The sequence below is a fragment of the Carya illinoinensis genome, chromosome 5 (genome assembly GCF_018687715.1).
Source record: "Carya illinoinensis cultivar Pawnee chromosome 5, C.illinoinensisPawnee_v1, whole genome shotgun sequence".
NCBI classification, from domain to species: domain Eukaryota; kingdom Viridiplantae; phylum Streptophyta; class Magnoliopsida; order Fagales; family Juglandaceae; genus Carya; species Carya illinoinensis.
This window is the reverse complement of record NC_056756.1, coordinates 13,887,478-14,031,656: the sequence shown is the minus strand read 5'-3', so window position 1 is coordinate 14,031,656 and position 144,179 is coordinate 13,887,478. Positions and strand designations below refer to the sequence as shown.

Genomic DNA, 144,179 nt, shown 5'->3' with positions numbered 1-144,179 from the left:
GGGATCTTGTTGAATTGCCTAATAGGGTAAAAATCATTGGATGTAAATAGGTTTTTAAGACAAAAAAAGACTCATTGGGCAACATTGAGATATACAAGGCAAGACTAGTTGCTTAGGAATTCACTCGGAAAGAATGAATTGATTACATGATTACATGAAGAGTTTCTCTTCTGTATCTAAGAAATATTCCTTGCGCGTTATTTTAGCATTAGTAGTCCATTTTGACTTAGAGTTGCAACAAATGGATGTGAAAATAACATTTCTCAATGGAGATCTAAAGGAGGAGGTTTACATGAAATAACCTGAAAGATTCCCCTCTTGTGATGGTGAGTAATTGGTTTGCAAGTTCAAGAAGTCCATATACGGTTTAAAACAAGCATCTCGCCAATAATATTTGAAATTCCATAATGTAATTTCTTCATTTAGTTTTGTAAAAAGCATTATGGATCAATGTATATACTAGAAGGTCAATGGGAGTAAAATCTTTTTTTTTTTTTTTGTTTTTTTAATATATGTGAATGATATTTTACTAGCAACTAATAACAAAGGTATGATGCATGAGGTGAAACACTTTCTCCCTGAAAATTTCGATATGAAGGATATGGGTGAGGCATCTTATGTCATTGGCATTAAGATCTATAGAGACAGATTTCGAGATATCTTAGGTCTGTCTCAGGAAACCTTTATTAATAAAGTTTTAGAGAAATTTCGAATGAAAGATTGTTCATCAAGTGTAGCCCCTATTATGAAGGGCGATAGGTTCAATTTGAACCAATGTCCAAGGAGCGACCTTGAAAAAGAACAAATGAAGAACATTCCATAAGTTGCTGCTGTCGAAAGCCTAATGTATGTTCAGGTCTACACAAGACTTGACATTGCATTTGCTGTAGGAATGTTGGGATGATATCAGAGTAATCTGGGTTTAGACCACTAGAGAGCTGCAAAGAAAGTAATGAGGTGCCTTCAAGGAACCAAAAACTACCTATTTATGTATAGATGGACCGACGATCTGGAAGTAATTGGCTACTCAGATTCTAACTTTACTGGTTGTATTGATTCACGCAAATCAACATCAGGATACATTTTTTTGATGGCTGGTAGAGCTGTATCTTGGAGGAGTGCCAAGCAGACTTTGGTTGCCACTTCCACTATGGAAGTTGAGTTCGTCTCTTGTTTTGAGGCTACTTCACATGGTGTATGGCTTAAGAGTTTCATTTCTAGACTTAGAATTATGGACTCTATCACTAAGCCATTGAGAATATATTGCGACAATTCAGCTGAGAACGTGTTAAAAAAAAGAAAATGGCCATTGAGCACGTCAACATTGAATCAATGATAGCTGATCCTTTGACTAAGGGCACGCCACCGATGAAATTCAATAATCATGTAATAAATATGGGACTTGATTCCATCGTGTAATTTTTCATTGTATGAGCAATGTTATTTTAATGAAATTCTTCATTATTTTGATATTTTTCTCATATTGATGTACACCTTAATTTAATTTAAGAAAATTTTTTATGTGTTGGACCAAGAATAAACATAAGGTTTATTCATTAAGAAATTGTTGTCACATAAATTTTAAAAAATAAATACATGATAATACCTGGAAGATAATAGTCGTCATAAGAGAACTTATCACCATGATTCATGTACTTATTACTTAATACAGATTATCGATGAGTTTAAGATGTGAAGTGTGGACCAAGTGAGTGAATGTTGACCATTTTTTTAGGAAGTGGTTGAGAAAACGGGTTTCCAGCTCCCCTTCATCTCAAGAGCTTTGAAATGGTCCACTTCACGTTTGAAATCGTTTTGAACTGTCTCTATAATAATTTGAGAACGTGGGACATGTATTGCCAAAGCTTGATGGATGCTTTGGCTCTAAATACCACCTTTTGGTCCCCAAACTTTTTCAACTTAATCTTGCACATCTAAAGTGAGTTTAGTAGAGTCTGGAAGTGCCAAACGAGGAAGAAAATAGTGAGAAATAGAGAGTAACATCAATAGCAAGAGGTATGCTTTAATTGTATATTTCAATCTTTACGATTCATTTCACTTATTTATTACGCATTATAAATCGTCCTAGAGCTTTCATTTCAGTCCAAAACTCTTGGTACTAATGGAATATTTGAGCAGACATCCAACCTTTGGCTTTAGGAAGGGAAGATATGAGGTCCCTGCATTCTTGGCCACTACATCGTCTTGGATGTACTTTGGAAGATGAGGATTTGGTTGAAATACTGAGGCCATACAAGGCGAGTGATCTTGGTAATTAATAAGAGAGATCTGGCATAATATGAGAGGCCTGGGGTGGTGGTTGAGGCTGTAGGGGTGCTACCCGAACCCCTTGGATGGGAGTGCCCCTCTCCTCCACCTTCCCTTGGTGGGCGTGGCTCCCATCCGGTTGTAGGGGGAAGAATTGACCCCTGGTTCGTTCGCCCACCTCGAATAAAATACAGAGCTCACCCACGACCGCCAAAAAAAAAACAAAACTACCATAATGAAGAGTTAACTACCAACCAACCGCAGCTAGTTACCAACCATATATACATATATATATATAGGCATGAGGCGACGACGAGGCCATAAAACACTAAAACAGAGGCACTTAGCGAGAGAGAGAGAGAGAGAGAGGGTGAGGGAGATGACGAGATGGAGAGAGAGACCGCGACGGGGATGGCAAATGTCTGGAGGCGATATGGCCACCATAAAATACTAAAACAAAGGCGCAGAGAGAGAGAGAGAGAGTGGCTAGGCCACGAGGGATTTCACATTTTATAAGAAATATTAAATTAAAATGACATCGCTTTATCAAAAAATTAGTTATATATACACACATGGACGGACGAGATCCGCCCTAGGCCGGGTTCCGTTCCTGTCATTGCCTGAGTTTCCATGTGTTGGTGGGGGCCAGCACCTTGGCATCTGACCGCCCATGGGGCCATGAGGGGGCTGGTCAGTGTGGGCGTGGGGATATACAATCCGCAAGAGAGAGAGATAAGAGAGAGAGAAAACATGTCTCGTCACTGCAATTAGCGTTGCATATATATTTTGCCATGTGAATCAGCTGTATGGTAGATCATGAGTATTATTGTTTACAACAAAACATCACTATATCTATTAACGTTTGTTTATGAAATGCCAGGTTCACTTTCTTTTATTTTGTTTTATATGATGTGTTTTCTTGTAATGATCACCCAACAAGTTAAGAAATATAATTAGTCGGTCCATACTCATCAGAAAGGCAACGCCAACCCGGATTTGCTGCAATATTTCCTAATCTGGTGACACCATCCATCAGCTAGCTCTGCCTGCCCCGATTGCAGTACTACTCCTTTAACACCTGAAAGCAGAGCTAGGCACTTCAACCAGTCTCTCCGCTCTCACCACTACCATGAATCTGCGGACAACATTTATTATTATTATTTTTATATGTAGCTAGTGAAAAGAGACGTGTTTATAAAAATTTTTAAGTAAATGCTAATTATGTTTAAAGAGATTGTGATATTTGCAATCTCAAGGTTAAGCTCGCTTACATTTTTTTTTTTTTTTCCAAATGTGGATAAGTTTGGGATCTCCGTATATTATTAAACATAAGAGTAATGCTAAATAAAGTTTTAGACCTCTTTTAATTACACAATTAAGATAAAATGAGATGAGATATTTTGAATCGTAGTGGATTTTTTTAATTAAAATGAGATGAGATGGTTTATAAAAAAGTGTATGTTTAGATAATGAGATGAGATAAGAAAGTTTTTACTTTTTAAGATTTGATAAATGGGTGGTTCTCACTGTTTGGATATCAACCGTTCACTTACTGTTTTGTACTATTCACTTATTATTTTTACTGTTCACTTAATGTTTTGCACTATTTACTTACCGATTTGAACTCTTTATTTACTATTTTTGTCAGTTTGCACCGTTCATTTAAGATTTTTTGTTATTTTTATACTATTTACTTCACTTGTACTGTTTATATAAGTTCTTAGTTTCAAAAGAATCAAAACTAAGAGATAAAATATAAACAACTCATGCAATATGGAAAGACAAACTAGATTCCATGCAACTCATATGAGATTGTTTGTATCTCATCTGGTCATCCAAACCAGGCCACAGCAAACCTCACACACTACTTTTAAAATAAAAAAAAAATGTTAAATATAGTCATAGAATATACAAGTGTCACACATTTCTATTGAAAAAAGTCGAGAAAAATAGAAATAAGGAAAACAAGAGTGCAACCAATGTTTAAATTTACAATTACAAATATATAAGGAGAGAAATGATATTTATAATTTTATGGTGTGCAAGTCTCATGCACTTATTAAAAATAAAAAACTTTGTAAATTTGGGATCCATATGAAAAAATCATTTTGAATAATGTTAGATATAGTTCTAATGTGTGCAAATCTCAAGAACTCCATTTGAAAAAAAAATAGTCATCTATTAAAAAAAAATCTTTTTTTGTAGATTACATATTTATCTATTTTTTTCAAAATGAATAAGAGGCTTGCACAACTTAAGACTACAAATCTAATTTCTCAATCAATATTTTAATTATGGACCCCACTTTAAAAAAAAAAAAATGAGTTTGGGACTTACACACTCTAAGATTGTATCTACTAATACTTGTAAAAATATGTTAAACTAGTTAATATTCTAAAATGTGCATGTAAACACCATAGATCTAGAATACATATCCATTTCATTTACATTCTTTGTTCCTGCATACCATATACTCTGTTATATATATTCAGAATGGAATGGAGGTTGGACTGGGGAGGGAAGCTTTATTTACTCTTCTAGCTAATCCTGGTCTTGTACACTTCACTTGGATACAACTCTATCCAATGTTCCTACAGATAATGGGCTAGAAACAATTATAAATGAAGGCAAAGTTCGGCAAAAGCGACTTGTTTTTGGGGGTAAAAAATGTAGTTTTTGTTAAAGGACCAAGTTGCCCGTTAAGCGTACATGCAGCTGCTCAAACCATGAAAGGAAACTCGAACCATTTCTTGCAAAGACCCCAACCATATCCCTCAATCACAGTCTCAGTATTGATCTATCACAGTTACATATAGACGACACATGATGATCAAGTTGTAATGATCATATTAAAATATTATATTTTAATATTATTATTATTTTAAAATTTGAAAAAATTAAAAAAAATTTGAATTGTTTATTATATTTTATATATGGATTTGAGAAAGTTGTAATAATGAGATGAAAATTTTATATTTGAGATGAAAAATTCAAATGGCCAAATCAATAATACCTAGCTAGCTGTACATAATCTGTTGCATAGAATATTCTTGTCTACTATTGTGCATATATAGTTCCAGTTATGATCATATATACAACAGTACTGGTACGTATGATCATCGAGACATATATATACCATACACGCACTCGATCGTAGTACTCCAGAGCAGAGAAAACATGAAGAACTAGATCGGCAGGATAAGGGGATCTTCTTGTGGGATATATATCCGGCTGTGTTTTATCCATTCAGAATCTCAGATGATCATTTTGGGATCAACTTGGTATAAAATTTAAATGATATATTCGAATAGTTTCAAAATACTTTTATATTTTAAAGAATTATTAGTTTCGACTGTAGTACTATAGTCTACCTTTTAGGCGACAATTTTGCCCCAACCTTTTTCTTTTTGAGCGTCCTTGTGATAACTACATTTGTTTTCTTTGAGAAAGTAATTTGTGATACAACATTACTGACCGACAGATAACTACAAAACATCAAAGCTACCTGTCCCTCATGATCACCTAACAATCCACTAAAAAACAAGGGCTTTTGAGGAACTTATAATTGGTGACTACGTGATATAATTCAAGCATATCTGCATTAAAAAAAAATTTAATTATAAATATAATTATGTATTAATATCTATACTAATTTATTATAATTAATTAAAAAATAAATTTTATTAAAAATAATATTAATTTAAATTTTAAATATGAAAGAATCAGTATTAATATGCAGATTAATACATGACTTTATTTATACGTAACAAAACTCTCTGCATTACAAAATTAAGGTAAATAGCCAAACATAATTTTATCGTTGTCACATACATCAAGAAGTGCCAAAATAGCTATAGAGATCAATACAGCAAGTTGATCATGTACCTTTATTGGATGCCGATCGACCAAAATAAACACACAGTACATTGAGTAACAAAAACGGACGTTTATGGAAAACCATGCAACTTGAAGAGTACCTAAAATTTTAACTGGGTCTCACGAAACTTTTCTTCGGTAATACGGTCTAGTTTCTCTGCCATCTCAGCAGTCAAGTAATTCGTATAATCTCCAACTTTGCCTCGTCGAAAAAATGCCTCATTTGCCTCTCCAGATGACAATTTTCCACTTTTATTCACTTCCAAAGTGCTCAGATTATCAAAACTACACAGCCTTAAGATATTATTGACCATACCTTTCGCCTCTTCTTCAGGAGTAAAAGGGCACTCCAAAAACTCAGCCACCTTCCTCAACTCATAAGTGGGTTCCTCTTTCATTTTTTCGTACTTTAAGAAAAGAACTTTTTGAGGATTTTCGATGCTTTCCTTCCAAAAGCTTAAGACATGATCCCAATAGGGTCCATACAAACTCACTCCCCTACAAAATTTATCAAAAGCCTCTTCAAGCGAGTTGGTTCCCCTTAATTTCAACTTATTTGTGAAATGCCAAAGTGACACAAAGGTGTCTTTTGGGTTCCTGCATAAATACACTATTTTGCAATTCGAGACTTTTGCGGATGTCGGTAGCAAATTATAAGATAAATGAGTCGAAAAAAGCCTTGGAGAGGCAAAGGATGTGAGGTCTGGAACCTGGTTTTCAATGTACAGATCAATCTCCAAGAAGGGCACAAGGTCATGAGGGTTGCTTGTGAGTAGAGGATGTTTTTGGAGGTCCGGATAGCGCACCCGGTTTAAAAGCGAGAACAAAATCGCCTTCAACCAAGTGGTGCCGGCTTTGGGAGTGGTCGCGAGGATAATATCAGTGTCTCGAGCCTGGAAGTATTTCTGGAATGCGAGAACTCCAGGCATGTACCTAGGGATGATCCAACAACCTTGGTACTGGTGGATGTGATTTGAAACCCAGCCTTCTTCTGTAGGCAGAGTGGATATGATATCCCTGCATTCTTGGGTCAAATCATTTTCCCTCAAATACTTGGGAAGAGGAGAGGGAGGAGGAGATTGATGTGTATGCATGGTGGTGGAAACTGAGAAGGTTGGTAGTATTGGAGTCTCAAACTTGTTTTTCTGGCCGACGCAGCATGTATATCTTAAGGAAAAAGCTAGTATATATTAAGGCACCGGCTTGTCCTAGACCTGCGCAGGGAAAAGAAAAAAACAACAAGATACTCCTGACAAAAAATATTATTATTTTAACATATTATAATAGGTGAATGGTAATATAGTACTGTAACATCTTTAAGCGTACTGCTCAGCCAAATGTCAGTAAAAGTACAAACTTTAATTAGATAAGAGAAAAATTCGAACTAGTTAAAAGTCTAAATAAAAGTTATATTAAATTAAGAAGGCTTTTTATTATTAAAAGTTATTGTTGATCTTTTATTTAATTATTTTATTTTTTTCATTAATCTTTCATCTCCTTTTACCACATTAAAATAAATTATTATATTTTATTCTTTAATAAAATTATTAATTAATATATAAATTGTATTTTTAAAATATAAAAGAAAATTTTAATAAAATATTATTAAAATATATAATATTATATTATAATTTTACCGACTAATTCAATATAAACTCATCTAATTAAAAATTGATTATAACCAAAAAATAAGATTCTAGTTAAATTTTAAACTTGCCAATAGCTGGCTAGCCCATTGTAAATGTTCTATTATTGAATGAAAGCGCCATTACATTCGCCAGGTACCTTTCGCGCCAGGCAACCTTCGTCGTGACATCAATCTCAAGTCATCTACAACACCTCCACATGCATCTACAACACCTCCACATGCATGCAGATTTTTATTTTTATTTTTAATATTGACAGATTTTAAATAAAAGGAATCCAAGGGACATTTTTTACGAAGATTGAGTCTTATACCATCTAAATCACAGATATTTTACTACATATATGCAGAGTTGGAGACGCATTTATCCCTGTATATATCTATTATTTTACAAAAGAATTTATAAGATGGCTGGCTGCATGCATTCACGTTCGATCGATAATTAATTTGTATAATTCAGAACTTTTGTGAGAGGTTCATAATTAACCTTTTCCTAGACGGTCTGTAACAAACATCATGGCCGGCACAACTGATTCATAATTCAACGATTTGATGCACTATGACCAAACCCAAAAGACATATATGTCACCTGTTGATAAAACACTGACAGTACTGATCATGGCGCGCGCAGTAGGCACAGATATTAAACAGGGACATGTGCATGGCTTCGTTTAAATGAAATGAAATATTTTATTAAAAAATTAAATAAAATATTATTATATTATAATTTTTTAATATAAATTTTATTTTAATATTTAAAAATATTAAATTATTTATTATATTTTATATAAAATTTTAAAAAAATTATAATAATTATATAAAATCATCAATGAGATAAAGATTAAACAATCTTTAGTTGTTACAATATTGTACGGCCTTAATAAATGAACTGAGGCCATTTCAATGCATCATGTCTGACCCCATCCCCTGTCGAGAGCAAACGAGACCCTTTAGAGGTTGGGTCACTGACAATTTAAAAAAAAAAAATTAATTAAATTTTAAGATAAAATATTATTATTTAAAATTAAAAATATTTAATTATTTATTATATTTTATAAAAAGTTAAAAAAAATTATACAATTAAATAAAAATTTTAAATTTGAAATCAAACCTTTAACTATTTTTTTTATCTCAAATATAAAATTCTTATCTCATCATTACAACTTTTTTTAAATTTAATATAAAATATAATAAAAAATTTAATTTTTTTTAATTTTTTTAAATTTTAAAATAATAATAATATTAATATATTAATATTTAATTTTAAAATTTAATTTTCAGTGGCTAAAAAAAACCTAATGGCGTGGAACGCTCTCGATCGGCTCTCCACCTCTGTCATATCCAAGTTCACATGCTATCTACTTTTCTATTGCTACTAAAAATTGTACTGATCACGAAAGCTAGTTACATAAGTAAATAATTTTAGTTGGGACAGTATTCGATTTTTGTGCATGCCAGCATGTTGACACGATGGCAACAGGTGCTGAAATTTACATTAAAAAAAAAAAAAAAAAAAGAAAAAAAAGAAAAAAAATGAAAAAGGATCCTACCTAACTAGTAGCTAGATGTCGATCTCCTGCAATGGTCATGAAGGCCTCAACTCTTTGCTGAAATATTTTTTATTTAAAAATTTTAAATGTAGTCATTTTTATATATTCTTTTATGCACTCTAATGATATGATTGGTTGGATATTAAAAAAAAATTAATCCAATCAATTATATTAGTGGAGTGTGCAGAAAGTACGTAAAAGTGACTGTATATAACATTACTCTTCTTTATTTTGATTAATTGTACGTATTGGATTGCAATCTAATTATTTTAATTGAATTTTTGGAAATGTATTGATTCATATATGTGATGGATGTTTACGTGTAATTTATGAAATAGTAATATTAGATATAATTGTTAAGTGAGCAAGTATTGTGGAATTTTTTTAAAAGAGGATAGAGTTTATTATTAAAAAATTAATTAATTTTTTATATAAACATCTTATATATTGTATTTTAAAAATAAAAAAAAATTCATAATACTTACACATTTGATTGGACAATTACAAACGGAATTTCTATTTATCAAATTGAGATATCATTTGAGATAGGTGGTGAAGGCAAGCTCAAAGAAAAAATTTAATTATAAGTATAGTTGTGTATTAATATGTGCACTAATTTAATATGATTGGTTAAAAAGTAAATTTTATTAAAAACAGTACTAACTTAAATTTTGAATATAAAAGAATTTGTATTGGTATGCAGATTAGTGCATAATTTTATTTATACGTAACAAAACTCAAGTTCCAATTATTTTTATGCCGTACAATATGATGGAGAACAGGATGCGGACCCCGCCCATCACCCCTCGGGCAGATCAAGCGATGCGTAAGTTTAACCAATTAGGTGCGGTATAATGAGATGCAATACAAGGTTTTCATTAAAGTTAAAAATTAGAATAAAATATTATTAAAATATAATTTTTTAATATTATTATTATTTTAGAACTTTAAAAAAATTAATTATATATTATATTTTATGTAAAAATTTAAAAAAATTAATAATAATAAAATTAAACAAAATATTTTTATTATTCAAACAACATGTTTAATGTGACAAAAGCCTTTTCCATCCATCACTTTACTCTCATGATCAATAATGCATGTCCGCCCATGATTGACAAAGCCTTGTAAAATTACCATTGAGGTCCTAATTTTAGTTAACGAAATACATGTACAAATCATAAATAGATAAATTTGTGCAAACCTTTTTAAAAATGTGAATTCTACTTTAAAAAAATATATAAAAGAAATTGTTCTTTATTAGTGACACCCATTTTTATACAAAGAGCTTACACAAAATTTATCTATTTAAAACTTTACTTAAAATTACTCATATATATATATATATATATATACACTTCATACATTCCAACTACCATTATCATTGGAGGGACCCTCGTAGCCTTGAAAAGAATGGGCCCGATCAACAAGCCTATTGGATATGAGCTCAAAGCAAGAATAGATTAGTTGCTAGAAGACCAATACGAATCTATAAGGTAACTGTCGTGTAGGCCAGATAAGATCATTAAGCTAGTAGGTTGGGATAAGCCTGCCATTTTCAAATGATTATCATGTTAAGCCGGTAAAAGTAATGAGAGGATCAAGCTTGTAACTAGTACTTATCAACAATTCCTCAAGCCTATATATGTGATAAAAAGGTAACAACTCAGGTAACTTAACATTTTGTAATATCCCATTCTATATATTATTGACTTAGACATCAAATGTGCTTCACACACTCTGGGCCATCAACTTTCTTTGTTGCAGGTAGAGTGCATTGGTGAATAGTGTGTGGAACACATCTCGAACATCGGCGCCTTATGTGGGATCTTGAATTTAACAATTTAGTTTCCTATCGAACTCCACATGATTTCCACATGCCAGTCACCACATGCTCTCAAACAACTCGCAATGAAGACACAACACTTGCAGACATGGACACGTGACTTGTACAAACCGAGAAGAAATAAAAAAGGTTATGGAAACAATGGAGGACTTATGGAGAGAGAATGAAAACCTAACGCATCATAATGTCGAACTCACCGAAGCCACATTATTAAGCCATAATAAGCAACTAAAAGGAGAAGCACAACAAGTCGGAGACAAACGCCAAAGAATTAGATAAGAAAATATTACATGAAGAGTTGCATAATGTTGCCAATAAATATGAAGAGATGACCAAAAAGATGGAAGATCATCCATGATTGAGTAGCTGATAAATCTCACGGACCTACCCTATAATGTGGAGGTGATAGCTGGGCCGCTTTGGCCAAAATTTAAAGTCCTGCATAAAGAAATGTACGACGGGTCCCGAGACTTAGTCAACCATCGAGATAATTTCAAAGCGCACATGACTTTACACGGTTTTCTCGGTGAGATAGCTTGTCGAGACTTTTCGCTAACATTGAAGGGCGTGGTGAGAGGCTAGCTTGGAACACTGCGACCTAGGTCAATTGACAGTTTCGAAGAATTGACCAAGCAGTTCCTAACAGAGTTCATGACGAGCAGGAGGCGCCAACCACCGACTAAATCTCCTAACCACTAACAATGAGAGCAAGAAAGTTTAAAGGCATACTTAACTTGATTCAATAAGGAGAGACTAACAACCAATGACCAAGACGAAACAATAACCCTGGCGGCTTTTCTGGGAGGTGTATGCCCTAGGAACCTATTCATTATCGAGTTAGTGAGGAAAACTCCTTCAATCCTGAGGGTCTTTATGGACAGAGTTAACGACTTTGTCAATGTGGAAGACACCTTACAAATCCTTTTTGAGCCAATAAAAAGTTAGATGAAGTCAGAAGGCAAGAACGCCAGCAGAACAAGAGACAGGAAGATCGGCTCAGGCCAACAAGAAAGAAGGCAAGAGAGACAAGCGCCCCAGCTTGGACAAGAAACCCAACTGCTCCTCCTGTCCCAGATCCTTGTTGACCACTGGCAAGGTAGCTCTTGAAGGCGCTGAGACAGAGGGGCCTAAAGAGAAGGTGGTGCAGATATCTACGTCCCCTTGCCTTCGCCTTGTGCGAAGTTAGCTAGAGTGATTGCGGGGAGCTCAAAAGAAGGCGAGTGAGCTAAGCCAAACTCCCAAGAAATGAGGTCAAAATTGAAGGCAGTGGCCAAGTCAGTAAGTGCTAAGCCCATCAATTTGTCAAGGCTGTTAAGGCCAATGAAAGCCCCACGCATCAGTGACTGCGTAATTGCGGAAGCCTGGGTCGATGAAGGACAGTCCTCAACACGGACATAAGCCTTTACGTTCATCTTGGCCCCACTTTGGGCCATGGGCTACTCAAGCGTCCCAATGCTCCTGTGGTGAAGGGGATCTTCTTTCTCTTGACCGACGACACATACTGAGCGAGAGCGTTTACTTACTTTCTTAGATGGAGTAGGGGCGGGCTTTTTCTTGGGAGAAGTTATTGCCTTTGTAAAAAACCTACGACCACTCACACGGAAGTAATCGAGCATAACCAAAAAACCGTCAATATTGGCTAGGGTTAAGAGGGCCTTGGTCCAAATGGCATCCTCATTCTCTTGAACCTAGGTGAGGACCATTTCAACGTGAGCTTGTGTGACGCCCCCAAATTCCGTTTGGGATCGGACGGACATTTGAAGCGTCGGGACATGCAACACAAGGTTACCTGCCCCCGTTCATGACATATAAGATACAATGTTCCTAACATGCATCTAACATTATGCAATATTTGCAGCGGATAATTTTTTTCTTTAGCAATACTATGCACCAAATTGAAAATATCCCAAATGCTTAAAACATACTTCATACATAAAGACCCATTGAGTAGATCACAACACTAGTCCAAAATGGTTATGATCCAAAAAATACTAAAGATGCAACTCCATTGTACATGTAGTAATTTACGTTAACTACTATATTAACATTGACGTCGCACCGTCACTTAGTCAATTGTGTCTAGTTGATCAGCTCCTGATTCTCCTTCAGGTCCTGTAACAAGATCTACCATTCGGGGGGAATGGTAGTTGGGACTACCAAAGTGAGATTTGATTACAAATCTTAGTAAGTTAACAAAAAACTTCCACACAAGCTAATGATGTATGCATGACAGTAAAAGCATAAATGCATAATCAAATTCATAAGTAATTAAAGCATAACTTGGCGTACAACATAGCATAATTGACATAACTTAAATTGAAACATGAACTGAACTTGACTTGACATGAACTTGATCTGAAACTTGACTTAACATGAAAAATACATACTCCACAGTTGTTGTGGCCCCATGTATTCTACGTGTAAATACATACTCCACAGTTGTTGTGGCCCCATGTATTCTACGTGTAAATACATACTCCACAGTTGTTGTGGCCCCATGTATTCTACACAAACTTGACTTAACATGAAAAATACATACTCCACAGTTGTTGTGGCCCCATGTATTCTACGTGTCACAATTGCTGTGTCTCACGTAGTGTATGCGCCACAATTGCTGTGACCCCATACATAAGTAATCAAGATGAAACGTGACTGGAATACGAAATGACTGAAACCCTGACGTAACATAACGTGACTTGAACATAACTTGAAATACATGACCAACTTGAGATAGAAACATTTCGTAACATGGCATAACATATAATAGACAACATATTTAACATGACATACTTGCAACAGTGAATATTACATGACTTGACATACATGTAATAGATGGCATACTTAGCATGACGTACTTGTAAGGTACAGTAATACATGACAGAATATATTATGTAACAGATAAAAATTGATGACAGAATAAATTCTGTATAATAGACAATTATGTGATAACTTGGCATGACATGACATATATAATAACACACATACATACACTGTAGTTCCTTTACTTAGCACACATACACAGTAGACTGCTAGTAAGTTAAAAACTAACTTACCTCGATCTCCGCGTTTCTTATAAAACTTCAAGTGCGATCACGAGAAACTGTAATTAGTGATTCTAAAAGTTAGAACTAAATCACTAAATATTTGAAATATGGAAAATACTAACTTAAAGAGTAAAATTTTCATTTTACTCTCTACATGTGGAAAAATGACCGTTTTACCCATAACTTAAGGATTTTGCATACTAATTCTAAAAGTTTCTAAAATTTACATTCCTCATGTAAATTTTGTCCTAAACTTAAATATCAACTCAGAAAAATTTAAAACAAAACACAACTATGAAGAACACACTATGGTTGAAACATCCATAGGCCATTTCCCTTTATTTTTGTTGCAATTCCTTCCAACTTCAAAACTCATGCTTAAACCAAAATTTTGCAACAAACATCTTCCAATCCTAAGTTCAAAACCATACTTAAAACATCCATTTAGAAAAAGCTAATAATCAACACCAAACTTTTTTGTAAAAAGATCCAAATACTTGAATCACAAGTTTTGACCTTAAATCAAAACATCTTCAAGAATTTCAAAAATCAAATCTTACTTCTAACATATTCATAATATCATCCTAACATCAACCATGCTTTAAATCATCAAACTAAAGTCACCAAAATCACAAAATAAAATTTGGAGTTTTTGGTTTTACACTTAGTCCAAAAACAGAAACTTTTTCCTCAACTAGTTTTGATAAATCTCTTGATCTATGACTTATAAATATATGATCTTCAAACCAAACCATTACATGGTTTAAAAAGATGTCCTAAAACATATACAAGCTTCTAATTCAAGATCACATGGTTAGAAATTAATCAAAACATAAATTTAGCCAAGAATATCCACACTTTGGCTTATCTGAATATCTCTTTGCATAAAATTTCATATCTTTGAAACTAACATCAAATATCTTCAAAATAATAATATAACATGTATATAAGATGTTTAGTATCCTCCAATAAAATTATCAAAGTCATTAGAATAGGTTTAGACCACCAAAGAGTTAAACTTTCTCAAAACAGAAACTGTTTTTCCTCTTCCAGTTTCTAAGTTTCTAAATCTAAGAAAATATTTTATCAAAACCTTTAATCATGCAAAAATCCTCAACCAATAGTCATATATACATGTTAACAATACTCCATAAAAATTTCGGACCAATATCTATCCATTAGCTTGGTCAAAAACTCCAAACTATAAGATATTCTCCAGTTTACCTCCCAGAATGACCTTTCTATAGTTTATACAATATTTGACTGACCAAATGATCTTCAAATGGGGCAAATAAGATATCCATGTAAACTAGACTAAAAAAGGAACAACTTATATGAAGGAGACTTTATGATAAAACACTTACAACAGCTTCAAAATTGGCGTGCAAAATACCTCCTAAAATCTGTCCGAGAGAGAGTGTTTGATATTCTTTCAATGGAAAGTGTAAATGAAGATAATTTCGTGGGGAGAGGTGGCTGGAGATACTTATGGATGAGATATGGAAGATATGAGGCTGGAGTTGAGAGTTGAGTATAGTTTTCTCCTACCCAAAATATCTATAAAAGATTATCTCATAATATTCTATTCAATAGTATCTACAAAAAATCAACTTAAGATATTTTTATCTAATAATATTCATGAAAATTACCTCAAGATATTTCTTTTTATCCAATAATATCTACAGTTTTGAACAGAAGTTTTGTCCGAAAATATGAAAAAAATGTTATTGCGCCATAAAACTTTAAATAACCCTCCGAGTCTAATGGCACAAATCATAATACATTTTGACACTTCTAACTATCTCCAATAATAAAAAACACACTTCTAATACCATAATAAATAATAACAATAACTATGTAGTTAGACAAAAACTTATACGATTAATGGATTCGTAAAAACTAATGGGGTTTTCACGAGGTTCCTAGCGTTAATAGAAATTTCACAATTGAATTTCTAGCGGGCTGTTACAGCTTGTTCCCACTTTGGCAAAGCGATGGTCATCACCTTGTCTTTAGGAACTCTATGCCAGTTGGTGTTAGTGGGAAACTCATCCTTTGGGACTTCACGACTAGGGAATTGCCCACCTTGACATGAAATAAACAAGACTTTCCTTTACCCTTGTTTAGCATTAGAACAGAGAGTTTCAAATCGTTCTAGGCGTCCAGAATGCTTATAGAAACCACAAAAGTTGCCCATCGAGCCAAGGAATTCTTGGGCACTGAAATTTGGGTATTCCTCCCGAGCAGGTTCCAAAACCATCTTCCACACAATACAATTTCACAAGAGGACCCTCCAAGCATGAGAATGAAGTTGGGCAGGCGCCAACTTCAAGAAATCAAGAACGTCGGGCACCAAGCGACAAAAGGAAAGTCTTAAGCTATGAACAAAAGAGCAGACTGGCAGAGCCACCTTCTTGGTGAAACCTTCCTCGTTGACGGCACCCCGGTGAGGAAGTTTGGGAATCACAGAATTTGAAATCCCATAAGAGTTTTTCAAATTAGTAAGGTCCCTAGGAGTGAGAATAGAGTGCCTGTCAACAACTTCAAAATAAGTAACATCCCTTTGAATAGTGGATTCTGGAGCCAACGTGGGGTGCCTTGAGAAGAACTCTATTAGGTCATTGTAAAGCAAAGAAAGTTAAAATCTTGCAATGTGGACAAAGAGAAATCTGAGGGTCAAGGGAAAAGAATAAGAGAAATCTGGAAGTCAAGGGAAAAGATAAAGAGAGAAGTGCGAGAATGTAAAAGAAAGAGGGAAGAAAAGAAAAGGCAAGTAAAGAAATGGTTACAAAGAAAAAATGGAGTGACAATTGCATACATGAGTGGAAAAACAAAGAGGCTGACAGCGACATCATTATACAATTTGGTGATGTAATGGAAAAGGGAGTGATGGAACAGTTACATCCCTTCCAAAGTCTGGGGATGTGTGTCGAAAAAGCAAGCTGTCGTTGGAATCCCTAAAGTCCTAGGGAAGTGAATTGTCAAGCGGGGTATTCATTGAATTCCTGCCCAAGGTGAGTACTAATCCTTTTACTCATTAATAACTACCACGTCGTGCGACATAATGTGGACAATTACGTGCCTAAGTGGGTAGCGGCTAACAGGATGTCATTGCCAAAGATGTGGGAATGAAAACTGACAAGTGAGGTAGCACTAACAGATCATTAAATTCCTCTCGTGCCCACACAAGAAGAATTAGCAAGATTACTAGAGGGACCTTTATAGCCCTGGAAAGAATGGGCCTAATTAGGAAGCCTTTTGGATATGAGCCCAAAGCAAGAATAGATTAGTCGCCCAAATCCTAAAGACTAATACGAATCCATAAGATAACCGTCGCACAGGCCAAATAAAATGATTAGGTTAGTAGGTTGGGATACATCTTCCCTTTTCAGATAATTATCATGTTAAGCTGATAAGAGCAATGAGAGGATCAAGGTTGTAACTTATACTTATCAACAATTCCCCAAGGCTATACATGTCATAAGAAGGTAACAATTCAAGTAACTTGACACTCTGAGCTTTTGTGGTATCCCCTTCTAGGTATTATTGACTTAGGCATCGGAGGTGCTTTAGGCACTTTAGGTCGTTAGCTTTTTTTGATGCAGGTAAACTGCTTTGGTGAGCAGTGTGTGGAACACGTCTTGAACAATCATAATCAAGGAGTCATAACCCACTAAAGATTGGGATTATGAGAAACTTAGTGGTGATTTTTATATGATTCAATCATGTATGGCACAGTAGTAAACATTTTTATAGTTGTAAAGAGCTAAGGCAAATAAATAAAATAAGAACAGTTAGAAAATAACATTTATATAATATATATATATATATATATATATAGATGATAATCATGCACGTACCTTTAGAACTTTTAATTTTTAATTAATTAAGATTCATATTTCTTTTTAGCAGATTCTCACTATAAATCTCATCTCAACTGCCAGATAGTTCCAACCTCCAATCTGTAACCATTTCATTTTCCAAGTTTATTCGCTTTCCTGGGCCCTCAAGCTTGGTTGTCACTCTTTACCACCGCTGGCCCAAAGGGAACCCCAGCTTATTGCTATTGCATGTTCTACTGTCGCTAAAATAATCTAGAAAACATATGAAGAAGAACCTGTCAGGAATTATAAGAAAAATAAAACATAGACAATAAAACTATATTCCCAAAGCTGTAGAGACTGCTATTCAGAGAGAAAAATAAAGATGCAATATTGTAGCGGAATAGTACATATATATATATATATAATAAACCATAATTAGCAGGCCGGGTAGGATTAATGGTGTTAAAAAATATCTGTGGGAGTAGCGGCGGCCCAAGCTTTCGCTCTATGGCACACAGTCTCGTTGAAAATCTACTTGAAAAAAAGGGGTAACAACAACATATTCTCGTCAAGTCGAGTATTCAAACCAAATTGTATACAAACGAAATCACGTTTCGATTAGAAAAAAAAAGAAATCACGTTTCTCATAAAAAAAAGTCCAAAAAAACAACTTGTTCATTGTCTCGATATTCTCGAGGTTTGCAACTTGCATAAAGATATAGACGCTCATTTATTTAATATTGCAATCTATATTGTCATGAGAAATGTTATTTATAATTATAAAATATGTAAATATTACGTAATCATTTAAAAAAAATAAATAAATATAAAATTTAAATAAAAAATTAATTTTTTTAATAATAAACTTCACTATTTTTTAAAATGAGTGCATTACACTTATATAACTCATAACTCTATCTAATGACTCGTATTACTATTAGATGATACAGATTGGCCGAAGTTATATTTTTAAAAAATTATAAGAAATATTTAAACTAGTAGCTGCCTCCATCACTTCAAACTACTAATGATCAATAATGCAAGTCTAATCTGGATTGATAAGGTTTTATTTAAATATTAAAAATATTTCAATTCATTTTATCTTATTATTATAATTTTTTTAAATTTTTACATAAAATATAATAAATAATTTAATTTTTTTAAATTTAAAATAATAATAATATTCCATTTAATTTTTAATTTTCATTTTAATTTATCTAATTTCAATTCCATACCAAACTGTACCAAAATCTCGTACAACACTACAACCACCAGTGGGGGCCCACATCTAAAAGATTGGGATTGTAAGAATATCATATGACTCATGACTGGATGGGAAAGCATAATTTGGTGCAACCACCGTGAGGGCCCGTATCTATATAAAATTTTAAATTTTTATTATTTATATGTAAAGTTGTGTATTAATTTATATATTAATATTAATTTTTTTATATTTAAAATTTAAATTAATATTATTTTTAATAAAATTTATTTTTTAATCAATCACATTAAATTTATACATAGATTAATGCGTATTAAATTTTTTTCAAATTTTTAATTAATTAAGATCCCCGCGATTTCTAATTTTTTATTTATTTTTCCTTTTTTAATAAAATTGACCAAAAGGACCACCATGAGATTATTGCCATCGCATCTTCTACCGTCACAAAGACAAAGGAAAGATATAAAGCAGGACCACTCGTTCGTTGTCTCCATATGAATAAAGCTATGCGTCCAATCCTATCGATGGTGATTCTTTTTTTTTTGTGAATTAATTTTTTTAATAATATTATAAATTTTCTGTTAAAAAATATTTAAGGATATAAAAAATATATAAAACAAAAAAAAATAAATGACCTTATCGGGAGGATCTCTCAAACTATATCCTATATTTTTAACATTTATAACATGCGTAAAAGATGTAAATGTATCTTTTTTGCTACTGGATGATATTTAGTGTTATGAAAACACAGACCGTCATTATTTTTTTCAAAATTACAAAAAATGTTTAAACCAGAAAATTATAGAGTTTTAAGGCTTTTGTTTAAGATATGCATAGAGAAAGTGAACACAAGATGTTTGATGGAATTCTCCAGTCACTGTGATAGTACCGAGAGTCCACTATTAATATTTATAATGTAAATTACGTCAATACAAGACGTATTTTACCGTTAGAGACTTGTGTTTATACAAGGAAATTGCATAAACAAAGAGATACAAATTTGAAAATTTTGGGGACTATCAGTTGCAAGTTTTGAGGTTGTCATATGAGTGATTGGGAGGATCCTCTTCCACCGGAAGTGTCGTAGCCATTGTGTGTGTGAAATCTTCATTTGGTAAGACTTCATTTGCATACATAGCCGCTGATGGTTGACTTATTCTATTACGACCTGCAAACTCTGTCAAGGTATAATGCCAAGTTTGGTGCAAATATTAGAATGACCAAATGGCTTGGTAAAAAAGATTAGCACATTGTAGAGAAGCTAAATCACACCAAGTATGAAGTAGACCAAGATTCTCACATTCATGTATGTAGTGAAAGCTAACCTCAATGTGCTTGATTCGAGTATGAAAAACATAATTAACTATCACATAAAGAGCACAAGGTTATCACAAAGTAAGAGTAGAGAGGACGGGAGATGAATGCCAAGATCATGAAATAAGTATGAGATCCAAGTTATCTCAACAGTAGTATGAACCATTGCTCTATAATCAGATTTAGAGCTTGATCTGGAAACTGTATGCTGCATTTTGGTAGGCCAAGAAATGCAGCTATTACCAAGAAAAACTCAATATCTTGTTGTGGAACATCTGGTGAGAGAGCAACTTGTCCAATTTGCCTTTGAAAAGACATAATGTTCAAGTATAGAATGAGAGCTGAAATAAAGATCAAGGTCAACAATATCTTTTAAATATTTAAGGATGCATTTGACCATTATATAATGGGCTTCTGTAGGCGAGTGCACAAGTTGAGATACAAAGTGAACAGCGTAGGAGAGGACGGAGCGAGTAAGGGTAAGATATTGATAAGCACAAACTATACTACGATAGTGAGTTGGGTTAGAGAAAGGTGTCTCTGAGGTCCTTTAGTTTTGGACATAATGGGAGTACTCATGGATTTATAGTCATGCATTTGATCACATTCTAAAATACTGAGGGCGTATTTGGTTTGGGACAAGTTAAGCCCATCAAAGGTCGGGGTGATTTGAATACCAAGAAGATAGTGGAGGGGACCAACATCTTTCATAAAAAATTGGAAGAGTTGAAATAAATCTTAAAGATAAGTAGAGGATGAAACACTTACCATTTGAATACAAAAAGTGTTTAATCTCATCTCATTATTATAATTTTATCAAATTTTTATATAAAATATAATAAATAATTCAACTTTTTTAAATCTCAAAACAATAATAATATTAAAAAAATAATATTCTAATAATACTTTATTTAATTTTTAACTTTCATTTCAATTCATCTCATTTCGACTCATTATCCAAATGGTACTAATAAACATCATCATACATGAATAAAATAAGAAAACCACAAGAAAAATGACAAATAAAAAGAGAAGAATCAGTGGTGCTACAAATAAAGCCATAAGTGAAAAAGATACCTCTAAACTTGTCAGACCATGCAAGTGGCACATAAAGAACTTTATTTAAATTGCAGACATGAGAAAAATGAGTTTGGTGAATAAAGCTTGGAGGTTGTTCCATGAAGACAGATTTGTGGAGATAATCATGAAGAAATGTGTCCTTGACATCTAATTGAAGAACACTCTAGTAGTTGATTAAATCAAGAGTACTAACAATCTGAATTGTGCTTGGTTTGATAACTAGAGAAAATGTTTCATAGTAGTCAAATGCCATTTACTCATAGAAACCTTTAGCAACTAAATAATCATTCAGGCGATCAATGGTGCTATTGGCTTTGAGTTTGGTTTGAAAAACCCATTCGCAACCAATGACAGACATGGTAGGCTCACTAGGGCCAAGAGTCTAGGTATTAGAGCGGACATACCATGTCTCAAACTACACCGCTCATCCCAACTCTTCATAGAACACACAATCAAAGTGAACACAAGATGTTTGATGGAATTCCTCAGTTAACGTGAGAGTACCAAGAGTCAACTATTGATATTTATAATACAAATTACATCAATATAAGAAATATTTTACCATTAGAAAATTGTGTTTATACAAGGAAATTGGGGGAACAAAGAGATACAGATATGACAAATTCGGGGACTAGCCGTTGCAAGGTTTGAGGTTGCCATATGAATGGTCGGTAGGATTCTCTTCCAATGGAAGCGTGGTAGCCTTGTTGTGTGTGTGAAATCTTCATTTGGTAAGTCTTCATTTGAGTAATAGCCGTTGATGGTTGACTTGTGCTATTATCGCAATGATACAATTTGCTGTAGCTTGCATAGAGGCTGCAGCAAATTGTCAAATTAGCATAGAGGCTACAATTTGCCTTTCGATCACGTACGTACGGGCACTGAGTCCACAGGATGGAGGTTCCAATTAGCAATGGCAGCGAGCCTCAGTCCCTGTCCAAAAGGCCAACCTGACAAAACATCTAATTATCAAATCATCCGTTTCTAAGTCTGTTAGGCCGTGGTTTACATTCCCAATACTTCCCTCTATGAAAGCATCTTTAATTAATTAGAGGTAGAGCACAATCAAGCTACGGTTTTTCACCGCTGTTAAGACTATCGTCACAATGGCAAAGCTTAATTTCTTCTTAAAGCGTTGTGAGGCAACCGATTAGAATGATGTCTCGATCAGGCCCTAAAAGGAGGTAGGGGAGCAACAAATCATGCATAAAAATAAAAAGTTGAAATGGGAGAATTTGCTTCTGCTTCTAAAAGACTGTAGGCTATTTTACTGGCCGGAAAAGACTCCTGCTTAAAAGCCTTCTAATCTTAATCTTTTGCATGCGTTTTGAGCCCCTACGTTTCTGTAATCATTCCTCCCTCGAGTTCGTGAGATCCAAACATGGATAAAATTTTGTTAGACACTGTTCTGGCCCCTTTGCCGGCTTCAATACCCAACAATGGGAGAAGCACAGCCACAAACCATCACTAGCTTTACCACCAAGCCCATTTGTATCAAAATCTTCTCTCCTAGAGCACTCACATTCGGCTCCATAAGAGTCTTTACAAATTTTCTTCAAACACTAATGTTTTCAAAACTATAATTTCGTAATAATAATATTTGTTTTAAAATCTCCTTTGCCCAAATGATCAGGTTTCAGAAAAAATCGTATCACCTTATAAGTAACATTTTTGTCATTTTCTAACCATCATATTTTCAACTCTATCAATTTTTGTCTTCCTTTAATGGTCAAAAAATTCCAAATCGTCATATATTAGTGTATAAATAAGTGAACTTGTTCTTCTAAACACAATTAAATTTATTTTTGTTCATATAAATTTATATAGGGTTAATAAAATGGTTTTGTTGAGGGCTAATAATATACTAAAATAAATAGGTCTGGGGACTCTTTTAAGTAATAAACAAATTTAGGAACTTACTTCAACAAACTTAAAATTATTCCCTAGTTTACCCGACTGATGGGAGATGATTTTTGTCCAAAATTAATCATTTTTTCTCATATTTAAGAAATTAAAATATTTTAATCATAAATAAATTATATAAAAATAAATTTATAAATTGATATAATTTAATATAAAATTATTTTTATTATAAAATAAATTTAAAGAATTCTATGAGGCCCTGTTTGGTTACACAGATGAGATGAGATGAGATGAGACGTTTTAAATAGTAATAAATAAAATATTGTTATAATATAATTTTTGAATATTAATTTTGTATTGGGATTTGAAAAAGTTACATTGTTTATTATATTTTGTATTGAGATTTGAAAAAGGTGTAATGATGAGTTGAGATGAGATGAGATGAGATTTTTGGTTTTGGCTAAACAAACAAGGCCTGAACCAATTCGTAAGTTTATTTGAGTTTATTTCCGAGCAGTTCTCAATAATCAGTACTTTTGCCGAGCCGACTGCGAATGCTCAACATTCTTTAGCCCAAATACGCCATTTTAGAATGAAAGAATGAATCTATACAGACTAAAGCTTTACCCGAAAAGCCATTCCCTCCGAGCATCAACCTTAATCGCAGTGCTACTTTCAACAGGATTGAAAAAGGAAAATAATTTTATACGTTCTTTCTTCAAAGTATCACTCTTTTTGTACGATAGTTAACTTCATCTCATTCCTCCAATTTACCCACATCTTCAAGATTTGGAGAATTGGTCGATCGTACTGAACGAGGGTCGAATTGCAAACAAATAGATGACTATCGCATCATGCACAATATCACAATCCATCAAAGAGCTTTGCATTGTAATGAAAGCAGTAATTGAGAAACTTCAGAACGCTGAAATGGAAATGGGGAAACAGAGGGCAAGCACTAGCAGTAACAACAGCCATTACGAGGTCATTGAGGCATTCATGCGTATTTGCCGAAACCATATTTCAAGGAGGACTCGGTGGTCATCGTCCTTGCCCTTTTTGCCCAGCAAAAGCTCTACATATTTCTGCAACTGTTGCCGAATAAGTGAAGCGCACACGTCAGTCTTATACAGTAAAGGTGAAGGTTCCCAGTTCGATCCTGGGTATCCATAATTACCCTCGAGATTTTCTTTTTTCAGCCCACCGTTCTTTCAAGTTTCCACGTGCTTCTTCCAATCGTAAAAAGTTTGTCAAATCTAGAATGAAATAAAATGAAAAGCTAAAAAACGAATTTCGTAAACAAGTGAAAACCGAGGCTCGATTTGACTTTTAGCTTTTTTTCTTTAGTATATAAGCTCCACTTCACAATTCACAGCACTCTGCCGAAATCGTAGAACATTGAAAGAGAACAGAAACGAAAAAGCACACTAATTTCCGGCGGGCGGGCGAGAGAGAAGAATAATGGTGACACTGGTGGTGGCGACGACGACGGACCCTGCGTCCTTGAACCCGGCCAACGCGCTCCTAGCCATGGCCGGCTGGCACCCTGGTCCCTCTTTCCAGGTTCAATTCCCCCCAAAGTTTCCTTCTTCAGTTCTTCGTGTATATATGCAAATATGTATTATGTTTTGAACACGTTTACTGGTTCCTTTCTTTCTTTTTTTGAAAATAAATTATCAATCTTTGGGTTACTAGGAGGGTTTCAAGAGCTTTGCTAACGAAGGAGTGAGGGTATTGCTACATGACAAGGGCATAGTGGAAGAGGATCAATTGGACCAGCGATGGGAGGAAGTCACCGGCGAGCCCGTTCATGAAGTCATTTTCTTCAGCAAACACACAGCCGTTTCCAACCGCCCCGCCCTCACCGTTCACCCCATCGGTAATTTGCTCGTTTCTCCCTTTGCTTATTCCGATTCTCTTATTTTACCAAATGTGCGAATAACGTGGATGCAGGGGTACCCCACTTGAGGGAAGAAGAAATTCCGCCTCAGGGCGGTAAGCCTGGATGGGCGGCGCCACCCAATCCTCGGATCGGCCCTTGGCTGAGGCTCTTGAAGAACATTGCTCGTTCTCATAATTTGGTTCCCGAGTTTGAGGTAACTTTCTCTTGCTCAATGCATTCTAATTACGATCAGGAAGCCAACTCTGATTGTTCCTCCTACCCTTTTTATTCGGCAAAAAAAAAAAAAAAAAAAAAAAAGGAAAAGCAATGCACTGTTATTATATTAGTGATCTCTTTGAAATTTTTTGTTACCTAAAATTGTAGATTACTTTGGAGGGTACTCATCATGGACCGGTGACTCATAAGCCAACTATGTTCATAGAGATTGGTAAGTCTTCTCTTAGTTTTTACACTTCTTTTTTGGTTTTTTTAATGTTAAGTAAATTAGTGGTAAACCCATGCGCTGCTTGGACTATTGCTAATACCGTCTAATTTTTCTACCATCTCAGCAGTCAAGTAATTCCTATAATCTCCAACTTCACCTCGTAGAAAAAATGCCTCATTTGCCTCTCCAGATGACAATTTTCCACTTTTAATCACCTCCAAATTAGTAGTAAACCCACGCTTTGCTCGGACTAAATTGCTAATACTATTTAGGCAAGCAGAGGTGGAAGTAGAAGATTTTTTTTTTTAAAAAAAAAAAAAAAATTGAAAAGGAGGGGAAATGTTTGTTTCAATAAGATTAGTCGAAGGTTGAGAAACCGTAGAGTTTATACCCGAGGGAGGAAAGGCTTTTATCAAGCAAGAAGAGGGGAAAAGTTGAGAAATAGAAATGTTTTGATGCAAAATAATGAATAAATAATAACATTTATGAAAATTGTTGATGACATGACTCATTCTTTTGTAAAGGCATTACTTAAGCTTTTATATAGGAATTAAATTTAATGACATGCAAGTATTTTATCAGACGTTAATATATGATTTTTTTTTTTTTTTTGTTGCTGTATAGAGTTTTGTGCATGAGTAATAGATTAGTTGTAGGATGGCAATTGAGTAGAAGTTACAATGTGCTCTTTGGATCGATTATTCATGTAAGATAGACTCGTGGTGGTAAGGTATGGCTAGCGAAAAGTTCAAAGGGGCAAAATACGCTATATTGAAGAGCCATAATATTTTCCCCTTCTACTCATTTGGTTAACTCATCTAGAATTGAATATTTCCAATAAGTGGTCTTTGGTCTTCTTACTTCATGAGCATAGCGACTTAGGGCTTGTTTGGACACTTAGAATATCTTAAAATATTTGTGAATAATAGTGAAATGGTTTGAGTTAAAATGTTTTATTGGGTTTTGGGAAGTGAGAGAGAAAAAGTTGAATAAAAACATTATAAAGTTAAAAAGTTGTTTGAATATAATTTATTAATACAATTTTTGTTTTGAAATTTGGAAAAATTGTATTGTTTTTTGTGTTTTATTTGGAAGTTTAGGAAAGTCGTATTGGTTTTGTGTTTGGATAATGATTAGGTAATGACAAGATGAAAAAGTTGAATATTTGAAGTTGTAAAGTGTTTTGTGTTTGAATGATGTTTGGGAAGGAAATATCGGAGAATACCTTGTTACACAAACAAGGCCATAATCTGATGAATAGGAGATTATATTGTAATGGTGTTTTGTCCCTCTTCTTGCCTTCAACCAATGTTGTCTAATTTCTCACAGTTGAAAATATATTGTAAGAACATTTTTAGGCTCTTAACCTAATAATTGAAAACAAACCAGTTTTTAGAAGGTTACTTCTATTCAAAGCACATAGGGGCACAACCCAATTACAAAAAGTGTACAATAGAGAAACAACTGACTATAGGGATGAAGAAAAAGAATATAATTCCATGAAATCTACAAAACCAGAGGAAATGAAGCTGTTGTCTGTTGTCATCCAAACATAAAGAGAATTAATCATAGTGACCCTTAGTTCTTAAACTGTCCTCTCACCATCTTGGATGGTCTGAGCATTGTGCTCCTGCCAAATGTACCACATCAAGCATAAAGGGAATATCCTTGAGACTTCTAAATTTCTATGACTACTTGGGGCTTCACCAGCAAGCATCAAATCCACCACCTGCTAGGAAACGATCCACTCAATCTGAAATATGCTGAATACCAAAGCCCATAAAATCCCTTGCCACCCCACGGTGAAGCAGAAAATGATCGATGTTATATGCACCTTGCTTACACATAGAACAACAGTCGATTGCTACAACATTTTTCTTTCTCAAATTATCCACTGTTAAGATCTTCTTGATGTAGCCAACCCGACAAAGAATACCATCCTAGTCAGTGCGTCATTTTCCCAACTATTCTACCAAGGAAAAGAGGGACCATCTTGGGGGAAAAACCATTTTGCTACAAGTATATTCTATTGAGAGGAAAATGTACATCATCAAAACAGAAGGAACCATGATCTGTGTTAGTTTTCAGCTGTAAATGCATTTTTCTTAAGTTTCAGTCAATGCTATGTTACATTTAATTATATGATTTCATATTTGGATTTCCATTTAAGTTTAACCAGTTTCTTCTGGTTAATACAGGTAGTACGGAAGAATACTGGAAGAGGCAAGATGCAGCTCATGTTATTGCTCTAGTGAGTAGAAATTAATGAATTTGTAGCTTTTTTTTTTCGTAAGTAGAGTTTGGTTCGCTTGGGTTATGTCCAGATGAATAGGAGACCTCTTTGCCAATTGGAGAGGATTATATGTTAGCCCAAAATTGTAGCAGTGTGGAAGATGGTCCCCCTACCTGTTTAGTGTGGTGCATTTGGACAACAAAAAATGACAACTTTCAAAGATTGTGAGCAGATGTTAGAAGAGCTTAAAATTTCTTTATTAATACTCTGGTCCATTTAGCAACTGCCATATATTTTAATTGCCCAAATTTCATAGATTTTCTTGTAATTTTTTCTATTTCTAATTAAGTATTCTTCTTGTATCTGTCCCTTGTATATGTATGCCTTCCGTTTTTTCTAAAAATACAACTTTCTATTATTTAAGAAAAAAAGATAAAAAAATGTTTCATTTTCACTTTCACTAAAATTTGGTTGAACTGATGCTTGAAGTTAGTTTGGGAAGGACTTGGTCTTGGAGGAGGAGCTGCTGTGGGAAACTGGAGCAGGTACGGTCCAAAAGCCAAAGAAAATCTCAGGCTATTTCTTAATCTTGTTTGTTTGGTGCAAGTTTGATGTTTGCATTTACATTCTTCACCAAAACTTGGTTATTCTACATTGTAGACTAGTTTCATGTTTAGTACCCAGAGACCTGTCTTTATTCTGCCCCTGTTTTATGACTTCTCATATGTGAATTTGTTTATGTTCTGGTTAGTGTGATTGCTTACTTGAAAAGTGTTTACTGCCAACTTGTTCCATTTTTTAGGGGACTTGTGCAACTCTAACTTTGAGAAAAGTTAGAGATCACGTATTGTGTGTTTAGAACATAATTATATGATTGAGAAAAGAAAAGTTTCTGTCATCTCACTCCTTCCACACAAGATGACTTTTTTTATGGGCAAAATTGTGTTCTGATGCAGGGAGAACGATAAGAAGAAAGTCCTTCTTGGGATAGGTGGTGGACATTATGCACCTCGGCATATGGACATAGTTCTGTAAGTTATGCTCATACAGCAGTTTTCTGCTCTCGTTTGATTCTTTAAAACTTCTCTCAGTGCTATACATCAGTTATTGACATTGAACTCTTACGTGCAAATTGATTAAGAATGTAGCTGCCACTATGGTGACTAATTAATTCAAATCATGCACAAAAATAGAAGCTCATTATTTGTAGTGTTGTTCCTTTTAACCTTATAATGTGGTACGTTTATACAACTTTGGACATGCTAACATGCACCAACTGAGTTCTCTGATGAGTATATAAAATTTGGTTTATAACTGTGGAGACGTGTTTTCCAATTTCTCTATTTTATCCTGTTGATACCTCCTTGCGACAAGAAGAAAAGAGAAGCTAACAAACAAACAACCAAAATAAACTTCAAATTTTCAATTTCTTGTTTAGTTTGTTTTTTATTAGAAATTAATTTTTTCATCAATCTTGGGTCTCTTTTTCACTGTCACTGGTCTTGTATTTCTGAGAATTCTGTTAATCTAACTGTTCTTATGCCATTTTCATGTCTAAACGAAGCATAGATGAACTTGTTCACAATTAATGCACTGAAATAGGTCTTGTCTTCTCACAAAATAAGTCCTCTGTTGTTTTCAAATACAGGAAAGATGGTATTTGGGTGGGCCACCTACTTTCTGGATATTCCTTGCCGATGGAAGATCCCAGCCTGTCAAAAGTAGAAGAACATGCAAAAGAGATTGGAGGGACTTGGAAGGAGTCAATCAAAGCTGCATTTGAGGCTACAAGATTGGCTTTCCCTGGTGGGGAAATTCTTGCACACCTTGATCAAAAGTAAGATTACTGAGAAGAATATTTGGCTTAGTTTGATGAGATCTAAAAATATGATCAGAAGCTTGAAAATCTAATGCCATTGATGCATTTTGAGAAATGAATGTTATCTAAACGATTATTCAAGCAGACATAGGTAACAACTTATTAATATGATTTGGCTTAACATGTCTTTTGCATGTGCAATATTAAATGTTGGTTTAACCGTGAGAGTGGAGTATATTGTGGGTAGAAATAGCAAGCTTGAAAATTCTCAAAACGCTTCGCATTATGTGGACCGTAACTATGAAACACCCTACTGCTGTAGTTGCATATGATTGAAACCAGTGTCTGCTAAATGGTTACAGTTTGCCTGCTTATGGTCTTTCATTTTTATTCTCCCCTTTTCCAGTGATACTCTATCAACACTTGATAGAAAAAGGGTTTACCAGAAAGATCTACCCATTTTTGTGGAACGGTTTACATACGCTTTATTACCATTGATTTTACTTTTTAGAAATTTCTTCCAGGCAAATACAAATGATATGATCAGTTTAAAGATTTATAGCTTTACTGTTAAATTTTAAAGACGTGTATCTTTTTGTTTTAGGTTTTTATCTCTCAATAAGGAACTTGTAAATGGTTAAGTTTTGATAGCGACCTCTTGTATCCTGAAATGTTTTATGCTTCCATTGTCTTGTAAGATTAATTTTGTTTTGGCATTATAGCCTGTTCTATTTTGGTGTTTGGGTTCTGCAATTTCATAGGAAAATTATTTCGTTACCCGTCTGGTTATTTCACACTGCATAATATTGGTTGCAGGAGTTTCAAGGGCTGGCAGAAGAATGCTATAACAGCGTTCCTAGGGGAGCAGAACATATCAATTGGCAAACCAAATGACTTCAACTGATTTTTGGAAGGACATCATTATATTGTGGACACAACTTTTTCAGACGACATTATTGATAAATTGTGACAGTTTATTATAGTTATATAAAGTTACATCCTATAGGATTAGCTACAGTTGGAAGCATTTAGTGAAATTTCTTGCCAAAGGCCATTACTTTTGCCTGATGAAAGATGTGGAATGATCTGAATCACGAATTCTTCTTGTAGATGAACATGTGATCGTGAGTGATAATCTGCAAATGCTTGGCACTTGAGAAATTTTATTTTCCTATATTGCTGCGTATTGGTTGGATGTTGGTCACTCTCAGGATTGATGATGGTGCTGCGATATAAACAATAAATAATTATCAAAAGGGTGCTGCCATGCATGCATTTCCTAAATTAATGATCACAGACTATCACCCTTGTCGGAAGCATTTGAAATCTTGTTATGTCGACTGAGGTTAAGAACCGTTTAAAGCTATAACATATAAATTGCCAGTATTACTATAAAAACTACAAAAAGAGTTGATAAAGCCCTAAAGGAAGAATGAAGAAATACTCAAATTCCTCTATATCATCCTATAAGGAATTTCCCATCCTCCTAAATTATCAAATTTGGTGGTCCATTATTCAAATATTCAAAAAATTATATTCTCAAGCAGATAAGTATAGCACACTGGAGAGTATTTATATGACATAATTTAATTTGAAAAATAAATTTTAATATTTAAATTTTACAAATCAAATTTTATCTTTTAAGTAAATATATGGCGTGTTTTATATACCGACTTGAAAATAAAATAATTTCAAAAACTATGTCTAAAGATTGAGAAAAATGCTTAATTAACAATTTGTGGAAGCCTACCACATTCTATTTTCACATCTTAATATGACAGCTTTTTGCTATATAGCCAATTACATTAAGAATTTAATATTTATTAATTATATGCCGGTAAGATCATATAATAATTAATTATTAAAATTAATTTGGGTGCCGATTTATCTATGTAGAAAAATGAGTCGTGCCATATTGCAATTATGTCATCTTTTATTTATTTATATATTTATTTTTCTATTCAAACGTGAGACTTGTTTTGATCTAGCTAGAATTAAATAAGTAAAAAAATAAAGGGTGGGTGGTTTTATTGCAATCAAGTCCATGATATGCCCAGGGCATGCATGCTTTCACCCTAACCCTGCATGCAGTGATTGGATCACGCACAACATGAGAATGAATTATATAATACTAGTCAAAGGACGTTCTTAATTAATCGGATAACAACAAAATGCCACTAGAAGTCTAGATCTGCTAACGTTTATGAAATGCCAGGTTCGCTTTCTTTTATTGATTTTGTTATTATATGATGAATGATCACCCAACAAGTTAAGAAATATAATTAGTCGGTCCATACTCATCAGAAAGGCAACGCCAACCCGAATTTGCTGCAATATTTTCTAATCTGGCGACACCATCCATCAGCTAGCTCTGCCTGCAGTACTACTCCATTAACATCTGAAAGCAGAGCTAGGCACTTTAGATTACCAGTGATCTCTCTGATCTCGCTACTACTATGAATCTGTGGACAACATTTATTATTATTATTATTTTTATATGTAGCTAGTGAAAAGAGACGTGTTTATCAATAATTTTAAGTAAATGCTAATTATGTTTAAAGAGATTGTGATATTTGCAATCTCAAGGTTAAGCTTGCTGGCCTTTCTGTAAAAATGTGGATAAATTTGGAATCTCCTAATATTATTAAACATAAGAGTAATGTTAAATAGAGTTTTAGCGTATGCAAGCCTCACATACTATTTTTGAAATAAGAAAAATATTAAATACAGTTATAAAATATGTACGCTTCACACATTTCATTGAAAAAAGTGGAGAAAATAGAAATAACAAAAAAAAGAGTGCAATCTATGTTTAAATCTACAATTATGGTTATATAAAGAGAGAAATGATATTTATAATTTTAAGATGTGTAAATCTTGTGTACTTATTTAAAAAAAAATAGTAAATCTGAGACTTATACAAAAAATCATTCTGAATAATATTATATATAGTTCTAGAGTGCAAACCCCATGCACTCCATTTGAAAAAAATGGATACAACAATTAGAAAAATAATTTTTTTTTTTTTAAATAGATCACGAATTTATCCATTTTTTCAAAAGGAGCAAGATGCTTGTACAACTTAAAACTACAAATATGATTTCTCAATCAGTTTTTAATAATAGATCCCACATTTAAAAAGAAAAAAAAAAGTATGCGAGACTTATAAGATTGTACCTAGCAATACTCATATAAAAATAAGTTAAACTAGTTAATATTCTAACATGTACGTGTGCATGATATCCATTTCATTTACATTCTTTGTTCCCCGCAAACCATATACTCTGTTATATATTCCGTTACATTCTGTTATATTACATTCTTTGGACTGGGGAGGGAAGCTTGATTTACTCTTCTTGCTAATCCTGGTCTTGTTTACTTTGGACAGAACTCTATCCATTCATACGGATAATGGGCTAGAAACATGAGGTTTGAAGGTATTAATTACAAATGAAGGCAAAGTTCGGCAAACACAATTTGTTTAGGATCAAGTTACCTGTTATACGTACATGCAGCTGCTTAAACCATGAAAGGAAACTCGAACTATTTCTTGCAAAGACCTCAACCATATCTCTCAATCACAGTCTCAGTACTGATCTATCAAGGATATAGACTACGCATGATCAAGAGCAGATCAAGATGTACGTAGACTTTGTGTTGTAATCAATAATACCTACGTATAGTCGTTTTCCCCAAGCAGGGGATTCGTGGCAAATAGTCGTTTTTTTGTGGGAAATCTCTTTTTCCCACTAATTTGGCCCGTGGGAAGCTCGTGGCGTAAAACTCGCCGCAAAAAGTATTATTGCCCACGAAAGGTTTAAGTCGTGGGCAATACCTATGTTTTCTCACGACACATCCCATGGCAAGAGCCGATGAAGATCGTCGACAAAGCACATCCATTTTCGTTTATGTGAGAATAGGAGCAAATGCCACGAGAGGTACTGGTGGGTATTAGTATTAGCCACCAGTACCTCTCGTGGGAAAAAACTTTTGCCTGCCAAAAAAAAGTATTTGCCACGAGTTGTCTTCATGCAAAATGCTAAAAGATTTCAGAAAAAAAAAAAAATTACTAATTATAAAGGCAAAAACAGATGAGACTAAGCCAAAACTCAAGTAAAAAATTATCTAATATAGGCCAAAAATTTATATACAAACCAACGTAACCATGAAATGCAATAAACCACCATCCATTAAAATTGAATACATAACAACAGACACACCAATGAAATGCAATAAAACCACTTTCAACATAGTCTGTCCAGCTGTTATATATCAATCTATAAATGTTCTTTCAAGCTTCATACACACCAACAATAATCCCAACCAACATATCACTTCAATATTTACTACCAATTCACAACATTCTACTTCACACTCCCATATATATAACTCAAAATCTTGCATTGTAAGTCATATCAACATGATTGCTACCCATGTAATCCAATCCAACACAAAAGTAAATATTTTATTCAAATAACACTTGAGTGTTTGAAATGTGTTCATTACATACAACATAAATACATTCACCTATAGACTGTTAGTAAGCTAATAAGTCAGTATTTATGATAAAGACATTGGCCTATAGACTGTTAGAATGCCATAGCATGTCCCAAAGAACAAGCACCCATGTGAGCAAGATACTTTATTCAATCCCTACCAATATGCAAAGCAATCCATTAATTAATTTTCACATGTGCTCTGAACAGAAATCCCACATTTTACTTTGAACAGAAATTTTTGGTTCAAATGTAAATTCAAATGTAAAAGATGATGATAAAAGGTAACATGAAAACCAAACCAGACTAAGATCTGCTATGGATGGTTGAAAGCCGCCAAGCAAGAAGCGTCCATTCCCAAGTCAAACCAAGTGGCCAAATGATAGACAAAAGCTTCTTCTCCACCACATTCCTTCTGCATCATTGTTTGTAACAGAGCAGTCTCGATGAAGCTCCTTTGTTCTTGGAAAGCTACTCAAAGTTGCATCATCATTGTATCTTGAAAAGTCTCTTCAATGTCACAACCAACTTCCACTCCTCAACAGATAGATCATCCTGCATATTATATAGAGTTACAAAATAAGCAACAATTTAAAGACAATGCATGAAGAATGGCAAACCAAGCCACCCGATGCCACCCAGGGTTATCGCGATGAAAGGTCAGTATACAACTCGATGTGTGAGATTCAATCACTTACCCTATAATTAGCTTTAAGTACATCAATTGACTTCCTCGAGTTGTGGCTGACAAGTTCATCCTCAAGCTTAAAGTGCCTACCAAACATCTTTTGCTGTTCCTCGGGATTGGTGCCAACTATCTGAAAATGTCAACTAACATTATGGAAGCAAGGGCATTGCATTGAGACCAAAAATTCCCATTTCTTATGTTCTTTTTTCTTTTTAGATTTTTTTTTATCAGTGCAATCAAATATTTCTTTTTATCAATGCAATAGAAGATTTTATTAAAAAGTTCAAAAGGAATAGTCTGAGTTATGTATACTAGAGGAACACCAATTTCTTTTATAGGTACCAAAAATAATTAGGATTTACCAAAAAAAAAAAAAAATCACTTTCAAAAGCTTTTTGATGTTACTGAATCTTGTAAAAATCGATTTATGGAGTCTGGTGATTTCCCAAGAAATTAAGAAGGGCCTGGCATATTTATTTTATTTGGAAATGCTAGTGTCTCAATGATGACGTGCACATGGTGCAGAACAAAAAACTGTATGGACTCTGAGAACAATTTGATGTAAGATTTTTAGAAAATTCAGCACTAGACTAGGTTTGTTTATAAAAAGATTGAATCCTGCATCATAGGTACGAACATATACCTTAATTGCAACCTTCTGCCCTTTCTTTGCAATATCCACAGGTTTATGATTATTTTCAATGGATGCAATTCGTCCAATATCAATAAAATCCCTCTTAGGAACACAAATCGGATTCCCAACCTGTGTAGAAAGCAAATGGCATCAGTCGTGCTACACAAACTCTATGGGCATCTGATAATAAGCATCATCTGAAGCCCACAACTAACCCACAGTTATAAAAGTCAACATTTTAGAGAAATTTCAGGACTAGTATTCATTCACATCAATACAACTCAGGAGTTCTGTGCCATACATGATATTTACAAGTTTACAACAACACAAGCTGTAAAATCAAGCAAAAGATCAGGGAAACTAAGTTGGCCTCAGTCAAAAAAGTATATAGACAAGATGGAGCATCCCAGCCTCATGCCTCATTCAAGCCATAGAAAGAACTTAAGCATATACACATGAATTCTAGAGCTGGTAAAAAGTCATGATAAAATAAGTTCAAACCCTTTAATCACATTATTAAGATAAATGACAAAGCATACTACTGCGAAAGTGTTCCCAAAATTTATGCTACTTGATCTACAAGATCTTGAACTTTTAGAGTTTCATAAGCATATTATACAGGAAAACAAATAACAGGAGTCCCATATTTAGACAACTCTACTAGGTCATACCATTCACAATGGACCACATCAACCCTTGAGCACAAAAAATAACAGAGTAGCATCCACGGTCTCTGTATCTGTTGACTACTATCTGACCAACGAACAAAGCCCCCAAATCATGCACAACTCAACAAACTAACTAATTTGATATTATCATCATTATCACCTCCTGACTGTGTAGTGGTAACATTTAGAACTTTACCATCTCCTCCTTCCTCTTACTTCTCTCCTACATGACAGCATAAAGAAAGGATAAACTCTCAATTCCCTTTCCTTTCCCGTCTCTTTCCTTCATTTTTCCATCCCTATCAATAAAGAAAGGACCTAGTTTTTTAATGTAGTCATTTAAGAAGCTCTTCCTTTTCCTAACCTTACCATGGGTTGGAGATTCTTGGGTAACACGTTAATGCTACAATATTTATAACTGCATAAATTTTTTAATTTGCATACATCTTGGGTAACACCATTCAAGTTTCTGTGGACTACATCAAAGTTTTTTTTTTTTTTAATCGTATGCAACTATAGTTACAATAAGTCCTTAATGCATACTAAAAATAAGACATAATTATAATTGGTAATGGAATGTAGAAATCAAACATTGAGATGAAGTACTATACCTGGGTGAAAATCAGAGAGGAGAGACGAGACTTCCTTGAAGCAACCTTCTGAGGCGTTGGGTTGTTGGCGTTGGGGGCCTCGGTTGGGTGTCACCGTCTCATGGTGGAAAGTTCACAGCGAGGGAGGGACAACATTGTCGGCTTGAGGGAGGTGTTGGGGGTGAGTGTGGGTTGATCGGCATAGGGGAAAGTGAGATAGGAACGCCGAGGAGCTGTGGGTCACCATGGTGTCGTGCCATGGAGGTGGTGGCGGCGGAGCCCTAGTCTAGAGAGAGAGACAGAGAAGAGAATGGAAGGGAGAGACATCTGAGAGACGGAGAGTCAAACCGAGAGGGATGAGATGGCGTCACATGGTGGTGGCACTGCATCTGTCGTGGTGGCACAGACGAGAGAGAGTGTCGCGTGGTGGTGGCGCTGCATCTATCGTGGCGGTTGTGTGTGTGTCTCTGAGAGAGAGAGAGAGAGAGAGAGAGAGAGAGGAGTTTTCGATTTTTCAGAAGGGGATACGCGGGTGCTTGGAGGGAGGGAGGTGAAAGAAGAGCAAATACGGGAATTAGGGATCTAAGTGATCCAACGGTGGAGATTAAACTTTTCAAAAACTACTTATTTGCTGCGACTTCATGTCGCCGCAAAAAGTAGCTTTCCTCACGAATTTTTGATCGTCGAACATGATTACCGGGTAAAATGTAATTTTCTTTTCCCCATGGATGCTGTTTGTAACATTAAGTAAGTATTTCCCACAAATTAACGCATGTCGGATGTGTTTTAGTGGGAAAATGTATATTTATTTCCCACAGACGGTTTTCATGTTATAAACTAAGTATTTGCCACGGAGGTAGATTGTGGAAAGCAAAATTCATGGGAAAAGCCCATATTCTTGTAGTGGTAGCTGTACATAATCTGTTGCATATAATAGTCTTGCCTACTATTGTGCATATATAGTTTCAATTATGAACATATATACAACACTGGTATAAATGATCATCGAGACATACCATACACGCACTCGATCGTAATCTAGAGCTGATGAGAAAACATGAAGAACTAGAGCAGCAGGATAAGGGTTTCTTCTTGTGGATCCGGCTCATGTGTTTTATGCATTCAGATGATCATTTTGGGATACACTTGGTATAAAATTTACATGATTCGAATCATTTCAAAATACTTTCATATTTTAAAGAATCGTTTCGATTGTAGTACTAGTCTGACTTTTAGGCCAACCTTTTTCTTTTCGAGTCCCTGTGATAACAACATTTGTTTTGTTATAAACCATCTTATATTATATGACCACATTTAGCCGTTGTAATTGATCAAGTCGTAGTCGTCAATTAAGACTTTTGTAACCCTATATATATAGGTATATTATTGTTATATTATACAATCAATAACAGAACCTCTCTCTGAGTTCTCTCTTCTCTATCTTTGAAACTCTCTCTCTATTTTGATTAATTCACAATACGTTATCAGCACGATGCGTGAAAAATCTTCTTTCGGCCGCATGCTTGCCGCGATCCAAGACTTTGAAAAATATGAAGAAAGCTAGCTTGAGCAGATACCTTATCTCCAAGCTTACCAGCGAAGGCGGTTTTACCGCCAAGCCTGGAAACAGCGATGGCCACGATGGTTGGGGCTCCACCGGGGCCTTGAGGAATCCTGAAGCTTCAGCTAAGGAAAGAGAGCTCAGTGGCCATATTCGGCTGCTTGAATGGCATCATACGGACCACCGTTGGATATGCTGGTGGATCCAAATCGAACCAATTTTGTGCCTTCATGGGTTCAGAACAAGTGCCAGCTGCTGGTCTTTTTCCTTGAGCACTTAGACCCTCTGAGTCAGCATCTTTACCAAGTATCCGAAATCGTATGCGTTGTGAAAGTGACCCAGTTTATCGAGTCGTTGCAGACGAACCCCAACAACATCATCAGCTCGGCAAATGGGAAGAACAGATCATGACCAATCTTTGTCGGCGCTGGAGCTCCGAATCTTAGGTTCCTGAGGAGTAGCCAGAGTTTGGATCAATGAATGAAAATATCTCTGGCGAGGCAGATGTGTGGTCGATGGCGATATCACCTTCTGCAGGAAACCCTCCGGAGAAGTCTCTTGCAGCGGCTGGGAAGTTGGAGTAGGCTTTGGATCCGAAGTTACCGCCAGTGAAGTTATCGTCGTCATGGTCGTCAACGAAGTGATGAGTTGAAGCGTTCATGTTCATCTCCTCGCTGTACGCCTCAAAGGAAGACATATCTCTTTCTCTCACTCTCTAATAAACACTTTCTCACTCTAGAAATGTTTCTCCCTATCTCGCTGTAGAATGCAAAGCTTTTGCTGACCGGAGAGCCTTCCTTTTGAAATTCGAACCCTACAAGGTGGATCTAGATTGAGAAGTACACCAGATCACAGGGACTTTACAATCATAAAGATGTAGATCATAAGAAGCTTCGAAAGCTAATTCTTGGATCGAAGCTAGCTCCATGCTACCCTGGAGATGAAGAATGCATTTGTGATCTTGAAGAGTGTCCGATTTGCTTTCTGCCGACACAATTCTTTGTTGGCGTATAGATTCGGGTTGAGCCTCATCCCGTACGAACGGTAAAGATCCCGAACACTTAATACAACAGGTTGTTGATGGCACGGAGAACCTAAACGACCCGCGGCTGGGCGCGGAGCACCACTTCAAACTCTTCAAGCGGAAGTTCGGTAAGTCGTACAAGTCGAAGGTTCAACGTGTTCAAGGCTAACCTGCGCCGAGTTTGTTGCCACTAGAGTCTGGACCCGTCAGCCACTCACGGCGTGATTCTTGGTTCATGGGTTTTGTCAATTTTGACACCAGAAGCTTGTCGACAGCATTTGGACAAAGAAAAAGAAAAAGTCAGCAAAGGAGGCGTTTGTTGATGAAAAAAAGAAGAAGATAAAAGTCAAAAATGATAAAAGTTCAAAATGGGTTGCTGGAAGACGATAAGTAAAAATTGACGGCTAACGTGCCATTCGTGCTTACGACTATTATTGCAATAATGGTTGGGTAGTCCCCTCTTTACGAGAGACAACGGTAATTTTTTTATGATTAGCATGTTATGTTTGACTAATAATTTTTATTAATTTTTCATACAGGAGCTATATACTGTGACCTTTTTCGATCTTATTAATTTTTAAAGTGCACGAAAGTTCTGATGATACTGAAGATAGTAGTCTTCTATTTCAAGTAAAATTTTCAATATATTATTTATAATTCTTAAGGTGAGTATTAATGATTATATTCATTATTATTACTTGATAATGTCTATATTTATTCACATAGTTTACATATCAGTTATATTTATGGTGAATTTAAATTTTCATAATTTACATTTTAGTTATATCTGTGGTCAATTTTTATTCACATAGTTTATATATAAGTTTTATTTATTTTTTCTACTTGTTATGAATTATTGATGATATGTTTAAAATGAATGTCTCGAATGTGCTCCTGAAGTAGCAATATCGAGTGTGTTCTTGAAGTAACAATATCGAGTGCTACCAGCTTTTAGGCTAGAAGCTTGTATTGGAAAAGCTATCAGCTTTCTCTTTGAGATGATATTATACAATTATTGAATCAAATATTATGATGCATCAAAAGTGATATGATTCAAAATATTTGTATCTTTTCATAATTATCTTGATCATCCAAATTCAATTACAATAAGTCGAATAAATTTTCATATGAACGTCCATAAAAGAATCAGAAGATTATTTTACTATAAAGTCTTACAACCAAGAGTAGAAAGAAAAATTTGCTAGAAGCAAATAAGATGAAATAATTCGACGTTATCTTGATTATCATTTGTGAACTGAAAGTTCATATGATAATTAAATTATGGATGAAATAAGATAAAAATGTCTCATATTCTAGCTGCTAAAATCCCAGTGAGGATTGAAGTTCTTGTACGACAATTAAGAAATTCAGCAGTCTAATGAACATATGGTATGTCTAAAAGCATGTGAGACTTATTGATACAAAAGATAGAGCATCTTGAAAGAGAAAAGCACAAATAATTTGGTGCTCCTGAAGAGGCCATACCCACAAAACAAGCAATAAAGTCCATCCAAATTTTCTGTATAAAATTCTCCTATGTAAACTCTTGAAGAGTATAAATCTCCTGAAGAGTGCCTCCTGAAAAGGTTTTTCATGAAAATGTCTTCATTTGAAGAGAGACAGGTACCTGAAAATAACAAGATCTTGATACATTTCATGAATATTGGAGAAATTATGGATAGAAATAAAATCGTTGTCGACAACGTATTTCCATATAAGATGGCAATTGACATTACCAGAAGTAATGATGAAAGTGAATCAAGAACCATAAAAAAAATACCGATGTAAAAATATTGGCCAAATTTGAAAGAAACAATTCCTGCAGAATTGATATCACTAGTAAAATATGATGCATATGGACTTGTAGTCCAAACAACTAAAGATGTGATGCTTGTTGAATATCAGTGGGTATTTATATAAATGAAATGAAAATGTGATATATAAATCAAGAGTCAGTTTTTCCCAGACAATTCCTGTAGAATTGATATCACTAATAAAATGTGATACATATGGACTCGAAGTCCAAACACCTAAAGAGGTGATACTTGTTAAATATCAGTGGATATTTATATAAATGATATAAAATGCCTGAAACTTCTAATCTGAAAATGTAATATATAAATCACGACTTAGTTTCTCGAAAAAACAATATTGATATGCTTTTAAAATGGTTGAAATTATATTAAGATTTTTATTAGCTTGAAAATTACGAAGAGTTTGGATATACATGATTAACTGCATATTTATATGGATTATTAGATCATGACATATATATGAAAATCCTTGAAGGATATAAAATGTCTGAAACTTCTGATCTGAATACATCAAGAAATATGTATTGTATCAAGTTTCAAAAATCTTTATATGATCTAAAATAATCCAAACACATGTGAAACAAGCTATTGTCAATATATTTTCAATATCTATATTAATTTCCATTGCAGCTTATATAGATGATTTAAATGTCATTGAGGCTCTAGAAGAGCTCATGAACTACACATATTTGAAATATAAATCTGAAACTCTTGCGGTTTCAAGGGAGAGATAAATGATATTATTAAATCTGAAATATAATCTCTTAAAAGAAATTAGTATTTCAGATTCATATTACGATTTTGTAAGAAGTGTGCATTATTAAAAGGAAAAACAAAATGGAGCACACAGAATATCTACCAGAAGATAGAAACACAAATATGAATATTTGTGAAATATTATTTTATTATATCGAAGAAAAATTACAGAAATTTGAGGCACTTCACCTCATTATTTAAACGCTCTAGTTTTTCAAGAATCTGCATGTCATCCTTATTTAAAGGAGTAGGCAATAAAAAAGAAGATTTAAGCAATGATTTTAAATTCTTATTCTCTTGTTTTATTACTCCTATCTTCATGTTGGACTCCAAAAGAAGTCGCTGAAAGATAGAAATATTCTCGTGGAGTTTGTCAACCCCACAAGTTTTAGATTACAGTCGTTGAGAAAATGCGACAATAGATGATGAGTATCGAGTACCGAGACTCACAAGTTCTTAGATAACTTCACTATCTGACTTATTAGTTAGATCATTATTGTATTGCATTATAGCACCTGTGATAGAATCATGAACAGCTGATGAACGAGGTGCATAATATCTCATATATTGGCCATGAGAAGAATGTTGAGCTATTGTAGAGTAAGAATGCAGAAAGAGATTACAGAGTAAGAATACAGTATAATTACAGAAAAGTGAAGAAAATGATATGCAAATGAAGATGACCTGAATATCTCTTTTATAGAGAAAATTATGACTAAGCACCTCTATTGCTTCACAGCATCTCTCATGAAGTATCTCTCTACAAGAAATAAGAGATATAGCATCATAACTCTGCGGCGCCTGACAGTTACATAAGAGCTGAAAAAGCCTACGGTGCTTGTCTGGTCTAAAAAGCTAGCCACCGTTTTTATTAGAAAATGAGGTTAGCGGCTTAATATTGATGAATTCTTCATTAATTGTGTTATTTACAAGAACTCCAGAAGAGCACAACTCTAAAAGAGTAGTGAATTTAATGTTAAAATAATCTTGAATCAATATAATGAATTTCACTATAAAGTCTTGAAGCACTTTTATATGGACAAAACTCATCTCCTGAGTACTCCAATGGTTGCTCGATAATTTAATGAGCAGAAAGATCCATTTCGTCCTTGTGAAGATGATGGAGAAATTCTTGGTCCTGAAGTACCTTATCTCAGTGCAATTGAAGCCTTGAATATGTGATTATTTTATCAACATGGATCAAGTCCACAATTAGTTGGATATACGGATACAAGTTATTTTTCAGATCCATACAAGAAGATCATTGCAATTCATGAAAAGAAAGATGAAATTGATGTCAAGAAGATACGGTCAAGTAATAATCTAGCAGATTTTTTCACTAAAGCATTATCAACTGCAATATTTAAGAAGATTGTGCAGAACATTGGAATACTGAAACTTGAAGACCTATTATCATGCACTTTTCAGGAGAAATAATGTCTTGAAAACTTGTGCTGATTGTACTCTTTTTCCTTCGCTAAGGTTTTATCCCACTGGGTTTTCCTTTGCAAGGTTTTAATAAGGCAATCCTAAAGCACTTGGTGGTACACATGAATACTGTACTTTTTTTCCTTCGCCATTAGTTTTTTTCCACAGGATTTTTCCTTGACAAAGTTTTAACGAGGCATATTTTTTAAATATGGTCATCCAAAGGGGAAGTGTTGTAAACCATCTTGTATTGTATGACCACATTTAGCCGTCGTAATTGACCAAGTCGTAGTCGTCCATTAAGACTTTTGTAACCCTATATATATGGGTATATTGATGTTATATCATACAATCAATAACAGAACCTCTATCTGAGTTTTCTCTCTATCTTTAAAACTCTCTCTCTATTTTGATTAATTCAAACCATGTTTGAATTTGTTTTGTTTGAGAAGTCAATTAGTGCTACAATACATAACTGACCCACAGATAAACTACAAAAAATCAAAGCTAGCTGTCCTTCATGACCTAACATAATTATATTACCTCGTAAACATTCTTAATAAGTTAATATATGACACACAGTTAATAAGTTAATCCACTAAAAAGCGTGAGCTTTTCATGAGGAACTTATTGGTGACTACATATATATAATTCAAGCATACGTGCATTACAAAAGGTAAATAACCAAACATGATTTCATCGTTGCACATACATCAAGAAGTGGCAAATTAGCTATAGATCTAGATCAATACAGCAAGTTGATCATGTACCTTTATTGGAGGCCAATCGACCAAAATAAACATACGGTACATTGAGTAACAAAAACGGACGTTTATGTAAAACCAAGCATGCAACTTGAAGAGTACCTAGAATTTTAACTGGGTCTCACGAAACTTTTCTTCGGTAATACGGTCTAGTTTTTCTACCATCTCAGCAGTCAAGTAGTTCGTATAATCTCCGACCTTGCCTCGTCGGAAAAACGCCTCATTTGGCTCTCCAGATGACAATTTTCCATTTTTATTCACCTCCAAAGTGCTCAGATTATCAAAACTACACAGGCTTAAAATATCATTGACCACACCTTTCGCCTCTTCTTCCGGAGTAAAAGGGCACCCTAAAAACTCAGCCACCTTCCTCAACTCATAAGTGGGTTGCTCTTTCATTTTTTCATACTTCAAGAAATGAACTTTTTGAGGATTTTCTATGCTTTCCTTCCAAAAGCTTAAGACATGATCCCAATAGGGTCCATACAAACTCACTCCCCTACAAAATTTATCAAAAGCCTCTTCAAGCGAATTGGTTCCCCTTAATTTCAACTTATTTGTGAAATGCCAAAGTGACACAAAGGTGTCTTTTGGGTTCCTGCATAAATACACTATTTTGCAATTCGAGGCTTTTGCAGATGTCGGTAGCGAATTATAAGATAAATGAGTCGAAAAAAGCCTTGGAGAGACAAAGGATGTGAGGTCTGGAACCTGGTTTTCAATGTACAGATCAATCTCCAAGAAGGGCACAAGAACATGAGGGTTGCTTGTGAGTAGAGGATGTTTTTGGAGGTCCGGATAGTGCACTCGGTTTAAAAGCGAGAACAAAATCGCCTTCAACCAAGTGGTGCCGACTTTTGGAGTGGTCGCGAGGATAATATCGGTGTCCCGAGCCTGGAAGTATTTCTGGAATGCGAGAACTCCAGGCATGTGCCTAGGTATGATCCAACAACCTTGATACAGGTGGATGTGATTTGCAACCCAGCCTTCTTCTGTAGGCAGGGTGGATATGATATCCCTGCATTCTTGGGTCAAATCATTTTCCTGCAAATACTTGGGAAGAGGAGAGGGAGGAGGAGATTGATGTGTATGCATGGTGGTGGAAAGTTGGAAACTGAGAAGGGTGGTAGGATTAATGGAGTTTGAAACTTGTTTTTCTGCCCAGTACAGCTTGTATACATAAAGCACGGGCTTGCCCTACCCGCGCGCAATAAAAGAAGAAAACTGGTTTAGGGCTTATTTAATAAGATATAAATAAAATAATAGCTGTATGAAATTTTTCATTTGTTGGCGTAGTGTCATTATTATTGCGAATATACGGATCGATATCCCTGACAAAAAGTTGCATGCACTCTTGAGGCATGCACCATGCAATGCAAGCCAATATCATCTACAGTAACCCCACATGCATGCAAGCCAATATCATCTACAATAACCTCACATGCCAGCGACCCTGTGTCTCGAGAAGTGTATTTTTTTTTTATATTTATTTATTTTTGAAAATATATGATCTGGAAATAATGTTTTTTAGGTATAAAGATAAATGATATTTATTGTCATAATTGTGCAAACGATGTACAGTCATTTTAAAAAAATAAATTAATATAAAATTTACGTAAAAAAGATTAATTTTTTAATCATAAATTTTACTCTTTTTTAAAATAATTATATAATATTTATAATTTTATAACTATACGTAATATTGCTTGGGTACAAAAAGGTAGTAGCTAATTCATCACTTCAATTGCTACATAATGATCAATAATGCAAGTCCAACGTCCTTGATCGACAAAATCTCGTGCAACCACTACTGAAGGCCCATATCTATATAAATTTTTAATTAAATAAGATCCGTGCGATTTCTCTTTAGAAACTTTTGATTATACCTTTTTCTTTTTTCTTTCTTCTTTTTTCTTTTTTCTTTTTTTAAAAAAGTTGACTATATCTCATCTTGATTGGCCCAAAGGGACCATCATGAGATTATTGCTATCGCATCTTCTACCGTCACTTCAAAGGAAACGTATAAAGCACGACTACTCGTTCATTGTCATAAGAATATGAGTTCCATATTGCGTCCAGTTTTTTTTATTTAATAATTAAAAAAATATTTTTTATTAATATTATGAATTTGAAAACTATGATCAGTTGCAAGGTCTGAGGCTGTCATATGAGTGATTGGGAGGATCTCGGTGACGCTCTTAAATTTTATTTAGGATTGAATAGATATTTGAAGCGTTGAAGTATGCAATACAAGGTTATATATCCCCGTTCATGACATATAAGATGTAATGTTCCTAATATGTATCTAACAATATATAATATTCGCAGCGGATAAATTTTTTTCTTTAGCAATACTATGCACCAAATTGAAAATATCTCAAATGCTTAAAACATACTTCATACATAAAAATCTATTGAACAACTAAGATCACAACACTAGTCTACAATAGTTATGATCCAAAAGTACTGGAGATGCAACTCCATCGTACAAGTAGTAATTTAACTACTATATTAACATTAACGACGCACCGTCGTTCAGTCGACTGTGTCTAGTTGGTCAGCTCCTAATCCTCTTTCAGGTCCTGTAACAAGATCTACCATTCGGGAGGAATGGTAGTTGGGACTACCACATTGAGACTTGATTACAAATCTCAGCAAGTTAACAAAAACTTCCACACATGCTAATGATGCATGGATGACAGTAAAAGCATAAATGCATAATCAAATTCATAAATAATTAAAACATAACTTAGCGTACAACATAGCATAATTGACATAACTTAAATTGAAATATGAACTGAACTTGACTTAACATGAACTTGATCTGAAACTTGACTTAGTATGAATTTACTCTGAAACTTGAATTAACATGAAAAATACATACTCCACAGTTGTTGTGGCCCCATGTATTCTACGCAAACTTCACTTAATATGAAAAATACATACTCCACAGTTGTTGTGGCCCTATATATTCTACGTGTAAATACATACTCCACAGTTGTTGTGACCCCATGTATTCTACACATCACAATGCAGTTAAATACATACTCCACAGTTGTTGTAGCTCCATGTATTCTACGTGTAAATACATACTACACAGTTGTTGTGGCCCCATGTATTCTACACATCACGATGCAGTTAAATACATACTCCACAGTTGTTGTGGTCCCATGTATTCTACACAAACTGAATGTACTCAAGATGAAACGTGACTGGAATACGAAAGGACTGGAGCCTTGACGTAATATAACGTGATTTGAACATAACTTGAAATACATGACCAACTTGAGATAGAAACATTTCGTAATATGGCATAACATATAATAGACAACATATTTAACATGACATACTTGTAATGTACAGTAATAAATGACAGAATATATTATGTAACAGATAAAAATTGATGACAGAATAAATTCTGTATAATAGACAATTACGTGATAACTTGGCATGGCATGACATATATGATAACATACATACATACACTGTAGTTCCTTTACTTAGCACACATACACAGTAGATTGCTAGTAAGTTAAAAGCTAACTTACCTCGATCTCCGCGTTTCTTATAAAACTTCAAATGCGATCACGAGGAACTGTAATTAGTGATTCTAAAAGTTAAAACTAAATCACTAATAATTTGAAATATGGAAAATACTAACTTAAAGTGTAAAATTTTCATTTTACTCTCTACATGTGGGAAAATGACCGTTTTACCATAACTTAAGGATTTTGCATACTAACTCCAAAAGTTTCCAAAATTTACATTTCTCATGTAAATTTTGTCGTAAACTTAAATATCAACTCAGAAAAATTTAAAATAAAACACATCTATGAAGAACACACTATGGCCGAAACATCCATAGGCCATTTCCCTTCATTTTTGTTACAATTCCTTCCAATTTCAAAACTCATGCTTAAACCAAAATTTTTGTGACGCCCCCAAATCCCCACGCCCGAACACGGGGAAATCGAGACGTCCGGATGGTAACAACCCGGGTCACCATCCCATCGACGGGTGCCAAGTGTGTGCAAAGGCAACAAATGTGCAAAAGGAAACGCAGCGGATAACGAAAGTCATATAACTAAGTACCAGAATTTTTTTCTTAATGTAATACAAGCTGTTTAAAACATACGTAAATAAAATATTACAAAAACCCAAATACAGTTTTAAACAAATATAAAACATATCATCAGCAACCCGGCGGAGCCGCATCCTCGGGCTCAGCCTCCTCCTTCTCATCCTCATCACCTGCACCAAAAGCTACGGAACCACAAATGGTTCCGCAGGTAAGTAAACCCAAACGCTACCAGATAAAAACACATAGGACTCAAACAATATGCATGAAACATGCCCAATGCACAAAGCCCATAAAACATAATTTTTTTCCACACACGCCAAAAATCTCATTTGGCCCAAAAACATATCCTTTCCGAAAAACACGCCAAAAGTCACATTTGGCCGCCAAAAGTCCATTTGGCCCAATATCTCGCCAGAAGTCCATCTGGCCCACGCCAAAAGTCCCATTTGGCCTCACAAACCATTATCCAATTTTAACCGTATACACCATGACCTCCCCTAGGGGTCATCCGCACACCCTGGCTCCAGTGTCACACCGTAGAGTACCACTACGCATGTGACACCTAACGAGCAATGCCCAGTTCCGCGCCCCGTGCGTTCGTAGCCAAGCATCCTCTAGCCCTCGCCAGCAAGGGCCACGGAGTCGGTGAGTAGGGCGATGCCCGGTTCCGCGCCCGGCGCATTCGTAGCCAAGCATCCCCTAGCCCAGCTCCCGTCATCGCTCTCGACAACTCAGGGGACATCACTCAGTTTATTCCGCTCCCGAGTGACCAGAGGAGCTTCACCGAGATAATAACCCATCCCGGCTTGGGCTCGTGATATACACGCACCCGCAATACACTTACGCCAATACACAGGCTTTTCACATAAATCCACAAACACACGTGCATGCACCATGTAATGCCATAACAATGCATAATAAAATAATCCAACAATCATAAATCAAATAAACAGGCAACTCCGTCCTCCATCCATCCTACCCCCGAAACTCTTCGGACTCAGTCCGGAATCAACGACCAACAACAGTAAATAATTGAATGAGCAATATATATTAAAATCTGAAAATAGGGTTTGGAAAATACTTACAGCGCTATATGGCAATTTTAGAAAACAAGCGGCGTTGCAAACGGCGAAGGAAAAGCAACGTAACAGTGTAATTTACACTGTTGCCGTGGGTAATAAATTACCCACTTTCGAACGAGGACAAACCAAAGCTCGGAATTGATAGGGAAGGGTCTTGAGATATTTATGAAACTAAAGGAAACGAGTTTTGGCCGTGGGTGGTGGTGGAAACGGCGGTCGAAGGCCAAAAAGGGGCTGAACGGAGATGAGCTCGTGGGAGTTACTCCGGCAACGGATCGGGGCCGAAATTAGGTGGGTTAGGTCGGCAAGAGGTAGGGGAAGAAGCTGTGAAGAGATGGTGGCCGGAGGTGGTGCGACGGCGCCGGAATCGGTGAAAAACCATGTGGCTTCAAAGGGCTTTTCCGGCCAAACGGCCAGCCGGATGGGGGAGATATTTGGTGGGAAGGTGCGCCGGAGGAAGGGGGTTCGAACGAGACCGGCGGCGAGCCAAACGGTGGCCGGACGGCGGCGGTCTGGGCTGAAGAAGATTCCAGCGACAGGGGCAAAAATAGAGCAGGTGCAGCAACTTCCGGCGGCTCTCGAAAGCTAACGGCTGGTCCAATGGCTCTGAAAATTGATGAGGATGATATATGGTGGAAGGGGAAGAGAATGGTGGTGACGGTGCATCAAACGGTGGCCGGACGGCGGAGAACCGGCCGGTCAAAGGGGCAGCGACGGGATGGATAAATGAGAGAAAAACGCACGGGGGGGAGGGGTCGACGCACGGGAAGAAAAGCAGGAGAAGAAAAAGAAAAAAGAAAAAAAAGAAAGAAGAAGAAAAAGGAAAGAGAAAAAGGAAAAAGGAAAAAGATGTGAAAAGAAATGAGGTCCAATCCTCACTCCGGGAAAACAAAACAAACCGCCGAAAAGAGATTAAAAACCACAAAACAACTAAAAGAAATAAAACACAACATCAAGTAAATTAAAAACTAATTTTAAAACGCATGTAAATTAAAATAATAAACTAATATATTAATTAAAATAAAAACAACCATTTCAGCGAAAATACACTCAAAAGCGGGTCGTCACATCCTCCCCTCCTTAAAAACAAATTTCGTTCTCGAAATTTGCAAGATCAACCATCAGCGCCAAGCAGAATACAATATACAACTCAGATTATACTTTGAGAAAATGATACCATCAACCAATTCCACATAAGTATGAATAAAGCTCTCCCCAAATATACTCCTATAAGCAATTCCATCACATTTGCACTAATCTCCCAGAGACGCATCACGTCTAGAACTCTTAAAGTGGCCACATAAACAGAAATCACTACATCCACAAGAATTTCAAAACCGCACCCAAGTAAATTCCAACAATTAGTATCTTTCCACAATAAACTGTGTTAACCTCAATCAGCTCCTGTGTTATAACCTCCAAACCTTCATTATACACTATCTCTTGGTAACCTAATAATCACTTCCAAAATAAACCATCAATCAACATAATTTGTACAACCAAATGATTAACTTCTTACTAAAACTTCAAGTCATCACTAATTTTTCAAAATCAGCACAAGATTTAAACACCTAATTATCTCCAAAATATCACGCTTCCGTGCGCATTCTGATAACTCGCCAAAATGTAAAAAGACTATATCCTCATAAATTAACACCCTTGAGTACAAGCTAACTCTAACACCTGGAAGCAAGAAAATCCTTTACCACACTTTGATAGAAAATAAAATCTCCCAAAATCATGAATCATCACTCCTATCCCTCAATTATCTCTAGCTACCTTAATCAAATCAAAATCATCCCCTAAATTCTGAATATCGTCTAAATTTAGAGATGACTAAACACACTACGAACCACGATTGAATTCACCATAACCTTAATGAACTCTTCTTGAAAACTCACTTACCTACTTCCATTCCCATAATCCTAGTAGTAGCACGACTATTTCCTTCAATTGCATACAAAATTAAATCTCAAGATAGGCCATGCTGTACATATCTCCAATCCATCAAAACTATTGCACTACCCTACTAACTCGTACTGCTTATTACCTCACGTACCTGTTTAGGCTAATCACCGTTGATCCCCAAGCTTCCACTTTCAAGATTTTATTATCCACTACACATTGCGACCCAACAATCTCTCAAGTTAAATAAAAAAATCTATAATTCTCCCAACTGGACACTCAAAACTCCAAAGGAAAGTATAGCCTCAAATTTAAATTCCTGTGTGACCTCAAGTCACAATTAATTCTTGAAGATAGTCTCAACAATAAATGCCAACCATCACTCCAATTGGTAACCCACTTCAACTGTACACTCCGATCAACTCACCAAGAACTCGAAGTTAAAATCTATTGAATTTAATACTATCACATCTAACCCACTTCAGTACTCACCAAAGCCACTTCTCTCAAGCCAAAAAATTAGGATTTGTACTCTCCGAAATCCATAAACCCTCACCACCACTATAAATGGATCTCATGTACCCTTAGCTAAGATCAATAATCATTCTAACGTATAAGTGATCCATCACTTCCATTTCCAACATCCGTACCTTATCCTCCAAAATAAACAAAATTTCATTTCTCAAAACCTGCATCATCTATTATCCTCAACTCGGTATGAATCAATCTTAAAACTTGTCACTATAACCTCGAGCTATAACAATTATTGCCAACCCACATTCCATTGAGTAACACGCTTCGACTGAACTCTCCAATCGATTCACCACTATCACGTGTCAATCTCATACGTCCTTAGCCGAAACCAATAGTCATTCCAATGTACAAGTAATCCATTACTACTATTTCCATCATCTGGATTTATATCCGCAAATCAACATGAATCATTCCTATATCTGCTTAACTTATACCCTTAACATCAGCAAATAGTTATCGCTCAAAGCTTTGTACTGAAAATGACCTTAAACCTGCTAATAATCCGTTCCCAAAAGTCTCAAGAACATAAGGTCTCAACTTCAATCGAATTCAATGCCAACAATTAAACTATTGCTTCCAAAACCTCAATGGATCTATATCTTCCGAACCGACAAAAATCATTTCCTAAAATCGATTACTACAACCTCGAGTTAACAATAGTCATTTTCTGAACTAAGTCAATATCTACAATCCTCAAAGAAGTATATGAGCTAAATCATTACCTTCCATTCTCAAAGAAATGTACCCTAGAAAAATTTCATATTATTAACTAAACTCTGATCAATCTCATTTTAATGGTTGCAAACTAATCACTCTCCAGAGTGGATCAAGCTAGCACCCCAAGTCTGTAAAATTAAGAACTCAACTCTTATTATAAATTGGTCCTTCAACTCTGCAATTCTAAAATCTTTAATCAAATAAAAATCATCTTCCGGAACTTCTAAGATCAAGGAACTTACATCCCATAATAGAACAATCGACTCCCAAATCTTTCAAATTCTAAAACATTAATAGATAATAAATCATTTTCTGAAATTCTCAAGATTGGTGGTTTTAATCCAAATCATTCACCTTAAAAGCTTGTAAAATCTAAAGCCCCAATTGCCACCAAATTGCTCATCCGAATCAGCGAAATTCAAAACTTGAAATTTAATTATTTCCCCCAAAGCTTGTCGAACCTAAAACCTTAATTACCAAAATCTTATTTCCTAAAATCTATAAGGCCTCAAACCTTAGATAAAATTATCTTAAACCAATCTTTAAAGTTCGTTGAACCTACACTCTCCTATTCTATAGCTTCATTACATAAATTCTACAAAACCTAAGACCTCAACCATCTTAAGCGACTTAAAGCTAACTCCCCTCCTTAGTTGCAACTTACATTCCTACTCCCAAGAAATTGCCTGATCCATGTCGTTCCCTTCTAGCCACAATATTATGAAAGTAACCCACCTTTATAAAATTCAACCTTACTTCACTAAGTTTTTTTTTTTTTTTTTTTTTTTTTTTTTTTTTTTTTTTTTTTTTTTTTTTTTTTTTTATCAACGACATTCTCAATAGTGCCGTCCTCCTGCCATAGCACAATCCTCAATCCCACTTTAACTCCGGACAAAACAAAACAAAACAACTTAAAACAAAATAAATAAAACAAATAAACAACATCCTTGCAATTCAAATCAAATCAAATCAAACCAAACCAAATCAAATGGAATTAAATAAAATAAATTCAAATCAGATAAAATCGAATCAAATAAAGAAAAACAATTCAACTTAAATAAATTAAAATAATTTTAACACCAGCTTTTAAAACTTTCTGGTACTCCACCTATGGGATGCATGGTTTTACCTAGAGCCAAACCGCTCTGATACCACCTGTGACGCCCCCAAATCCCCACGCCCGAACACGAGAAAATCGAGACGTCCGGATGGTGACAACCCGGGTCACCATCCCATCGACGGGTACCAAGTGTGCAAAGGCAACAAATGTGCAAAAGGAAACGCAGCGGATAACGAAAGTCATATAACTAAGTACCAGAATTTTTTTCTTAATGTAATACAAGCTGTTTAAAACATACGTAAATAAAATATTACAAAAACCCAAATACAGTTTTAAACAAATATAAAACATATCATCAGCAACCCGGCGGAGCCGCATCCTCGGGCTCAGCCTCCTCCTTCTCATCCTCATCACCTGCACCAAAAGCTACGGAACCACAAATGGTTCCGCAGGTAAGTAAACCCAAACGCTACCAGATAAAAACACATAGGACTCAAACAATATGCTTGAAACATGCCCAATGCACAAAGCCCATAAAACATAATTTTTTTCCACACACGCCAAAAATCCCATTTGGCCCAAAAACATATCATTTCCGAAAAACACGCCAAAAGTCACATTTGGCTGCCAAAAGTCCATTTGGCCCAATATCTCGCCAGAAGTCCATCTGGCCCACGCCAAAAGTCCCATTTGGCCTCACAAACCATTATCCAATTTTAACCGTATACACCATGACCTCCCCTAGGGGTCATCCGCACACCCTGGCTCCAGTGTCACACCGTAGAGTACCACCACGCATGTGACACCTAACGAGCGATGCCCAGTTCCGCGCCCCGCGCGTTCGTAGCCAAGCATCCCCTAGCCCCGCTCCCGTCATCGCTCTCGACAACTCAGGGGACATCACTCAGTTTATTCCGCTCCCGAGTGACCAGAGGAACTCCACCGAGATAATAACCCATCCCGGCTTGGGCTCGTGATACACACGCACCCGCAATACACTTACGCCAATACACAGACTTTTCACATAAATCCACAAACACACGTGCATGCACCATGTAATGCCATAACAATGCATAATAAAATAATCCAACAATCATAAATCAAATAAACAGGCAACTCCGTCCTCCATCCATCCGACCCCCGAAACTCCTCGGACTCAGTCCGGAATCAACAACCAACAACAGTAAATAATTGAATAAGCAATATATATTAAAATCTGAAAATAGGGTTTGGAAAATACTTACAGCGCTATATGGCAATTTTAGAAAACAAACGGCGTTGCAAACGGCGAAGGAAAAGCAACGTAACAGTGTAATTTACACTGTTGCCGTGGGTAATAAATTACCCACTTTCGAACGAGGACAAACCAAAGCTCGGGATTGATAGGGAAGGGTCTTGAAATATTTATGAAGTTAAAGGAAACGAGTTTTGGCCGTGGGTGGTGGTGGAAACGGCGGTCGAAGGCCAAAAAGGGGCTGAACGGAGATGAGCTCGTGGGAGCTACTCCGGCAACGGATCGGGGCCGAAATTAGGTGGGTTAGGTCGGCAAGAGGTAGGGGAAGAAGCTGTGAAGAGATGGTGGCCGGAGGTGGTGCGACGGCGCCGGAATCGGTGAAAAACCGTGTGGCTTCAAAGGGCTTTTCCGGCCAAACGGCCGGCCGAATGGGGGAGATATTTGGTGGGAAGGTGCGCCGGAGGGAGGGGGTTCGAACGAGACCAGAGGCGAGCCAAACGGTGGCCGGACGGCGGCGGTCTAGGCTGAAGAAGATTCCGGCGACAGGGGCAAAAACAGAGCAGGTGCAGCGACTTCCGGCAGCTCTCGAAAGCTAACGGCTGGTCCAATGGCTCTGAAAATTGGTGAGGATGATCTATAGTGGAAGGGGAAGAGAATGGTGGTGACGGTGCATCAAACGGTGGCCGGACGGCGGAGAACCGGCCGGTCAAAGGGGCAGCGACGGGATGGATAAATGAGAGAAAAAAGCACGGGGGGGAGGGGTCGACGCACGGGAAGAAAAGCAGGAGAAGAAAAAGAAAAAAGAAAAAAAAGAAAGAAGAAGAAAAAGGAAAGAGAAAAAGGAAAAAGGAAAAAGATGTGAAAAGAAATGAGGTCCAATCCTCATTCCGGGAAAACAAAACAAACCGCCGAAAAGAGATTAAAAACCACTAAACAACTAAAAGAAATAAAACACAACATCAAGTAAATTAAAAACCAATTTTAAAACGCATGTAAATTAAAATAATAAACTAATATATTAATTAAAATAAAAACAACCATTTCAGCGAAAATACACTCAAAAGCGGGTCGTCACAATTTTGCAACAAACATCTTCCAATCCTAAGTTCAAAACCATACTTAAAACATCCATTTAGAAAAAGCTAATAATTAACACCAAATTTTTTTGTAAAAAGATCCAAGCACTTGAATCACAAGTTTTGACCTTAAATCAAAACATTTCCAAGAATTTCAAAAATCAAATCTTACTTCTAACATATTCATAATATCATCCTAACATCAACCATGCTTTACATCATCAAACTAAAATCACCAAAATCACAAAATAACATTTGGAGTTTTTGGTTTTACACTTAGTCCAAAAACAGAAACTTTTTCCTCAACTAGTTTTGATAAATCTCTTGATCTATGACTTATAAATATATGATTTTCAAATCAAACCATCACATGGTTTAAAAAGATGTCCTAAAACATATATAAGCTTCTAATTCAAGATCACATGGTTAGAAATTAACCAAAACCTAAATTTAGCCAAGAATATCCACACTTTGACTTCTTTGAATATCTCTTTTTATAAAATTTCATATCTTTGAAACTAACATCAAATATCTTCAAAATAATAATATAACATGTATATAAGATACTTAGGATCCTCCAATAAAATTATTAAAGTCATTAGAATAGGTTTAGACCACCAAAGAGTTAAACTTTCTCAAAACAGAAACTGTTTTTCTTCTTCCAGTTTCTAAGTTTCTAAATTTAAGAAAATCTTTCATCAAATCCTTTAATCATGCAAAAATCCTCAACCAATAGTCACATATACATGTTAACAATACTCCATAAAAATTTCGGACCAATATCTATCCATTAGCTTGGTCAAAAACTCCAAACTATAACATATTCTCCAGTTTATATCCCAGAATGACCTTTCTATAGTTTACACAATATTTGACTAACCAAATAATCTTCAAATGGGGCAAATAAGATATTCATGTAAACTAGACTAAAAAAGGAACAACTTATATGAAGGAGACTTTATGATACAACACTTACAACAGCTTCGAAATGGGCGTGCAAAAGAACTCCTAAAAGCTGTCCGAGAGAGAATGTTTGATAATCTTTTATTGGAAGGTGTAATTGAAGATAAGTTCATGGGTGCTGGCTGGACATACTTATGGACGATATAAGGGAGGTGATAAGACTGGAGTTGAGAGTTGAGTGTGGTTTTCTCCTACCCAAAATATCTATAAAAGATTATCTCAAAATATTCTATCCAATAATGTCTACAAAAATCAACTTAATATATTTTCCAACTGTGGAGTAGACTTGGGAGAGTAAAGTGGCTAAAATATTTCCATATGTCCAAATAAAATTTCGCTAACCTAATTTGGACATTACACACTATGATTTTGAAAAACACTGCACTTAGTACGTTTACCGAGATTACTATTCACTCCAAAATAAACGTAACAAACTTAGTATTGAAAAATCTTAAATATTCAATTAAGCCTAGTGGTGTAGACTATAATGTATTCTGACACTTCTAACTATCTCAAATAATTAAAATTGCATTTCTAGCACCATAGTGAGTGATAACACTAACTATGTTGACATGCTAAAACCTATGCGATTAATCAATTCGTGTAAACTTACGAAATTTTCACGAGATTCCTAAAATCAATAGAAATTCTAAAATTAAATTTCTAGCGGCTGTTACATCCTCTTCCTCTGGAAGTGTGGTAGCCATTGTCTGTGTACATAGCCATTGATGGTTGACTTGTGCTATTACCAGTAGCGGAACCATGAATGTTTATGAGAGGGACCAAATTTTTTAATATGCGATATATTAAAATTTAAAAATGATAAAAATATAAATATATATAAAATTAAATCTTAATAATTTGTAATTTAAAAATGATAAAAACATAAATATATATAAAATTAAATCTTGATAATTTGTAATATGCATGTAAAAATAAAATTTAAAAAAAAAACATTTTAATATATGTTTCAGGTTTTTGACGATAATATTTCATGAAATAATATTCATCTATTATTATTTTTATAATAAAATATTTAAAATTTATGTACTTCGTAGAAACTATCAAATGATTATTTAGAATGTCATTTTTCATTCTAGTATATATGTAAGCTAGTTTATTAAGTTTTATGTAAACTCTAGATATTTTCATATCACATTAAGCATATAATATTATAATACAAATCTTAAATAAGATTTTTCTTGCTCAATGAAGTCTAGAGGATAAAATCTCTCAACTATTTTCTATATAAATCATCAATCTTAAATAATTTTTCTTATATTTTTACTTTGGATTCCAAATTAAAAAGCCTAATATTATATAACACAAAACTTTAGGATTCATATTAGTAAGTTTATTATTTTTCATAAACTTAGTTTTGATTGAATTTTGGTGAGACCACATTCTTTAAAATAAATAATATATAAAAATTATATAAAATGTTAAGACTATAGAAAAAAAATTGAAAAGACATTTCTAAGTGTATTAAAATTTTATAGAATATATAAAGATTATAAATTTTTTGGAAGCTATTTTCTATATTTATAAAATATATAAATAAAAATTAAGGTATTTTGATTTTTTAAACAAAAATTTGCCCCCTCTTAGGTGCATGTGGTTCCGCCACGGGCTATTACGCTCTAGCAAACTGTGTCAAGGTATAGGGCCAAGTTTGGTGCAAAAATCAGAAGAATAGAATGACAAAATGGTTTTGTTAAAAAATCAAGAAGTTGTAAAGAAGCTAAGACATGCCTAGTATGAAGTAGACTAAGTCACACGCGCGTTCATGAACGTATTGGTAGCCAATCTCATTGTACTTGATTCGAGCATAAAAAACATGATTAATTGTTAGATAAAGAGCATTGAGGTTATCAAGAAGTAAGAGCAGTGAAGACGAGAGTGATCAAACGCCAAGATCACGAAGTAAGAATAAGATTCAAGTTATCTCAACAATAGTATGAGCCATTGCTATATACTTAACTTTAGAGCTTAATATAGAAATTGTATGTTACATTTTGGGAGACCAGGAAATGTAGTTGCTACTAAGAAAAACTCAATATCTTGTTGTGGAACATCTGGTGAAAGAGCAAGCTGTCCAATCTGCATCTGAAAAGACATAATGATCAAGTATAGAATGGGAACTGAAATAAAGACGAAGGTCAACAATACCTTTTAAATATCTAAGGATGCATTTGACCATTCTATGATTGGCTTCCGTACACGAGTGCATAAGTTGAGATACAAAGTCAACACCGTAGGAGAGGATAGAGTAAGTAAGGGTAAGATATTGAAGCGCATTAATTATACTAGGATGGTGGGTTGGGTCAAAGAAAGGTGTCTGTGAAGTAAGTCCTTTAGTTTTGGGCATAATGGTAGTACCCATGTGTTTATAGCCATGCATTTGATCACGTTCTAAAATATTGAGACCGTATTTGGTTTGTAACAAGTGAAACCCATTGGAGGTCGGGGTGATTTGAATGCCAAGAAAATAGTGAAGGGGCCGAAATCTTTCATGAGAAATTGATTGCAAAGAGTTGAAATAAATTCTTAAAGATAAATAGAGGGTGAAACACTTAATAAATATAATCAAAATACAGTAATAAAATAAGAGAACCATAGACAAATAAAAAGAGAAGAATCATTAGTGCTACAAATAAAGCCATAAGTGAATAAAATACTAAACTTCAAGTAGTTCATAAAGACCTTTATTTAAATTGCAAACACAAGAAAAATGAGTTTGGTGAATAAAACTTAGAGGTTGTTCCATGAAAACAGATTTGTGAAGATCATAATGAAGAAAGACATTCTTAACGTCTAATTGATGAACACTCCAGCGGTCGATTAAATCAAAAGTATTGACAATCTGAATTGTGCTTGATTTGATAATCAGAGAAAAGATTTCGTGGTAGTCAATGTCATTTACCTTATGAAAACTTTTAGCAACTAAATAAGCCTTCAAACAAGCCTTCAGACGATCAATGGTGCCATTGGTTTTGAGTTTGGTTTGAAAAAATTAAAAAAATTATTTTAACTTTGAGATGTTTAGTCCAATGTAGATTAATATTTCTATTGATTTTGATTTTAGCCAAAGCTTTAGTTTTAGTTAAATTTTAGACTTGGCAATACCATTGCCAACACTCTTATACACTCTAAAATTGTATCTAGCAATACTAATGTAAGAACATGTTAAACTAATTAATATGCTAACATGTACGTGTACATATCCATTTCATTTACACTCTTTGTTCCTGCATAGCATATACTCTGTTATATATTCTGTTACATTCTGTAATATTACATTCTTTGGACAGGGGATGGAAGCTTTATTTTCTCTTCTAGCAAATCCTGGTCTTGTAGACTTTGGACAGAACTCTATCCAATATTCCGACAGAACTGGGCTAGAAACATGAGGTTTGAAGGTATTAATTATAGAACTGTAATTATAAATGGTGCCAAGTTATCTGTTATACGTGTACATGCAGCTGCTCAAACCATGAAAGGAAACTCGAACTATTTCTTGCTAAGACCTCAACCATATCCCTCAATCACAGTCTCAGTACGATCTATCAAAGATATAGACGACACATGATCAAGAGCAGATCAAGATTCAAGATGTAGACTTTGTGCTGTAATCAATAATACCTAGGTGTACATAATCTGTTGCATATAACATTCTTGCCTACTATTGTGCATATATAGTTCCAGTTATGAACAATATATACAACACTGGTATATATGATCATCGAACCATACCATTCACGCACTCGATCGTACGTACTCCAGAGCAGAGAAAACATGAAGAACTGGATCAGCAGGATAAGGGGATCTTCTTGAGGAATATCCGGCTGTGTTTTATCCATTCAGATTATCATTTTGGGATCAACTTTACATGATATATTCGAATAGTTTCAAAATACTTTTATATTTTAAATAATAAAAATTATATATACAATCATTTTTACGAATTTTATTAATGTGATTAATTGTATATTAAAAAATTGATACAACTAATTACATCAATAAAATATATAAAAAATATGTAAAAGTGACTTTACATTTCTCATTAGCGACATTTTTGCCCCAACCTTCTTCTTTTTGAGCGTCCTCGTGATAAGTACATTTGTTTTCTTTGAGAAATTAATTTGTACTACAATATAACTGACCCACAGATAAACTTCAAAACATCAAAGCTAGCTGTCCCTCACCTAACAATGCACTAACCTCATATATATATATATATATATTATAGGACGATATTTTATTGTTTCCAAATAATTATAATATTTCCTCGTAAACATTCTTAATAAGTTAATATATGACACACAATCCACTAAAAACCATGAGCTTTTGAGGAACTTATTGGTGACTACATCTATGTAATTCAAGTATACCTGCATTACAAAAGGTAAATAATCAAACATAATTTCATCGTTGTCACATACATCAAGAAGCGGCAAATTAGCTATAGAGATCAATACAGCAAGTTGATCATGTACCTTTATTGGAGGCCGATCGACCAAAATAAACATACGGTACATTGAGTAACAAAAACAGACGTTTATGTAAAACCATGCATGCAACTTGAAGATCAGTACCTAGAATTTTAACTGGGTTTCGCGAAACTTTTCTTCGGTAATACGGTCTAGTTTTTCTACCATCTCAGCAGTCAAGTAATTCGTATAATCTCCAACCTTGCCTAATCGAAAAAACGCCTCATTTGGATGTCCAGATGACAATTTTCCACTTTTATTCACCTCCAAAGTGCTCAGATTATCAAAACTACACAGGCTTAAAATATCATTGACCACACCTTTCGCCTCTTCTTCCGGAGTAAAAGGGCACCCTAAAAACTCAGCCACCTTCCTCAACTCATAAGTGGGTTGCTCTTTCATTTTTTCATACTTCAAGAAAAGAATGTTTTGAGGATTTTCTATGCTTTCCTTCCAAAAGCTTAAGACATGATCCCAATAGGGTCCATACAAACTCACTCCCCTACAAAATTTATCAAAAGCCTCTTCAAGCGAATTGGTTCCCCTTAATTTCAACTTATTTGTGAAATGCCAAAGTGACACAAAGGTGTCTTTTGGGTTCCTGCATAAATACACTATTTTGCAATTCGAGGCTTTTGCAGATGTCGGTAGCGAATTATATGATAAATGAGTCGAAAAAAGCCTTGGATAGACAAAGGATGTGAGGTCTGGAACCTGGTTTTCAATGTACAGATCAGTCTCCAAGAAGGGCACAAGAACATGAGGGTTGCTTGTGAGTAGAGGATGTTTTAGGAGGTCCGGATAGTGCACCCGGTTTAAAAGCGAGAACAAAATCGCCTTCAACCAAGTGGTGCCTGCTTTTGGAGTGGTCGCGAGGATAATATCAGTGTCCCGTGCCTGGAAGTATTTCTGGAATGCTAGAACTCCAGCCATGCAAGTAGATATGATCCAAAAACCTTGGAACAGGTGGAGGTGATTTGATCCAACCCAGTCTTCTTCTGTAGGCAGAGAGGATATGACGTCCCTGCATTCTTGGGTTAAATCATTTTCCTGCAAATATTTGGGGATAGAAGAGGGAGGAGGAGATTGATGTGTATGCATGGTGGTGGAAACTAAGAAGAGTGGTAGGATTCGAGTCTGAAACTTGTTTTTCTGGCCAATACAGCTTGTATATGTAAAGCACGGAAGCTAGTTTGTCTATGGGAGAAGTATTGGGCATATTCACAGCTTGATACATTTGTTCAGTGGTGAAAATATCATTCGTGAATTGAAAAGTACTTGTCCCTTGATGATTTGGCAGATCAACCTCAGAAAATCTTCCTCCAAGTTTGATAATTAATTTTTTGATAGCAAATAGGGAGGGATATTGTCAAGACTTTGATTAATTAAATAGCAAGAATTCGATATTTGAGGTACCAACACCTCCACTTTGTAAATTACTTCAAATATTGTGTGAGTGGAGAATGGAGCTGAAGAGGATGGAGACAGACAACGCGGTAGTGGGAAGGTGAAGATAGAAAGGAAGTGAGAATTAAATTGCATACTAGATGCTTTGTTTTTCAAAGGAGTAAAAGAGATACACGAGTGTTTTGTTTTTGCTAGTCTGTGATAAGGTGCAAAAGTTTACTATATGAATTTATAATTTGTCATATTTTTATTGGGTTTCACAGAGAAAGGCCACCGAAGGTGTACACCGCAAAGGAAAAATTTTTTGAGGCCTGATGCTAATTATAATTATTTATAAGGCGGCGATACATTTATAATTTTACTGTTTATAAGTCAGCTTATTCGCTTAACATTTGTTGCAGCATTAAAATGCTAAAAAATTAAAAATATTAATACATTTTTTTTTATGCATTAGCCTCTATATAAATATATTTATATAAAAAATTTTATATATTATATTATTATTATATTTATATTCTATTAAATAAGATATGACATATTTATCACTATTAAGTGAGATAATTGTATAAGAAAAATGATATGAACAACCGGGCTAGCATCCCCGTCGCCGCCTCACGTCCACGTGGAAAATAGAACGACGTCGTTTAAGTCCACTTAATTCCCTCCATTTCCCTTCGTTTCCCCCTTCCCCCATTGTCTTCAAAATTTCCTCCCTTCCCCCTTCCGTCTTCCTCTCAGAAATCGAGACCAACCCCTTCCCTTTCCTTGGTTTCCCTCTTCCCCCCTTCCATCTTCCTCTCCGAAATCGACCGACCCCCTCCCTTTCCTTATTTTTGGTTTCCCCCTTCCATTTTCCTCTCCAAAATCGGCATAGAAACCCCCCACCTTCCTCTCGGAAATCGACCGACCCCCTTCCACAGACTCTTTCACTTTCGTATACATTCAAGCACGATTCCCCCCATTTTCCATCTTTAAAGTTGGTAGATCTATGATTTTTGTAACATTCCCACGAAAACCCTAAAGCAAAACCCAACCCCGCAGCTTAATCGTAACTGGTGTAACCCTAACCCTAACCACCATGTACAGAGGAGGTAAGTCCGCTTGTTTTCATGTTTGTTTTGGTTTTACTTTCTAGAATACATTTTATATATAAATTATACTTGATGTTTCTGATGGATTAGATGATTAAACATATCCAATATTTTTGTGCGATTGACAATTGGGTTAGGTATTCTTTCTAATACCTATTAGGTTATCATTATTTTTGTGGGATTGATAACTGGGTTAGGTTATCATTTGGTTTGTTGCTGCTTTAGACGTTTATAGGTGAATGGTTTCACTTTCTGTTTGACACTTGATAGATAGCAACTCTCTATACAAACTGGGACAAGTTGCACGGATTAGAGGAATTGGATGGGGTTGGGCTAGTGTAATCTGGCTGTGCAATCTGGCTGTGCTTGTGCTTTTGCACAAAATTTTATATATTTCTAATGTTAGGCATTTTACTACTAGAATTGTCTCTCTGTTTCATTATTTTATTTTATTATTATTATTATTATTATTATTATTATTATTATTATTATTATTATTATTATTATTATTATTATTATTTGCTTTTTTTGTCTCATATAACCACTAACCAGAAGCAGTAAAGGTAGAAAAATTGGAGATTTGTAATACTACTAAAAATCTAGTAGTATTGTTGTATGATCGATCTTCTAAAGTTACTTGAACTGTTAAATGTGTAAAGATCGATCTTCTAAAGTTACTTGAATTGTTAAATGTGTAAAAGCTTGTTAATGACTCATTGTTCTCCTCCTGCATGTGGTATTTAAAAAATTGTGTTAATGACTCAATCAAAAGCTTGTTATTTCCATCAACAATACTGGGTTTGATGAAGTCATGACTCATGCCTAGCAAATGAAATTGGGGCATCGGCATAACTGATAGCTCTTGATACCAAATTGTTGAGGTATGGACTCACACAAGCTTGACACTGGGAATAAACCTTTTCTGACTTGCATTTCAAACTTTGAGTTGATTTTGGCTTTAGAATTATTATATCCTTTACTATTACTGATCTAGCTATTTTGTTTCACCTTAGAATGTCATCATCATCATCATCAACAACGTTTTCTCCATCATTTCCTAAACGCACAATGGGTCAATCATTCTGCTTTTGCAAGGTCGAAGCCACACTAAAATTCTCAAACACTACAAGAAATCCAGGACAACCCTTCTTAGGGTGTCCAAACTACAACTCAGAGGTGACTAAGTTCTTAGAATGTTAATGATTTTTTTTATATATAATGATTAATATGTTGTGTACATCTAACATTTATTGGATATGTATGAAATGATCAGGGATTACCATATTGCAAATTTTTCAAGTGGGTAGATAATAATGAAGAGAATGAGCTCCAACTTTGAGAAAAAACCAATGAACTAGAGAGGAAAGAGAAATAATTAGAGAGGAAAGATAAAGAACTCGAGAAGAGACTCAAGTATCTCGAAAAAAGGGAGGCTGAGCTTGGTAAGAAATCGGATGACATTGAGAAAAGAGAGCTACTGGTAGCCAATTTAAATGAGGAGGTCCGGAAGAAGGAGTTGGTGCTTGTGCTTCGTGAAGCTAAAATATCGCGTTCACGAACACTACTGCGGGTTTATTGGGCTTTTGTAGTTGTAGTTGCATGTTATCACTTAGCATCTAAGTAATTTCTACCTAGTGTTAGTTTTTATTTTATTTTAATTTATTTTTTTGTATTGCAGGTTTGCTGTTTGTTGTTGCTATATGTAGATATATGTACAAATATATATGCTATATGTTGTTGTTGTAATGGACTCGTTTGGATTTGTAATGGACTCGGTTTGGATTTGTAATTGCTATACGTTGATGTTGTACAAAAATATTGGCTATATGTTGTTGTGGTAATGGACTCGGTTTGGATTTGTTGTTGCTATATGTTGTTGCTATATGTACAAACTTATATGCTAAACTTTCCATGTTGTTTCTATATGTTTGGGATTAGATTAATCTTGGTATAGATATATGTACATTCACGGCAAACAAACCATCCATACCAAGCTCAACATCAAACAAATAGCATGTTAAATGTCCTGCACATAAATATGTACCCAGAATCAAAATTATTTGCAGGATTATCTCGTGCCCAACATCTCTGGACATACAAGTAACATCCTGCACATATCATTCGGACCATCAAATACACTTTTAAATTGCTAACGTCCTGCACATATCATTCAAACCATCAAATACACAAATAAATTCCTAACATCCTGCACATATGGTCTTAACCATCAAATACACAAATACCACCACGTCCTGCTTGATTCTTGCTAGCATCAAATACAACAAATCCACAAGCAGCATCAATGACATCAAATTATGTTTCGTCACAAAATAAATACATCATGTTAAAATACTATTTTACCTTAAATCCACCAATAAACTTGCTATGTACTTCCCTGAATTTAAAATTCGTGTACAAATCTTGAAACTTTTTCTCAATTGGAGATTTAGATATGCAAGGGGTTGTGACACTAAATGAGTGGAAGTCCGCAGCATTTTCATTCTCAATTTTCTTTTTTAATGCGTTATCAAACTGATCGACTAACTCTTTCAAGTTCATCTTAGCATGAACATACCCATCAAAAAAGGCATTCATGCTCTCGCTCCGCTGCATTGTACTCATTTTAGCCCAAAAGCAGTCTTTTAAGAATGCTGGCACCCAATGCTCACGCTCTATGATAAGACTTTACAACCATGCATTCTCATGCAAATTGTACATGGGAATTAACTGATCCCAAGCTGTCTCAAACTCCTCAACACTTTGGCTGTCATACACACATTTCATCAATGAATTTTTCATCCCAATTTTGTAGGAAGCATAGGAGCTAAACTTCTTGGGGACTTTCTTCAGTATATGCCACAAGCAAAATCTATGTCGGTTATTTGGAAAAACAATAGCTATTGCATTTTTCATCGCCCTATCTTGGTCAGTGATAATTGCTTTAGGAGCTATATTGTAATAATCCACTAGAAATTCAATTGTGAAATTTCTATTAACTTTAGGAACTTCGTGAAGACCCCATAAGTTTTCACGAATTCATTAATCGTATAGATTTTTGTCTAACTACATAGTTAGTATTATTATTTACTATGGTATCAGAAGTGTATTTTTGATTATTGGAGATAGTTAGAAGTGTCAAAATTTATTATGGTTTGTGCCATTAGACTCGGAGGGTTATTTAAGGTCTTATGGCACAATAACATTTTTTCATATTTTCGGACAAAACGTCTGTTCAAAACTGTAGATATTATTGGATAAAAATATCTTAAACTAATTTTGTGGATATTATTAGATAAAAATATTTTAAGCTAATTTCGTGGATATTATTGGGTAAAAATATCTTGAATTGATTTTTGTAGATATTATTAGGTAAGAGAGTCCTACACTCCACTCTCACTCCGGGTAAGAGAGTCCTACACTTAACTCTCATTTCAGGTAAGAGAGTCCTACACTTAACTCTCACTCCAGCCTCATCTCTTCCATATCTCATCCATAAGTATCTCCAGCCACCTCTCCCCACAAAATTATTTTCATTTATACTTTCCATTAAAAGAATATCAAACACTCTCTCTCAGACAGTTTTTAGGAGTTCTTTTGCATGCCCATTTCGAAGCTTTTATAAGTATTTTATCATAAAGTCTCCTTCATATAAGTTGTTCATTTTTTAGTCTAATTTATGTGGATATCTTATTTGTCCCATTTGAAGATCATTTGATCAGTCAAATATTATGTAAACTATAGAAAGGTCATTCTGGAAGATAAACTGGAGAATATGTTATAGTTTGGAGTTTTTGACCAAGCTAATGGATAGATATTGGTCCGAAATTTTTCTGGAGTATTGTTAACATGTATATATGACTATTGGTTGAGGATTTTTGCATGATTAAAGGTTTTGATGAAATAGTTTCTTAGATTTAGAAACTTAGAAACTGGAAGAGAAAAAACAGTTCTGTTTTGAGAAAGTTTAACTCTTTGGTGGTCTAAACCTATTCCAATGACTTTGATAATTTTATTGGAGGATCCTAAGCATCTTATATACATGTTATATTATTATTTTGAAGATATTTGATATTAGTTTCAAAGATATGAAATTTTATGCAAAGAGATATTTAGATAAGCCAAAGTGTGGATGTTCTTGGCTAAATTCATGTTTTGGTTAATTTTTAACTATGTGATCTTGAATTAGAAGCTTATATATGTTTTAGGATATCTTTTTAAACCATGTGATGGTTTGGTTTGAAGATCACATATTTATAAGTCATAGATCACAAGGTTGATCAAAACAAGTTGGAAACAAAAATCAATAGAAATAGCATATGGAAATTTCGGCCCTGTGGGGTTTTAATAGTTGTGATTAGTTTTAAATTTTTCTAAATTGATATTTGAATTGAGGATAAAATTTACATGATGCATGTAAATTTTGGTGACTTTTAGAATTAGTATGCAAAATCCTTAAGTTGTGGGTAAAACGGTCATTTTCTTACATGCAGAGAGTAAAATGGAAATTTTACTCTTTAAGTTAGTATTTTCTATATTTCAATTTATTAGTGATTTAGTGCTAACTTTTAGAATCACTAATTACAGTTCCTCGGGATCGCGCTTAAAGTTTTATAAGAAACGCGGAGATCGAGGTAAGTTAGCTTTTAACTTACTAGCAGTCTACTGTGTATGTGTACTAAGTAAAAGAACTATAGTGTATGTATGTGTGTTATCATATATATCATGCCATGCCATGCCAAGTTATCACGTAATTGTCTATTATACAGAATTTATTCTGTCATCAATTTTTATCTGTTACATAATATATTCTGTCATATATTACTGTACCTTACAAGTACGTCATGCTAAGTATACTATCTATTACATGTATGTCAAGTCATGTAATATTTACTGTTGCAAGTATGTCATGTTAAATATGTTGTCTATTATATGTTATATCATATTACGAAATGTTTCTATCTCAAGTTGGTCATGTATTTCAAGTTATGTTCAAGTTACGTTATGTTACGTCAGGGCTTCAGTCATTTCATATTCCAGTCACGTTTCATCTTGATTACTTATGTATAGGGTCACAGCAATTGTGACGCATACACTACGTGAGACACAACAATTGTGACACGTAGAATACATGGGGCCACAACAACTGTGGAGTATGTGTTGTGATATGTTCAATGGGTCTTTATGTATGAAGTATGTTTGAAGCATTTGGGCTATTTTCAATTTGGTGCATAGTATTACTAAAGAAAAAAAATTATCCGCTGTGAATATTGCATAATGTTATATGCATGTTAGGAATATTGCATCTTATATGTCATGAACGGGGAACCTTGTGTTGCATGTCTCGACGCTTCAAATGTTCGTTCGATCCTAAATGGAATTTGGGGGCGTCACATATACCATCCATACACTGCAACCAAGTTTGGAACAACCACACAAAAGTCTTCGTATCCTCACTAGAAATCAAGTCTGCTCCCAAGAGAATTGACTGCCCATGGTGGTTCACACCAACAAATGGTACAAACGGCATCCCATATCTATTCGTTAGGTATGTGGTATCGAATGTCACCACATCACCAAAATATTAGTAGGCTGCTCTACTGCGAGGTTCTGCCCAGAAGACATTCTTTAACCTCCCATCATCATCTAAATCCATCAATGCAAAAAAACCAATATTTTTGTATTGCATCCTACAAAAATACTCTCGCTTACACCAGCACCACCTGCTCCAAGTCTTAGATGTCTTACCTTTTCGATGTAATTACGACAATCTTTATCCAAAAACGGAAGGTTCTCGAACCCGCCCGCACCAACAACTAAAGAGTTAAAGCTCTTATTCATTTGGACACTAGCCATATTATTTGTATCTAGAACTCTTTTTACGGCATCACTAATTTCTCTATTACATCGAAAGAACCGAAATTTTTTGGGACTAAGACCGTGGTTACGGATATTATGAACCGTAGTCAACCGAAATTTTCCATCACATTTTAGGGCATTAATATTTGCCTTACATTCCGTCTTTCTTGTCAGACGTGGGTTGGCGACATTGAAAGTTCTATTACGGGCCTTACCACCATGAGCACAAGCAAGGGTGACATACCTAACCGTGCTGTCTTCATCCCTCTCAATCCTTTTTGTCATCACCCCAAACCCACACTTCTTAGCATAAGATTTATAATAACTCACTAAATCTTCATGCGTATTAAACTTCATCCCCTTATTTGGCTCTTCAATCATATCATCACCATCATTGTCAACATTCTGAGATGTCCCAGCATTGCAATCCTTGTTTCCTTCTGCATTAGGTCTATCCTCATTAATTTTCACAATTGTAGAGGATGTACATAGTTGGTCAGTTTCCCTACCACCGGGTCTATTAGAATCTGACACAACTAGTATGCATGCAGTGGAGCTAGTGGTATTCTTGAGAGGAGTTGGAGGTTCCATGTTATGGGAAAATGATTAACCAGCATTTGGCGAAAATCCCGGTGACCACACAGACACTTGACTATAGTAACCATGCATGTAATTTAGGATGCTTGGACAAGTTGATGGTATATCCTAACAAGATAATACATTAAAGTTATTGATGTATTGTGGAAATAAATAGGTAACTCAACACATTCCAATGTTAATGATATAGTAAATTATATAACTTACCGCAGATGATGGATTTGAGCTACATGGTGTTAGCGTAGATGGTTGTTCCTTCCTTTCTCTCATGCTGAGAGGGAGCCAAATGCAAATACTGGATTTGAAGAGTAAAAATGCACCAGCATGATACAAAAACATCCATAAAATAAATCACGATAATAAATTACAATGGGTTGTGAAGAATGGAAATTAGGAGTAGCACGGTACAAATTAAAAATAAATAATGCAATTGTAATGGGTCCACAAGAATGGAAATAAAATTATGTGGTTCTCACTAATTTTGAGCCAAATTACCCGAACATTGGCACCAACAGGTATAATGTGTACAAATTTTAAACCAACTCAAAATGTTTTTTAAGCACCAATTCAGAACGGGGAAACATAGGAATGGGGTAGCAGTCAACATATCAACCATATACAGGCACACACAAATATTCATTCCAGTATATAAACTGGGTTTACATCTTCAAACTACTTACTAAAAGGTTGGCATGAAAACTTAACTATACCTCTAGAAATATACTCCAAATGCACAACATAATATGAAAAATGAAATAAACAACAAAGAAATTAAACTTTCCACTGAAGTGAGATACCAGAATCTCTAAGCCAATAATTTTTCTAGGGTTCAAAACCAAGTTTGTTTTCTAAGCTCTGCAGTTTGTGAAAAATGTACAATGTCTATGCAAACTGATCGAAAACGTGGGTCCTCCTTCTCTTACTGGGAACAACTCAAATGAAAATCTCATTTCAATGTAGAGTCATTTGTGTGATTTTATCAGATCTAGCTACTGGATCATAAATACTTCAAAAGATAATATACCTTAAATGGAAACCCAAACCAGACGAGGAGAAGACAAGTTCATCAACGGCAAAATCTGAAACCCACAGAAATACTACCCGCAACAATCGGACAATCTGGGTTTAATGAAGCTCGGCTATGGTATGGCAGGCATGAAAATGGAAACCTTTGCTTATAGAAATGCCAACCGCAACAACCAAGAAATGAGGAAGACGAAGCGCAGCTCGGCTCGGCAACGAAAATGAAACCCAGCTCAAAATCTCATTTTAGTTCACAAAAATGGAAACCTTTGCTGATAGAAATGCCGACCGCAACAACCAAATGAGGAAGACGAAGCTCAGCTCAGCAACGAAAATGGAAACCCAGCTCAAAATAGAAACCCAGCTTAAAATCTCATTTCAGTTCACGCTTCTTCGCATTTTTTTTAATAAGTTTAAGTCAGCTAACGTGGCTACTGCCACGTCATTCGAGGATGCATCGGGGCCGCAATCCCGGTGGTATGTAGAAGAACTGATTATATAAAGTAAAACAGTCAACGAAAGATTAAAAATATTATTTTGTAGTTGTTTTTTTCAATCCCATCAACATCAATATTTTCAATCTTTCGGTGACTACATGATCTAATCGTTGTCAAATATTAATGGACAGCCAGCTGGATTGGAGCCCAGCCATGAAAAGTCTTCCATATGGACGTGACACGAAGAAAGAAGAAAGAGGCCGAGGCCTAGTGTGACGCCCCCAAATTCCGTTTGGGATCGGACGGACATTTGAAGCGTCGAGACATGCAACACAAGGTTACCTGCCCCCGTTCATGACATATAAGATGCAATAATCCTAACATGCATCTAACATTATGTAATATTCGCAGCGGATAATTTTTTTCTTTAGCAATACTATGCACCAAACTGAAAATATCCCAATACTTGAAACATACTTCATACATAAAGATCCATTGAATAACTAAGATCACAGCACTATTCCAAAATAGTTATGATCCAATAGTACTGGAGATGCAACTCCATCGTACAAGTAGTAATTTAACTACTATATTAACATTAACGACGCACCGTCGTTCAGTCGACTGTGTCTAGTTGGTCAGCTCCTGATCCTCCTTCAGGTCCTGTAACAAGATCTACCATTCGGGGGGAATGGTAGTTGGGACTACCACAGTGAGATTTGATTACAAATCTCAGCAAGTTAACAAAAAACTTCCATACAGACTAATGATGCATGTATGACAGTAAAAGCATAAATGCATAATCAAATTCATAAGTAATTAAAGCATAACTTAGCGTACAACATAACATAATTGACATAGCTTAAATTGAATCATGAACTGAACTTGACTTAGCATGAACTTGCTCTGAAACTTGAATTAACATAAAAAATACATACTCCACAGTTATTGTGGCCCCATGTATTCTACGTGTAAATACATACTCCACAGTTGTTGTGGCCCCATGTATTCCATACAAACTTGACTTAACATTAAAAATACATACTCCACAGTTGTTGTGGCCCCATGTATTCTACACAAACTTGACTTAACATGAAAAATACATACTCCACAGTTGTTGTGGCCCCATGTATTTTACGCATCACAATTGTAGTTAAATACATACTCCACAGTTGTTGTGGCCCCATGTATTCTACACAAACTTGACTTAACATTAAAAATACATACTCCACAGTTGTTGTGGCCCCATGTATTCTACAAAAACTTGACTTAACATGAAAAATACATACTCTACAGTTGTTGTGGCCCCATGTATTTTACGCATCACAATTGTAGTTAAATACATACTCCACAGTTGTTGTGGCCCCATGTATTCTACACAAACTTGACTTAACATTAAAAATACATACTCCACAGTTGTTGTGGCCCCATGTATTCTACAAAAAACTTGACTTAACATGAAAAATACATACTCCACAGTTGTTGTGGCCCCATGTATTTTACGCATCACAATTGTAGTTAAATACATACTCCACAGTTGTTGTGGCCCCATGTATTCTACACAAACTTGACTTAACATTAAAAATACATACTCCACAGTTGTTGTGGCCCCATGTATTCTACAAAAACTTGACTTAACATGAAAAATACATACTCCACAGTTGTTGTGGCCCCATGTATTTTACACATCATAATGTACTCAAGATGAAATGTGACTGGAATACGAAAGGAATGAAGTCCTGACGTAACATAACGTGACTTGAACATAACTTAGAATACATGACCAACTTGAGATAGAAACATTTCGTAACATGGCATAACATATAATAGACAACATATTTAACAAGACATACTTGCAACAGTGAATATTACATGACTTGACTCACATGTAATAGATGACATACTTAGCATGACGTACTTGTAATGTATAGTAATACATAACAGAATATATTATGTAACAGATAAAAATTGATGACAGAATAAATTCTGTATAATAGACAATTACATGATAACTTGACATGGCATGACACATATGATAACATACATACATACACTGTAGTTCTTTTACTTAGCACACATACACAGTAGACTGCTAGTAAGTTAAAAGCTAACTTACCTCGATCTCCGCGTTTCTTATAAAACTTCAAGTGCGATCACGAGGAACTGTAATTAGTGATTCTAAAAGTTAGAACTAAATCACTAATAATTTGAAATATGGAAAATACTAACTTAAAGAGTAAAATTTTCATTTTACTCTCTACATGTGGGAAAATGACCGTTTTACCCATAACTTAAGGATTTTGCATACTAACTCTAAAAGTTTCTAAAATTTACATTCTTCATGTAAATTTTATCCTAAACTTAAATATCAACTCAGAAAAATTTAAAACAAAACACAACTATGAAGAACACACTATGGTTGAAACATCCATAGGTCATTTCCCTTTATTTTTGTTGCAATTCCTTCCAACTTCAAAACTCATGCTTAAACCAAAATTTTGCAACAAACATCTTCCAATCCTAAGTTCAAAACCATACTTAAAACATCCATTTAGAAAAAGCTAATAATCAACACCAAACTTTTTTTGTAAAAAGATCCAAGCACTTGAATCACAAGTTTTGACCTTAAATCAAAACATCTCCAAGAATTTCAAAAATAAAATCTTACTTCTAACATATTCATAATATCATCCTAACATCAACCATGCTTTAAATCATCAAACTAAAGTCACCAAAATCACAAAATAACATTTGGAGTTTTTGGTTTTACACTTAGTCCAAAAACAGAAACTTTTTCCTCAACTAGTTTTGATAAATCTCTTGATCTATGACTTATAAATATATGATCTTCAAACCAAACCATCACATGGTTTAAAAAGATGTCCTAAAACATATATAAGTTTCTAATTCAAGATCACATGGTTAAAAATTAACCAAAACATAAATTTAGCCAAGAATATCCACACTTTGGCTTATTTGAATATCTCTTTGCATAAAATTTTATATCTTTGAAACTAACATCAAATATCTTCAAAATAATAATATAACATGTATATAAGATGTTTAGGATCCTCCAATAAAATTATCAAAGTCATTAGAATAGGTTTAGACCACCAAAGAGTTAAACTTTCTCAAAACGGAAACTGTTTTTCCTCTTCCAGTTTCTAAGTTTCTAAATCTAAGAAAATCTTTCATCAAAACCTTTAATCATGCAAAAATCCTCAACCAATAGTCATATATACATGTTAACAATACTCCATAAAAATTTCGGACCAATATCTATCCATTAGCTTGGTCAAAAACTCCAAACTATAACATATTCTCCAGTTTATCTCTTAGAATGACCTTTCTATAGTTTACATAATATTTGACTGACCAAATGATCTTCAAATGGGGCAAATAAGATATCCATGTAAACTAGACTCAAAAAGAAACAACTTATATGAAGGAGACTTTATGATAAAACACTTACAAAAGCTTCGAAATGGGTGTACAAAAGACCTCCTAAAAGCTGTCCGAGAGAGAGTGTTTGATAATCTTTTATTGGAAGGTGTAATTAGATAATTTCGTGGGGAGAGGTGGCTGGAGATAATTATGGATGAGATATGGAAGAGATGAGGCTGGAGTTGAGAGTTGAGTGTAGTTTTCTCCTACCCAAAATATCTATAAAAGATTATCTCATAATATTTTATCTAATAATATCTATAAAAATCAACTCAAAATATTTTTACCCAATAATATTCATGAAAATTACCTCAAGATATTTCTTTTTATCCAATAATATCTACAGTTTTAAACAGACGTTTTGACCGAAAATATGAAAAAATGTTATTGCGCCATAAGACTTTAAATAACCCTCCGAGTCTAATGGCACAAACCATAATACATTTTGACACTTCTAACTATCTCTAATAATCAAAACACACTTCTGATACCATAGTAAATAATAACACTAACTATGTAGTTAGACAAAAACCTATATAATTAATGGATTCGTGAAAACTTATGGGGTTTTCACGAGGTTCTTAAAGTTAATAGAAATTTCACAATTGAATTTCAAGCGGGCTGTTACACCTAGTCCGATCGAGAACACAAGAAGATGAAAAGCCAATACCTGGCTTACACGATGGTAGCTTTTCGTGCTTGTCGGAGCAGCTCAACTTGGAAGTAGTCTCCCATCTCTCTCTCTCTCTCTCTCTCTCTCTCTCTCTCTCTCTCTCTCTCTCTCTCTCTCTCTCTCTCTCTCTCTCTCTCTCTCTCTCTCTCTCTCTCTCTCTCTCTCTCTCTCTCTCTCTCTCTCTCTCTCTCTCTCGCCAAAGACAATACAATACATCATTATTGTATACTCTTTCATATTCTCTCGCCAAATACAATACAATACATCATTATTGTATTCTCTTTCATATGTAAAAGTGCAACCTAGTCCTTGTTTTTTCAAGTTTCTAACCTTCTTCTTTTTTTATTAATTGAATCGAAATATCTAAAAAATAAGAAATTTACTCTTGACAGTGATATATATTGTATATGTAAATCCTAGATGTGAAAATATGCAGACGAAGAAAGCATGAAAATAAAGGCTATAGGCATAAAAAAAAAAAAAGAAAAAAAAAAGAAGACCTGACTGGTTGGGCTTATAACCCACTAAAAATAGCCTACCAATAATGTTCTGCCACGTACGCTTTTCAAGTTAGTGATGGTGTGACTGCACTTCACCCGATTATTTGAACATCCGTGTCTAGCATTTGAATTTCCATGTTCCCTTTCGATAGAGTTCTGCTACACCCCCGACTCATCGCCAGGGACCCCTTTCGCGACTGTGATTTGTTGGAATTGGGAGAAACCGAGGCAAAGCTTTGCCAAGTTGGGAGTCAGACTTGTAGTATTCCATTAGAGCTATGTGATCTTCTTGGTCTGGAGCATATATTGTCGATGGATGTGTGGAATGAGTTCTTGACTGATGAGGAGAGGTTAAGTATCACCAAGTTTCTTTCTGGACCAAGAGACGCATACGATTACTCTCAAAGAGATTTTTACGAGTTGCAATTTGCACTTTGGGAGCCCAATTAAGAAATTGTTTGGCACCTTGAATGGAGGTTTGTGTGTGCCAAGGGTAGCTCTTTATTTTTCGGGAAGGTTTGAATTTCTTCACAATATTGTTAGTAACGTTTGTCAAATAAGGGATGCTTGGCTCAATTGTAGGGGATGCAGTATTGAAGAGCGGCTCTGTGTTTTCAATATAATGAAAAGCCAAAAGAGTTTGATGTATGATAAAGTGGAAGATTTTTTGTCTGATTCATCAAAGAGAGAGTCAGGTGAACATTTGTGGAGCAGAAACATCAAGGACAAGACAATTGCACAAAAAATGTGTCTTCATTTTGACCCTGGAGTGGGCACAAATCTGGGCATTCCTCCACAAAGACAGTCAATGACTTTGGGCATTCCTGAACAATTTATGGTTTCAATTGAACAAGAAACCTTTACCTAACCGGAGAAAGACACAAAATTTCTTACATGCAATGAGCAATGATTTTCCGACGGGAATTGGTTAAAATTTGTCAAACTAAGATGGTGGCAAGCAGTGATTTTCCTTAGAAGGAAACGGATCTGTGTGATTCGAACGGCAAAGACTGTGTGACCTAGCTTTCTAATCGTGTGTGGTTGCACCTATACTCTTTTTTGTGTGATTTTTGACATGGCTGATGATGATAGGAAGGTTGCTTATCTTTAATAAATGGCCAGACCGCTTAGAAGCAGCTCTGATAAAAAAAAAAATAGGCTTCTCTCTCTCTCTCTCTCTCTCTCTCTCTCTCTCTCTCTCTCTCTCTCTCTCTCTCTCTCTCTCTCTCTCTCTCTCTCTCTCTCTCTCTCTCTCATATTTTAATGTTTTCAATTACGTGGTACTTATGTTTCCAATAGATGACGTTATGTAACTCTCTTATCGTCGTAATGCTAGAGACAACAATTAGAAAAATAATTTTTTTATGTAGATTACAGATTTATCCATTTAAGATTATAAATATAATTTCTCAATCAGTTTTTTAACGATAGACTCAACTTTTTTTAAAAAAAAAATAGTATCTAGCAATACTCGTATAAAAATATGGTAAACTAGTTAATATTCTAACATGTACGTGCACATGATATCCATTTCATTTACATTCTTTGTTCCCCGCAAACCATATACTCTGTTATATATTCTGTTACATTCTGTTATATTACATTCTTTGGACTGGGGAGGGAAGTGTGATTTACTCTTCTAGCTAATCCTGGTCTTGTTCAATTTGGACAGAACTCTATCCATTCCTACGGATAATGGGCTAGAAACATGAGGTTTGAAGGTATTAATTACAAATGAAGGCAAACACAATTTGTTTAGGACCAAGTTACCCGTTATACGTACATGCAGCTGCTTAAACCAAGAAAGGAAACTCGAACTATTTCTTGCAAAGACCTCAACCATACCTCTCAATCACAGTCTCAGTACTGATCTATCAAGGATATAGACTACGCACGATCAAGAGCGGATCAAGATGTACGTAGACTTTGTGTTGTAATCAATAATACCTACGTAGTTGTACATAATCTGTTGCATATAATAGTCTTGCCTACTATTGTGCATATATAGTTTCAGTTATGAACATATATACAACACTGGTATAAATGATCATCGAGACATATCATACACACACTCGATCGTAATCCAGAGCTGATGAGAAAATATGAAGAACTAGAGCAGCAGGATAAGGGGATCTTCTTGTGGATCCGGCTCATGTGTTTTATGCATTCAGATGATCATTTTGGAATACACTTGGTATAAAATATTGGAATTATCTCATGCAGCCACTCATGCAGCACCTCACGTTCAATCTGATAAATTAGTTACAACCACCAAATAATAGAATGAAATAATGGAAAGCGATGGAATCTGCTTTTGCTATTTGTGTCTGCCACCTGACAATGTGCTTTTATTGTTTAATTCATTTTCATTGTATAGATATATCTTACAAGATAATGGAAAGGAAGCAGGTTGATACTGCCTTCATAAATAGACTTTGCCTCCTCATTTTTCTCTGCAATTATTTCTGAACCATTTCCATTATAAAATTTACATGATTCGAATCATTTCAAAATACTTTCATATTTTAAAGAATCGTTTCGACTGTAGTACTAGTCTGACTTTTAGGCCAACCTTTTTCTTTTTGAGCGTCCCTGTGATAGCAACATTTGTTTGAATTTGTTTTGTTTGAGAAGTTAATTAGTGCTACAATACATAACTGACCCACAGATAAACTACAAAAAATCAAAGCTAGCTGTCCTTCACGACCTAACATAATTATATTACCTCGTAAACATTCTTAATAAGTTAATATATGACACACAATAAGTTAATCCACTAAAAAGCATGAGCTTTTCATGAGGAACTTATTGGTGACTACATATATATAATTCAAGCATACCTGCATTACAAAAGGTAAATAACCAAACATAACTTCATCGTTGTCACATACATCAAGAAGTGGCAAATTAGCTATAGAGATCAATACAGCAAGTTGATCATGTACCTTTATTGGAGGCCGATCGACCAAAATAAACATACGGTACATTGAGTAACAAAAACGGACGTTTATGTAAAACCATGCAAGCAACTTGAAGAGTACCTAGAATTTTAACTGGGTCTCACGAAACTTTTCTTCGGTAATACGGTCTAGTTTTTCTACCATCTCAGCAGTCAAGTAATTCGTATAATCTCCAACCTTGCCTCGTCGAAAAAACGCCTCATTTGGCTCTCCAGATGACAATTTTTCACTTTTATTCACCTCCAAAGTGCTCAGATTATCAAAACTACACAGGCTTAAAATATCATTGACCACACCTTTCGCCTCTTCTTCCGGAGTAAAAGGGCACCCTAAAAACTCAGCCACCTTCCTCAACTCATAAGTGGGTTGCTCTTTCATTTTTTCATACTTCAAGAAATGAACTTTTTGAGGATTTTCTATGCTTTCCTTCCAAAAGCTTGAGACATAATCCCAATAGGGTCCATACAAAGTCACTCCCTTACAAAATTTATCAAAAGCCTCTTCAAGCGGATTGGTTCCCCTTAATTTCAACTTATTTGTGAAATGCCAAAGTGACACAAAGGTGTCTTTTGGGTTCCTGCATAAATATACTATTTTGCAATTCGAGACTTTTGCGGATGTCGGTAGCGAATTATAAGATAAATGAGTCGAAAAAAGCCTTGGAGAGACAAAGGATGTGAGGTCTGGAACCTGGTTTTCAATGTACAGATCAATCTCCAAGTAGGGCACAAGAGCATGAGGGTTGCTTGTGAGTAGAGGATGTTTTTGGAGGTCCGGATAGTATATATTAATTAAGTGGTAAATTACGAATTGTATATTAGTTGGGAGTATTGTTATACGTTACACCATAATCTCACTTGTATCTTATTTTATATGATATGGTTGATTGATGATAAAGAAACATGTAATAAATAATTAGTTAATGAAAATAAATATATCATATCTTACTTAATAAGATATAAATAAGATGATAATATAGTAATATTTGACAGTGTCATTATTCTTACGAATATACGGATCGATATTCTTGACGAAATGGTTTTTTTTGTTTTTCTTAAATACTTGACAAAAAGTTGAGGCATGCATCTACAGAAGCCCCACATGCATGCGAGCCTGGAGTTGGAGACACATTTATCCCTGTATAGGGTGTCACTACAAACCAGCGATCCTGTGTGTCTCGAGAAGTGTATTTGTTTTTTTATATTTATTTATTTATTTAGAATATCATTAAAAAAATATTAAAAAAATAAAACAATCAGAAAGCGAATACGTCGGACCATATCATTTTCCATAATATATAATGATCAATAATGCAAGTCCAACGTCCTTGATCGACAAAATCTCGTGCAACCACTACTGAGGGCCCATATCTATATAAATTTTTAATTAATTAAGATCCATGCGATTTCTCTTTAGCAACTTTTGACTATATCTTTTTCTTTTTTATTTTTTCTTTTTTTAAAAAAGTTGACTATATCTCATCTTGATTGGCCCAAAGGGACCATCATGAGATTATTGCTATCGCATCTTCTACCGTCACTTCAAAGGAAACGTATAAAGCACGACTACTCGTTCAGTGTCACATGAATAATGCTATATTGCGTCCCGAATGCTACTGACCGTGGATTCAGTTTTTTTTATTTAATAATTAAAAAAATATTTCTGTTATGAACTCAATAAAAATGAGAGAGTTTTAAAAGATTGAGAGAGAGTGAGAAAAGAGATTCTCTTATTAATTTGTATCTCATATAACATCGATATACCCATATATATAGAGTTACAAAAGAGACTATATTTTTTACGACTAGTACTATGCGTTTGACGGCTAACTAAATGTGATCATACTTCAAGATAGTTTATAACACTTCCCCTTTGGATGACCATATTTAAAGAATATGCCTCGTTAAAACATTGCCTAAGAAAAACCCTGTGAGAAAAAACCAATGGCGAAGGAAAAAGAGTACAGTATTCATGTATATCGCCGAATGATTTTAGGATTGCCTCATTAAAACCTTGCAAAAGAAAACCCAGTGGGATAAAACCTTAGCGAAGGAAAAAGAGTACAATCAGTACAAGTCTTCAAGACATTACTTTCCCTGAAAAGTATATGATAACAGATCTTCAAATCTCCGCATTCCAATGTTCTGCACAATTTTCTTAAATGTTGCAGTTGGTAATACTTTTGTGAATAAATCTACCAGATTATCACTTGATCGTATTTGCTTGACTTTAATTTCACCTTTCTCTTGAAGTTCATAAGTATAAAAGAATTTAGGTGAAATATGTTTGGTTCTATCACCTATGATATATCCTTCTCTAATTTGAGTAATACAAGCAGCATTATCTTCGTATAAAGTTGTTGGACTATCATTAATCACTGGAAGACCACACTTTTCTTGAATATGTTGGATCATTGATCTTAGCCAAATGCATTCTCGACTTGCTTCATGAATTGCAATGATCTCTGAGTGATTTGAAGAGGTAGCAGATAATGTTTGTTTGACAGATCTCCATGATATAGCAGAATTTCCATAAGTAAATACATATCCAGTTTGAGATCTACCTCTGTGTGGATCTGAAAGATAACATGCATCTGCATATCCAACTAATTGTGGACTTGAACCATGTTGATAAAATAATCACAACTGGATCTTTCTGCTCATCACTACTCTTCTGGAGTTGTGCTCTTCTGGAGTTCTTGTAAATAACACAGTTAGTGGAGAATTCATCAACATTAAACCGCTAACCTCCTTTTTCAATAAAAACGGTGGCCAGCCTTTTTAGATCAGACAAGCACCGCGGATTTTCAACTCTTCTATAGGTGTCAGGCGTGCTGTCAGGCGCCGCAAAGCTATGAAGCTATATTTCGTCTCTTTTTTCTTGCTTCACGAAAGATGTTGTATCATAATTTTCTCTATAAAAGAGATATTTAGCTCATCTTCATTCGCATCTCATCTTCTTCATTTTTCTATAATCATACTGCATTTTTACTCTGCAATCTCTTTCTGCATTCTTATCCTGCAATCTCTTTCTGCAATGGCTCAGCAATCTTCTCAGGGTCAATATATGAGGTACTCTGCACCTCGTTCATCAGCTGTTCCTGCTTCTACCACAGGTGCTATCATGCAATATAATGATCTGACTCATAAGTCAGATAATGAAGCTATTTATGAGCTTGTGAGTCTCGGTACCCGATACTCATCATCCATTATCGCATTTTCTCAGCGACTGCAATCTAGAACTTGTGGAGTTGACAAACTCCACGAGAATATTGCTATCCTTCAGCGACTTCTTCTGGAGTCCAACATGAAGATAGGTGCAATAAAGCAAGAGAATAAGAATTTAAAATCCTTATTTAAATCTTCTTTTCGATTGCCCACCCCTTTAGATAAGGATGTCATACAGATTCTTGAAGAATAAGAGCGTTTGAAGAATGAGGTAAAGTGCCTCAAATTTCTGTAATTTTTTCTTCAAGATAATAAAATAATATTTCACAAATATTCATATTTGTGTATCTATCATCTGGTAGATATTCTGTGTGCTCCCTTTTATTTCTTCTTTAATAATGCACACTTCTTATCAAATCCATAATATGAATCTGAAATACTAATTGTATTTAAAAGATGGTATTTCAGAATTAATAATATCATCCATCTTCCCCTTGAAGCTGCAAGGGTTTCAGATTTATATTTCAAATATGTGCAGTTTTCATGAGCTCTTCTGGAGCCTCAATGACATTTAAATCATTTATATAAACTGCAATAATAGATTGTTTCCATTTACGTTTGGATTGCTTTAGATCATATAAGGATCTTTGAAACTTGATAGAATACATATTTCCAGATGTATTCATATTAGAAGCATCAGACATTTTCTATCCTTCAGGGATTTTCATATATATATCATGATCCAATGATCCATATAAATATGCAGTTAATTATGAATATCCAAACTCTCGGTAACTTTCAAGCTAATAAAAATCTCAATATGATTTCAACCACTTTAAAATCATATCAATATTGTTTCTTCGAGAAACTAACTTGTGATTTCTATATCACATTTTCATATTAAAAGTTTCAGGCTTTTTATATCATGTATAAATATCCACTGATATTTAACAAAAATCACATCTTCAGGTGTTTGGACTTCAAGTCTATATTTATCACATTTTACTTAGTGATATCAATTCTACAGGAATTGAGAAACTGACTCCTGATTTATATATCACATTTTTATTTCCTTTCTATAAATACCCACTGACATTCAACAAGCATCACCTTTTTAGGTGTTTGAACTATAAGTTCCGATGCATCATATTTTACTAGTGAATCAATTCTGCAGAAATTGTTTCTTTCAAATTTGGCCAATATTATACGTCGTATTCTTCGACGGTTCTTGATTCACTTTCATCATTACTTCTGGTAATGTCAATTGCCATCTCATATGGAAATACGTTGTCGACAACGATTTTATTTATATCCATAATTTCTCCAATATTCATGAAATGTATCGAGATCTCGTTATTTTCAGGTACCTGTCCCTCTTCAAGGGAAGACATTTTCATGAAAAACCTTTTCAGGAGGCACTCTTCAAGAGTTTATATAGGAGAATTTTATACAGAGAATTTAGATGGACTTTATTGCTTGTTTTGTGGGTATGGCCTCTTCAGGAGCACCAAATTATTTGTGTCTTTCTCTTTTGAGATGCTCTATCTTTTATATCAATACGTTTCACATGCCTTTAGACATGTCTTTAGACTGCTGAATTTCTTAATTGTCCTACAAGGACTTCAATCCTCGCTGGGATTTTAGCAGTTAGAATATGAGACATTTTTATCTTATTGCATCCAAAATTTAATTATCATCTGAACTTCTGGTTCACATATGATAATTAAGATAACGTCGAATAATTTCATCTTATTTGTTTCAAGCAAATTTTTTTTTCTTTCTACTTCTGGTGGTAAGACTTTATAGTAAAAGAATCTTCTGGTTCTTTTATGGACGTCCATATGAAAATCATTCGACTTATCGTAATTGATTTTGGATTATCAAGATAACCATGAAAAGATACAAATATTTTGAATCATATTACCTTTTGATGCATCATAATATTTGATTCAATAATTTGTATAATATCATCTCAAAGAGAAAGCTTACAGCTTTTCCAATACGAGATTCTGGCCCGAAAAGATATTCATTATCACGTCCAATCTCTTAGTTTCTTTGAATGAAACGCATAATTCTTTTCACTTCAGGGAATAGAATTATATAAATTTATTATCATTCACTTCAGGGAATGATGTAGATCTAGTAAGACGTGATTAATGATTCTTATCAAAAGCTCATTATTTTGCTCAGTCACTGAAAGACCAGATATAAATTTAGAATATATTGTGAACGTTTGCATTTCATATTGCTACTTTAGGAGCACATTCGAGACGTTCATTCAAATATATATTCTTTCCACAATTTCAATTATGCAACTTCAGGTGCATAAATCATAATGAGCTTTTAGTACAAGTATCAATCATTTAAACTATGAGATACTCAAAAGCTGTTATTGATTTAGGGCGATCCTTCAGGGATGCTCCATTTCCATTCTCAGATAAATTATATCATCAATAAATAAAACTTGTATCTAAACTATGTAAATAAACATAGAATTTATCAAGTAATAATAATGAATATAATCATAAATATTCACCTCATCAATAATATATTAAAAACTTACTTAAAGTTGAAGATCAATAACTTCAGAATCATCAGAACCATACACACGCAGCGTACTGAATGATTCCTCACAGCCCCTCTTCCTTGTTGATCAGTCTGTCTCCATGCTTTCTATCTTAATACAAAATTTTATTTATAAACAAATAATCAAATAAGATAAAGAAAGCATACAGTAGCAGGCTGCAGGAGTGTAGGCGGGCAGCAACCATCATAGGGCCAAAAAGTCCACCCACCAACCTATTATATTTATTTTATTTTATTGTAAAGATAGTTGGTCGGCTCATCTTATCAATGTAATGGACCCCTACTAAACATGTGAAGACAAAAATAGTAGCATCGATCTATGAATTATGAATCTACTATAGTTTTCTTTCTTTGACTAGTTAGCATGCTATGTTTAAATAATATTTTGCAATACTGTTACTGTCTTCCACGGATTTCCGGTTTTGATGGCTCGGGAGAGAGAAAATTTGTTCATGTATTTTAGGCTCTTCCAGCTTACGCTTCTTTGATGGGTATCAAGGCTGTGATTCTTACGTGATACTGATTCAACTCGAAAATCAGCTCCCCTTTTCCTCGACGGATTTCGGATCGGTGCTCATAGATCTTGAATCGATCACCATGGATAGCATCAAATCTGCGCCTGTGATTTGTACACAGAGCTACGGATAGAAAGACAAGAGCTTCCTGCGGTGGGTCACTGGTGGGGGTCTGGTGGTGTTTGGGTTGAAGAGAGTATTAAGAGCAAAATACACGGAAGACATAGAAGAAGAGAGAGAAAAATTCAATCGTCAATCCCCTCGGAGAGTTCGCCAAAATCAGAGATGGCTTTCACAGAGAGAGAGAGAGAGGAAAGAGAAGAGGGAGCAAGACAGAGAGAGACGGAGAGTAATCGTGCTGATAACATGTTATGAACTCAATGAAAAGGAGAGAGTTTCAAAAGATTGAGAGAGAGCGAGAGAAGAGATTCTCTTATTAATCTGTGTCTCATATAACATCAATATACCCATATATATAGGATTACAAAAGAGACTATGTTTTTGACGACCAGTACTATGCGTTTGACGGCTAACTAAATGTGGTCATACAATTCAAGATAGTTTATAACAATTTCTTAATAATATTATGAATTTGAAAACTATGATCAGTTGCAAGGTCTGAGGTTGTCATATGAGTGATCCGGTGGGTCCTCTTCCACTGGAAGTGTGGTAGCCATTGTGCGTGTGAAATATTCATTTGCGTACATAGCCATTGATGGTTGACCTGTGCTATTATCGGTGGCGGAACCAGGAATGTTTTTTAAGGAGCCAAACTTTTTAATATGCGATACATTGAAATTTAAAAATTATAAAAATATAAATATATATAAAATTAAATCTTGATAATTTATAATATACATGTAAAAATAAAATTTAAAAAAAAAACATTTTAATATATGTTTCAGGTTTTTGACAATATATAATGTTTCATGAAATAATATTCATATATTATTATTTTTATAATGAAATATTTAAAATTTATTTACTTCGTAGAAACTATCAAATGATTATTTAGAATGTCATTTTTCATTCTAATATATATGTAAGCTAGTTTATTAAGTTTTATGTAAACTCTAGATATGTTCATATCACATTAAGCATATAATATTATAATAGATACCTTAAATAAGATTTTTCTTACTCAATGAAGTCTACAGGATAAAATCCCTCAACTATTTTCCATATAAATCACCAATCTTAAATGATTTTTCTTATATTTTTACTTTGAATTCCAAATTAAAAAGCCTAATATTGTATAACAAAAAACTTTAGGATCCATATTAGTAAATTTATTATTTCTCCTAAACTTAGTTTTGATTGAATTTTGATGAGACCACATTCTTTAAAATAAATAATATATAGAAATTATATAAAATTTTGAGACTATAGGAAAAAAATTGAAAAGACATTTCTAAGTATATTAAAATTTTATAGAATATATAAGGATTATCAATTTTTTTTTTTTTGGCCATTTTCTATATTTATAAAATATATAAATAAAAATTAAGGTATTTTGATTTTTCAAACAAAAATTTGGGGGAGCCATGGCCCCCTCTTAGGTGCATGTGGTTCCGCCATTGGCTATTACGCTCCAGCAAACTGTGCCAAGGTATAAGGCTAAGTTTGGTGCAAAAATCAAAAGAATAGAATGACCAAATGGTTTTGTTAAAAAATCAAGAAGTTGTAAAGAAGCTAAGATATGCCTAGTATGAAGTAGACCAAGAGTCACAAGCGCATTTATGAATGTAGTGGTAGCCAATCTCAATGTACCTGATTTGAGCATAAAAAACATAATTAATTGTTAAATAAAGAGCACTGAAGTTATCACGAAGTAAGAGCAGCAAAGATGAGAGTGATCGAATGCCAAGATCACAAAGTAAGAACGAGATTCAAGTTATCTCAACAATAGTATGAGTCATTGCTATGTACTCAACCTTAGAGGTTCATATGGAAATTGTATGTTGCATTTTGGTAGACCAGGAAATGTAGTTGCTACTGAGAAAAACTCAATATCTTGTTGTGGAACATTTAGCAAAAGAGCAAGTTGTTCAATCTGTATTTGAAAATGCATAATGATCAAGTGTAGAATGGGAACTGAAATAAAGACAAAGGTCAACGATACCTTTTAAACATCTAAGAATGCATTTGACCATTGTATGATCGGCTTCCGTACGCGAGTGCATAAGTTGAGATACAAAGTTAACACCATAGGAGAGGAAGGAGTAAGTAAGGGTATGATATTGAAGCAGACCAATTATACTAGGATGGTGGGTTGGGTCAAAGAAAGGTGTCTGTGAAGTAAGTCCTTTAGTTTTGGGCATAATGCGAGTACCCATGTGTTTATAGTCACGCATTTGATCACGTTCTAAAATATTGAGACCGTATTTGGTTTGTAACAAGTGAATCCCATTGGAGGTCGGGGTGATTTGAATGCCAAGAAAATAGTGAAGGGGCCAAGATCTTTCATGAAAAATTGATTGCGAAGAGTTGAAATAAATTCTTAAAGATAAATAGAGGGTGGAACACTTAATAAATATAATCAAAATTAAGTAATAAAATAAGAGAACCATGGACAAATAAGAAGATAAGAATCATTAATACTACAAATAAAGCCATAAGTGAATAAAATACTGCTAAACTTATCAAAACACGCAAGTGGTTCATAAAGACCTTTATTTAAATTGCAAACACGAGAAGAATGAGTTTGGTGAATAAAACTTAGAGGTTGTTCCATGAAGACAAATTTGTGAAGATCACAATGAAGAAAGACATTATTCACGTCTAATTGATGAACACTCTAGCAGTCGATTAAATCAAAAGTATTGACAATCTGAATTATGCTTGATTTGATAACCAGAGAAAAGGTTCCATGGTAGTCAATGCCATTTATCTTATGAAAACTTTTAGCAACTAAATAAGCTTTCAGACAATCAATGTGCCATTAATTTTGAGTTTGGTTTGAAAAAATTAAAAAAATTATTTTAACTTTGAGATGCTTAATCCAATGTAGATTAATATTTCTATTGATTTTGATTTTAGCCAAAGCTTTAGTTTTAGTTAAATTTTAGACTTGGCAATGCCATTGCCAACGCTCTTATACACTCTCAGATTATATCTAGCAATACTAATATAAGAATATGTTAAACAAATTAATATTCTAACATGTACGTGTACATATCCATTTCATTTACATTCTTTGTTCCTGCATACCATGTTATATATTCTTTTAAATTCTGTAATATTACATTCTTTGGACAGGGGAGGGAAGCTTTATTTTCTCTTCTAGCAAATCCTGGTCTTGTACACTTTGGACAGAACTCTATCCAATATTCCGACAGAAACTGGGCTAGAAACATGAGGTTTGAAGGTATTAATTATAGAACTGTAATTATAAATGGTGCCAAGTAATCTGTTATACGTGTACATGCAGCTGCTCAAACCATGAAAGGAAACTCGAACTATTTCTTGCTAAGACCTCAACCATATCCCTCAATCACAGTCTCAGTACTTGATCTATCAAAGATATAGACGACACATGATCAAGAGCATATCAAGATTCAAGATGTAGACTTTGTGCTGTAATCAATAATACCTAGGTGGCTGTACATAATCTGTTGCATATAACATTCTTGCCTACTATTGTGCATATATAGTTCCAGTTATGAACAATATATACAACACTGGTATATATGATCATCGAACCATACCATACACGCACTCGATCCTACTTACTCCAGAGCAGAGAAAACATGAAGAACTGGATCAGCAGGATAAGGGGATCTTCTTGTGGAATATCCGGCTGTGTTTTATCCATTCAGATGATCATTTTGGGATCAACTTAGTATAAAATTTACATGATATATTCGAATCGTTTCAAACTACATTTATATTTTAAATAATAAAAGTTGTACGTACAGTCACTTTTATATATTTTTTTGTGCATTTTATTAATGTGATTAATTACATATTAAAAATTAATACAACTAATCACATCAGTAAAATATATAGAAAGGACCCAAGTGATTTTGCGTAGCATTCCTCTTCTTTGAGAAATTAATTTGTACTACAACATAACTGACCCACAGGTAAACTACAAAACATCAAAGCTCGCTGTCCCTCACCTAACAATGCACTAACCCCATATATATATATATATATATATATACACTATAGGACGATATTTTATTGTTTGCAAATAATTATAATATTTCCTCGTAAACATTCTTAATAAGTTAATATATGACAGACAATCCACTAAAAAGCATGAGCTTTTCATGAGGAACTTATTGGTGACTACATATATATAATTCAAGCATACTGGCCTGCATTACAAAAGGTAAATAACCAAACATAACTTCATCGTTGTCACATACATCAAGAAGTGGCTAATTAGCTATAGAGATCAATACAGCAAGTTGATCATGTACCTTTATTGGAGGCCGATCGACCAAAATAAACATACGGTACATTGAGTAACAAAAACGGACGTTTATGTAAAACCATGCATGCAACTTGAAGATCAGTAGTACCTAGAATTTTAACTGGGTCTCACGAAACTTTTCTTCAGTAATACGGTCTAGTTTTTCTACCATCTCAGCAGTCAAGTAATTCGTATAATCTCCAACCTTGCCTCGTCGAAAAAACGCCTCAGTTGGATGTCCAGTTAACAATTTTCCACTTTTATTCACCTCCAAAGTGCTCAGATTATCAAAACTACACAGGCTTAAAATATCATTGACCACACCTTTCGCCTCTTCTTCCGGAGTAAAAGGGCACCCTAAAAACTCAGCCACCTTCCTCAACTCATAAGTGGGTTGCTCTTTCATTTTTTCATACTTCAAGAAAAGAACTTTTTGAGGATTTTCTATGCTTTCCTTCCAAAAGCTTAAGACATGATCCCAATAGGGTCCATACAAACTCACTCCCCTACAAAATTTATCAAAAGCCTCTTCAAGCGAATTGGTTCCCTTTAATTTCAACTTATTTGTGAAATGCCAAAGTGACACAAAGGTGTCTTTTGGGTTCCTGCATAAATACACTATTTTGCAGTTTGAGACTTTTGCGGATGTCGCTAGCGAATTATAAGATAAATGAGTTGAAAAAAGCCTTGGAGAGACAAAGGATGTGAGGTCTGGAACCTGGTTTTCAACGTACAGTTCAGACTCCAAGCAGGGCACAAGAACATGAGGGTTGTTTGTGAGTAGAGGATGTTTTTGGAGGTCCGGATATCTCACCCGGTTTAAAAGCGAGTACAAAATCGCCTTCAACCAAGTGGTGCCGGCTTTGGGAGTGGTCACGAGGATAATATCAGTATCCCGAGCCTCGAAGTATTTCTGGAATGCTAGAACTCCAGGCATGTAACTAGGTATGATCCAAAAACCTTGGTACAGGTGGAGGTGATTTGCAACCCAGCCTTCTTCTGTAGGCAGAGAGGATATGATGTCCCTGCATTCTTGGGTCAAATCATTTTCCTGCAAATACTTGGGAAGAGGAGAGGGAGGAGGAGATTGATGTGTATGCATGGTGGTGGCCGAAACTGAGAAGGTTGGTAGGATTGAATTCTGAAACTTGTTTTTCTGGCCAATACAGCTTGTATGTATAAAGCACGGGCTTGCCCTAGCCCTGCCTGATTGCACTTCCATCAAATTTCTTATAATTTAATTAAAAATAGTATTTTGATCAAAATTATATAATAAACTTCAAATGATAGCGAATCCGGTCTTTGGGCACCGATGTGAATTGCTCTAAGGAAAAGCAGACAACAACAAGACACTTTAACTTTTGAGGCATGCGCTATGCAAGGAAAGCGTCATTAATAAGATCATTTTTTTAACCAAAAAATGGTCAGTGCGTCAATCACTCAAGTTAAGATCATCTACAGTAACCCGACATGCATGCAGGCCACGTTTACAGCCAGCGACCTTTGTCTCCAGAAGTGTATTTTACTTTTTTATATTTATTTATTTTTTAGATATTTTTATTCATAATATTATTAAAAAATTTACTTAATTATTAAATAAAAAATTTACTAAATAGAAAACAGTCAGAACGCATTATTGAGACAACACGTCGGACCATATATATCATTTTCCAACTTAATATAAAATCTGGGAATAATGCTTTTCAGGGACAAAAGGGTAGTAGGTCATCTACCACTCCAACTGCTACTCCAACTGCTAATGATCAATAATGCAAGTCCAACCTGTATGGGCAAAATCTCGTGCAACCACCAGAGGGCGGCCATATCCATATAAACTTTTAATTAATTAAGATCCATGCGATTTCTCTTTAGCAACTTTTGACTATATCTTTTTCTTTTTTATTTAAAAATAAAAGAAATTGACTACATCTCATCTCGATTGGCCCAAAGGGACCATCATGAGATTATTGCTATCGCATCTTCTACCGTCACCGAAAATACAAAGAAAACATATGAAGCAGGACTACTCGTTCATTGTCATACGAATAATGCTATGCGTCCCGAATCCTACTAACAATGGATTCAATTCTTTTTATTTAATAGTTAAGGAAATATTTTTTAATAATATTATCAATTTGGGAATCATCAGTAGCAAGGTCTGAAGTTGTCATATGAGTGATAGGTAGGATCACAATAACAAAATCCTCCAAACATTAAGGAGAAGCTGTGAAGGGGGCTAGCCTCAGAAAATCCAAAATATCATGAACAGAGAGACAAAATGGGAGTTGAAGTCCCATTAGAAATATGCTTGTATATAGGGCAACCTATTTGGCAAAGTTTCCGAATCGATAGCACCACGAGGCGCCCCAGGCACTTCCAAAGCTACGGAATCTGGGAACCCGAACAAATTTCTCACAAATCCATGTCTGCCTGAAAAGTAGTTGCAGATCAATGATGCCCTTTGAAATCATTCTGACAATGTGGATATGCACTCCCAAACTTGTTGGGAGAACCTTGGGGATGAGAAGATCGTGAACCGCGAGAGCCAAAACGAGAAGTATTATGGTGTTACGCTGCTTTTAGTATTGGAAAAGACTTGAACCACTTCGAGGGGGTTCTCCTCCAACAATTAGAATTTACTGGAATTTTCGATACCTCTCTTCATTGCTCAAGGAACTTAAATACAATAGTTATGCAATACCATCACAGACTCCATCGGCCCACGTCCAGACCCACTAACATCAGTACAACTTAACAACCCACTTAATAACTGACACAACAATATAACTGACAACAATTAACAACTGAAAAATGACAATTAATGGCTAAAGACTCGGTCTACGGACTCAATTAACAACCAGACTCCAAGTAATTAATTAAATAACACAAACAAAATAAACACAGCCCATAACATAAACAATTACGCCCAGACTCCAACCTAAATCCAACCAGGCCTTAACCCACAAAGGGCCAGTAACAATTCCCCTTCCCTCAAAAAACCTTGCCTGCAAGGTTGGGAAAGTCTTCTTTCAGCTTCTCACGTTCAACCCAAGATGCCTCTTCGTGCCCTAGACCTCTCCATTTAACCAAACACTCAGTCACCGCCACATTCTTCTTTTTCTTCATTCTGCGTTGTAACACTTCCTCCGGCTCTACGTGAGGCACCCCATCTGAATTTACTGGCGGAAGAGTGGGGCATAGCTTATGATGTTGGCCCAATTTTTTCTTGAGGCGCGATACATAGAACACTGGGTGAACCATTGCTGTTGGTGGAAGTTCTAGTCGGTAAGCCACCATTCCCACTCGTTCAACCACCTGGTACGGTCCAAAAAATCGTGGCGACAACTTCAAGTTCCTTCTTTGCACCACAGAATGTTGCTTGTAAGGTTGAAGTTTAAGTACACCCAATCCTCGATCTCGAACTGTCGTTCTGTTCTTTTTTAATCAGCAAATTTCTTCATTCGATCTTGTGCAATCTGTAGGTTCCCCTTCAAAATACACAGCAAGGTGTCTCGGTTCCTCAACAAGTCGTCCACTGCCTACACTGAAGCTATTCTAGAGGTATAAGGGAGTAATTTTGGTGGTGAATATCCATAAACTACCTCAAATGGGGATAATTTAGTAGAACTATGAATATTAGTATTGTAGCACCACTCAGCTAGTGGAAACCACTTCACCCACTCCCTTGGTTTATCACCCACATAGCACCTCAAATACTATTCTAAACATTTGTTTACAATCTCAGTCTGACCATCCGTTTGCGGGTGGTAGGCTGAACTCAGCTTAATCTCTGTTCCGTGTATTTGGAAAAGCTCCTTCCAAAATGCACTTGTGAATGTAGGGTCTCGGCCCAATATTATTGACTTTGGCATGCCATGTAATTTAAAAACATGGGTAATAAAAACCTGTGCAATTTTTGCTGCAGTATATGGGTGAGAAATAGGAAGGAAATGAGCATACTTAGAGAGCCTGTCCACCACCACATAAATCACATTACACCCATTAGAAGTAGGTAACCCTTCAACGAAATCCATAGATATATCAGTCCAAACCTTTTCGGGTATTGGAAGGGGCTGAAGAAGCCCTGCTGGGTGTATATTTTCTGTTTTACTACGCTGGCAAACTTCACATTTTCGGATAAATTTCTTGATATCCCCTTTCATTCCCTTCCAATAAAATTCTGCTCAAGCTCGCTGCATAGTTTTGTGAAAACCAGAATGACCAGCCAAGGGACTGTTGTGCACTAGCTGCATAATTTGTTCTTTTATTGGTAATGAATTACCAATATATAGTCGACCTTTATAGAACAATAGCCCTTCCTTCTTGCTATATTTCTGCAAATTTAGCAACCCTTTGTCATAATCTTCCATCAACTATGGTATATTAGGATCTGAAGCATAGGATCCCTTTAGTGAATTTTGCCAACTGTCTGTAGGAGTTGAGATGGCCAACAGCTCAGCTCTATTTTCTTCATCCATTCTTGACAAAGCATCAGCAACTACATTCTCTTTCCCCTTTTTGTACTCCACAATGAATTCATACCCCCAATAACTTAGTCAGCCACCTCTGTTGAAAAGGAGTGCCCACCTTCTGTTCTAGCAAATGCTCAAGACTTTGATGATCTGTTTGTACGTGAAATTTTTGCCTCAGCACATAGGGCCTCCATTTTTTACTGCTAGCACTAGTGCCATCAATTCCTTTTCATATGTAGAGAGCTGTAGTGCATTGCCTTGAATTGTCTGGCTCATAAATGCAATTGGTCTGCCCTGTTGCATGAGAACAGCCCCAACTCCACACCCCGAAGCATCACATTGGATAATAAAGGGCTTAGTAAAGTCAGGTAACACCAAAACAAGGGGATTAGTGACAACTTTTTTTAATTTTAAGAATGCTTCTCTAGCTGAATCTGTCCAGGAAAAAGAGTTTTTCTTGAGGAGGACTGTTAAGGGAGCAGCTATAGTACCGTATCCTTGAATGAATTTCCTATAATAGCCCGTTAACCCCAAGAAACCTCGTAATGATTTAATGTTTTTAGGAAAGGGCCAATTTATCATGGACTCAATTTTCTTAGGATCGGCTTTAACTCCTTCCTTTCAAATCAAGTGACCAAGGTACTCGACTTCCGAGCACCCAAAGCTGCACTTAGATTTATTTGCAAAGAGTTGGTGATGTTGCAAAATTTGTAGGACAATTTTGACATGTTTGAGATGTTCCCCTAAGGTTTTGCTATATATAAGTATATCATCAAAGAAAACTAGGATAAACTTCCTTAGATATAGCTTGAAAATGTCATTCATGAGGCTTTGGAAGGTAGATGGGGCATTGGTGAGCCCAAAAGGCATTACCAGAAATTCATAATGCCCTTCGTAGGTCCTAAAGGCCGTTTTAGGAATATCTTGAGGATTGACCCTAATTTGGTGGTAACCCGATCTTAGGTCTAATTTGCTGAAAATTGTTGTCCCGTGGAGTTTATCTAAGAGTTCATCGACTACGGGAATGGGGAATTTAACCTTAATAGTCTCTTTATTTAGTGCTCGGTAGTCTACACACATCCTCCAACTCCCATCATGTTTCCTAACCAAAATGACGGGCGATGAAAAAGGACTTTGGCTAGGTCTAATGATTCATGAAGATAACATCTCTTGGACCAGTTTTTCTATTTCATTTTTTTGAAAGTAAGGATACCTATAGGGTCCCATACATACTGGTTTTGTGTTGGGTAGTAGGTTAATGTGGTGATCTTGAGCCCTTAGGGGTGGTAAGCCTTTTGGTTCATCGAAAATATTTTGGAAGTCATCTATGAGTTGTTTGAGATTGGGTTCGATTTCTATGGAAGATAGAGAAGGGTTCATTGAGGTAATAAGCTGGATCACTACTCCTTTTTTTTCCTATTTAGTAACGTTTTCCAACTTTTTCCCTTCTATCCAAGTGAGTTCTGAGGGTGTCATACCTTGTAATAACTGTGGCTGTTTTTGGATCTCAAATTTCATCAACAGTTTGGAGAAATCCCATAGTATAGGTCCTAAAGTACTGAGCCATTTAACCCCGAGGACTGCATCACAACCACCCAATGTTAGCACATAAAATTCAGTAGTAAAGGAGTTACCTTGCATGTGTAGTGGCACCATTTCACATCTTCCTTGGCTGAGAAGGGTGTCACCATTTGCCACCTGCACTGTTAAACCTTTAGTGGCCTGTGTCGGCAGCCTAGCTCTTTGGGCAACAGATGGATCCAAGAAGTTATGAGTGCTTCCTGTATCTATCAATATTACCACCTTGCATCCATGTATCAGCCCCATTACCCTCATGGTTTTTGGGCTAGGAGATCCCACCAATGCATGTATAGATATTCCTGGCTCTATCTCCACTATCTCGGGTTCATTAGTAGTCTTTATTCCGTCGTTGTCCCCTCCATTGTTTGACTTCCCCTGCACTACATCTTCATCATCACTAGAGTCCTCGCATTCCATGACAAATAGTCTTGCTGCTTTGCACATGTGTCTCGGTCCCCACTTTTCATCACAATTATAGCATAGTCCCTTGTCTCTACGTTCCTTCATCTGTGAAGGTGTTAACCTTTGAACTGGAATTGTATTCCTTTTTTCTTGGGCTGCTGGTAAGCTGAGTGTGGGTTTAGGTGGCCCTAGACCCAATCGGTTAGCCCTCCGAAAGGCTGCAACATTCTCCTCCTGCATTTTAGCGAAACCAAAAGCAGCTGTGAGAGTTTGAGGGTTAAGCATCCTTACCATGAACCTTATATCTTCTCTCAAACCTGTTAAGAAGCAACTGAGCTTATATGGCTCAGCAAGACCCCTTAACTGATTTGATAGAATTTTGAATTGGGTTTTGTAAGCTTCAACAGTTGTGGTTTGCTTCAACTTCATCATAGCTTCCATGGGGTCATCATAGGTTGTTGGGCCAAACCTAGTATGTAATGACCTTACAAAGCCATCCCAGCTAGCTATACCTCCAAAGGATTCCAAATCCTGGAACCAAGTGAATGCCTTTCCTTCCATGTGGAAGGATGCCAATAATACTCTATGAAGGGGATTAGTCTGATGATATGTAAAAAATTGATTGGCCCGATAGACCCAACCGTGAGGATCATCCCCATCAAACTTTGGAAAATCTAAACGGATAGCATGGGTTTGTATACCTCCCTGCTCCTCATACCGGGTGTTAGTCATTTGAGAGTTACTAACATTTTCTTCCCTCTTATCCAGGTTCTTTACAATTGCTTCTACACTCAAGGCTACGGTCTGCAATTGCTGCGCCAATCCGTCCACAGCCCGTTGCATGCTTTCTTGATTCTGTTGATACATATCCTGTGTATGTCTCATAGTGGTGATTGCATCAGCTAATTGGGAATAACGAGTTCCAGTACCCTCTACCATGGGCCCCAACCTGGCTCGTATACCACTGTTACGCTGCTTTTAGTACTGGAAAAGACTTGAACCACTTCGAGGGGGTTCTCCTCCAACAATTAGAATTTATTGGAATTTTCGATACCTCTCTTCATTGCTCAAGGAACTTAAATACAATAGTTATGCAATACCATAACAAACTCCATCGGCCCACATCCAGACCCACTAACATCAGTACAACTTAACAACCCACTTAATAATTGACACAACAATTAACAACTGAAAAATGACAATTAATGGCTAAAGACTCGGTCTACGGACTCAATTAACAACCAGACTCCAAGTAATTAATTAAATAAGACAAACAAAATAACCACAGCCCATAATATAAACAATTACGCCCAGACTCCAGCCTAAATCCAACCAGGCCTTAACCCACAAAGGGCCCGTAACATATGGGGAGCCATTGGCGATGGGAGGAATGAAAGTTGAAAGAGAGATCTAGAAAAAGGAAGATTAAGAGGAAGAATCAGCAATAAGAGATAAAGACAAAAGAGTGAGAAGAGATAAAGACAAAAGAGTGAGAAGAAATAAAGAAAAAAGAGTTTAAACAAGGAACAACGACGGTTGAGTAACTCCCATCAAGAAAGTAATAGGTGTCAATAAAATAAAGGAGAAACGAGCAAACCTCACGGTCCGTAATGCATGAAAGAACATGGATGGTAAGCCCGCACACGCCACCCCAAACATGCGAATATGTCATCAAGAAGGTGATTATGAGTGGGAAGAAACGAAAGAAAAATCATTGAAACAACACGTTCGGTTTGAAATAAAAATTTTGAATTTTAAAATGAAATATTAAAATATTATTATTATTTTAAGATTTAAAAAAGTTAAAAAAAGTTAAATTATTTATTATATTTTATATAAAAATTTAAATAATAAGATAATAATTTTAAATTTGAGATGAGAATTTCACGTGGTCAAACCGAACGTAAATAAAGTGAAAAATTTTCATTACACCAAATTATGGGGTAACTATTGGACCCAGAATTCCCCAAGAGAATTGGGCTGCACCGCAAGAACCAAAAGCCTGTGGGCTTGAAAATCATGAGCCTGACGAATAGGTTTATTTACAACTTATAAACAACTTTAAATATAATAATATTTTTTTATTATATTCAAACAAATCTAATCATCAATAAAGTCAAAATAAAATTTAAAATAATATAATTCTACTACAGAGTTGTATACAAATTGTTAATAAAAAGTAAATTTATCATTTTTCAACCCAAAAATAGTCGTCGTTAATGAAACTTTAATGATGTAATAGACACCAGGGAAGTCAATAATCTCCAACATGACGCTCGCCCACAGTAACCTCCCGACACATTAATGTCTCCAATGCATTGATCTCTTATAAACAGAATCAAAGTCCTAATAATTCGCATTCCAGGAAGAATCATCGAAAATCATGTCGGAAAGCTAGCCCAACCAAATGGAGACATTTTGCCCGTATAAATAAAGTTTGAGGTACGCACAACAAGGACTGACTTAGACTAGAAATTCTAAACAGTCATTCATACATTTCAATATCATTAACTTAGGCATCGGAGCTATGCAGGGATATGAAACACGACCACAACGATATGCTTTGAAAGGTAAGCCGAAGGGAGAAGAAGCATAGCTGCAGGAAATTACATGCTTCAAAGGAAGTACAGCCTGCTAGCTATGCTAGGTACCTTAACTAATCTGGGCCTGCAAACAGAAGTGGGCTCTCTAGAGACACCCACCTGGACTCGTAGTGCTAGCTAGATATACAATTTAAGTAATGTAACATAACCACTACTGTGCATGCAGGGTTGTGGGCCTAACGGCATGCACTCTTTGAGGCCTGATGCTAATTATAAGGCGGCTATACATTTATAATTTTACTGTTTATATGTCAGCTTCTTTACTTAACATTTGTTGCACCATTAAAATGTTAAAAAATTAAAAATATTAACCATTTTTTTTTTATGCATTAGCCGCTATATAAATATATATAAAAAATTTTATATATCATATTGTAATATATTTATTATTATTAAATAATTATTTATTATATATTTTTTTATTATTAAATAATAATAAATATATCATATTATATATAATAAAATATAAATAATATAATAATATGATATAGATCATTAGTCGGTATGATATCGATGTTGATAGGATTGAAAAAAACAACTAGAAAACAATATTTTTAATCTTTCGGTGACTACCTGATCTGATCGCTGTCAAATTTTCAATCTTTCGGTGACTAACTGATCTGATCGCTGTCAAATATTAATGGACAGCCAGCTGGATTGGAGCCCGGCCATGAAAAGTCTTCCACATGGACGTGACTCGAAGAAAGAAGAAAGAGGCCGAGGCCTACTCCGATCGAGAACACAAGAAGATGAAAAGCCAATACCTGGCTTACGCGATGGTAGCTTTTCGTTCTCTTTCATTTTAATGTTTTCAATTACGTGTTACTTATGGTTCCAATAGATGACGTTATGTAACTCTCTAATTTCGTCGTAATGCATTCCGTAAGCCCCATCATAAATTCATAATGAATGGGTCATCATGTAACACATAGAATTAAGTAAGTACGAGTAATGATACATTTACTATTCTTTTTTACAATTTTGATACAACCATGTGTTAAACTGAAGGTATTTATTATATAAAGTGATTTTACTTTTATTATAAGTAATTGTTTTATAAAATATGTATCACATATATATATATGTACATGTGTGTGTGTGAAACCGTATTAATTAAGGAGGATGATGGATTAATGGGATCATCATCTACATATATGCATGATCGATCGTGCGAATGAGATGTGCCAATGTCTGTTAGTTTGCCTTTCTTTTTCAAATTTATGGACCAACTTTTGAAACGCAAACCTGTCCAGATAGCTCGAGTGGTACTATTCGATCGATTGAAACATTTCAGATAATGACGTGATTACATTACCAATTAAGTTTATCTCTTAATAAGAGGGATTTTATATATATATATATATATATATAGTCAATCTTCAAAGAACCTCTTTCATACAATATCAATCTGTCCAATTCAAAGAAAAAACCTTTTCCACATAATATTAATTTAACTCTTTTTTATATTATATGTTTATGTGATCGATGATCATTCAATTCTAAAAGTCAGTGAAATTGTAAATTATAATTTATGATCGATTCATTTATAATCTATTTTCATGACTTAAGTTCATAGACTTGACTTTATATAATTCTAAATCTCATTTTCAAGATCAGTAGTATTAATTAATTAATTATCAATCAATCTTACGTCACGATAAGTAAAAAGTTTATTTGTGGTCAGTTATCCATTTTAAAAATGATAATTTTTTTTATTAAAATGAGCTCATTTCCATCGTCATATATATTCAGTTTTTTCTTTTTCTTTTTCTTTTTTTTTTTTGGCAATGGTTTAATCTCTCCATAACCATACTGAACCAAAAGTGCATGTGAAGAGACCAAAAAAGAAGAAGAAGAAAAGAACGCAAGCATCAGAGTTTATGAGCATAATGATCACCAGGGGTATTTTATGTGAGAAAATGTTAGTTATGTATACCCATATGGTTAAGTTTTGAAGAGAAAGATTTTACTTGTAAATATATATATAGTGAAGTACACATGCGTTTGGTGTAAGGAGATTATTTTATACGAAACGCATTCCTTGATCATGATCATGTCATGATCCATGATGAATATATATATACATATATATATGTATATATATACATACATACATATGTGTATATATATAAAGGAATTAGCATGCATGCATTACCAGCACAAATTTGATTGACATGATCTTATAAATAGCACCTACAGCTCATTTCTTGCATATATATAGTTTCTCAACATTCCTTGAGAGTTAAGATCAGTAGAAGTCAACAACAATCCAAGGGGCAGATATCCCTCATATTCATGATCATTAACAATGTCCATCCATCAAATCAACATGTTTTAATTATAATTGATTTTAATGCTACATGTTGGACGTAGACAGCATTTCTTTGGGGACACTCTTTATCAGGCCGATCGATGATCATGTTATCTTCTTCTTGCATGCAGTAGAATCCAAATCTATAAAACCAACATGGACAAAGCTAGGAGTTGATGAAGTTAATTTGATTGATCCCACCATATATACTCCATCATTGGCCGACCAGGTATAAGATTTTGAGTTTGACACTTCGAAATAATTAGGGCACACTAATGAGCAGGCCGTTTTGTCCCCACACCCCTACCCTAAAAATGGCCTGAAAGTGAAGAAGGAATGTGTCTTGCATGGCTGCTTCTGCCAATATGGTATGGCTAGCTAGGGTTGAGTCGAGCAGATTAGTTAGAATATGAAACTAGTGCAATGACTGATCCCCGGCTCCAACATCCTTTTGTTTTTGTTGTTTGTTTGTTTGAATATGGAGCCTAGTGCATGCTTTTCCCGTTTTGGATCGACTCCCTAGCTATAATGCTCGCGGAGGCCTACATCGATTTGGTGGCTCTTCAAATGGTTGTTACTTTTAATTCAAATCATTTTACTATAATTCACAAATCATTTCACTATAATTCAAAAGCTATTTTAAAGTATAAGTGTCCAAACGAACTATATCATATATATATATATATATTTCAAAACAAATTATATAGGCGATCGATGATCTCCGAAAAACAAAACATTAAAAATAAAAAGACAGTTTAATTAGTTGAATGGGCCGGGCTAGCTTTATATACCATTTTTAGTAAATGATTTAAATTATCTTCATGATCAGGTAAGTAGTGATATGAACAGCGCGCGGTGGTCCGTAGGATGCTAAAGAAAAAGTTAGACATAGTTATCTTTTTATAATTAATCTTCTACGTGTCCAATTTAAACAAAATGATTAATTTGGATCTCTATATAAATATATATATATATATATATATATATATATATATATATAATCTGATCGATGATCAGAGATCAATTAATTAAACAAAAGGGTTGGGTTGGGATTGCCGTGCAAATGCCCCGGCCCTCGATCGGCCTCCTCCTTTGTCTTGCATGCTATCAATCTCGAATTAGGTCAAACGTGTTAACATGCAGACAGCTTTTTGCTAGCCAATTACATTAAAAACTTAATATTTATTAATTATATGCCGGTAAGATCATATAATAATTAGTTATTAAAATTAATTTGGGTGCAATATACAAATGAGTCGTGCCATGCAAACATGTCATGATCTGCTTTTTAATTAATTTATTTATTTTTTTCTATTCAAACGTGATCACGATGATCATGGCTGGATGCATGGGTCTATGTATCTTTAATACTTACTAGATTTTGATAGCCAATTAACAAAGTGGTTGGAATTGGACGTAGAAATCAAGGGTGAAAACCCATTGAACTCCGATATATTATTAATGATGCTGAGTTAAGTTGAAATTGTACGTAACAACTTAAATGGTATTTGGTGACTTGGCCGGGAAGAAGGATTATATTAGTACATATATTCTTACGTCTTACGTACGTTCATCATGTGATGGCATGCGCAATTACCTCAGCGTTGGGTAGTGCATTTTATTTATTTATTTATTTCATTTTTTTGTCCCTTTTTGGCTGTGGATATATACAAGGGAATCGCGAGAGTTCGTGTATTTTTTTACTCTTCATGGATATTGTATTAAAAGAAAGAAAATCATTTTGAATTTATGTCACCACACTGTTAGTGGAAGCTCGAAGTCAGATTAACAAATACATAAAATATTTAATTAAATAAAATATAGTGTAAAATCAGAATTCGAACTCAAAACCTATATTTTAATATTATATGAAATTATTATTTATCTTAAAAATTTAAATTGATAGAAATAAATAAATTTTATTATTTATTTTATATATTAATAACGTGTCACCAACTCTTTTAAAATATTTAAATATGTTTTATGTATATAAAATGCTATTTTATGATCATATATTATAGCTCTTCTGCGAAATTTGCCTAGAATTAAATAAGTTAAAAAAAATAAAAAATAAAAAAGTGGTATTATTGCACTGATGAGTAGTAGTGTAACATATTCCCACGGCATGCTTTCATTAGAAAAGGACGTTCTTGGATAACATGGGCATATTCTTAAGTAATAATGCGTGGATATATGGACTGATCAAAAGTAATGAACAGAGGATATTGGGATCGAATTAGCCTAGAGATTGAATATAAGATCATCTAATTATACGATTCAAATTTTGTAAATAATAATAATAATAATAAAAAGTTAGAATAAAATATAATATGAAAACCTCTTGGATGGTGCGTCGGAACAGGTTTTGTTCAAAACAATCTAGAATTTGAAAAACTACAATTCATCTAGACGGATATCGGGACCATTATATTATCAACGCGGGATGCAAATTCAAATTTAGTCTGATACCTGAATTTGTATCCAGATTTACACCTACTCATCGTTTCAAAAGAAAATGACGAGAATTTGAAATGTGTATACAAAAAGAACACCCACAATAATCGATCGAACATCGAATCTGCTGAACGAAAATGGTCCAAATGGAATACCAATATCGTTTAATTCGACCATTTCACAGACTAGTCTATTATGGTTTCAAAATGCCCCTTTGTTCTTTGAATTACTAGTACTATAATATGGGTGAGGCGGCAGAGCGCTGGGCTTACCGCCCAGTGTAAAGTTTTTTTTTTTTTATTTTTTTTTTTCATTTCACATTTTTTTAATCACTTTCTTAATCATTAAGTAAAAAAAAAATACACTAATACATTTAAAATTATTTTCTTAATCACTAAATAAAAAAAAAATTTTACCCAACGGTCAACCCGGGCTGTCAACCTCAGGCGGCAAAATAGTTTTTTCCCTATAATATTATTATGATTCTCACGTGCAGATGTAAAAAGTTCCCGGCCCCCTCATTTTTTGTTCTTTCGATTGCTGCAAAGGAGGTTTGTTTGAAGAATTATTAAGGTCAAAACTAGGGATACTGGTAATATGTTATACGATCTGTTAATCTAATACAAATACGACACGATAATAGCGGGTTAGAGTTTAGTTTTAACGGATTCAGGTCAAAATGGGTTGACCCGTTAAGACACGATTATTTAACGGGTTAATAACAGGTTAACCTGTTTTGATCCATTATGACACGTTAAGAAAGTTAAAATTACAATTATACCCTTCTACTCAAAAGTAAAATTGTTAGAATTTTAATTTCGATATTTTTATTGTTTAGATTGTAATTTTGGATTTGTAGTTAGTTTTATAATTTTTACAAATATTGTGATTTTAATATTTATAAAAAAATTATGCCAAATTTAATCAAGTCAAATAAGTTAATTTTAGGTCTATTCAACCCATTTACATAAACAGTTTGAAATGGATCGTATTATGTCGTGCTATCCTATTTAGTAATATTCACTAATGGATCAAAACGGATTGACACGACACGACACGTTATGTTAATGGATCGTGTTAGAATTTTTTAATACGATAAGTTTAACAAATTGACTTAGAGTTAACCTATATAATATAATATATTATTTTGACACGACACGAACACGCCCTGTTAACGCGATTTGATAATACTAATCAAACCAACCCAATTCTCGGCACACAGTCTGTTTTGCCCACGTCTGAGGCTATTTTGGCCTAAAAATATTTAGCAAAATAGATATTTATGCACCGAACTCGAGATGTCCCGACTCTTCTTCTATGCTCCAAATGGCCATTTCTTGTTCATTTGGAGCCATTTTTCAACCCTTCACATCCTTTATTGGAAAACTTATATCAGAAAGACGTGCTGTTCTCTCCAAAATTCAATGGAAATATTGGGTGGTAGCTGGGGAGATGGATAACAGAACAACAAAAAACTTTTAATATTTTAAACACATGTATGTCCAAATTGAAAGCTGACATCTTCATGAAAGTAGTCTTGATAAGCTTTCAAAAGGTATCTCATTTTTCTTCCATTTTCAGATTTTCTTGCACGAATAAAGTTCTGTGTATCTAAAGTTAGCTTTTTGGAAAAGAGGCATCTTCGGACTTCTTTCCATTGGCATGCATTCCTCCCACTTTAGGAATTGTCAATTTTTATATGACTTGTCTACATTAAAGCTCCGTTTTTTATAACAAATAAAGGATCCAAACAGTAACATTGCTTGGAAAGTGTTTCTAGAATGGAAAGAAAATATTTTTAACCTTTTTTTGCCCTTTCCTATCCCATCTATTGTCTGCCCAAAATGCAGATAACCATGAACCAAGGAAGGTTTGGGACTCTTCTCATTAGCAAACAGCAGAGAAATAATAAAAAATATATGTACAATATGTTGAATATATCGCAATCCAGCCGCCACGCGCGGGTCAATGCGTCACGGTGCTGATGCTATTGCTTCAGAATTCTATGAAGAGCATTGATTATCTGGTTCACCATTCCTGATACAACCTTGATTTATCAGAGAAATCCGTGTTCACAACCTTGATTCTAGAACATCTCAGTTTGTCCAGTTTCAACCCATTTTGTTCTGCATCTCAACATGTAATGTAACTGTTGTATTTTCTTAAAATGACGAGGATAATTACAAACACATTACCAGTGGGGGGCCCATTTGAAAATATATTAACATAAATGAATAGCAACAGAGATCCTCAAATACAGAGAGAGAGGCGAGAGCTCAAAAATCCACTCTGTTCTGTTCTGCTCTGGGATGTTCAGAATCTGCCGTAGGCCCATAGTAGCATTATACATCCTGGAGAGTTCCAGATATTATCTGTCTCTCTCTCTCTCTTGCCGTCCTTTTCTCCGGCTAATCCATTCATAGGAACTAACAGGCACCATCTCCCTCCGACGATTACAAACTGGGGGTTTGACTTTGCGTGACAGTGCTCAGTTTCTCCGACATCAATGTCAGTTCGAAAAAAATTGTTCGGTTTTATTAATGAGATATTTAGAGTCAAATCCTCTCCTTAAAAAAGGGATTCTTTCTGTTATATCGCGGAAGTCGAGGCAGTCTGGGAGATCCTCTACGGATCATACGCGTTGAAGACGTTACTGGGGGAAAAGTGCTCGTATTTGGCGTGGCGGAAAATGTTTCCTTCCTTTTTTTTTTTTTTTTTAAGGAGGTAAAATGATTTTCCGGGATAGCAGATGGAAAAGGAAACGAGGAATATGGATGCGAGATTATATGCGATAACTAAGGACAGAATTCCATTAATTAGGGTACCGTTTGTTGCTCACCTCTCTTTTATCAACTAGAATTAATTGCAGAGAGGGTTCACCTTCCCCTTCTTTCCCCAGTTGTTAGTTGACCCTTTTATCAGGATTTCCTGGATAAAACTAAATAAGCTCTGCTGGCTACATACGTGGATACTCTTTGTTCCCCTTCTTCTCGCAGGCTTCGGCTTTAATACATTATTCAGTTTAATTAAACCATGGAATGCTGCTTTCTCGGTTTCTCTACCACCTAAGATCTCTCTCTCTCTCTCTCTCTCTCTCTCTCTCTGCCTATTTGCGATCTGAGAGAATTTCACACAGCGTCTTTCTTTGTCGCTGATTTGTTGCCTTGATGGTATTATTTAGTTTTTTTTTTTTTTTTTTTCCTGATTTTCGAGCTGTCTTGTTTCTGGGTGCAGTGAGAAATTTAGGAAGTTTGTCTTTTCAGATGTGATAAAGAGTTCGATTGTTCCTCATAGCGCTGATCGTAAAGGTATCCAATTTCTTTTTCTTTTTCTTGTTCATATTTGTTTGACCATTTTTTTTCAGTTCTTTGGGTCTGTGTTTTGAGTGGGATCTGATTCAGATCTCTGGTATTCTGCCATTTTGGTTTTTATTGTTTTTTCAAATGGGATTGTGAAAGTCCATCTGGGATTTCACTGTTAGCTTTTGGATGTCTTCTCTGTTTTTTTTATTTATTATAATGGCTTGTGTTCATCAAAGCAAACTAACAGACAAAACGAAGGTAGGAACTTCGTAAAACGAAGTTCAAACTGGAATTTATTTATTTACTTTGAATTGGTTTATGATTGCAGCTGTTGAAAGCTTTCTAAAAGTCTTTTAACTTTTTCTCGTCTTTTAGTATATTGAGAACCGGCTGCAGATTCCACAAAATTGGTCGAAAGTTTGCCCTTTTTCGTCCATACGAAAATAATTAAAAAAATGAAAACCGTTTAGCCGAAAGTTCTTTTCTTTTTTTTGGGGCTTCATCGAGTCATTTACTTGTAACCTATGACTGTGCAACACTTCTCATTGCATTTTATTGGACATGTTTCTTGCGTTAAGAGTAAAAGCAGTAGTTTCATTGAGACGTGTTTGCTTTTTACTAAACTCGATATTGTTTAACGTTATTTTGTTGGAAACTCAGAAGTTGCACGTCTTTTTCTGTTCACTTACTTCCATTGGTTGCTCAATTGAAAATTGGCTATTCTAGATTAACATATTTACTATAGCAAAAGGCAATGTAGTAACCTATCATTTCTGCTTTTCGTGTAAGGTTGTATCTTTTCTCTTTCATAATGTGAGAGTAGCAGTAAACCAGTTTTTGGTTGCCCGAAGTTCTAGAAGAATCATGTTATTATTGCTGTTCTGTTTCTGACCCTTTGTTTTATATTCTTGGAATTATCTTTCTGTTGGATTGCTAGTATTCCCACTATTCTCGACTTGCCAGGACCACTGAAAATCAGTTGATTCAGAGCATATGAAAACAATATTTGGCTGGTAGTTTGTTACATTGCAGTGAATCAGTGAGGTCTTGGTGTTCCTTTGAACTTGAACATTCTGTCAATTAGTCTCTTATTTTTTAATTTCTTAATGAACAAGGTTTTCTTACTCAGTTTGGCTTGCATTCTGATGTGCAGGGTGGTTTAGTTGCATTCACCTCTATCCGAATTGTTGTAAGCTCAAAATCTCACGCACAATTGCTTCAGAATTTTCACCCATCTTTCCCAGTACCTGTAAACATGAAACTTGGTAATAACATAGCTTTCTGTCTCTTTTAATTCTGTTCTTTTATGTAACTCCTGCATCTGGTGTATTCTTTTTCTCTTCTCCACCTTACAATTGGCTGTTCTACTTTGTGTAAGAGTCGGGAGAGTGGAGATTGTCTCAGCTAAATGGTAGCATAAACAAGTTTTGTTTAGGCTTGGAAGTGTGTTTCTTTAGTGCACTTTTTTAAATTTAGTAGAGAATTAATAATTCTTAACATGGCCATAAGACTAGTTCTTTCTGATATATGAATTGTTAGGCTAAGGCCACTGTGGGCTTACTTTTATATTTTCGGTTATTAGTCTTTCAAAAATCTCATCTACCAACTACATTTTCAAACTACCAATAGTTACTAAATTTCATGCTTTATGCACGTGAGTTGTTCAGTTTGAAACAAGGTCTGAGTTATAGATAGATCTTCCCGGTTTCATTTTCACTAGCATTCCAAATTTTAATTTACGTGCAGATAGTGAACCAGGGTTCTGCCATTCAACTCTTGGCCATAAGCCTGATTCTAAACCTTTTGACTACAATGACATTGCTCTGGATTCTGCTCTGAAGTCCCAAAACCTAATCATGACAGAAAATCAGAGGAGGCTCTTGTGTGACTTAAAGGGCAATGAGAAGGATGCAGTACCATTCGCGAATGCTACAAATGACGGAGATGGTTGGACTGCCATAAAGTTTGATTGTTCTATGAGCATGGATGATATAAACAATAAAGATAAAGACGAGGCCAAAGATTTTGTTGCATCACATGATCAATCTTCCCAAAAAACAGAATCATTTGACAAGGATTTGCATTTTGTTATGGACAAAGGTCTTATGGAATGTGAACTGCCAGAGTTGACAGTTTGCTACAAAGAGAGTACTTACCATGTTGTCAAAGACATCTGCGTTGATGAAGGTGTGCCTTCCCGGGAGAAGATCCTGTTTGAGAGCGGTAGAGATAAGAAAACTGTGTGCATTGTTCTGCCACCTGATAAGGATCAAAACAAAGAATTGGCAAAAGAAAAAGAAGATATTGATATTTCTGGTCCAGATGGATTAAAATTATCGGCAGAAAATGATTCTAACAAGGATTCTGCTAATCAATACGATTCCAAGGACTCGATACAGACAGGGGAAGATGCCACTGATTGTATTCTGACTGATGCCTCCAAAAAGATGTTTTTCCCCAGAAATATGCTTCCAATGGCAGCGAGTGGCGTGTCTGCTTCCCAATTTGATTATTTGAACAATGATAGCAATAAAGTTGAACAACAGCCCTTTCAGGTATGCACCTCTTAGTCAAAATCATAGTGTGATATAAGAAATCATCTTATAATTAAGGGTTGATTCCCAATGTTCCATCATTGCATGGGATCCACTATCTTGGCAGGGTTTTTCATGTTATCGTGTTAGTCAAAAAATGTTTCCTGTTATTTATTTATTTATTTTTCAACTGGGAACCATCCCATTTCCATGAGACTGTTACTGGAGCATCGGAGTTTTTCAGGGGCATAGAACAGTTTCCATAATTACCATACATCCAACGAATCTCTTCTCAGAAGGGAAAAAAAAAAAAAGTGTAGAAAAAAAAGCTTGATTTTAATGATCAGAAGGTGACCGATTGAAGCTCCAATGGTGAGTCTCCGACTATAGGAATACAAATTGTTCATGGTAATGGTCACATGGCGATTTGGGTAGCACTAGAACGACCTTTGGCTGGAAGTTTGGATTTCAATTTGGGATTGGGTAAAATCATGTTTATGCTTGAGAGAGGTTTGGTATTTGAGGATAAATTGTAGATTCCAATGGTTTAAATGCAGGTCTATGGTGAAAGACCAATCTTGGCTAGTCCTGCTTTTGCCGCTGCAGTCGAAGAATCAAACAATAGCAGTGGGAATAAGGTATTGCCGAGCTCAACTTTGGTTTATGCAGGGAAAGAATCAAACATTAGGAGTGTGGATCCAGAGACTGCAAGCCCTGATTTTGTTTCTTCAGCTGAAGAAATAAACAATAGCACTGGGGATCAAATGTTGGCAAGCCCTACTCTTGTTCCTACCACTGAATTATCAAACAGTAGTAGTGCTGTCAATGAGTTATTTTACAATAGCAAGGTGGAAAGCTGTAGTATCACTTTCGATTTTGACTCTTTAGAACCTTCAGCTAGTGGCAGACTGGAGGGTCTTGAAAATGGTGACAGTGAATGTCATGAAACTCAAAAGACGTCAAAGGTTGAAAACGGCTTTTCTGATGCTCATACAGTTTCAAGGCGACATCAACATGCTCTAGGAGAGACAAGTTTTTCTGCAGTAGGCCGTGGAGAGGAAAGTTTCTCTGCAGTGGGTACTCTATCGAGTCTTATAAATTACTCTGGTCCAATGGGATATTCTGGTAGTATCTCTCTGCGGTCAGATAGCAGCACAACCAGCACACGATCCTTTGCCTTTCCCGTGTAATTTACCGCAAATTTATTCCCTTTCCTGTCCTTATATAACCAAGTTTATCACTGATCATATATGCAAATTGGTTGATCGTGTCTACAGATTACAGTCTGAATGGAATAGCAGTCCAGTTAGAATGGCAAAAGCTGACCGGAGGCATTTTCGGAAGCATAGAAGTTGGAGGCAGGGCCTTCTTTGCTGTAAATTCTGAGTGAGTCTTTTCTATGCATAGGGTTAGGATCTGATTTTATACCTCACAAAAAAAATCTTAATTTATTGAATATGAAAAATATATACATCCTGTTCTCTCTTGTGGTGTCTACATGTGAAGTAGGGTCTTACTGTAATGCAGGCAAGTTGATCAGGTGTAGCAATGTCTTTATAATTTTCTGCTTATCTGCACCTATATAGAAGCAAGTCGTCATTTTTATTTTTTGTTTCCTAATGTTTATACTCACTCCAAGCATTTTTTGGTTCCTAATGTTTATATGTTTGCATACCAAAAAGGAAAAGTAGCTCCCTTATTGATCAAGATCAATTATCCTTTTGTAAAGATGGCTGCACTGAAGGGTTAATTGTCAAAATCCAAATGGTCTTGCTATTTCGAAACACAATTCGATCGATCGGCTAAGTTTTCCATGTTTATACGCATAGATAGCCATTATGGCCAACCTTTTCCAAAACCATCGATGTAAGCCTTGCTAGGTGTGAATATCAAACGTCATCGTGTGATAGGGATATCCTTTTGTAAAGATGGCTGCACTGAAGGGTTAATTGTCAAAATCCAAATGGTCTTGCTATTTCGAAACACAATTCGATCGATCGGCTAAGTTTTCCATGTTTATACGCATAGATAGCCATTATGGCCAACCTTTTCCAAAACCATCGATGTAAGCCTTGCTAGGTGTGAATATCAAACGTCATCGTGTGATAGGGATTGCATGTTGCATATCTTTAAAAGTAATGTTAGATATAAGTCTCAAATAGATAAATTTCATATAATTTTTTTATAAAAAAGTGGGTCTCATTAATAAAAAAGTAATTAAGTTTTACACTTTTTTTAAATGGAGAACTAGTCCACCTTTTTATATAGGCTCGACTTGTTTATTTAGAATTTGTAAAAATTATTTTTTAAAGCAGTCGATCCCTGCCTAAAGCTAGCTAATTAGCTCCTTTCACCCGAAGTTCTACGTTGATATAATTTACAATAGGAAATATCTACTTGATCAATTGGTCTATATGACGTCCCCTGTTAAAAGTATAAATAAAAACCCAAAAACAAGACATTGTACGCCTAACCAGAAAACATGGTACGTGTTATGTCATATATTGCCCCTTGCAAGTCATGTGAGGCTGAGACATATAACGCTCACTTTCAAAGAACACTCGCGCGAAATTCTAGGGATCATATAATTAACAGACTATAGTACTACTTAAATAATTATTAAATGGTAGGTAACGTACGTACATGGAGTACTGGCCCTGCTTGCCCTTTATTATATATATTATATGGAAATTATAGTAGATCGGGTAAATTATTATAAAATATTTTAATAAATTATAAGGTCATCAAAGAATTAATATTGATGGAGCCGTTGTTCGTCCTTAATTAATTGACATATTTAAATAGACAGAGACACTAGAGATCGAGCTAGTGTCCCCAGTACCACTGCATATGCATTTGGTCATCAAAAATTAAAACCAAGGTAACGACGATGCTAGCCTTCTGAAAAGAGACGGGATTTCCATGGACAATGCGTGCGGGTTTCCTCCCCACCCTGATCCCTAATTTCCTCGAGCCTTCGGCTGGGCATGCATGCTGCATGGGATATATATATATAGTTATTAAGTCAGTACCAGAGTACGTCTGCTGGGAAAAAAGCAAGTCTTTCATGCATTTATAAGCGCCTCCAAGCTGCTAGCTGTACGTAAAAGTAATGAAGCTGATTCTACTTGTGACTGCGGTCTGTGTGGTACTAGTCCCTATCTCCGCTTTGCTGACACCATCTGCTTCTCTGCAAATCCAGACCCAACCATCTTATGAAAAGGGTACGTACTACGCAGTCTCTCTCTCTCTCTCTCTCTCATGTTAAAAATCTGATGATCACTGCTTCGCATTACGTACAGCAGCGAATGATCAATTACTTGATCAGCATTCTCTGCGGCCAGTACTGCCAAGGAAGCTCAGACTTTCTGAGGTAACTCTAATGGTCAGTGATTGTCATAACATTTTTATGAACATTTCTGTGAATGCATGCAGCTTCTTAACTTAAATATATTCTCTCTTTTTTTCCTGAGCAACAGGCCGTAAAAGAATATGGAAGTCACGATTTACAATCACACAATGATAGACAATTAGAAGGCCGATACGTTATTACAGGTAATCATCATCTGCTTCTTCTCATTGAAAACCAATTAACTAGCGAAAGTTTTTAATTTTTTATATCTCTAATCCAACATGATCAGCAACATATATATATATATATATTATCATTCCAACTGAACGAATTGATGAGCTTAATGATATGGAAACTGAAGGCCAATGCCAAATACATGTAAAGTCAGAAACCTTCGCCTCAAGCTATCCCATTTTTCTATTTGCAAAGGATATGATCTTGTGTTAATTATCCTGATCATGATCTGGTGGATGCTCGATCCCCATTCGTGGATATATCTTTCGTACAGAAATCAAATTGACATATAAGGTACATATAAGTGAGATAATTAAGATGAAAATTTCTCAAAACTTTCTTTCCAAATATTACTAAGATACAAAATACATTACACCTTTCAATTTTAAATTTTTAACTTTTTTATCTAAAGGCCATTCTACTCATTATCCATATATCACATATTTGATAAAGAGAAAAATTAAAAAACTATATAAAAATTATGTACGGTTTATGGTGTAAGGATAAGGAGTAAATATTTCTTTATTTAATTATTATAACTTTTATATATTTCCTATAAAATAATGTGAGATGTTGATCAGGTAAGTCGTACGGTAAAGAGGAAGTTGAAATGCAGCATGGAAAACAATATTGGGCGGAGGGGGCAGAGTCACTAGACACGTCACAAATTTTGACAATGGATTATTCCCCCGTAAGAAAACGACGTCCTGTACATAACAAGTCCATGCCGGTTGGTCCATGAAACATGCAGGCGGCACTGAGCAGACAATGCCATGCATATTTATATAGTATTTCATTCCCGGCCGAGCTAATTAAGAAATACATGACGATGATGCACCAACTTTTTGGATGGAGTTTTGCAAAAGTACGTATGTTTTTTCTAACCGGCCGCCGGGAAATTATGAATACTGTCTTCTACAATACTCCCTAGCTGCATGCGGCGGACATTGCGGAGCGAAACCCTAGGATTTCTTAGAAACTGAGGACCCTACCGGAGCATCAAATTAATGTGGGTCACAGACAGACGTACATGGTCATTGGCCGGTCAGCGTAATCCTTATAAGAAAACTGTTCAGTTTTAACTAATTACTTTATATAAAAAAAATGCTTATTTTTTTATTAAAATGAGTATATTTTGATCATAAATAATTATTTTTGCTGTATATAATCTGTCATAAATAATTTTTTTTTTTAAGACAGACGTTTCAAGATCAATCGACATCATGTACTAAACCAGGTTAATTGTATCTGGAGGAATTACCATAAAGTTTTTAGGGTTGATCTAATAAACGATCCAAATTTTTCTATTGTTGTGTGCTTCTCGCGGTAAAGCCTACGTAACCTGACTGCGACCAACCATTTTAAAACGGAAATTTGCATTCCTTTAATAACCACGTTAAAAAAAAAGGATAATTAGAAGATACAATTTCAAAGAATTAGTGAGTTTGAATTGAGTGTAGCGTTTATATTCGTTGATTAATCGCCGATAAGAATGACGTTAGTAATAAAATAACTGACAGCTAAGACAACAAGTCTGAAATTGTGGCTAATAATGAGTTGATATTGGGTCAAAGCCAACAAAAGAATAACAATAAGCCGAAAGATTAAGTAGATAATGGGTTACATATAACCTTGGTCAAATATAAGACTAAAATCAAAATGCCAATAATTGGTCTAAAGTTTCAAATAATGCTTACAACAAATCAAAATTCAATAAAAAAGACTCAAAGTTAATAAAGATATTCCAAATATACGTATTTGAAACGAAATATGATTGAACGACAATGAAATATTTGTGAGATATAAAGATAGTGGAAATTTTTTTTAAAAATGGTCCACAGGATCAAGCTTTGAGTTAACCAAGAGCTCTGATACCATGATAGCAAATAAAATATAATTGAAAAGGAAGAAAGAGAAGTGAGAAGAATAAAGAATTTAAAGGTTACATTTTTACTATTCTCGATTGTGATAGAATACAATGCATTAATTTCTATTTATAAGAAAATTGCATGGATATGATACAAGATAAATATATTTGAAAATCAATTAATTTAATTTGATAATTATGAAATCTAATTCTTGATTTGAATTATTTCCAAATTTTAAACTATGTGTATCAAGCATTGTTTGTTAAACTTTTATCGAATTGAATTTTATGTTCACAAACAACTCAATTAACGTTCGAACGAGATTGAGCTTGATCAGGAGCTAAATCATCTTGGTATAGATAATTTATTTATATTAAATATATAAACTTTATGTATAAAAATTTTGACAAACAAATTTTAACTTTTTGTCATTATATTTATAAAGCTTACATATAGATCATATATAAGTGATTGTATTTATAAGAATTAACTAACATGTCTAGACTTTTAAGTACTGTTTGGCTATACAAAATTTTCATCTCAAACATAAAATTCTCATCTCATTATTATAATTTTTTCAAATTTTTATTAAAAATATAATAAACAATTTAATTTTTTTCTACTTTTTCAAATCCTAAAATAATAATAATATTAAAATATAATATTTTAATATTTAATCTTAAAACTCAAAATTATCATCTAAAAATTTTCAGTGACCAAACAGAACCTTATTATCATCTGAAAAGTATTATGAGCATGGTTTCGTTTACACTATATATTTGATAAGAAAAAAATAAAAAAAATTATTTGTAATGTGTGATCACTGTGATGTGTCAAATGATTAATAGAATTTTTCTTTTTATTTATTTTATCAAAAATTATATGTGCAATCATATTTACATACTCTTTTATATATTTTATTAATTTAATTAGTTATATATTAAAAAAATTAATTTAAATAATTATTTCAATGAAATATATAAAAAAATACAAAAATAATGTACGTAAGATTACCTTTTTAAAGCATCACTTACACACGGCGAAGACCAAACAAAACGTTTTCTCTACGACGACGCAAAACGCTGTCGTCGAAGAGCCGCTTTCCATTAATCTGCAGAATTCAACGATTCAGAAGTAAAGAATCAAGGAGATTCAGACAGTCTCAGGCGGAGGAGAGCTATGGAAGACATATGGAAGAGAGCCAAGATCTTCGCAGAAGAAGCGGCGAAGAGATCCCAGACTATCACCAACTCGGTCTCCATCTCCGACCTGGTCTCCGAGACCGCCAAGAAATCCAAGGAGCTCGCTGCCGAGGCCTCGAAGAAGGCCGATCAGATCAAGACTGCCGCGCTCAAGCAGGCCGATCAGATCCAGATCAAATCCATCTCACTCTCCCTACCCGACATCATCCCCCCTCAGCTCTCGTCGCTCTCTGTCGCCAGTTCATCAGCCCCCGCCGCGGACTCCCAGTCGGAGCTACAAAAGTTCGGGGTCACCGACGATCTACGTGAGTTCGTTAAAGGACTCACCGCTATTACATTCCGGAATTTCCCAATGCAAGGTAATCCGGGAATTCCATTTTGATTTTGTGCTTTTCTTTCTTTTCGTTTGGATTTTGTCTGGGGGGTTTCATTTCGTTATCGATGAATTGGTTGGATTTGGTGTTGAAGATGCTGAAGAAGCAGAGGCGTCTGATGTGGCTACGACAGCTTCGAATGTGAGGAAAGATCTGTCGGAGTGGCAGGAGAAGCATGCCACTGTGGTTCTCACCACTGTCAAGGTGAATTATATGGTCGAGAATTGCGTGTTTATTTGTTCTTGGTTTTCAGATTGACAATTGGCTTTTGGGTTTCCAAGTACTTCTAATTTGAGAAGACATTTCGTTGCGAATTTTCTTCTGTGGATTTTCGATACTGATCTGAGTTGTTGTGGGATGCTGATACTTGGCAAAGAATACGGGGACACTATTTTAACCACTTTCTAACGTTTTTCATTGCTTAACTCAAATTTTGCGTTATTAGTTTGGCACTTCATACTTTTTTTTTCGGTTTTCTTTGTTTGAATTCCATTTTGATTGTTTATGGTAAACATATGTAAGAATGTTAATTAAATTGTATGTGACGGGCATGCACGTTATATGTCTCTGGAAAAGAATACGAGGAATCTGTTACTCTTTCTCTACGCTCTCCGTAATGCTTTTAGATGGTCAATGGGTCATTATCATGTATGCTGTTCGCGTTAGAACTTGTCCCTCTGTTTGGAAGGAGAAAATCCATGAACCTGTCCTTATATCTGAGGCTCAATGCCCAGAGATGCCTAGCGTGAGCGGAGGCAAATCTTATTTTGTGACAATTACTTTGATATAACATTGTTGGCGCCTGTGGATAAAATCTTCATTAAAAGTAAAAATAAAACGTCATTATGTTAATCTAAGATGAAGCAGACATCCATCAGATATTTGCTCATGAAATCATGGATTTCTTGGTATCACATTGTTACTTTTCTTTTTGTTGTCCTTTGACTCGAAGTTTTAGTTCTCCAAATAAATGCTAAAATTGTATTGAGACAGATGTCTGTTACTTTGAATGGTTTTTTCGGAAGAGATCTGCTGTCCGAAAGTTTAGCACTGAGTTTTCTGCTGACTAGGAGATGCCATGTAGTATGTATTGTAGAAGCAGAACTTGTAGAGCTGTTGTAATAAATTTTCTTTTACAGGAAATTTCAAGATTAAGGTATGAATTATGCCCCCGTGTTATGAGAGAAAGAAGATTCTGGAGAATATATTTCACACTTGTGAGCAGCCATGTGGCTCCGTAAGTAGCAGCTTATTTGAGTGAAAGTACTTTTTTTATGGACTCTTGTGAGATTGTACATGCTGCATTGGGCTCTGTTGAGATCCCATATTTGTTATAAATTTGTTAATATTACTGTGGGTGCTGAGATATAATGTTAACCCGCGGAAAAGTTTTCAATGTTACATGAGATATGGAAAGAGAATCATTTTTTCAATTAAGAAAAATTTTCATACTAGCGTGGAATAGATCAAAGTACAATGGAATTCTACTTTGGACGCTTCTGCCAAAATCCAGCTGCTGTTTTTAACACTTCTGGAATAATTAAAGAACTTTGATAACCTACTATATATTTGCTTCCTTAGCAACTTATACCTCAATTTTCATGTTTGAGTTACATCAAGAGTTTCATATTGAACACGACATCTGTATCACAAGAACTTAAAACACTATATAAGCAAGAGGAGTTTTTACACTTTAAGCTCCTGAACAATGATGTTTATGTGTGCATAAGATTCAGAAGGCATACTGATGATAGAATCTATATGTGATAGTATTGAGGAATTGACAAGAGTACCATGGTCTAGTATGCTGCTTTTAGACGTTCCACACGAATCTGTTATCCATAGTATAAATTTTAAAATGTTAATTTTTATGTACTTTAAAAAAAAAATCAATGTTTATTTGACAAAATCACAATTTTTCAACATTAGTCAATCTACTCTCTATTTCTTGTGATTATTCTTGCGCCACTAAAATCCCATCAGGACTCAGCCACTTTGGTTTTGATGTGAAGATACCCTGTTTGGGTAATTTGTGTAAAGTAATTTTTAATAATTTATTTTCTCATAAACTCTTCATTCCTGGAGTGGGAAAACTGAGGCATGGATGTTTCTCTTTTGTTTTTTTTCGTTTTTTGTTCTTTTATTTGTAATTGTGATATAACTTGATACTTTCTCTTGATGCAACTTACAAAAGGAAAACAGCACATACTTTCACTCAATGCTTACAAACTATCAGGTATGAGAAGCAATACATGGAGGAGTTGAAGCTCAAAGCAGCAGAGGATGTTAAAGATGATAAGTTAAAGAAAACTTCTGAAGAAAAAGAGAAAGCAGAAGGGATTGAGAACTCCTCTAAGGGTAAAACTTCCAAGTCATCATCAACTGAGCAGGACTTGGACACGTTTCTTCTGGGAGATCTTGAAGACAGTGATGGGGGTCCGGGTATGTTCCATTGTTGACAGTTGCTATATTCTTGTATTCAAAGCCTTGTTCCAAATTAATATATCCCTTCCTCCATTTATTTCTTGGTTTAGAATATGCAATATTTTAAACAACTGGTCGTTGGACCATCAAGCTAGCTAAATTCTATGTCTTCTGAATGTGCATTTTGGCACATTGGCGTACCACTCTCTGGAGCTTGGCATGCTGGATTTACTTGTAGTTTATGTTCCTCCACCTGATCAATCACCATAGTGGTATGATTGTAAAAGAAAAAAAACCAGAATGGTGGAATAGGTCTTCCAGTTCTTTTTTCTCAATTTCGTCCATCATTTCAAGAAACAACGAGCTAGCATAATAGAAAGACAGAACTATGATCACATTGGCGTTGGGTAGGTGAGTTCATTTGTTGAAGTTCGGTTCCTTAATTTTTTAAATGCTTGGTAAAATAGTTGCACACATTTAAAAAATTAAAATAAAATACTATGAGCTGATTCTGTTGTTGACACCTAGAACTCCATGTTACTTTTCACTTTGATTGCTGAGGTGCTTGGCTTTGAAGCATGGCTAGTTTTGACCTATGTCTAATATATTCGTAGTGAAATCGTGGACTTTGTTTACATGAATACACAATCTAATGTTATTGAACTTGTGAACAATTTGGTGTATATTGAAACTCTGCTTTGTTTATAAGTAAAAACCCTGTTAAATTAAAAGGACATCAAGTATATGGTACTCGCAGCTCCTGATTAATTTAGAAGCAACCATGAACTAGACTGGCAGATAATCTGTTCATCATCTTTAATGTTTCTTTCATGCCCTTTACCTTCAGTTTGTTGATTATCTTGCATGGTCTTTTAGATGAGGGTGAGGAAGGGAGCTTCGATGATGATTTTGACAAGATTGGAAATTCGGTAAATTTTACTTCTTTCTTGATTCTCTTTTCTCTATTACATTTTTTAATTTATTGCCTTGTGCTTCACCTTGGTTTGATACATTTGGGGGAGGAAGGTTTCGAACTCTAGACCTTCATTTTGGAGGCTGGGGGTTATGCCAATCAGGCCATAAGCCTTTGGCACCTTGTGCTTCACTTTGGATTTCAATTCTTTCAAATATAGAAAAAGGAAAAAGAAAAGCTTCCTACTTAATATGACAGCCAAAACTGAGATAGAAGAACTTAATTGCCAAATAACCATTGACTATTTAGCTGCACCAAATGATTGTTACCTTGGATTTGTTGGAAAGTTATTTGAAATCTAATGGGCAATTTACAGGACGTTGAAGATGAGAACCTTGTGAAGAAATAGGCAATTGCAAAAGGTTAGAGCACTGCCAGTTGCAGGGGAAATATGCAGTAAGTGGCAAGAGTTTTTCTGTAACTAATAATAACGCGGTGAAGGGAAAGGAATTGAGGATGAGCAGTAGGTGCTAAATGTCAAATTTGATGTTGCGACTTCTTGGGAGGTGCAGTGGCTATATGGTTGGGCAAATTTGAATTACAAGTTATCTCTGTTCACTTATTTGTTTTAGTGCAATCTAGATGGTGGCAAGCTAGTGCAAAAATTTGGGGACGCTGGACCTTTACTTGCCTTGTACAGATTATTTAATTCCGTTGATTCATATATGGTTCATATAATGTTAAAATCCAGTTAAATGTTAGTGTATTTGGTTTTTATGAGCATATCAGCTGGAACAGTCAGCTCTTGGCTGCTTTACTGAGATTGTGTTATGCTATCACCTTGTTTGGCACCTGGAATGGTAAAATATATCAGGCCTAGAAGAGCACAGTCTAAGGGGGAGATCACATTACTAAAAAACAAAGGAAGAGAGAAGAATGAGAGACAGTGAGGGGACAAGGGAGAAAAGGGTGTTAGGAGAAAGAGACGAGAAAAAAAAAAGTGGAGAGAGGAGAGGATGTCAGACACGTAAAGAAAAGACGGTCAATTCTTATCATTCCCTAAGGGAACGCAGAAAGAGGGGCATGCAAAAAGAGAAGATAGATAAAAGAAAACGATTAAACCGTTTAAGGGGATTTTTTTGACTTCTTTGAGGGGGACTTTTTCAGTTTTTTCAATCTTCCAAAAGGGGCTTTAGTAAGAATATATTTTCTAGCAAATATATTTGAGATCTCTATTGTACAATAAAACATGAGAGATGATGAGGGATTGTAAATAAGTTTATTATGGTGGATATTCTATTTCCAAAAACCGTGTAGATGTAGGCTTTATATTGAACAACTAGTACCAGATCACACTAAGGGTTACGGATTATATTGATCGAGGCTCAGATCATTATAACCGGTTGGGAATGACTTTTTGCCTATTTGGTGTGATTTTTGACATTAAGAGCACCCTTTCAACCCGATCCCTAAGAAGTCTATTCGGTATCCCTCCGTTTTTACTTTTTATTCAGGTGGAAGAGGGAGGGAAACTTTGGAGTTTATGCCATCGATATGCCAAGAAATGGATTTTCATACTGCCTTCACTGTCCTTTATTTGCTTGATTAAAGTCTCAAATAAAAAGGGTAAAAACACATAAAAATATATATTTGTTAGTAGAAAAATGATGGATTTTTCACTTATTTAAAGACTCATTTGGTAGCATGTTTAGTCAATAGGAGGATGTTCATTAGTATGGCGTATGACCAGGAATTTCTCAACAAGATTAATCTATTTCTGTTGGATAATGCTATTTTTCATGAGAATGGTTTTAAAAGAAAATCACAAAATACGTCAATTTATGTGACTTGATATAATCAATTTAAGATGAAGAATAATATTGTTTTTTATTTGATATTAAAAAAATAGTTATAATTAAAGCAAATTAGAGAATTATATTTGAATTTACAAATCAAAGAGAGATTTTAGAAAATCGAAATAAAACATCCCCACACCAAAAAGAAAAGAGAATGAAATACGAAAGGTCTAAATGCACCACTTCACATCCCCCCCCCCCCCAAACAACCCAACACCAATTAGATTCTCCATCCTCCGACGTCTATGGCTCTTGCCTCCCTCCTAAACCCCAAGTGCTCGATCAAAGCCTACACCTTTCCTCTATGTGTGTCCTTAATCCCCAACATATCCTCCTCCCTCTTCTCCTCGCTTTGCAGGGGCCACCCGTTCTCGTCACCCCCCGATGCCCCCCCAGTTCCAAAGAAAGTCCCATTCACAGTAACGGCTCATGGGAGGACATGGCAGGATCCTTATCATTGGATGTCCGACACCAACGATCATGATCTTTCCGAATACCTCAGCCGAGAAAACTCTTACGCTGAATCTTTCATGGCTGACACCCACCATCTGCAACGCAAACTGTTCTGTGAGATGACAAGCAGAATGCCCACTACCATTTCCACTCCTCCTGAGCGCTGGGGACCCTGGTTTGTTCATTTTCCACCAACCCATTTCGTTTTTTTGGAGAAGTTCTGTCACTTTATTTCTTTTTGCGAATTTTGTGTTTGAGTGCGTGCGCCAGTGTTTGTTTTTGTGATGACTGGTAATATGTATGTATTATTTTGACTGGTGGGGATGGTTATTGATGCTTCATGGTGTAGAGAATTAAAAACTTTGGATTGTCATGGTCGAGTTCCTAGCGCATGGGTATCAAAAAGCATTAAATAAACGTCGCGTCCTTCCAACCTATGATAACTAGCTTCTTATACCCTCCCCCCTCTTCCCAAAAATAAAAAATAAAATCATAATTTCAGCATTTGAGCAATTAGGACTTGCATTCCCATTGAGCTCCATAAGGAGAATGCGAGACTAATGAAGATGATAGATTAATGCCGCTTTAGATAAGATGCAGTTAGGTTTTCTATATTTCTGCTTCAATATAGTGACTATTCTTTGGCTTCTTTGCTTTTTTTTTTTTTTTCAATTTGCATTTGAGCAGGTTGTATTACCAATACATTCCAGAGGGAAAGGAATACCCGGTTCTTTGTAGGAAGTTAGATACTGAGAGACGTGGCTGGGTGAATACTTTTCTTCACTATGCACGAAGAGCATTTGAAAGCGAGGAATGTTTGTTAGACTGGAATCAAATTGCAGAACAATATGGCAAGCTTCTCTTAACTCTTAGTGAGAAGAGCACTAACATTTTCTTTCTCATGGATATTTGGAAATCGGCTTCCTTTTCATGTACTTATATTTTGTAGTCTACTTATGAAAAAAAATGTACTAATATTAGTCTTAACGTTCTAGCTAGAGTTATTCAAGCTTTCAGATATGCCTTTCAGTCGCTTAGCCCCACAGGCATGGTTCATTTAATCTGTTTGTGTTAAGGCAGATGACATGATTAATGTTTCATCCCAGATTCCTTTGCTCTATTGAAAATAAAAGAATGTAGAGACTTGCATTTTGTTAGAATCACACGTCCATATAAATCTAGCACAGGGAATGGGGTCGTGACTGGTGAAAATCATACCTTGGACCGTGCACTACTATTATTTGGAACACACATTTCATCTAAATTGATTTTGTTATAGATTGCATTCGATTAGTATATTATGTGTGCATGTATGTGTTCCTTTTTCAAAAAAAAAAAAAACTAAAATGTAAATTATATTGGTGTTAAACATTGCAGGTTATGTGCATGTGGGTACATGTCGAATTTCCCCAGACCACAATTTTCTTGCATACACGCTTGATATTACTGGCCATGAACGATTCATGCTTCAAATTAAGGACCTTAGAAGTGGATGCCTTATTTCAAAATTAGCAGTTGATGGGGTTGTCAGCTTGGCATGGGCTCAAGATGGAAATACTCTGTTTTATACGGTATCAGATGATAATCAACGACCTTACAGGCAAGGTGACTATCTTGGATCCTTTTTTCTTGGGGGTCATGATAGTTTCTCACCTTTTTCTTTTTTGTCAGGGTTCTCTGCAGAAGACTAGGATTTCATGATATGGAAGATGTCCCAGTATTTACAGAAAGTGATTCCAGCTATTGTGTGGACATAACAAGCACAAAAGATGGCAAGTTCATAACTGTGAATTCAAACTCAAGGACTTCATCCGAGGAAGGAAATTGCATACTTAATTTTTTGTTTTCCTTTTTGAGCATCTAAATCGAGATTATTCTCATATGATGAGACTCATGTCTTGTTTTATTTATGACAGATTTATTTAATAGATGCTGCAAACCCGCTAGATGGTTTGTGCAGAATTCGTGAGCGTGTTCATGGTGTACAGTATTTTGTGGAACATCACTATGGTTTATTCTATGTTCTTACAAATGCTCCTTTGAATGAGAATAAGGACTTTTCTGATGGAAACTATTACCTGGCAACAAGCCGAGTTGAAGATATACAGTTAGCAAATTGGCAGGTGAGGTTTACTGACCATGATATCTATATTTTCTAATTTACTGTTCAATTGCCTCTATATAGTATCTGTCTACCTCCACCATCTTTGACGTACTTAATTTTTTCCTTTTAGAATGTCATAGTTCCAGGTAAAGATATTAGCATACAGGATATGGACGTTTTTAATGGACATTTGGTGCTTTCTATCAATAAGAAGGGTTCTCCTACATTTTGTTCCATCAATTTACCTATTAATGTTGGTTATAAGGTATATATATTTCTTCTTTATTACATTATACTTTTTTTTTTAATTTATTTTTTATAGCTAATAAGACTTTTATTACCATAAATAGGCAAAGCCCAAGTACACAGGAAGTATACAAGAGGAACTACCTACTTACAGTGGCTAAGAAGAAAGGAAAAACTAGAAAAGCTCCAACATTTCATCACTATTCAATAAAAAAGCCTTAGCCCAAAGAAGAGTTTTAAGAAAAAAACCCCTAATATCTTCCATCGATCGTTTTTTATCTTCAAAACATCTACCGTTCCTTTCAAGCCAAAGACACCACATCAAACACAAAGGGATCATTCTCCAAATGGAAGTGAAAGGAAGACCCTGCCCAGCATGCTTCCAGCTAGCTAGTAAATTCACCACATTCTTTGGCATCACCCAAGAAATACCCGTCCTTCCAAAAATATCATTCCACAAGCTTAAAGGCCACCTCACAGTGTATAAACAAGTGATTAACTGATTCACCGCCTTTCTTACACATAAAACAGCAATCAACAATGCAAAGACCACATTTTCTTAAATTTTCAGTTGTCAGAATTTTGTCATGAGAAACAAGCCAACCGAAGAAAGCAATCTTATTCGGCACTTTGACTTTCCAAATACTTTTCCAGGGGTAATGACTTACACCACGACTAGTTAAGACATTATAATAGGAATGAACAGAAAATCTGAAATTTCTCTCGGGAATCCGCATCAAACTGTCAACACTGCCTTGGACTAACTTCATCCCATATAATCTACAGAGAAGGTCTGAAAATGCAGTAACTTCTCAGTCATTAGCATTTCTCACAAAGTCAACAGTCCATTGCATGCTATTGTTCAAAAAAGAGAGACAATCTGCCACTGTTGCATCTTTTTGCCTTGCAATCGTAAACAGAAAAGGAAATTCATTCTTGAGGGTTAACTCTCCACACCAATGGTCATACAAAAATTGAATTCTTGATCCATCCCCCACCTTAAATTTGACATGTTTAACAAACTCCCCCCACCCCATACGAATAGACTTCCATAATCCCAACCCATGAGCACCTTTTACTTCATTTGTACACCAACTACCCCTCATACCCCCATATTTAGCATCTAGCACATTTTGCCATAAAGCATCTCGTTCTAAGTGATATCTCCATAACCATTTCGCACAAAGGACTTTATTAAACAGCCTCAAGTTACGCACTCCCAAACCACCATATGAAATCAGTTGACATACCTTATCCCATCTCATCAAATGAAATTTCTTTTCCGCCCCTTTACCTCCCCACAAGAAATTCCTATAAATCTTTTCAATTTTCAATGAGACCCCAGCCGGTAAAGGGAAGAGAGAAAGGAAATAAGTTGGAAGATTGCTCAACATACTCTTGATTAATGTAATTCTGCCCCCTTTAGACAAATATATTTTTTTCCAGCTGGCTAATCTTCTCTCAATGTTCTCAATCACACCCTCCCAAATCGAAACTGATTTATGCTTTGCACCTAGAGGAAGACAAGATATGACATAGGCAGTGACAATATTTTACACTCCAGAATATTAGCCAGATCAGCAATATGAGGAGCAGAGCCCACTGGAACAATTTCAGATTTAGATAAGTTCATTCTTAACCCCCAACACAGCTTCAAAACATAACAAGAGAACTCTTAAAGACTGAAGTCGACCTGGATTGACTTCACTGAAAAACAAAGTGTCGTCAACAAAAAGAAGATGTGAAACAATCACACAATTCTGAATATCACGGCCCACTTTTAAACCTGACAAAAAACTTCCTCCCACCGCCGCTTCAATCATTCTACTCAAAGCATCCATTACAAGAATAAAGAGAATAGGAGAAATCGGGCCTCCTTGCCTCAAACCATGAGAACTATTAAAGAAACCAGCCGGGTTACCATTCACGAAAATAGAGAATCTTGGAGTAGAAATACAATGCTTTATCCACATGCGCTACCTCTCACCAAAACCATAACGGCCAAGGAGATACAATAAAAAATCCCAACAAACATGATCAAAAGCCTTCTCCATGTCCAATTTAACCAGGACTCCATATTCGCCCATTTTAATTACAGAATTCTGTAATCCAAACATTCATTTGCTGTTAAAACAAAATCTAGAATTTGTCTACCTCTCATGAAAGCATTTTGAGACTTCAATATAATTTTTCCCATAATAACACTCATCCGATTGGCCAGCACCTTAGAAATGATCTTGTAGACCCCATTAACCAAACTAATTGGCCTAAAATCCCGCATATGAACTGCCCCCACCTTTTTAGGAATCAAGGCTATAAAGTAGTAGCATTGATACTTTTTTCAAACTTCAGAAAAGCATGAAATTCCCGAAATACCTTCATGATGTCTTCCTTTACAATGTTCCAACAAGCTTGAAAGAAAGCCATAGAAAACCCATCCAGGCCTGAAGCCTTGTCTTTAGCCATTCCTTTAACAACATCTAATACTTCATCTTCTTCAAAAACTCCATCCATGCTGCACTTTCAGGGTTGATTACATCAAAAGATAATCCATCTAACTTAGGTCTCCATGAGTAGTCTTCCTTGAACAACTTCTCATAAAAATTACAGCATGTTCCTTGATTGTCTCTTGATCCGAAAGCATGTTTTCACCATCTTGAATAACTTCAATAACATTGTTCCTTCTGTGCAAATTTGCCATTTGGTGAAAAAATTATGTGCACTTGTCACCTTCCTTCAGCCAAAGAACCCTAGATTTCTGCCTCCATGAAATTTCCTCTATTAAAGATAACTTTTTAAGTTCAGCTACCACCTCTTTTTTCCTCTCCAACTCCTCTCCTGAAATAATCCCCAACAACTCCTTTTCCTCCATACATTGCAGCTGAAGTAACAAAAGCTTTTTATTCTTTTCAATGATCCCAAACTCCTCAACATTCCATTTTTTCAGATCTTGTTTAAGGGCTTTAAGTTTACCGGCCAAAACAAAACTCGGAGCGCCTTCAAACAAATATGAAGACCACCACTGCCTCACCCTTTCCACAAAACTCTCATCCTCCAACCACATGTTTTCAAATTTAAAATACCTGCTGCCTCCACTAAGACCCCCACAATCCAGCAAAATAGGAGAGTGATCAGAATATAATCTTGGAAGCCTTTTCTGATCCAAATCTGGAAAACAACTCTCCCAAGAAGTCGAAACCAGAAATCTGTCCAGCCTAGACCAAGACCTTCCATTGGACCATGTAAAATCCCCTCCAACCATTGGTAAATCAATTAATTCTAACTCGAAAATCAGATCAGAGAAATCATTATCGAATTAGTCAAATGAGAATCCCCCACTCTTTCACTAGGGAACCTTTTAACATTGAAATCCCCACCAGAACACCAAGGGAGATCCCAACAACAACAAACACCTGCCATTTCATCCCATAACGCTCTCCTGAAAATCTCCAAATTAGGGCCATATACGCCAGCAAATGCCCATTCCACACCATAATCTACATTCTTAAAATGACACGCCACCATAAAATCTCCCACATAATGATCTATCAACTCCACAACCCTCCTATCCCACATAACAATGATTCCACCTGACGCCCCTTCCACTACTAAATCCACCCACCCCACATAATGACAGCTCCACAAACTCCTAACAATAGATGTGTTAACTGATTTTAACTTGGTTTCCTGGAAACAAATCACATCACCCCTCCATTTATGGATCAAATTCTTCACACGTAGCCGTTTATTAAGAACATTAAGACCCCGTACATTCCATGATAATATCATTGGTTTCATTAATAACTGTTGGAAGCCCTTCCCTTACCTTTATCTCAAAAGGCACTACCTCCCCTTGCATTATAATCGATTGAACAAGACAATCGCTTCAGTTCCCTTTCCTTTTTAGAAGCTGATTTAGCCAAAGCAGGTTGCCTAGCCTCGATAGCTATAAGAAGAGCATGGAATTGCTCCTCATAACCATCACACGTAATTCCTATACACTCCTTTAAATCATCCACCTTCCTTATCAGAAATTTTATAATCCCATTCTATTCCAGGAGGAATAGAATGCAATGGCTCAAGAACCAATTCCTCACCAGTCTCAACCAACTTCTCAAAAACACAGTTCTCAGAACTATCCCCGCCACCAAGAACCATTTGCATCTCTGAAGAATATAGTGGTGTACAAGAATCACCAATGTCACTGATCCCAACAGACTCAAAGGCCTGCTCATTACCTTTGACTTCCTCCACTTCCTTACCCTCTCCCATCTCCACTGCACCCTCAGGACAAAGATAATAAGAAGCCAGGATCTGAATCGAATCCTCTTGAGGATTAACTTGAAGAGAATCCTCCTTAGAAGCCTCAGAAACAAAGGAGACTGACTTCCCTACCTTCGCCGGAATTCTAGCCGTCGCAGGGATACCCTCGCAAGAAACTACTGCCATTGTCGACCCTTTCTGTGCAAGAGACCCAACCCTCAGAGCCTCATTTGAGCTAGGCGAGCCATCCGCCATTATCGGGATTTTCGAAGGAGAAATGAGATTCCGATGACAGACTGGACGCCAGAACCCCCACGGCAGAATCCCCCGCCATCGATGACCCACTCTTTGAACTCTGACCAATTGAAGGAGCTGCCAAAGCCTTGGACTGGGCATCCACACTACCCAGGCCCTTTGAAGAACATTGCCTGTTAGGAGACTTTTTGATCCATTGTTCTGAAATGTTTACTGGGCCGCAGCCCAATCCATCTCCTATGCTACTCAATAGCCCAACAGACTTTCCTTAACATCCTTTACATCTTTAACACCTGAAATGACTTGGCCCAAGTACATCTTTATTACATTATACTTCACCAGTAGAAATGTGAAAAGTAAAGATTGATATTATTTTATCTGTGTTTTGCCTTGTATACTCTACTTTTGAAGGCTATTTTGTTATAGTCAACATCTCCCTGAATGTGTGAATGTGTGTGTGTGTGTGTGTGTGTGAGAGAGAGAGAGAGAGAGAGAGAGAGAGAGAGAGAGAGAGAGAGAGAGAGAGAGAGTAAATTTGAAAGATGAAACGTATAAAGAATTAGTATGTTACTAAACTGTTATATCTCACACTGCATCTTTTCATGTAGGTCTAGTTCCATTTTTACCAAAAACCTTCAAGTAGAAATCTTTGTTGCAGAACAAAACAAATATCAGATAGCTGAGAAAAAAAAGAAGGAAAAAAAATAAGATAGGAAATTGTAAATGTTAGAGAAAAAAATTAGATTTTCCACCAACTGGGCAGAATTCATCATGCAGAGCAATCTTATGTCAGTAACAGGAATTTCTGCATTTACTAATGATGATCAACATAGCCACTGAACTATTAATACCTTCACTACTGTTTTGATGATAAGTATTTTAGCAAGCCATGCGATATGTTTTACATCATATTCTTTTTTATTTAAAAGTAAAAAGGAATTTTATTGAATGAATGTAATAGGCGAACCCCATGTACACAGGAAGTATGCAAAAGAAACACCTAGTTACATTCTACAAAGCAGAAGAAAAAGAAAACAGAAAATCATGAGCAGAAGCTCCATCAAGTCCTATGGTAGAAAAACATTGTAATAAAGTAAATACAAAGAGACTTCCCAAACTTCCTCCAAGGTGAGCTCCTTATCATTGAAGCATCGCTCGTTCCTTTCCCACCAAATACACCACGAGGCACAAAGGAACCATCTTCCATGCCACAACTACTTGTTTAGAACTACGAAGCCCCATCCAACATGCAAGCAAATCCACTACTGTCCTCAGCATCACCCAAACCAGACCAACTCTACTAAAAATTCCATCTCATAATGCCTTAGCCACCTCACAATGCAAAAGTAAATGATCCACCAATTCTCCATACTTCTTACACATAAAACACCATTCCATAATAACAAAGCCCCTCTTTCTCAAATTATCAATCGTCAAAATATTTCCAAGTGAAGCTGTCCAAATCAAGAATGCAACTGTGGAAGGCACATGAGACCTCCAAATGCACTTCCAAGGAAAAAAAATACACTGCTGAACAGTCAATACCTTGTAATAAGACCAAACAGAGAGTTTTTTGCTGCCCGTATGATTCCAAAACATTTTATCCCTCTCATCGCCCCCAATCCACAGGGAATAAAGGAAGCAGAAAAAATCAGACACCTCATCAAGTTCCCAATCCTGAACAGCTCTCGTAAAACTAACATCCCACTACAAAATTCCATTCGAAATTACATCATAATCATATTCTTGTTATAAAAACAACAGATATGTCATACAGATCTGTGCATGCTAATGATAAATTAGTGCTCTCACTCATTATCAATATATAGGGGTACATAAGGGAAGAACCAAAGAATATTTAGTGGATTAAAAAGTGTAAAATGTGCATCCTTGTAGCTGTGTTAGTAATTGTAGTCAATATACTTGTCATCGGCACACTGGATCAATACAAATGCTTGACTTTTCCCTTCTCTCGGTGTTTCTAGTTTCCGTTTCAGATTGTATCATGGTTGGTTCGATTTTAACATGTAAATTCTTTTACAAATACATAAAATAATAAAACTATCTTTTGCTTCTTTCATATACAAAAGTATTTTTACTCATTTTATATTCACTTTGAATTGGTTTGCAGGAACAGTTGGAGATTGGGAATCTTAATCCATGGTATTTCCCTTTACCTGCAAATCCATGCAGTGTAATTCCAGGTTCAAACCATGACTTCATGAGCTCAGTATATCGCGTGGTGGTTTCTTCACTAGTGGTATGACTTCTAATAAGCATGGTTATGAAATCATCATACTCTCTCTCTCTCTCTCTCTCTCTCTCTCTCTCTCTCTCTCTCTCTCTCTCTCTCTCTCTATATATATATATAGTGATTCACTGTATAGAAAGGTTAGTAGAATATTTATAGTACTTCCAGGCAGTGCCTGGCCATTTGGGTGATCATGTGCCATGGACACAATTTCCTTTTAGAGTTCGGTCTTCATTATGTTGCAAGGAATGATAAGGTGTAACCCAATAATTCTAAGGTCGAGATATTAATAATTTCTATTGGGCCTAAATTATATTTAATGTGCCATATTGGATAAGCTCACTAGTGATAAATTATTAATGTTAATTAGGAGTTTTAATTAGGCTCAATAACTAGGTTAAATCTCATTTATTATTTATTGAATGAGTTAGACTCCTTTTAAAATTTAAAGATCGGCCATTAGAAATTTATTTCAATTTAAAATCATCACTGATTGAAGTCCCCTACGCAATCTCAGTCACTACGAATCCTTCATTGAATGAACTATAGATCGTGTTTTTAAATTCAAACTCTCTTCTTGAATGATTGTGACCGAGTCAAACTTAAACTCGAACTCGAACTTGTTGGCATTCTATTCCAATAGGGATATAACTTTGCAATTCATCTTCATGTTAAAACTCTTTAACCGAGTTCAACTCAAACTGGTCATCACCCTCTCCCAAATATTTCTATAAATATTTCACTTCCGCGCGTTATTTAGAAAAAACCATAGAACTCCTAGTTCAGCACCATGATCGCTTTTGTGTCAGAAATTTTAGGAAGCAACACTACAAAGTAAGTAGTTTGATCATAAATTAGGATTAACATACGTTAACTAGTTATATATATTATAATTTTAAAGTCGGTTCTTTCGAAGTTATTGTTTATGTACCACGCATGTCATGATATTTGCAAGCACGTCATTCATTATGTTTCATTCTGCATATTATAGTTATGTATGTATTATGCATCTCACGCTGCATAAGACACGTAAGTTCTCATAAGATCAAGTATAAGATAAGTTCAGAATAGTTAATCAGATGGCTATTCAGATGTGTGGTACCACTACAATTTCAGGGTGGGTGTGCAAGTCATGGACTCAAGTGTGGTCCACCGTAGTACGCTAGAGTATTGCAAAGTTGGCTTTCTTTGCTGCAGCAGGAGAAGTTAGTGCACAACCTTAACCTTGCACACAAGGTTAAGTATGTTGGCCAGCTAGATAAGTCAAATAAATCAAATCAGTTAGTTAATTAAGATAAATCAATCATATGCATAGCATAAGCATCAGCATGATCAGACATGATTTTAAGTTCTCAGCATTAAATGTTTTATGAAAAACCTTATGTTAAGTATGTTTATGTTATAATGGGTTTCTTATTGAATCATCGACTTATTTAAGTTTTTTATGTTTTTAAACCACCCCAGATCAAAATATCTATGAAGGTAGAGTTGCAGGACGGGACTTAGTCCAGGGAGGCTTGACAATGGCCTAAATCCTGTACAGAGATTTTAAGTCATGATTTTTATGAGATAGATTTTGAGAAATTTAATAAATACTTCCATGCATTCTCATTTATGATTTTAGTATTTTAATTCATAACAACTTTATTTATTATAAATAATCTTTGTAATTGGCGCTTCCCTCAAAATAAAAGAAAATAGTTTTAAGTCAAGGTTTAGTGGTAGCACTCTAGCTCTCGAGAATTTTTAAAAGTGACTTTATTATTAACCAAGGGGAGCGGGGTGTTACACAAGGATAATTATCTCACCCCGCAAAAAAATAAAAAATAAAAAATAAATAAAATAAAATAAAATAAAAAAATAAAAAGAGGTAAAAAGAGTTGACAGGGAAAATAACCCCCCACTTTCCTCAAGTAAATATGGGTTTATACTGATTGCTACATCACTTTCTTTTTCTGATCTAGTCAATTTCATCTCTGCTACAGATGAAATTCTGTGTTCTAGCAACCTATCAAAAAAAAAAAAAAAATTCTGTGTTCTAGCACTTAAACAGTAAGTGTAGGTTTCATTCTGGATCACCATTTGTATATGTAGAAATTATCTTTTTCGGGTCTAGTTTGACGACAAGAGAGCTGAGAATCCTCTTCAGATGCTTGATTATGGTTATAAATCTTTGTCTACTGTTTTGTGCTGTGTTTAAATTGCAATTTAAATTGCGGAATAAACAACAATTTCTTTACAAAACTTTGATTGGTAAACTGTCGGAGTTCAATGGATCTGACATAGTCTGCTTCAATATTCTATGACTCTTCCCCACACCCAAATAAGTGTATGTCAATTAAGTAGGAAACCTTGTGGATTTATAATTCTACCACTTTCTGATGCTTTTGGACTAGACAATTCTACAATTTGCTGATGCTTTTGGGTTAGGCATTATATATGTTGCCCAGATAACTAACACAAGAGGGGGGGTGAATTGAGTTGTATTAAAAAAAATAATAATTATAAATTAATATATAATATAAAATATAAACAAAATATGAAATAACAATAAATATAAAGAGTAAGGGTAAGAGAGAAGCAAACTCAGTATGTTAACGAGGTTCGGCCCCACTGCCTACGTCCTCGCCTCAAGCTACCCCTTGAGGATTCCCAAATTCACTATTCAACCTCCTTCAGGTGGAGATAGAAACCTATTACACCTTTGAACAACACCGCTACAAAAGATCCGTATAGAACACCCTCTACACTTGCAATCACCTTACACGTGGTGATTCAACTATTCCCCGTGTAGAATACTTTCTACACGCACAAGGGTTATATACACCCTTTTTCTGATACAAAAGCTGATAGTGGGTAGGTTATCAGAAAACACTCCTCAATGAATGAAATAAGAACAATACAGCGCAAACTATATCTCTCAAAATGAATAAGGATTAAGGCTCAATGCTTAGAGAAGAGAGAATGAAAGCTTTGAATGAATGTTGTATGCTCTTGGTGTTGTGAATGTGAAGCTCTCAAATGATCTATTTATAGGCATATGAGACTTCATATTCAAATTTAAAAAGATTCACATGTCAAAGACAACATCATTCATTTTTTCAAAAAAATCAAACCTAATCTTTTACTTTTGGCATATGACAAAATGAGCACACTTTCCTTTTCAAAAAATTCAAACCTAATCTTTTACTTTTTGCATATGACAAAATGAGCACACTTTATTTTTCAAATTTTTCAAACAAAATCATCTACCTTTTGTATAAGTCTAAAAAAGCATCAATCACTTTTGAAAATATTCAAATAAAACATGCACATGTGAAAGATGACAATCAATCATCTTTAATATTTTCAAAGTTCAACCCTTTAATCAAGGCATGCACATGCAAAAGATGACAATCAATCATCTTTCAAAATTTTCAAATTTAATTTTCAAAAATATTCATGCACATGTGGAAAATGTATTTTAATGCTTTATGATAAAATATTAATTTTGAGCATTAATCCTAATTTCGAATTTTGAAGAGATTTACAACATTACTCTATAATTTTAATGTGAACTTGTTCCCTTCTTGCTCATACTTGTTTCCTTGATGTGCTTGACTCCATTGTGTAGACAACTTGAGCTTGAGACTTCTTTATTCTTTGAATTCATTTGTTATCATCAAAATCCATGTGTAAATATATAATTACACAAAACTTGAAATCTTGGGTTCAACAATATATATATTATGGGAATGGGGGAAAATAGTATATGTGTGTATTTTCTTCAGTAAAATGATGGGATGGAAATAGAAATAAAAAGGAAATCAAAGGTTACAACCTGTCCTCTACACTCTACAGTTGCATATGCGAATGAGTATGTGCTCCTTGTTTTTGACGTGTAAAATCCCTTCTTTTGGAATACACAGATGCCCGATGTGATTGTTGATTACGACGTGTCAAGACATCTATACTTGATTGTGCAGCAAGATGAAGTGAGAAATGTTTCTGGTAATTTACCAGCTTACAAGCTTGATACAGTTTTTTCACAGAAGGATGAAGAAAATATCCAGAATTTTGAATCACAAAGATGGAAAGACTTTTCCAGTATATACCATTGTGAAAGGAAGGAAGTTGTTTCCTGTGATGGCGTCAGGATTCCTCTGACCATTCTGTACTCTCAAAAATCCTGGCAGAAGGGCCTGTCTCCTGGAGTTTTACATGGCTATGGAGCATATGGGGAAACTTTAGAAAAAAGCTGGTGTGCAGACCACATGATTTTACTTGATCGTGGTTGGGTGTTGGCATTTGCTGATGTGAGGTTGGTTCTGCATCAAGTTTTTTCCACTTCACATTGATCGCAGCAGCATATGTTTGAGTGCTATTTAGACTTAAATTGTGAGATTGAATATTTTTCACATGAGATGCCACTCGATAGCTGTCTTTGCTGAAATCAGGTGTGTGACATTGCTTCTGATTCTTTACATGCATTTGTTTGATGCAAGAAGTTTTCTATGGGCAGGGGTGGTGGCGGTGGTGATTCTTCCTGGCACAAGTCTGGCAGTGGTTTACACAAAAAGAATTCTGTGTATGACTTTGGATCATGTGCCAAATACTTGGTTGATGAGGGTTTCGTTCACAGAGATCGGCTTGGTGCTGTTGGATACAGTGCAGGATGTTTAGTTGTAGGGGCGACTATCAATATGTACCCAACTCTCTTTTGTGCTGCCATTTTGAAGGTTAGACATTTAAGCGAAATATTTTACCATGCATTTGTTAGTGTTCTCAGTGAATTGTTTTATTTTATGTCAGTTTTATTCTTTAGTTTCTTATGCCCTGTAAGATTAATAAGATGTAAAGAATGCTAACTTCCAAAGTTTAAATTAATTAGTTTTTGAATAATATATATTAGTTTTTTAATAATAATTAGTTTTTGAATAACATATGAGTTGATGATCTGTTGTGCTAATTTGTCTGCGAAAGTGAGAAGCAACCGTTGCTGTGTTATTATGAGGCATTTCTTTAACATAGTTGCTTTGGTGATTCATGGTATTTTGTACATTGGAATCATTAGTTTTTCTTCTTGTTAAATTTTTGGTACTGATGTTTGGTAAAATTTTCTTACAGGTTCCATTTCTTGATATATGCAACACATTGTTGGATCCTAATTTGCCTCTCACCTTACTGGATTATGAAGAATTTGGGAATCCTCGGATTCAGTCCCAATTTGAGTCTATTTTGAGTTACTCTCCTTATGATAACATTACACGTGACGCTTGTTATCCTTCAATGCTCATTACAGCATCATTTAATGACTCGAGGCAAATTGATATCTGCTTTTTGTTATCAATAATTATATGCATGCTTATGTGTGTACGTAAATCTTCTCCCTTCTTTATGCATGCATTCGTTATTTTTCATTCTCAGGGTGGGAGTTTGGGAAGCTGCAAAATGGGTGGCTCAAGTACGAGAAAGTACATGTTCTGACTGTTCTCGTGCAGTCATTCTGAAGACTAATATGACTGGAGGACATTTTGGGGAAGGTGGACGCTATAGTCAATGCGAGGAAACGGCTTACGATTATGCTTTCCTGATGAAAGTTCTATCCAATGCTAAATAAACAAGACATGCTTTGTGGAAAAGCCGTCTAATTCAATTGGAAAATTATGCAAAAGTTCAGGTTCTTTATATCACCATATGAGTGAACAAGATTCTGGCTTCTTGGATACTGATGAGGGAACAACGAAAAGACTTTCCTCTGTACAAGGTAGACGTCTTCTCCTTGCTTTTTAACTTGTATGGTTTTAAATTCTTTATCCTTTATTTTCTGCTCTTTCTTTGTATTATGCAGGTTTAAATAATTTTGTTCTGTTTTGATTTCAGGTTTGGAACCCCCTCATCCATACTGGCACTGCGCTTCAATTTTCATCTTGAAATTCAAATGGTTCAAAATGATTAAGAGCATTCCTTGTGGGGACTAATGGTACTTGAAAATCATTAATTTTGCTTAGAAAAAGATGAAGATGACTAATTAAGTCGTGAGTGGCTCTCTCCTTTTTCCACAATTTTATTTTGTAGAAGGGTTGCATCCTTCATTGTCTTACATGATTAAGGGATTGTTTAGATTCAAAGAAAAGATAAGATGGTTTTAGAAGAAAGTTGAATGAAATATTGTGAAAATATTATTTTATAATATTGTTGTTGTTTAAGGATTTAAAAAAAAAAATTGAATTGTTTACTATATTTTGTTAGAGAATTTGAAAAAATTATAATGATGAGATGAAATGAAATACTAAATCCGAACAAGCTCCGAGTGAAATTTTACCTTATTTATTAATTGCTTCTATGGATTGAATCATTTATTCAAATAAAACGCTTATATTTTAATTCCTACCAATAATCTTGATGGCTCCTGGTTTCGTTCGTAATCGTATTGCACCATATCCTGTTCTTCTTCCAGAAAGAATGGAATGCATAGCAACCTCACTAATCTTTACTAGTTTTCAACCAACCTATGTACTGGAAAAATAGCTAGCAGATGGCTCCATTTTGACACATTATATTGTTTATGTTACAATGAGAGTAAAGGGATTGGCATCACTCGAATCGATTCATAGAAGGAAGTCAGTCCCGAAGAAGTTTATAATTCATGGAACAATCTGGACAAGTCCCATGAAATAGTGTTAAAGCCCAACATAACTAGACACACAGCATGTATATACAATAGCCAGGAGATATCATAAAACAGTAGAAAATAAACTAGTAAAACCTAGGAGACTCATGGAATACCCATGCTGATTTGATTTCATGTCTTCAGCCGCTTCTGAGCTTGATCCGAGTCCTCTCTGCTGCTGCCTGCATCTCTTAGATGTGCCATTTCTTGATGGCTAGAAGGGGGGTTCTCGTGATCCTGGAAAATCAGAGAATGATTACGTTACAGACAGTTCTTTGTAACAACAAACTGTTACATCTTGACAGCCAAAACTTGGCTTTGAAAAATGCCACTGAGAACAGAAAAAACAAGTCCAGTTGCACGAGAAGCATGGACTTCTAGAAATTTTGGTTGAGTCATGCTAGATCTTATCGACAAACTGCATGGAATGTGCACGGACAAAGGCAAACATATTAATTTTATTTTGCCTTTGTCCATGCCCATTCTGCGTATCCGTCTGTATACTGTAATTCCGGCAATCAAGAGAGGAAGGGATGACATTGAACCATTAACCCTTGCTTAACCAACTCTCCAGATAAAAACTAACTGCCTGATTCATACCTTTGGAATGGAAATTCCAGAAGTCATGCCCCTGTTTGCTCGCTTCCCAAGATCAATCTGCACTGAGATGCTGGCATGTGACAGATCCACCCGTGCACTCTGCAGTGCTTGTGTCAAAGCGTTCAACAGCCTGGCCAGCAGGAAAACCAATCTATTATCCGCTTATACTTTAGCACCCAAACCTATTAAAAGGCTTTGAGCAAAATGATGTAAACATATGCCATCAGAACCAGATGATGTGTTAGGCAAGCCATAAAATATTTCTAAAATAGGAAAAATAATAAATAAAAAAACTCTTGCTTGCCCAGCGGGATCTTAGCTCTAATCTGTCAGCCATGCCTAGCCAAATACTAAGAGCAGTCTATGAATCTCCAAACAGAAATGAACAGAATTATGATGATTTCAAAAATACTCAGAGAGAGAACAAAGAAATGATTGGATACATAAGAAATGGACTGTATAAAAACTTCTACATTTCATCTGATACATTTAGTCTGATATCATTGGATGAAGAAGCAGCAATGGAGACAAGACACAATTCAAAGCCTTCCAACGATTTCATTCAAATCTAGAAATGAATAACTTATGAGGAAAGATCAAAGCATTGCCAAAACAGCCTAATTGCAAATCTGATAATACGAGAACAATGCAACAAAAACAACCGAAACATCATCTATGGAAAATTGGGGCTGAAAACATTTATCGACGTTCCATCTTTGACTTATATACCATAACGAGAAAACAGATTCTTGGATCCAATTCAACTCAATATTACCCCAACATTTATAAACTCAAGTCACAAACTTCTCCAAACCAACTCAACACATAACAAGCCAAACATATTGACCGGACCATACAACTTCAAAACAGGTGACATATATGAGCCTTTAAAACATTACTGAGACTTGAAATGGGTGATCAGTTTCTTCATATCCTGAGTAAAGAGTGCTAAAGGAACTATCTCCCCCAAGGGAAACCTTACGAAAATAGCTGACTTCCATTGATGAAAGATGTAAATCCATTGAAAAATTAGAAAAGGCGCGTCCAGCCAAATGGTTGTTACTGTTGCTACAGTATGATTCATTGGTTTAACTGAGTAGCTAAATAAAACAGATAAGACTTTCCTCCGTATCAAGTTGACATATCTCCACAGTTGAACAGTCCCCCCATATGGATACTGCATGGGACTGCAAGCCCTGCAAGCCTAAAGTTAACTATTTTGTTCAAAGGTCTCCTGGGGTAGTTTTCCCTATTCAAAAAATTCACAACCAAGTTTAACGAGCTAGCAAAGCCATGTACAAGGTATATGCCTTGATGGAACTGTACTGTAGTTTCTTAGAACCTAAGTCATGCATCATAACTGAGACAAGCATAAGGGTACAATAACTCAATAGAGAATAGCAAACATTATAGGACTATATCTAGTCGTCATCAAAATATAAAGCTGGCATGCCCAATATTCCAAAATGTCAAGAAGACTCATTGCTATAGGGGAAAAAACTAAACAATAAATTCCATAAGTTTGTAAATTACCCACCCATGAGAGTAAACACTCGAGATGCTAATTGTTCCTCCTTCAATTATCAGGTCCTGTTGGTTCAGTGTTTCACAGGTCATGGGAAACTCAGCTGAATGTGCATCAGAAACCGGTCCCTGAAGAGGAAGGGCTAGCACACCATCACCTCTGACAGAAGGAGGCATGTTTGCCTGCAGAGCCATGGGCAAAGTTGATCCTTTGGTGGCAAACTCAGGTTGCCGATCAATTGGTTTGCAGGTGATATCCCTGCTAGGATCAGATTCTGTAGGTTTCTGTGTGCTTGTAAGCATAGTTGGGGTCATAGAGACATTATTCTCATCAAACTTCCCAGGAAATGTTGATCCCAGACTAGAGCCATTGTTTATTGTTTGCGGGTGACCAACAAAACTCTGAACACGCCAGTGACTATTTCTCTGTTTCAAGCAGGCAAGCAAACAAGTTATAACAGTGATAAGAAATCTGAGAGGCAGATAAGCTTCCCATTCAAATGCATTCCCCAATTCCTCTTCGACACTAGTAAACTTCCATTAACAGTAACGAAAAAGAAGAACTACTAATTAACTGGAACAAATCACCACTTAAATCAGGTAATAAATGCCAGATAAATTCAGCATATCTCGGGGGTAAATCAATTGGAACACAAAGTTTCAGATTTGATGCTTTCATTTCACCATGGTGTGGGTGGGTGGGTGGTGGGTGGGGTGTGTGTGTTCATCGGAGAGAGAGTTGTTATCTTGGCAGATATAGCTATTATACAAGGGACCAAAATTCAAAACAAATCTATATGGGTTATGATTTTCTAGACAAAAATTACATATATTTTACGATTTAAATATTAAAAAAATGAAAACCATATATTTAACAAAAGTGAAAAAGGTTATTATTCACCAGAGCATTACATCATCCTTTATCAAACAGTCCATGCAACTAAAGGTGCTTCATATATCAGCCACAATACCAGAGGCTTCTTTTAACTTGACTAATGCAGAGATACTTAGAAAAAAAAATTGATTAATGCAGAGATAAATCACATTTCAAAAAGTACAAAGACACAAACATGTGAGAATTCAACTAAATACATGCATGAAGGTCAACGTTACACATAAACATAGAGTAAAGCTGTAAGGAATTTACCCACGGCATCAACTTCGTGGGCTCGGAACTCCATCCTTGGCAAGAACCCTCATACTTTTGTAACTTTTCTTGTAAATATTGAACATAATCAATCACCTGCAAGGGAGTATTGATCTCAGTTATTTAATCACAATAAGTAACAACTAATTTTAACAACTGAGTAAAATAGTTCATTCACTTGGAGGGACAAAAAAAAAGAGTAATATCTCATTCACTAAAAAGTACCTCCAATAGGAACGATGCTGTATCTCTCTTTTGATCACTATGGGGTACAAGATCTCTCAATATCTGGAATCTGAAAGACAAAAATAACATGTAAAATATATGTATACTACCAGTTCAAACATCTCAAAATCTCTCAAAAACCCAGCCTCGAATTCCCAAAAACTATTGGATAAAAACTTGAAACTTGACCACTTTGGCATGTAACTATGGTTGGTCTGATGCCACCCCACAACAATGTACAGTTTTCACTCAATCAAGCTTTGCAAGTAGTACTTCCTTTTTCTCTAACTCAAGCCACAATATTCGAAGCGAGTTCGAAGATCTATCTGAGCTGGCCTGACTCAGATAGATTAAGAAGAATATAAATAGAAACGCATGCTCAAAACCTTCAATTTTATTGACAAACATTCATAGAACAACATAAAAGTTTTGCCAAAGAAGAGGGACAGCAATTCAAGCTTTCAAAAGATTATGGGGTCTTCTTAGAGATTAAAGAAAAGGCATTCGATCTTGATTATAAGAGATCAAGAAAAGCTTCAATAGTTTGGAGAGTTGTCAAAGGCCTTACATTTTCTTTGCAGTTCTTGCCAGTGAACAAGATAAATGAAAAAAGGCATCATCCGTCACCTGATTATGACATGGTACTGACAATTGATGAAATATGGCACCATGAACAAGAAGACAGACTTTCATGCAGGCACAGTCTGTCACAGACTTATAGTCTTTTAATCCATTTCTCTCACTCAGATCTCAAACAAATTAAAGAGCATGTAATTATGAAGATAATGACATCAACAACAAACTTACATAAAACTATAAAGCCTTATGATATGTAAAAACGATGTTTGTGTATTACAATCATTCTACAGCAGACAGCCCACTATCAGTCCTAGACTACCCCCAACAAAAACTCCAATGGTGTGCCTCATTTTAATATTAGATATTCACAATGCAGGCATAGACATGCACAAAAAACACTTCATAAGAGGGTAAGGCAGCTAATTTCATTACTGCCAAAAGGGCCTAACATTCAAAAAATATATAGCAACTGTTATCATAACAGATGGCCCTTAAATTTACAGTTATTAAACCTTACTGGACAACTTTTTGGTAGCAGTCAAGCATACCTCTCGTTGATTTTGCTCCTTCTTCTCTGCTCTGTGACTGAATGCTTTGATCGTATCGCAGTAGCCTTGTCATTGTCCTTAGCATCTAGTTTCATAATCAAAATCCCAATATAAGGATTACAAAATTCGAAGGCCAAAAAAAGGCACCCATTAGCCAAGCCCAGCATTCCCAAAAATTAGGATTGAGGCCTCAAAAATAATAATGCAAGAAAATATAAAAATTATCCTTTTCCAAAAGAATTAAGAACAAACATCCTCCGGGAAAGTAAAATCCTACGACCCGAGTTTTAAGAGAGAAACGCCTAGACACACACTCACACAAAATCAACTTTAGCCCAGAAAATATTGCACCATGCTTAGCTTCAAAACAAACTGTAAGGACCTCCCAGAACTGGATCTAACATAATAAATGCTACATCAAGGCGAAAAAATAAACAAAAGGGATGTCTAGATGTGAGAGAAACCTCTGTTGCTGGTGTTGTCTTTATCATTGGAAGAAGTTCCGTCCTTCTTGGAGCTGAACTCTTCTTCCTCGTACTCGTCTTCCTGATTACCCTTTCCTGTTCTCATTCTTCTTTATTACGAGAAACAGGAAAAAACAATAATTCTTCCCTGCTCAGATGTTCTCTCTGACTCTGAAAAATACACAAAACGGGGAAAAAAAAAAGGATAAGATAAACCCGTCAGATGCGTTGTGAACGATGACGTAAAGGAAGAAGAAATAGAAATTGGAATAAGCATGATCCGAAAGTGAGGTAATAGGAGAAGAGTTTAACTTCGAAGGATTGACTATCGGAGATTTGAAAGTGAGACGTGAGTGGGTTGTTCTAATTCGCTGGATTTTTCCGGCCAGCGGTGGTAACGGTTAAGCTACACCTCCGGCTCCCTGATATAGGTCAGCATGACGCATTGCGGGAGGAATGGATGTTAAGTATGTTCACGTGCTTCCCGTGACTCACTTATAACTCGAGCCCTTCTACCCTTTTTTTTATACTTGCCTTTTGTATTTTTTTTTTTGGGATTAAAATCACATGTTTTTTGTATTTTAGTTATTAAAGTAAGAGTAATGCCACGTGTATATTATAATTATAGAAACAGGTTCAAAAGGTCAAAAATGGAACACTCACAAAGTTGGTACCAATTTCTTTCTTTGTGAATTGATCTGTATCAAATTAAACTTGTGAATAATGTTATGTATAATTGTAAAATATATAAATATTGTGTAATTATTTTAAAAAAAAATAGGATTCATAATTAAAAAATTAATTTTTTTTATATAAATTCCGTATTAATTCATT

General features: G+C 35.2%; 11 protein-coding genes across 27 annotated transcripts; 5 read left to right on the top strand and 6 right to left on the bottom strand.

Annotated features, from left to right (window-relative positions):
• Window positions 1-6,002: 6,002 nt before the first annotated feature.
• LOC122309096 (cytosolic sulfotransferase 5-like) lies at window positions 6,003-7,321 on the bottom strand. The gene has a single exon (XM_043122458.1). The coding sequence runs from the start codon at window positions 7,236-7,238 to the stop codon at window positions 6,246-6,248; it is 993 nt and encodes a 330-aa protein (XP_042978392.1). The 5' UTR covers window positions 7,239-7,321; the 3' UTR covers window positions 6,003-6,245.
• Window positions 7,322-24,654: 17,333 nt separating this feature from the next.
• Window positions 24,655-31,085, top strand: LOC122311738 (D-aminoacyl-tRNA deacylase). The gene is made up of 10 exons (XM_043126386.1): window positions 24,655-24,670; window positions 24,908-25,095; window positions 25,228-25,411; window positions 25,486-25,628; window positions 25,799-25,862; window positions 28,058-28,110; window positions 28,582-28,637; window positions 29,049-29,123; window positions 29,741-29,929; window positions 30,728-31,085. Exons 2-10 carry the CDS (start codon window positions 24,994-24,996, stop codon window positions 30,813-30,815), a joined length of 954 nt encoding a protein of 317 aa, XP_042982320.1. The 5' UTR covers window positions 24,655-24,670; window positions 24,908-24,993; the 3' UTR covers window positions 30,816-31,085.
• A 13,133-nt stretch (window positions 31,086-44,218) lies between these two features.
• Window positions 44,219-45,565, bottom strand: LOC122311015 (cytosolic sulfotransferase 5-like). The gene has a single exon (XM_043125353.1). The coding sequence runs from the start codon at window positions 45,427-45,429 to the stop codon at window positions 44,437-44,439; it is 993 nt and encodes a 330-aa protein (XP_042981287.1). The 5' UTR covers window positions 45,430-45,565; the 3' UTR covers window positions 44,219-44,436.
• Window positions 45,566-61,171: 15,606 nt separating this feature from the next.
• On the bottom strand, window positions 61,172-62,810 carry LOC122311442 (cytosolic sulfotransferase 5-like). Its single transcript, XM_043125993.1, has one exon. The coding sequence runs from the start codon at window positions 62,575-62,577 to the stop codon at window positions 61,582-61,584; it is 996 nt and encodes a 331-aa protein (XP_042981927.1). The 5' UTR covers window positions 62,578-62,810; the 3' UTR covers window positions 61,172-61,581.
• A 16,471-nt stretch (window positions 62,811-79,281) lies between these two features.
• LOC122311691 (cytosolic sulfotransferase 5-like) lies at window positions 79,282-80,280 on the bottom strand (the record flags this gene model as incomplete). The annotated part of the gene is made up of 1 exon (XM_043126329.1): window positions 79,282-80,280. A coding segment is annotated over one exon (735 nt), but the record flags the coding sequence as incomplete, so codon positions are not given.
• Window positions 80,281-90,001: 9,721 nt separating this feature from the next.
• LOC122309184 (cytosolic sulfotransferase 5-like) lies at window positions 90,002-91,391 on the bottom strand. The gene has a single exon (XM_043122565.1). The coding sequence runs from the start codon at window positions 91,372-91,374 to the stop codon at window positions 90,262-90,264; it is 1,113 nt and encodes a 370-aa protein (XP_042978499.1). The 5' UTR covers window positions 91,375-91,391; the 3' UTR covers window positions 90,002-90,261.
• Window positions 91,392-106,187: 14,796 nt separating this feature from the next.
• LOC122310303 lies at window positions 106,188-111,416 on the top strand. Of its 14 annotated transcripts, none has more exons than XM_043124197.1 (7): window positions 106,190-106,483; window positions 107,210-107,283; window positions 108,241-108,321; window positions 108,431-108,542; window positions 109,024-109,832; window positions 110,369-110,997; window positions 111,089-111,416. In XM_043124197.1, exons 4-7 carry the CDS (start codon window positions 108,533-108,535, stop codon window positions 111,195-111,197), a joined length of 1,557 nt encoding a protein of 518 aa, XP_042980131.1. In that variant the 5' UTR covers window positions 106,190-106,483; window positions 107,210-107,283; window positions 108,241-108,321; window positions 108,431-108,532; the 3' UTR covers window positions 111,198-111,416. The 14 variants fall into 14 exon arrangements, with proteins under 14 accessions (XP_042980134.1, XP_042980133.1, XP_042980132.1 ...); XM_043124195.1 differs by having other exon boundaries at window positions 108,215-108,321; XM_043124191.1 differs by having other exon boundaries at window positions 106,190-106,796.
• Window positions 111,417-112,534: 1,118 nt separating this feature from the next.
• LOC122310302 (protein GOLVEN 6) lies at window positions 112,535-114,506 on the top strand. Of its 2 annotated transcripts, none has more exons than XM_043124185.1 (4): window positions 112,535-113,035; window positions 113,117-113,184; window positions 113,291-113,366; window positions 113,979-114,506. In XM_043124185.1, the coding sequence occupies exons 1-4, from the start codon at window positions 112,924-112,926 to the stop codon at window positions 114,137-114,139; spliced, it is 417 nt and encodes a 138-aa protein (XP_042980119.1). In that variant the 5' UTR covers window positions 112,535-112,923; the 3' UTR covers window positions 114,140-114,506. The 2 variants fall into 2 exon arrangements, with proteins under 2 accessions (XP_042980119.1, XP_042980118.1); XM_043124184.1 differs by having other exon boundaries at window positions 113,114-113,184.
• Window positions 114,507-116,312: 1,806 nt separating this feature from the next.
• On the top strand, window positions 116,313-120,939 carry LOC122310943. 2 transcript variants are annotated; one of them, XM_043125222.1, is made up of 6 exons: window positions 116,313-116,826; window positions 116,936-117,045; window positions 117,981-118,078; window positions 119,036-119,283; window positions 120,142-120,194; window positions 120,555-120,939. In XM_043125222.1, the coding sequence occupies exons 1-6, from the start codon at window positions 116,445-116,447 to the stop codon at window positions 120,585-120,587; spliced, it is 924 nt and encodes a 307-aa protein (XP_042981156.1). In that variant the 5' UTR covers window positions 116,313-116,444; the 3' UTR covers window positions 120,588-120,939. The 2 variants fall into 2 exon arrangements, with proteins under 2 accessions (XP_042981156.1, XP_042981158.1); XM_043125224.1 differs by having other exon boundaries at window positions 116,315-116,826; window positions 119,078-119,283.
• Window positions 120,940-122,216: 1,277 nt separating this feature from the next.
• Window positions 122,217-137,778, top strand: LOC122309430 (protease 2). Of its 2 annotated transcripts, XM_043122916.1 has the most exons (12): window positions 122,217-122,662; window positions 123,175-123,338; window positions 123,865-124,087; window positions 124,159-124,303; window positions 124,404-124,610; window positions 124,722-124,856; window positions 131,487-131,615; window positions 135,515-135,906; window positions 136,108-136,324; window positions 136,713-136,906; window positions 137,013-137,352; window positions 137,469-137,778. In XM_043122916.1, exons 1-11 carry the CDS (start codon window positions 122,280-122,282, stop codon window positions 137,203-137,205), a joined length of 2,382 nt encoding a protein of 793 aa, XP_042978850.1. In that variant the 5' UTR covers window positions 122,217-122,279; the 3' UTR covers window positions 137,206-137,352; window positions 137,469-137,778. The 2 variants fall into 2 exon arrangements, with proteins under 2 accessions (XP_042978850.1, XP_042978851.1); XM_043122917.1 differs by lacking the exon at window positions 124,722-124,856.
• Window positions 137,779-138,176: 398 nt separating this feature from the next.
• LOC122309431 (transcription factor BIM2-like) lies at window positions 138,177-143,839 on the bottom strand. The gene is made up of 8 exons (XM_043122918.1): window positions 143,658-143,839; window positions 143,346-143,516; window positions 142,882-142,966; window positions 141,755-141,824; window positions 141,530-141,625; window positions 140,396-140,808; window positions 138,859-138,988; window positions 138,177-138,495 (listed from the first exon to the last, which is right to left on the bottom strand). Exons 2-8 carry the CDS (start codon window positions 143,449-143,451, stop codon window positions 138,391-138,393), a joined length of 1,005 nt encoding a protein of 334 aa, XP_042978852.1. The 5' UTR covers window positions 143,452-143,516; window positions 143,658-143,839; the 3' UTR covers window positions 138,177-138,390.
• Between the last annotated feature and the right edge of the window lie 340 nt (window positions 143,840-144,179).

Coding starts and splice junctions, on each gene's coding strand:
- LOC122309096 (XM_043122458.1), bottom strand. CDS start 7,238: ATGCATACACATCAATCTCCTCCTCCCTCTCCTCTTCCCAAGTATTTG.
- LOC122311738 (XM_043126386.1), top strand. CDS start 24,994: ATGGTGACACTGGTGGTGGCGACGACGACGGACCCTGCGTCCTTGAAC. Junction 25,412..25,485: donor CCTCACCGTTCACCCCATCG/GTAATTTGCTCG, acceptor ACGTGGATGCAG/GGGTACCCCACTTGAGGGAA. Junction 28,111..28,581: donor CAGCTCATGTTATTGCTCTA/GTGAGTAGAAAT, acceptor TGATGCTTGAAG/TTAGTTTGGGAAGGACTTGG.
- LOC122311015 (XM_043125353.1), bottom strand. CDS start 45,429: ATGCATACACATCAATCTCCTCCTCCCTCTCCTCTTCCCAAGTATTTG.
- LOC122311442 (XM_043125993.1), bottom strand. CDS start 62,577: ATGCATACACATCAATCTCCTCCTCCCTCTTCTATCCCCAAATATTTG.
- LOC122309184 (XM_043122565.1), bottom strand. CDS start 91,374: ATGGAAGTGCAATCAGGCAGGGCTAGGGCAAGCCCGTGCTTTATACAT.
- LOC122310303 (XM_043124193.1), top strand. Junction 109,833..110,368: donor TTGAACAACAGCCCTTTCAG/GTATGCACCTCT, acceptor GTTTAAATGCAG/GTCTATGGTGAAAGACCAAT. Junction 110,998..111,088: donor CGATCCTTTGCCTTTCCCGT/GTAATTTACCGC, acceptor TCGTGTCTACAG/ATTACAGTCTGAATGGAATA.
- LOC122310302 (XM_043124184.1), top strand. CDS start 112,924: ATGAAGCTGATTCTACTTGTGACTGCGGTCTGTGTGGTACTAGTCCCT. Junction 113,185..113,290: donor GGAAGCTCAGACTTTCTGAG/GTAACTCTAATG, acceptor CCTGAGCAACAG/GCCGTAAAAGAATATGGAAG. Junction 113,367..113,978: donor AGGCCGATACGTTATTACAG/GTAATCATCATC, acceptor GATGTTGATCAG/GTAAGTCGTACGGTAAAGAG.
- LOC122310943 (XM_043125222.1), top strand. CDS start 116,445: ATGGAAGACATATGGAAGAGAGCCAAGATCTTCGCAGAAGAAGCGGCG. Junction 116,827..116,935: donor CCGGAATTTCCCAATGCAAG/GTAATCCGGGAA, acceptor TTGGTGTTGAAG/ATGCTGAAGAAGCAGAGGCG. Junction 118,079..119,035: donor GTGAGCAGCCATGTGGCTCC/GTAAGTAGCAGC, acceptor AACTTACAAAAG/GAAAACAGCACATACTTTCA.
- LOC122309430 (XM_043122916.1), top strand. CDS start 122,280: ATGGCTCTTGCCTCCCTCCTAAACCCCAAGTGCTCGATCAAAGCCTAC. Junction 124,611..124,721: donor TACAGTTAGCAAATTGGCAG/GTGAGGTTTACT, acceptor TTTTCCTTTTAG/AATGTCATAGTTCCAGGTAA. Junction 131,616..135,514: donor TGGTGGTTTCTTCACTAGTG/GTATGACTTCTA, acceptor TGGAATACACAG/ATGCCCGATGTGATTGTTGA.
- LOC122309431 (XM_043122918.1), bottom strand. CDS start 143,451: ATGAGAACAGGAAAGGGTAATCAGGAAGACGAGTACGAGGAAGAAGAG. Junction 141,626..141,754: donor CAGCATCGTTCCTATTGGAG/GTACTTTTTAGT, acceptor ACTCCCTTGCAG/GTGATTGATTATGTTCAATA. Junction 140,809..141,529: donor CCACGAAGTTGATGCCGTGG/GTAAATTCCTTA, acceptor TGCTTGAAACAG/AGAAATAGTCACTGGCGTGT.